The 129898-nt window shown below is 43.4% G+C and overlaps 6 protein-coding genes across 11 annotated transcripts; 1 reads left to right on the top strand and 5 right to left on the bottom strand.

The window, feature by feature from the left end:
- Positions 1 to 17759: 17759 nt before the first annotated feature.
- Positions 17760 to 66629, bottom strand: LOC128764742 (arginyl-tRNA--protein transferase 1). 3 transcript variants are annotated; one of them, XM_053874808.1, is made up of 12 exons: positions 66474 to 66629; positions 63095 to 63158; positions 62953 to 63015; positions 61993 to 62096; positions 61694 to 61927; positions 57559 to 57764; positions 53428 to 53556; positions 46480 to 46512; positions 40926 to 41107; positions 35827 to 35926; positions 22951 to 23071; positions 17760 to 18299 (listed from the first exon to the last, which is right to left on the bottom strand). In XM_053874808.1, exons 1-12 carry the CDS (start codon positions 66571 to 66573, stop codon positions 18121 to 18123), a joined length of 1515 nt encoding a protein of 504 aa, XP_053730783.1. In that variant the 5' UTR covers positions 66574 to 66629; the 3' UTR covers positions 17760 to 18120. The 3 variants fall into 3 exon arrangements, with proteins under 3 accessions (XP_053730783.1, XP_053730785.1, XP_053730784.1); XM_053874810.1 differs by lacking the exon at positions 53428 to 53556 and adding an exon at positions 55856 to 55984 and having other exon boundaries at positions 66474 to 66576; XM_053874809.1 differs by lacking the exon at positions 53428 to 53556.
- Positions 66630 to 66917: 288 nt separating this feature from the next.
- Positions 66918 to 73176, bottom strand: LOC128764821 (delta-1-pyrroline-5-carboxylate synthase-like). The gene is made up of 17 exons (XM_053875011.1): positions 73047 to 73176; positions 72129 to 72246; positions 71897 to 72048; positions 71237 to 71386; positions 71071 to 71175; positions 70820 to 70978; positions 70664 to 70754; positions 70463 to 70587; positions 70253 to 70397; positions 70103 to 70176; positions 69918 to 70017; positions 69623 to 69843; positions 69420 to 69557; positions 68472 to 68667; positions 67884 to 68005; positions 67539 to 67821; positions 66918 to 67474 (listed from the first exon to the last, which is right to left on the bottom strand). The coding sequence occupies exons 2-17, from the start codon at positions 72223 to 72225 to the stop codon at positions 67293 to 67295; spliced, it is 2340 nt and encodes a 779-aa protein (XP_053730986.1). The 5' UTR covers positions 72226 to 72246; positions 73047 to 73176; the 3' UTR covers positions 66918 to 67292.
- Positions 73177 to 74485: 1309 nt separating this feature from the next.
- On the top strand, positions 74486 to 77538 carry LOC128764620 (E3 ubiquitin-protein ligase Midline-1-like). The gene is made up of 6 exons (XM_053874526.1): positions 74486 to 75046; positions 75110 to 75205; positions 75540 to 75773; positions 75855 to 75877; positions 75943 to 76076; positions 76931 to 77538. Exons 1-6 carry the CDS (start codon positions 74486 to 74488, stop codon positions 77536 to 77538), a joined length of 1656 nt encoding a protein of 551 aa, XP_053730501.1.
- Positions 77539 to 78654: 1116 nt separating this feature from the next.
- Positions 78655 to 83496, bottom strand: LOC128764651 (hyaluronan-binding protein 2-like). The gene is made up of 13 exons (XM_053874573.1): positions 83330 to 83496; positions 83150 to 83261; positions 82995 to 83081; positions 81569 to 81679; positions 81380 to 81496; positions 81208 to 81318; positions 80969 to 81140; positions 80773 to 80870; positions 80301 to 80715; positions 80092 to 80234; positions 79887 to 80021; positions 79010 to 79155; positions 78655 to 78950 (listed from the first exon to the last, which is right to left on the bottom strand). The coding sequence occupies exons 1-13, from the start codon at positions 83387 to 83389 to the stop codon at positions 78783 to 78785; spliced, it is 1875 nt and encodes a 624-aa protein (XP_053730548.1). The 5' UTR covers positions 83390 to 83496; the 3' UTR covers positions 78655 to 78782.
- Positions 83497 to 83608: 112 nt separating this feature from the next.
- On the bottom strand, positions 83609 to 88035 carry LOC128764619 (probable E3 ubiquitin-protein ligase TRIML1). The gene is made up of 5 exons (XM_053874525.1): positions 87998 to 88035; positions 86175 to 86466; positions 86069 to 86109; positions 85860 to 86002; positions 83609 to 85135 (listed from the first exon to the last, which is right to left on the bottom strand). The coding sequence occupies exons 1-5, from the start codon at positions 88033 to 88035 to the stop codon at positions 84558 to 84560; spliced, it is 1092 nt and encodes a 363-aa protein (XP_053730500.1). The 3' UTR covers positions 83609 to 84557.
- ablim1a (actin binding LIM protein 1a) lies at positions 86352 to 128754 on the bottom strand. 4 transcript variants are annotated; one of them, XM_053874572.1, is made up of 24 exons: positions 125510 to 126090; positions 110286 to 110423; positions 105826 to 106009; positions 105297 to 105406; positions 103041 to 103167; positions 102862 to 102955; positions 99320 to 99407; positions 98780 to 98844; positions 97420 to 97497; positions 97146 to 97304; positions 96961 to 97005; positions 96218 to 96253; positions 96018 to 96147; positions 94990 to 95109; positions 93704 to 93808; positions 93532 to 93579; positions 91484 to 91569; positions 91254 to 91377; positions 91090 to 91151; positions 90953 to 91013; positions 90823 to 90830; positions 90353 to 90427; positions 89279 to 89359; positions 86352 to 88265 (listed from the first exon to the last, which is right to left on the bottom strand). In XM_053874572.1, exons 1-24 carry the CDS (start codon positions 125742 to 125744, stop codon positions 88152 to 88154), a joined length of 2373 nt encoding a protein of 790 aa, XP_053730547.1. In that variant the 5' UTR covers positions 125745 to 126090; the 3' UTR covers positions 86352 to 88151. The 4 variants fall into 4 exon arrangements, with proteins under 4 accessions (XP_053730547.1, XP_053730544.1, XP_053730546.1 ...); XM_053874569.1 differs by lacking the exons at positions 86352 to 88265; positions 89279 to 89359; positions 125510 to 126090 and adding exons at positions 97938 to 97982; positions 128602 to 128754 and having other exon boundaries at positions 90116 to 90830; XM_053874571.1 differs by lacking the exons at positions 86352 to 88265; positions 89279 to 89359; positions 125510 to 126090 and adding exons at positions 97938 to 97982; positions 122752 to 122972 and having other exon boundaries at positions 90116 to 90830.
- Between the last annotated feature and the right edge of the window lie 1144 nt (positions 128755 to 129898).

Below are 129898 nucleotides of genomic sequence, written 5' to 3'. Positions count from 1 at the left end.
TTAATGACAGATTTACGGTGAGCCCCATCACGTCGCTGGGCACATCTTAATCATGCAGTTGAGCAATAGCACTTTCTAAAAAAATCCATTTTTGCCTGCAGCAAAAGAGGCGCGCAAGAGGCAGGCGCATCAGACCTGCTGGGAAACGGCTGGGAACCTGGTTGGACGACTCCAGCGCCGTGTAAAACAAAGGAGCTATTGACTGCAGCTCTTACACAAACTCTTCTTCCTGCACGTGAATACGCGCGTACATGTGCACCTCCATCATACTTGTTGAAATCTTTGTATAAATACTGTAATCACCCAGAATGTTACACTTGCACTTAAGCACTTTCAGCGTGATCCATCAACCATGATGAGATCTGCTCCGGAAAACGCCGGGCGGAGAGGAGCTGCAGGGAGAAGCCTGCCTCCAGATAAGATCGTATATGACCCTTAGTTTGATTTTTCCCACTCATTTACAGTGGCATAAAGATGGATTGTCCTGGCCGAAAATAATAATAATAATTATCAGCCGTAACAAATGGGTCTCAGACAGAGGAGGATGTCCTTGTACGGTCGCACTCGCCTGAACAGCTATATAGCACGAGAAAAAGAAGAAACTGCTCTCGATGCTGTGTTATTTCAGCTCTTCTTTTCATCATGTCAGGGGTTGCCACAGCAAGTGCCCCACTTTATGGTCCTGCCGCTCCTCTTCATCTGCAGCATTCTCAGTACGACGCTGCCGCTCCTCTCCACATGTCCAAACCATCTCTTCTCCCTAACTTCTCTCCAACAGACACGTTTCTAGTCCTGAAAACCTCAAACTTTCTTCACCTCAGTCTCTTCTAACAGTGCTTCTTCTAAAACAGTGATTCTTAGCCATGGGGACGGGGCAAGCGCCACCTAGAGGTCCACTAAAAGTTTCTTTGTTTGACACCTTTGGGCCACGAGGGACATGTGACGCTCAGTTTTAATACATGAGTCACGTATGGTGGCAGCAGTGTGTCACTAAATTGACTTGACAGCTGCAAATCTGTGATGGTTAACAACTATGGAGAAGTTCTTGAAATGAAAAAAAATGATTTTAAAAAAGTGGCGGTGCCCCCAACAGTAAAAAACTGTACATGAAAACACCTGTTGAAGCAGTTTTGTACACGTATTAGTACATTTTATGGCGATATTTTTATTTACACTGTAGACTTTACATTTTATTTTATGATATTTAGACATGGCTTTATTATTTTTATGTTATTCAGAATTTTATTCAGTTTTTCCAATTTTCTTAACAGTTTGCAGTGTATTTTTTTTTCTATTTTTCTTTAGTAAATGTGATGAACATGACTTGCACCTGGTTCTGCTGCTGGTTGGACTTTTCGATGACAAATAAATATCATTGCAGTGACCACATGGTTTCATCTCTTTTCACAATATTTTGGTTTGTTTACCTTTAAATAGATGAAATAGGGTTATTGATAATGATATCAAAAAGGTTAAGAACCCCTGTTCTGAAACATACATAATGGAAGAGACAAGTAGTGAGTCCATTCTGTCTGCACTCTCTTCTTCGCCCAACACCAGTAAGTTACCAGCTCATGGTACAACAAAGTTCTTCTCTGTACAACCTCGGTCATGTCATCATTGGTGGAACAATGTTTGAGATGGAACTCCAAACACAGAATGAAACATCTCGATTCAGCAGTCAAAACAAACTTGGAGAGTCCAGCTCATTCAAGCCATGATGTCACAAGTGTTGGTTATGGGGATCTCCGGAGCAGCACACTGGGCGAGCTCATTCGTGGGGACGACATGTCTTGTCAGCCTTTAAACCCCGAAATAAATCACCATCCTGTAAAATGAGTGTTTGCTGTGATTAAATATAGAATCAGCAACACTGTGGGAAAAACTGGGCGGGTAATTACTGCCACAGTGAAAGTCAAGAGAGACACACCTAGTAAAGCGACGCCTGAGAATGTTCACACCGGTGTGTGGCTCCTCCCCCTGCGTCACGGCCGCAGCACGAGCTGCCGCTCCGTCGCCGTAATTCACAGTGACACCTGCAACACGCCACCCACCGTCCCTCGGAGGGAGCAGCGAGCTGAAGAAACGGGGTGAAAGGGGAAAAAAGAAAGGACAAAAGAGACAGGGTCAAAGGGCGGAGGAGACTTGGACGTCCATATAAATTCACTGACATCCAGACGAAATAAACTTCAGGGAGGATAGTTTCAGTTCTGCAAAGAAGTCCTGTCAGAAGTGAGAAACAGGAGGCTCGTGACCTCTGACCTCAGGGCACAGGGAGAATAGAGCAGGAGCAGTTCAGGTTTCGTCCCAAATCCTGATCTCTGTGTTTAGTTTTTGTGCACAGGCGAGGCTTTTCTCTTCTGCTTTTGACAGTCGAGGTGTTCAGGAGAGGAAGGTGGCTCTCGGAATACAAATTCAATTGCAGCACTTAAATATCAATGTGTGTGGGGTCGCGGGAGCAGCAGCCTGATCAGTTGACTTCCTCCAGGCCTGACTATCCTCTCTGGTCCCGGGTCTGTCCGAGGACCTCCGTCCTGCATGGAGCAGCTCAGGTTCTACTACGAGTCTCTCCCAGATGGATGAGCGTGTCCATCATTCCCTCATGCTTAAACACGAACTCAAGAAAAGCGTCATTTCAATTCACTGTCAGCTGGATTTGCCTCATGAGACTCCAATACTGACGGTACAAAACACGATATTCCATCTGTCACAAGCAGCCGTTCCGACTAATTCCGCGTTATGCCTCCGGAACGTGACAGTAATTGGAGGTTTAACATTTTCATTTGGATGTTGTTTATGTTTGCGTGGCCAGTGTTTGACCGTCGCGGCTCAGCCAGACGAGAGAAGCGTCCGTCACACGCCCACACTGGAGGGGAAAAAAAAAAAGTTTGGCTTTTGAGGTTGTTTGTGGAAAAAACATGTATTTTTCCTTCATCCCTGCTGACTGTGAAGCGTGTCTACGCTTTTAAATGACCAGCAGGTCTTTGAATATTGAGATGGTGGGCTCATAAATTATGACTGATGTGAGGAACTTTTTTAAAGTGTGTCACATGCTAGCAAGATGGGGCCATATGCGGCCCTTTGCTTGTGTTTTTGGTGAGGTCAGATAAAAAATTATACAACTAATAAGTTGTCATTTTTTTTTATCATGTTTTCGTTTTAGCCAGTACAGTAAATACAACATATTCATGACTAAAGTTTTGTTTCTTTTTTTCGTTTATCATTTAATATTTTCTCAAACTTTCCTCAAATTCTAAATATATTTTGAAATAAATTGCCTTTTTATCTTAGATGTTTGTTCCATAGTTTTGTTATGATTTATATAACAAGATGTATGCAAAACATTTTTTTATAGGTTACACTCTACATTTACACTTTTTAATACCCTTCAATTGAATATTTAATGGTTTATTTCATCCATGTTACTTAAGATTTTTTCATGTTTCGCAGTCATCGCTGCCACAACAGTCACAGTTTATAATGTGGCCCTTTAGGAAATTTAACTGCCCACCTTTCTTTTACTGACATCCTTTGTTTAGGTCAAATATTTTACACAATTTTTCAATCCCCAGAAAACGTCGATCTGAGACAATCGTACGTGAAAGTTACCAATGAGAATAAAGTGAAACACAATAATGCCACAGCTCGGAAACTGGGTTCAACACATCTCTACCCAGCCTGTGCATCTTTGGAAAGTTTTTACACCTTTCCTAAATGGTTGTCACTCCCTCACCTTTACACCTGACCTGTTTGTTTTTGGACAGTGCCAGAAATCTTTATTTTACATGCACCCAAAGTTTGATATGCGCCCATGTCATCTTCAAATGTTTCAGCAAAATTTCACGATGAAATTAATAAATAAATGATAAAATTGTGTTTTGTGCTGCAATGTTGCACCGTGATGTGACGTCAGCTACATCGCACATAAATATAAATCATCATGACAGGAGAACTTCAGTAAACACAAGTGTCATCAACCAACTTCAGCAGCACGAAAATAAAGTAATGTAACTTGTTTCCTGTTTACAGAAGCGGCACAGTCAGAAGTAAGTACATAGTGTAGTATATGGGATCTTTTATTAGTTTATGGAGAAGCGCTTTGGGAATGAAGACCAGAAGAGACGGACACGCTGAATGACTTTAGCCAAATGTTTACAAGGTTTGATTGTTCCAAAGGAAATGGTCTGGAAGTCAATCTGCCATTCATTGTGACTGTGTTGTTTGTATAAAAGGAGCCGCTAACAGACGGCCAGTAGGTGAGGGCAGCCATCTGGGTGTCGTGCTGCTGGTCTACAGGACGAGCCGTCCGCCTGCGGCGCCGCAGTCTGTCGCAGCGGCGCAGAGACATGTGTCCCTTCTGAGGGGGGGCAAAAGGTTCCTAGTGGGACTTGTAGCCTGTGACCATGATGTCTGTCCCCCTGACCCAGAGCAGCACCCCTCACCCCTAAAGACAACGGCAGCATTAAACATACACGCACAATATCAGCTCCACAGCGTCGATTCACCCATTCATGGTGATGAGGAGCACCGGCCCAGAGGTGGTGGGTGCAGTGGAAACGCTGGCAGTCAACTTCACTGGGAGGCGTTGAGGTCAAAATTTGAACCACAATAATCCCATAAACCCCATTCCTTAAACACAAACTCTCCTATTAAGTTAATGCAGTTCCCAGAGTATGTGGAAACTCATAATTACTGGTTTGTGTTTCCCAATGGGACCAAAATGACCTCAATCTCTTGTGCAAGGACTGTGAGTCCTCAGATGTACTGTCCACAAGTGATGAAACAGGATGCTGCGCTCAACATTGGCGATTGTCGATCACTGAAATGGTTCAAGATGAAGAGCCGAATCATCCCCCAAAGAGTCCTCTGTAACCTTGGAGGAGAACGGTGTCGCCATTTTTCCGATAACTGAGACGATGCTCATTGAAATACGGGGTTACAATTGAGCAAACTCAGACCGCAGAACATCATGGTTCGCCTTACAGTGGCTGAAGCCAACCCGCTCTCAAGGCAATTCCTTCATGGGGTCACGAAAAACGCCCTTCTTACGTTCCGAGAAACACGGAAAAAAAAATGAATGGGGCTCCAACGGCGACTCATTCACATGCTATGAGCACACGCACGTGAGTCTTTCTACCTTAGTGAGGACGCGCACGCACGCACGGTGGATAAGCTTAATTTATTTCATTCACTAAACTGATTCAGACAAATTTAAACCAATAAAATGCACATATATATTATGAGGCTGCACTCGTGTTTCTCTGTGAATTTGTCTGGAAACAGCAGAGCGGACTCAGGAACGGGAGTGTGAATGTGATCCAAAATCAAAGTCAAATTGGTGAAATTACTGACTTGTGTGGCTGTAATGTTGTAACAGTGGTCGGAGAAGCTCAAATAAATCGCAGCAGTGCGACGTCATAGCATGTGAATGAGCCACAATTGGAGCCCCATTCAGTTTTTTCGTCTTCCTCGGAACGTAAGAAGGGCGTTTTTCGTGACCCCATGCACGATTCAATGTGTAAAATAGTCGTGACCACATGAACAAATTGACAGGGTTGTTGAAGCACATTGCTAAGCGAAAAGTCCATTCCAGCTTGGGTCTATTCAGTGTCAAGAATGTATGACCTGGATGCTCTGGTTTCCTCCCTACTCCAAACAGAGGTCCAGTGATAGATTAGGTCAGGATAGATGGCCTTAACTTGTGGTGCCGGTCCACCATGACTCCACATCTCACTCCAGGGAGCTTGGAGTCGGTCCTCTCTGGACTCCCGAATGGGGACAAGCAAAAGAAAATGAATGACTCCCTCTATCACTGAAGCAAATCTACGAAAGAGAAATAGCTGACGGGGTTTTTCCTCCTGGAAACATACTTTGATAGATACCCACCACGGCTGCTCAACCACAAGGTGCGCGGAAACACACATGCACAAGCTGAAGTATAATTGGGATTTTGGAGTCTAAGTGGGTCTGAGGGCCCATCTGCCCTCAGCATCCGGGCTCAGTGTTTGGGGGGGCCACAGGCTGGCGGCTTCAGGGACAGACTTTGAATAGGCCGGCGGCTGAGCACAGAGAGCTGCGAGCGCATGGCCTCCATGGCTAATCTGCTAATGTATTCCAGAGGTCAGGAGGGTTTCGCACCAAATCAATGGAGGGATTTACACAGCTTTCCCCTGGAATGTGCTCCATCCGCACTCCGCTTCGGGGAAAACATCCACCTCTGCTTTGCCGGGCCTTCCAATTTTCCGCGGCATTTAACCACAAAAAAAGGGAAGGGTGAATCTAAAATAAAGAGAGGCGCAGCGAAGCACTCTGTCATTCATCCTTGCTTTTGACCAGGAGCATGGTCGCGGAGGCCTCGCGTATTTGAGCGTGTTTTGAGCCCGCTGACAAAGAAAGGCGTCGCTCCCTCGGGCGTTCAGCAGTTCACTGACACCGAGATGGCTGAGGGGTGAGGTAACAGTAGCGCCGTCACATGCCGAGGGAAGGTGGAGAGACAGCATGGCAGGGTGAAATGGAGTACGTGGAGCTGCAGCAAGGGTCGGCGTGTGGAGGCGCAGTGTTTGAAGTGAATCCCAGGACAGCCAAACTGATCATCTTCTCAGTGTCTCAGGGACAAGAGGTGAAACAGGAGCTTCTATATCGGCTGAAATCCCAAGGCCAATGTCTGCTCCTATATGTCGACCTCCGCGCGTTTCTGGGAAGAGCAAGAGGTCTCAAACTGTGTTGGAGCCCCCATATTCAGGGAGCCCCCAACAGGACTAGGGGCCCAAGAACAGTGAGGGTGTTATTCAATCCATTTTTGGATTGACTTTTAGGAGATGTCCCTTCCTCAATGCCCATAAGACCCAAGCTGAGCGTGAGGTCAAGAGGAACCAAGTGCACAGAGTGGCACTAACCTTGATACAAAGTTTGGCACCTGGAACCAATTTCCTCTCTTCAGCTTTGGGTTTGCCTTTGGGCGAGAGACGACGGGCAGGTGTGGGCTCGCTGTCTACTCACTCCTGTATCTTGGGTCTGGTCTCTCTGTCTTCAAAAGAACAGTTATCTGATTCTGTGTGGGTTTTGGGGTGAAGTGTCCAGCACTCCTTTGGTTCCAGGGCGTTGCACCGGCTGGGTTCATAAATAAGCGGAGGAGGAGGAGGAGGACGTCTGAAACCAAACACTCAGAGTAAACGCGGGTTCAGGATTTAAACCCAGGCGCTCTGGCTTAAGCCGAACCCCAGACACACACTTTCCCTGCCCTTAAAAGCAGTTATTGAGGTTACAGGTCAGGCTCATATAAGAGTGTTTAGCTTCAAACACTTTGATGGGCGGACGTTTGTTTGCCCTCACAGGACTTTTCCTTCACAGAACCTGCTTGTAAATCTGCCGTAGGTGAGACACTTGGTGAATCTATGCCAAAGAGTGAATTATCGTCGGAGAGATGCTCGTGAGAAGACTCTCCTCCCTCTGTGCTTTGTTTTTAATCCCCCCGCTCCTCACCATTTCCAACCTCCTCTATCATCCTGTGAATCTGCTGCAACTGCTGCAATGCTACATGATCTGTTTACCAAACCGCTGCTGAGGAGAGGCTGAGAACAGGACTCAGGTGAGTCTCCAGTCCGACCGCAGTGCAGACAGAACTGTGGCTGGATCAGCAGAGGTGTCTCCTGCATCGCCCGAACTTCTACCACATTTAGGTCGGTGCATATGTAGACACTGTTGTTATTAATGATAATAACCACATCCATAAACCTCACTCCTTCTTTTCCCCGATGCATCCGTCTAACATTCTTCGACGTGATCCCTGTCTCTTCCTCTCTGCCTATAGTTACCTCCTGAAAGAGTGGCGAGGCAGATGAATGTTTCCAGGATCTAAATTCATATCAGTCCATCATCACCCACCCCTCATGCCTCCTCGCTCCTTCGTCCCCCACTCCTTTGTCCTGGTTCGACACTGACATGATCTCTCCATTCATCTGCCGGCGTGTTTCCTGTGCCCCGGGTGATGGGGGGTCATCAGTTTGATAAACCAATAAAAGGCCCCCACGTTGGCCCATGAAGACCCCGGATGGCCTTTGTCACCCTCTCCCACTGACCGCCTGTCCATCACTGGACGTCTGACTGACAAGTCCTGTCACCCCACGGATATGACACAGCCCCCCTCCATCGCCAACCATCAACCACGCTGTTGCTTTATTTACACAAAAAACTACAAGGTTCACTTTCATTTTCTATTGGACCAGTCCCTCTCTTCAACACTGAGTGCTTCTAAAATGGACACAAAGCTTTTTCTTAACCTTGAAAAATCGCACTCAAATTTGATGACTTGCATTCACCCGTGATCAGACATCACCGATCCTGATGTTCGACACTGATTCATTTACCAGACGTGACTCCAACATTCTGGGAGAGACTTAAAGAGATGCTGTTTCTTCTGCAGACATGCAGATTGTGATGGTAATTCCCACAACCTGGTTCCAGAGCAGCGACGAGGAACAAAGCATGTCACGGATGAGCGTGTCTCTCTCTGTGTCTTTGTGTCAGTGCATGTCACTCCATCTGTCCACGAGGAGCCCACATCTTGCAGGAACAAGAACTAGACTCAGCTCCAGAGCGCTGGCTTGAATTCCTCTCCCAGCTGCATAGCTCCACAATCCCGTGTGGTCAGACTGGCACCACCAGAGCTTTCCTCCACAGACGCTTTTCATTTGAGTTCTTATATTTCTCTGTGTGGTGTCGACCATCTTCTTCCTCTTCTGTTTACTGAGCAGTTAAACTCGGAGGCCACAGACCAATGTGGGCTGAGGCTCCCGACTCCTACCAGAAAGGAACCCACTTCATCAAGTATAAGACAAATAACGTGACCAGAGTGGAAAACACTTCCTTTCCCGCAGCGCCGGGGATCAGGTTTTTGTTATGGTATACTTCATATAACAGCAACTGGCTCATAAACACTCATCCAGAATGATCATTCTTCTGCTGCTTAAACCCCAAATTGTCAAAAACGGTGCCACCAAAGCGGCGAACTGGGCCGAGGTTAAGTGAGAGGAATCGAGGAAGCCGTCCAACACCGCAGAGACGACAAGAAGAGAGACAGATGAGGGAGGTATAGAACATGTAGAGTGAGAAGTGAAAGCGAAGAAAGAAAGGAAGGAAAGGGGTGGTTTTGTTTTACCCTGGATTCCTGGGTAATGACTGGGCTGTAATGGTGCCGAGCCTCCAGCCGCCAAATGAAACAAGAGGCCCAACGATGTGGACTTCTCCCCATTTTTCATTTTTTCCACAAGTGTCCTCAAAAGTCGTACAGGCAGAATCCTCGCTCGAGCAGCTCCGCGCTTCTTTGCATATTCAGCACAGTCCTGGTTAGTGGTCTTCTCAGATGTTTTCAGAGGGAACCAGCCAACACATTTCCTGACTTTGACCTCATTTGCTGATGTGAGCGACAGCACTCGAAGTTGTCCAGGAGGGCGGCGTTAGTGGAGAAGTTACAGGCCAAGCGGTGGCCATTCTCTACCATAAAATACACAGAGTTGTTGAACCGTGACTTCAGACCATCCACATGTGACTGCAAAAGCTACTACAAAACCACAAATCGAAGTCCAAGTCTTCACAAGAGAGAAAATGCTTCCTTCTGAGGTGGGAGACACCCAGGACAGGCCATACAGACCGACACTCTCAGACACGCACAACAGTCAGTTTACAGCCTTGAGGCTATGCTTTTAGTCTGTGGGAGGAAACCGGAGTGCCTGCAGGAAACCCACGATGCTCCACAGAAAAAGGTCTGAGGTCTGCCTATTAGATGAGCTGCCTCAAGATGAATTAGAACCTCTGACCTCATGAATATTGGGGAAAAAAAAGTCTGTTTTCTTGTGCTTTTATTTTGTCATTTCTCCATGTTGTGTTTCAGTTTTTGTGTACGTATTCCGGCTGTTCCGGCTCCAGCTTCCTGAGCGACAGCGATCTTCTAATCAAGACATTCATTAAGGATATCTACACCTTGGTACCAGCTCATGTCGCCAGATGGTTACTTCGAGTTCCTACGGTAAACTCTCTCTCGACCCTCCACTCTCTCGCTGCTCCTGTGTATATCTATATATATTTTCTGCCGTCTCCCATGTTGTTCTCCTCACTTTGCTTTCTTTTGTTGTTTACGATCACATGTGAGTGTTCTGTGTAACTCACCTTTTTGCTTTCCTCTCGATAGATTTATTCTCCTCGTGGGTGTGTGTTACTCCACCACCGAGCCCCTTGCGTTGTTTGGGCCTCGTGAATTTTGGTTCAGAGTGTGTTTTCGTTGTCCCTGTTAGTCAGGTTTGACTTTAATTCGCCTGCTTTTTTTGTTTTCAGGTATTGACCCCTCCCCTACGTGTTTGTCTTCCTTGCTCCACTTCTGGTGTCTGGTGCCACGTCCTCGGATCTTCGTTCCTCTTCGTGTATTGTTTGTTTTTTTTGTATTAAACTCATTGTTAAAACATACTCTTGTTGTCCCGAGCCATCTGTACTCTGACCACGATTCAGCAGTTCAGCACCAGTTTGATTCGGTTGTTAAAGAAATGCCTCAGGAGGCTGGAGATTTCTGCCAGCGGACATTTGGTTTTCTCTCTGAGCATCTTTTCAAAGTCAACCTGGAGACCTCACTCTTCTACTCTCCATGACATTTTTGCATGTATCCAAATAAGAAAACCACAGGACTTCTGAAGTTCTCTTGTTTTGGACTCAGAAATGACACGGCATGCCACCTACCTATTAGTAGGTGAAGCCCCAACTATTTAATGCATTGGTGACAAAGTGTGTAATCCAAAATAGTGTAGCACAGAAGCATCTGACGGCACCTTTAATGCTATTTTGTCCATAAACCTGCAGAAAGCACTTTAAGGCAGCCCAGTCACGCAACAAGTCCGGGAGCGTTTAACTCCCCGTTCAGGTCCGCGAGCCTCGGACAGACCAGGATCCATCAGATACAGTGGCGGGATGAGGCCCGGCTGCATGCCACGAAGGATTTTTGGGATCAGTGAATCTATCTCCGCGTGGCCCGGAGGCTCCAGCTCTGAGAGCGAGCAGGAATTCTGGCTACTGTCCTTATTTGGTTCGTTTTACGGGCGCCACGGAGTGACCACAAACTGGAAGAGCAGACATGTCTGCATGACGTGCAGCGCGCCGCATTAGCCAGCCCTTAACAAAACTGTGGTTTACGCTGATGCGCTGGCCGCTGCTGAATTCCAACACTTATGTTTGGAAGAGGAGACCTGCGTGTCAGTCCAGGTCTCAGTGGGTCATGAAATCCGCGCACAAGCTTGGGGACACAGCGCTTAGCGGAGACTTTGCCTTCGATCTCAGACCTCATCTGACTCTGGTCTACCTTATCTGAACCCCTTGCTCATCAGCTCAAGCAGCTGCGCCCCACAGTCATCTCTGTGGCAACATGTTGCCATGTATGAAACTTTTGTTTTCTTTGCAGGAGCAGGTCGAGCTGTTGAGCCACAAGAGAGTATCAGACCTCCCAGAATGGTGTCAACGGCGCATTAGCTGTGTGGGCATGACTAATAAATACTGCCGACACGAGCTGCAACAGGTCCAGGTCTGGATACTGGGCTTGGGGAGATCAGGTTTGGCCAGGTTGGGTAAAGGTAAGAGGCTTCAAGGTAGGATTTTCTTTCCATATGTCACTCAACATCCCCTTCACAAGCAGTTCACCAAAGATCAGAGAGGCAAAATTGCAGATTAAAATCGATTAAAAAAGATGTGGACGCCGCAGTCTCTGGGGACATCCAATCCTCCAGGGGCGCTGTCTGCTTGGTGAGGCTGGAACTCCATCAGTTTATCTTCTATTTTGCTCCAATTTATTCATAAATTCTCCCTCTATGATTCGTAACCATAAACTCTGGCTTCAGATTGGTTTCAGTTCAACGTTCAGGTGTTGCCTGAAACATGTTGCTAGAACTGCATTGAAACCCAAACGGTTGCATCCCCTCACTTCCATGTTGTGCCACAATTTCATTGCGTCTCCACAGTAACAGTTGTGTCGTGGGCCATCATGAAAAGAAAGACTGCAAATTTTACAAAAAATGACGTAAAACTATCCAAAATATTTACTGAAGTAACAAGGACAAGTTGACCTAAAAAGATTAAATGTAAGTGAGGATATTAAGAAGTGTAAATATACGATGAAAACTGTTGAAATATTTAATTTAATATGCACTTAATTTAAATATAAATCAACATAACAATGGACCAGACATTCAATATAAAAAGGCAATTTATTTCAAAAATATATTTTCAGTAGTCCTTCAATGTATTTTGAGGAACAAGAAGAACACACAAAAATGGCCGGGGAAAATTCTAGTCTTGAATTTTTTTTATATTTACTGCTGAAGTGGTAGTGGTGACTAAAAGAGAGAGAGAAAAAAAAGGCAGAAAAATTAAACATATCAGTTATAGTTTTAGTCCGATGTCAAACAGGCCACAAAAATGCAGGCATCGGGCCGCATATGACAAACAAATCCAACAGCAATTTCCATCTTCAATAGTAGCTCACAACTTCTCAGGTTTAAAGGTTCATTAAGACATGACTGGAACCATTGTGAGTTTTATTGCTTCAACGTTTTCCAGCAGAACGGTCACAAAGGAAAACAAAAGAAATGTTTCTGGCTCCTGAAGAGTTACATTAAATATTTATCCAAGTCTGCGGCGCCCCGATATATTTTTACCCGCAATTATACAACGTTTATTGCGTTTGCCGCCACAGGCCAGATCCCCCTCAGACCCAGCGGGTTACTGCGGCGCGGCCCTGAGCAACAGCAGCATTCCACAGAAGAACAAAAAAAGATTTGGAGCGCAGCAAATATCGGCGGCCGATTTTTTTCTGTGCTAAACCGTCATGAGGCTAACTTCACATTTCTAAATGAACCAGGGGTTTTGTTAAAAAAAAAAAAAAAAAAAAAAAAAAAAAAAACCCATCCGTCTGAGGAAGAGGCAACAGCAGCGAGGGAGTCAGTTAAAGAAGATTTAAAGCCTCCTGAAGCGACACATACTGAAGGGTGTGAGCGGGTGGACGCCCACCAAAGCTTCCCTCCATTCACACGGCCACATTAGTATTCTGATGTGAGCGGGACTATGGGAGAGTGGTGTGATCCAGCGAGGAGACAATGATGGAGAGTGATGATGAGGAGGAGGAGGAAGAGTAAACAGATGACATTTATAGGCAGAACACAACAACAGAGTGGATGATGGCTGAATTAGCAAGCGGAACACAGCATCCATCTCTCTGGACGTTCAAAGACGATGGGCCACAGCACATTGTTAGAAGATGGTGGACTAGTTTTCATCATGCACAGTTGGACGAATGTCTCTCTTGCTGTTGTCAGGTGTCAATTCATTAGAAATAAATGATTGAAAAAGCTTCGGGAACAACTTGGAGAAGTGAGTTCCAGGCATAATATTTATTATCTTCTGTCTTGTTTTTTTTATTTATTTCCAGTTCAGACCAAAGTGTCATATTTTTGTCTCAACTGTCCTGCGCATTTCCTATTTTTGGACTTGTTACTTACAAATAATGCACCACAAAAAAGAGGGCAATATTTTGTTTATATTGGATTTATTTATTTATAAAGGTCATTCATCTGATGGGATATAAATATGAAAAATATGTGTCCGCTGCACTGCACTACTTTCAAAAAAATATATTTATATATAATATAATTTAATATATATTTTTCCAATGGGGAAATGTTCTGCATTCCAAAAAATGTAATAAAAAATTTAAGTTCTAATACAGTAATTTGTACTACATGCAAGTTTTGCAGTTACAAAAACAAAATAAAAATCAATTGTGAAAAACATTTATTATATACTGGCATAACTGTTTACAATAACTATTTAAAAAAAGATACTTAAAAAGACTTTGAATAGGATAAAATGTGAAAATAATAGGAACCAAAAATGAATTATAAAATAAAAACTATATATATCATGTAAAATAAGGGGTAAAATCAGACAATATGGAGACAAAACCTGGGGCAAAAAGAAAATGATTTCACTAAGGTCTGAAGGAGGGGTGAAGAATAATGGAGACGAAGAAGAGGACAACCAATGAGGACACGAGGAGGAGAGGTCTGACTAGAGGAGGACCAAGATTCAGGTTCAGGTGGAGGACGTACTGCGGCGACCTGTGTTGGAAACTGACAGAAGAAGATAATGAGACATTGAAGTCCAAATGACCAGACAAAACTACAAAATGATCTGATAAAATAAGATGAAATCCTGACATTTTTCAACAGTAAATTTAAAATTGTGACCCAAGAGAAACTTTCGAGACTTGAATCGCAGATGTATAAACATCCTACAATAACAACAAACACTTGTGTTCGGTCAGTTGGTCCCCTGATATTCTGGCCTTCTGAACGCAGCAGGGGCAGCATCCAAACTTAAGTCTGTGATGGATGACCTTCGGTTGAACAGATCTCTTGTCCACGTATGAGCTCACTAAAGAGGCTTGGCCGCTTGCCTGCTGCTGTCAAGTTCCTGCAGGAACACAACAACCTGTCACTGGAGAATATTTTCACTGTCCTGCAGAGAGCAGGATCCACCGAAGCTCCGTGTCAAAATTCATTTTCCACGCTCCCTTAATAACTCCAGCTAATCACTTTGGAGTTGAGGAGGTGGGGGGCGCCTCTCTAAATATCCCGCATGGTGGTGTTTTGGGAGCGGCCTCGTGACCGCGTGTTGAATGTTGGTGACAGGGCCCCAGTGGGAGCAGCAGCCCCCTCTTCACCCGCACGTAATCCCCAAGAGAAAGGCCTCACATTTAGGGTGCGATACGCTTAATCCGGGGAGCCTCGCTCACAATGGAGCCTGGCACTTCCTATATCCCGGGAGCTTCCGCTGGTCCGGGGGGGCCCGGCACCAATAACACACACCTCCTGACAATAGAGGAGACGTACAGTGCACACAGTCGGGGGAACCAGAACCAAAATAAACCTGTAAATCTCGCTGAGCAAACAAGCAAGAGCAAACATATCCTCCGAAGAGCCGAGGGTTTAAGTCCCGTGGAGCCATGATGTTTGCTAGGAAGATCAGACTTCTCACACCTCACATTTATAAGCAGGAAGTTCGTCGCTCCACTGTCAAGGCTTCACATGACCCTGACTATGAGCCACTATATATATTTCTTTTTAATTTATTGTGATATGTTGTGTACAGAGCATGTTGCGATTCTGATTCTGATACTGCGAGCTACATTAGCTACAGATGACACGCCATTTATGAATCACACACCCGTCAGCTACTGGGTTCAGAAAGTCATTTTTGTGATGAGCAGCAAAATAGTTCCGAAATAAAAGTATCAGAAACACTAAGATTGACTTGCAGTAATATACATAGAAGACTAGAAAACCTCAGTAACACCAGCGAGCGGCTTCATTTCTGTCACATAGACGCAGATTTGTGAGCTTCTAGAAAAGAGCTCCAATCCGTTTGCCCTGATTCCCGACCGCAAAAACGAACACAATCTAAGAAAATATTCTCGTCCACATCTTTCCGCTTGCCTCACCACAAAGGGAAATGACACATTTTGGGACATTTATGTAAATGGCTGAGGGGTATTATTCCACATGCTTCGGAACGGTTCCGCACATGGATTCACGGGAAACCTCAGGACATTTCGCCCTCGCTCACCGACTTCATTGTCCGTTTTGACTTTGGCCGCTCCGTTCGGGTCCAGATGGAAACGTTTGCAGCGAGAAGTGAGGAGAAGAAAAATACAGGGAATTAAGATGCAATTATTTTTATTCTTTTTTTATATAAAAGGTAAGAAAAAGACTGCGATTTATCCATCTTCCGACACAGGAGTCAAACGTGATGTATGTTAGACTCCGCTAGACTCAAGTGCACAGGCCGAACAGCAGTGCGTCTTGAATCAACCCAAGCATTAGTGGGTCGCAAAGCCACTTTCAGTAGGTCACGGGCCTCATCCTCTGTTTAACTGTTATAGTGTGTTATATCTGAGCTTTAAACTGCAAAATACCTTTTGTCCAATACACATTCCACAATATGAAATCCAAGATTTGGGTCACACCTTGTAATTCAGGAGCCAAAGACCAGCTGAGAAGCACTGACTCGGCACGGTAAACACTGCTGGGCGGCTTGATGTGGACAAATGTTCAACTGAGAATGAATAGCTTTCATTGTGTCGTCAGTCAGTAGGAACATTCAATACATGTAACTGTAGTGTTTCCACAGAGCGTTGTTTCCTCTGACGTCACACGGTGGAAAGAAGCAACTCAACTGAAGTGATCAGACTCTTATGACCCAAAATAAACCAGCTATTCACCAGTATTTGCAGCATGTTAACCAGTACTTAATCATTATGAAGCATTGTTTAGTGTCTTGTTCAGACGGACTAGATTTTACCTGGGAATAAACCCTGAAAGTTCACGCTAAACAACACTATAATTACCAAGTACTAACCGTAAATAAGTAGGTAATGACTTTATTAATATCTAATGTTTCATCCCAATCTAAAGTGTCACTGACTTTTCTACAGTTTTCCTATAGTTTGGATTATTTCTTGTAGGTGATTTTGCTGAGGAAGGAGTGGTGCAGCCAAGCGGTGTCTCCGGGTGGGAGGGTGAACTATACGTTTTTCAGGCAGTTTGACTGATACCATGATGCAACTTATTCTGTGCAGCGCTACACAGTATGTTTCTGAACAGTGGGAGGAAACCTGAGGCATTTTTGCTCAAGCACTGGATCCCTCCTGGATTCAAACCTTCCTCTTCCACCCTACTTGCGCTAGGCTAAACGGTTGGCCGTCGTAGGGCGGCCATTAATCTGATTCGACCGCCCTCTTTCATAAAATATCTGCAGTAATAATTTCATTTGGGCCGATGAAGCAATGTGGAAAAACATTCCGTTGCAAGTGCATCAGCTTTCCTTGCCAACGGTATGTTGCTCACAAGCCTTCCCTGTTTGTTTCATTCTCGACTCAAAACATACAAATCTTCATGACTGCGGCCAGTCGGACGGAGAATGGGGTGCTCCGCTAAGGTCGCTCTTCGCATGAGTGGGGCTTCAGCAGCAGGACCTCCTAATTCAATAAGGATAATGCGCAGTGACACAATTTTGATGTCAGCGTAATCCTGAAAAAGTCCTCGCGCCGAGCGTTTAGGACTCATTAGCTGTATGGACCAGGCGAGCGAGAGCGGTCCAGGGTTGTGATAGAGAGAGGTCCGCCAAAGCCCTGGCACATGCCCTCGTGTGTGGTGTCCACCAAGACTAACTGTTCCTGACACTGCCAGGAGTGTGTGTGTGTGTGTGTGTGCGTCGAGTCCAAGAGAAGCATGTCTAATGTGGGAGAGAAGCAGCGAGTCCAGCGTGGCCACTTGCCAGCATCACTCTTCCCATCTCGGAGAATTAGCTCCTCACTCTGTCCTGTGGATACGGACTGTTCGTGAAGCAGAAGGATGCAGGATGGCAGGAATACAGTGGTGAGGAGGAGGGACTGATCCAGCTGCTGCGGGTGAGACCAAGAGAGCTTGGTCTTACGAAGACAGTCTATGTCAGGAGACGACTTGCTGCCCTTGAACTAGCAGCCTGTGAGGACCTGGCATGTTGTCCTTGTCCTTCCGGGGATTCCCCCACTCAACGAAGGAGGTTGGTTTGTGACTCAATGTCTGTAGATGGAGGTCTCTGTTATTTTTGAGTGACAGAGGATGGACGCAGTTTCAGTTCTTGAGTCAAGTCGCAAAGGTTGTTATACTCACCATGCAAAGGAAACAACATCCAAAACAAGGAAACAACTGCTTTTTATTTGATTTCCATGTCTTTTCCAATAACAAAGAAAAGTAGACAATCATATAAATAGAACAGGAAAAAAAGCAAACTTTGCTCTATGACATTTGAGTAAAACCATAAGGCTCAGCCCCCGACAACTAAAAGCATGAAAATGATTTCACATGAAAAAGGTAAATAAGAATTTCATCGCTTCAAACTTGCACCAAAATGTCCTTATGTTCAGAGAGCGGCCACACAAACTAAACAGAGCAGACAAAAGCAGAGAGCACTTTAAAGACAGACAGACAGATCATTGCTGGGAAGTGAATGCAGGTTGAGTTAAAGGTCCACTGGTGAGGTTCGGTTTATTCAGGCTCTGTAAAGCAGGATCCTCTCGGCACAGCTCTGGCCCACCAAGCTGGCGTACTGCTTCACCTCCACCTCATCGCTGGAGCCCTTGCGTTTGCGTGAGTAGGCGGCGTAGGGCATGGCGGTCCTCCTGTACAGCACCATGGCTCGGCCCACGTCCTTCACCGCGCGGGCGTCGCCTGTGCACACGGAACAACATCATGAACTCCTCATATCGCCTCCATCGCTGCAGTCCACTTGGCAATGAAAAGTTGTTATTGCGAGCGTAATTTTATTTCCTCCAAACCAAAGGTCCTGGCAAATGAGCGGGTTGTTAGTTGGCTTTGGTGGTGGGTCCATGCCAAATCTAGCATCTCCTTAGGTCCTGAGTCCTACAACGCCAAGTCCCATCTGACCAGTGAAAACACAGCTAATCTCTGCCTCTGGAGAGCAGAACAAATTAACACTTAAACTGCTGACTGCCACACTGACCAGGGTGATGGCTCTCAGGTTGGTGCTGATTTGTGGAGCTCTTTCTTCACCACGCTGCTGATGTCATCTGGTTTGCTAATATCTGACGGCTGCCTTGTTTTGATTTACGAGAGGGCACTCTTCTCAGGAGCCAGGGAGAAATCACTATTCAAGCTTGGTTTCTTACCTCCTGAAATTATTTCCTTATAGTTCGGTTTCCTCAGTATTTCTCACAGATATATGAAAAACATAAACACGTTCTGACTCCCAAAGGCGTCAAATAGCAATAATTTTCAAGTCAACCTTGGCGTCCAATGTCGACTCCAGTCTCAGCCTTCCCTGATGCATGTTGACACATAACATGCATCAGGGCTTTCCCATGTGACTGTCCACAAAGATGTCACTTGGTATATATGGCATCTTGTGTGGCTCTTTGCCTTACTGATGTTGAAGTCCCCATGAATGAAGCGACAGTCATTTTATGCTCTTTATATATTCGAAGGGACACCTGGTAATACAGTGCAGAAGGAGCGTCATTCCATGGCTAACCTCGACCTCTCTTTCGTCGTACGCGACACGCTGCTCATAACGTCCAAGACGTCCAAATGTTGTGGAAGACGAAACGTGTGGGTCAATTAAAAGCCTTAACGTGTCAATATAGGATGTGCTAGGGTTAAGATTAGCATCACTTTGCGACACAGTTGTCTATAGGAAAAGAGTAACTACTTGACGCTTGGGAGTGAGAACGTGTTGCTAAAAACAGGACATGAACGTTCAGATTTTACTGATGCTGACGATTGTCAATTTTGTACAGTGTCTCAATGATACATCACATTTTACACATTAGAAGATGCAAAGCGTATTCAATCGCATAGACTGAATACACTTTCAGGTTCTGTATCAAGTGTTTGGGAAATGAGAAACCAGGTCACGTTTTTTGCTTTAAAAACACCAATTTAAAAGGCTATATCAGCAGTTTCATTTTCAGCTCCTGTCCTTTTACCAAAAAAAAAAAATCTGTGCACTGACGTTAGAGTTTTAACTAAACATGAAGCTTCTGGTTATCTAAAGAGCAGCGTGGTCAATACCTGACGAGGCAGCCTGAGGAATACAAAAAAGTCTCCAGAGACTCTGCTTCATGTTTTATGTATAAGCCCCGAGCGCTGGGCTCTTCTCCAAAAACTGCTGTGTCAGGTTATTGAGGTTTGCTTGACGTAAACTTTAGATAAAACAGCAGAGTTCCAAGTGCCTTTTTAAGCGTTATGCAAGTTCACGTGAGCATCATTTTGCTTCAAGAAGAATTATTTAGTCCCAAAGGCATGAGATTAGTTTGAGGCTTGCAGCTTCCTGGATGAGTTCAGCAGCCTTCAGAACTGTCCGTCTAAGCACTTTTCTCCACTGTATGTTCTTCATCAGAATGACAGTCCACTTAACCAGCTGGCAAGGGTCTGTTGTAGATATTGGGTCGTGAACTTCTTGCACGCAGCTGAAAGATGCTCTATTAACCTTAGCCGCAATCCAGACCTGAACCCGGATCCGTCTGCCTCTCCGACTTGGAGCGATCCAAACATCCGCTGTGGACATAAACAACTTTCCTTCTTTTCTCCACTCAACTCATCCTCATCTTTACTTTGAGCGGCTCCAGAGCTTTGCCCTTGGCAGGCTCACCGGACGTTCAACCACCACATGCAGCTCTAGAGGTCGCAGCTCTCCAGGATCAGGGTTCAAGGGTCGGGGGAAGAGGAGTGGTGTGGGTCGATATGGGAGTGAGAAGGTCAGGACCAGGGCCACGGACCTTGGCACCTCACCACACTCCTCTCTCTTTACATCCACTTCAGAGTTTCAAAACACTTGCTTGACACCGGATGGAGCTAAAAGGCGGATTATTCTGTGGATATGACCACTTCCTATGACCTGATGTTATAAATCCAAGCCGGGGTTTGGTTTGTAAAGAGAAAGGGCAAGATGGTGTTGTAGTGAGGAGGCAGCTCTTTGAGCGAACAGCCGGGTTCAAGCCTCTCGTGTCAGCAAGCATCCGCTCAGTTGATGCTGAAGCTTTGAATCTCTGAGGCTGACCAAGATCTATTCGGACACATTAGCATATCTTGAGTGTGAAAAGAGCTTAACAGAAGCACTGAGAACTTCCCATTGAGGATAAATGGAGCATACAGAGGTACAAGAATCGCAAGAAAGCTTGAAGTTGGCTAATAGTATAGACTGAAAACGCCTTGTTGACCTAGCAAAATGTCAAATTGTATTTGTTTATCTGCACAAACTATACGTGCACAAGTGCAGTGTAGTCTACTGAATTTGTTGTTAGTATTAGAGCAACCACAAAGTCCTGACATATGTTTGGCATTGTTTTCGGCGGCTCTAAGTGAACAGACGCAACAGCTTCTTCTCTGTCTTCAGGGAGAACTTTTTTGAAATCGGCATGGAAAATGTGTGGCTCCAAGTGGATGTAGCTGAAACCTCTGTGTAGTTGCAAGCTTGTTTTGTCATCCCCAAGGTAGACACATGCAGGTGTCCTGTGGCCACACACCAAGGTGTAGGCAATACTTTGATACAGGCATCCAATTTTTAAATAGGGCCTGATTTGATGAGAAAGAAAATGAGTGCTGGGCTACTAATAAATAGAATAAACAACAGCCTCTGATCTAAGACAATGCTCCACACATGAAGGTGACAACTGAACTCCCGCATGCTAACTGCTGTTTACGCTAATGAAGAGTCAATGCCCTTGTCTCTTTACTGTCAAATAAACTCTGATTATGAGTGTGTGGGATAGCAAACATCTGCTGAGCCAAATGAGTGAGTGCGTTCTGGAACCACGGTCGACGGCGGCCCCACTCAGGCCCCGGGGCCCTGGAAGTGTCAGTGCTAGCCTTGTAATCAATGTGAGGCTGATGTGAACAGAGTTGAGTAAACTTTAGATTATCTGTCTTTTGACACCTCCCTCATTAGCTCTGAAACCGCGGTCACTCCGGAACAGATGAGGAACACCCAGGAGTTCCAGTTCACAGGGAGAAGCACGACAACGACGACGCAGCTGAACCTGTAAAGTTGCCTGCTACACACAAGCTTCAGCGCAGGACCCTTTTTCTTTTTAAACAGTGGGATTCACTTCTGTGCAAAACAAATACAATGACTGTAACTCTACAAACTACATGCAGGACAGCCAGAGCAACGGCCTTTCTGAGGACATTGAACACAGTAGTTAATTTATAAGACAAAGAGAAACAACTTCAAGTCATGACCGAAGCAGCTCTGACTGACAGGCCTTGGGTCAGGCCAAATAGCCAACTGCAAATTTGGGTTGGCCTACAGGCCTGAATATCATGCCACGATGTTAATGTGGTAATGACGAAAGCAAGCTGACCTGAACGCGGCAGGACTGACCACTGAGTGTACTCAAGGATGAAACGCAAACCTCCACGCCACTGCTGCTCTGGCAGCAATCGCACGGAGAAAGATTCCAAACCCTCACCCGGGCAACATCCCAGATAGTTCGGGATCAAGCCCGCTCGCACTGATATACACTGACATCGTGTTTGGACAGCTAGCGTCCGTGTCTGTCCAAGATCAACAGCGCACAAAGAGAGGGAAGCGCTGCAGGAGCCTGGGACTCACAAACACAGACTGACCACGGAGAAATTCACACCAACAGTGACACTTTGCCCTCTGGAAATCATGCAGACACAAAGACGTCATGTTCTTCTATCAAGAAGGTGAGTTGGACATGGGACACTGAGTTTATTAAACCAAATGTTATCCTTTCATATTGAAGCTGAAGAAGGCAGCATGAAAGCATGCCCAGTCCAAGTATGACCTCACAAGTCTGCATATTCATAAATCCCCCCCCGCCGACCTCTGACAAGTTTTATTACCTGCCGCTCTCCTGTGATGCCATAGAGCTCTGGCCTCCGCTCCTCATCACAATAAAAGGATTCATATCACGTCTGATTATTCATCTATTCCCACCCCATCCATCACAACATATGGACATTTTGCCAGAGGGCAAAATAATCTTGCTCCGCTTCACTTTATTTTTAAGTCATGATCAAGAAATCAGACATCAACTGTGTAAAATTGTGCATCCGCTCAAGATCTCATTCAGTGTCCTGCAACATGTTACACAGCTGTCCTGCACTTTCGAACTTGTTTTCTTTAATCCCTCCAACCCACAATGTGTTTATCTAATCTACTTTCAGGCCTAAAATAAATGGCCCCTTTGTAAACGTTTCAACTAAAGTCATTATGACACGGCTTATCGCGTCGGATTGTTAGAACTTGATGTACGAGGAGTAATGCATGCCAGACCGAGCGGATCCTTTCATGCCTAATTCCTGACATGAATGGTGTGCAACCGTGTTGGTGTACCTGCGTCAGGGTCCTGGTTGAAGCGAGCATAGCGAGAGTTCTCCAGCTGGGGTAGGCAGCGCTCAATTGGTACCCAGATGAAGGTTTCAGGACAAAGGAGGTCCGAAGGCCGGTACTGACCCTGGGGGAAAGGACGAAGCAGGACCTGTCAGTGTCTGAGAAGTGCCCTTCCCATCATTTTGTTCACATGAAAACACATGCCAAAATACATTGTGCTATTTGGGATAGCATTCGTGCTAAAGTTATAAAATTCTGCATAATGTTGAAAAAGTTCAAGTCTGTCAGCGCACAGATGCTAACTTTTCAGGTTCAACCCCAGATGTCTGATCCAGGAGCGACCTTATTTCCCTGTGGGCGGGGCCTTGCATCATGTTATCAAACTACTGATGCCATTTTATATGTACTGAGGTACGACTTATCTTTAAGCTCTTGCAAGTTGAATGAAAATTCCCATTTTATTAAAATTCCCTTTTACCACGCAATGATTTCTGGCTGAATACTCAGTAGCAGAATGTGGTTTGAGGTTTTACAACGCTTTCATTGGCTTGCACAGGTTTGGGTTTGTGGATTATTTGTCCTTTGACTGTCAGTGCAGTGAGCAGTGCTTACTGCATACAACATACAGGAACACTTAAATCTATGCAAGAGTGCGGCAGAAAAATAGGTTCTTACGTGTCTGCATCATGTGCTGCAAGCGACAGACTAAACATTCGCTGAAGAAATGCTTAAACATCTTCAACCTCACAACAGCACTCAACAGAAGGAGGTCAAAGGTTTGACAAGTTGTAACCCTGCGCAGTATCAGCTGGATGGATAACAGCTCGGGTGAAACCTCTTTGTCTGAAGCAGACTGTCTTTGTCTCAGGTGTTCCGTGGAACACCATGTAGAACAGGAAGTGTAAACACTGAAAACGCACTGTGATGTGAAAAGGGTGCAAGTCTGCGTTTGACCCAACATATAGGAGGGAAAAGCAAACCGAGCTGAACAAAAACAGCTGCAGGGAAGACCAGAGAGAGGGACAGACAGTGCCGCAAAATGAGAGAGGGTGGGGTGGCGGGGGGGTCCTGCGTTCCATCACAGAGCTCCAAACAAACACAAAACGCACAGATAGCTCTGTAAACAAGTCGGCGCCTGCAACTGGCCCACAGAGTGGCCTCTGTGGACAAAACATTCCTCATGGTTTAAATAGTATTTTACGGATGGGCAAACACCGCACTATTTTAAGAGTTTCTGAATCAAAATTATGGCCAAACGTTGTATGAATCAGCAAGTTGACTTCGACCCTGTCTTTGCACAGCGTGCAAGGGGAGGTCCGCATTTGCTGGCAAACTCATACAGATGAGGTGGAGGTGAAAAACGGAGGTGAGGAGGACAAGAGTTAGCGTTAAGTGCAACTGCTAAAAGATGAGTGGTGCAGGAATGTCGCTCATCTCTCGATGTAATGGACACACGCATCGATCGGATGTTCTCCGTGTCCCAACAACCGACAGCCTTCCACAACTGTCAGCACAGACGCCCTGACACTCTCACACTCTAGCTCACCTCTATACACTCCTTCAACACCGCAGCCCGACATGCCTCCATACAAAAGAACACACACGCACACACCTGCACTGCAGTACAAACACACCCCAGAGCGGACTGAAAGTGAACCTCAAATCAACCTGATAACAGACTGAGTGAGAGGCAGGAACGGGTGAGGTGTGAACAGCAAGCGGGAACAAGGAAAGAAAAATGAGCAGGAAGAATGAAAACAAAAGAGCACTCGCTCTCAGGAAATCTAAACCTCCGAAAATCGAGGCCGTCTTCTGCTGTTAATGTTTCAGTGAGCCGGCCAGAAAACATAACAGTTGTGCTGATGGAACAGCTATTTAGTTCTAAGAAATGAAAACAAATGATGAACGCGGAGAAGAATGGAATACACAAATATTTGTGGTTGGCGGATCAGCGGGTGGAAAAGAAGGGAAAGAAAACGTTTCTGTCAATCTTCTCTCCTGAAATATTTATGCGATTCAGAGAGAAAGCGATGACCTTTCTGTAGCAGGAGTTCAAAGCCTTTGCATCGCCTGACTTGGTTTATAACCACAAAGATCTTGTCCTTATTAATCGGACCAGGAGCTTTATCACTTCTTACCCTGATGTGGTGGACCCATTGTTTTGCGAGGACACATGTCATAACTTCAGCCTGATGGAATCCTGAAAGCCCTGAATAATTCTGTGCGAGTTGCAAAGCTGCTTTCACTTTTTGGAAGGTCGGAACTTTCATACAAGTCACCATGTGTCTACGGCTCTTTGGTTAGTTGCCTTGAACACAATAATAATAATAAGCAGAACTACAAAGCTCTTCTCTGTTCTTGCCCTGGGTGAGAGTTCGTATTAAGGTTCTGTTCTTTTATAGCATTTGAATGTACTGCTTAGATAATGGAGATCTTCAAGCCAAAATATGCAGAGGGTGCAGATTTAGACCACTATCATCCTATGGCATTTTGCTCCATATAATAAGCAGTCCGAACCTTCAAGAATGCTTTTAGTAAAAACTCACTTGCAATAACTTCATAACTTCCTTCCTCCAGCTTGATGTTTTACATCTTTGCAACAATGAACTAAAGAACGTGTCTTCCGCCCGTCGGTTTACAACATCTGTCTCCTTATCTAAATGTTGAATGCCGTCACTGTTTACTCAGATCCCTGGGTGATGCCAACTTAGACTCAGGAAGCCTCAAAGCTGCGGGAGCATTGAGGATTTTGATATCTGTTTACCTTTTTGTCAACAGTGGATGTTGTCGGACGTGATAGAACTGTTGGGAACATAAGACGTTACTGTTCTTCACCAAGTGATAAAAATATGGACTGAACCAATTCGTAAAAATCTTCAAAAGTCAGGACATTACTGAACAATAATGGCCAGAAACTTGTGGCTTTTGTTGAATTTAATGTGTTTAAACACGTGTTTTTAAATGTTTCCAGCCACATGATCAGATGACGGGCAGATTCAGGCCTTCCAGATGTTGCTTGGACTACCTTTCTTCAGTGGCACTTTCAAATTCTTATAGCCTCTGACAAAGACTCATCAGTCACCGCCCGCCACTTCTTCAAGCCTGCGCTCGCATGTTCAGACCAATATGGAGGAGAAGTCGATGACTGACACCCTCTAATAGTCTTGTTGGGAGGGACCGACGCAAGAGGAGCAAGTGAAGAAAGATAAAAATATGAACAGCCGACAAACTTGGCTGCGATAGAAGGTGGGAGTAGTGAGAGGGACATGAGAGGAACGCAGGGAGGGGAGATACTAAATTAGGTGCTAATGAGTCGTCGAGCAGTCTTTAGCGTCATCGAGGTCTGGACTTGGGCGAGCTGATGGAAGTGAAGGGAGCCGTTGGAGTGCCAGGTCAGAGGGGCCCAGTGTTGAAACAGGATGTTGGACGTTAGATCAGAAGAAATTGGGAAACCTTGGCAATGACAGAAAGAGTGAAGAAGAATGCACTTGGTTGCAAAATAAGACAAAAGAACTGCAAACATGAGCGGATAAAGAGGAGAGAGGGAAGAAAATCATTGTTGTAGAGCTCGGCCAAAGCGTTTATACTGCGGTCACAATTACAATAAATAGCCACCGGTTAGCTCGTCCAACAATGACGATGGTAAACCATGGTGTGCACCTTAAACAAAGCAATTTTTTTGTAATGTGCAATTATAACACTATAATAACTGTGTGCAAAAGAAGTAATTGAAGGTCAAGTCAACAGAGAGGGAAAAGTGTGGTGGTAAGCGAGTACTACAAGCTGTAGTAGTATCTACTCTCAGTCAGATGTTAAACCCTTTGCTCTAAATTGGTGGGCGAAACTAGATGAATAAAAGAACAAGCACCAGAACTTCAAGTAGCAAGTCTGAAAATATTTAAAAACAGGACTGAAATAAAGTTTCTTTGGCATGGCTGGCTGAGTGGTCATATTCCAAACCAGTGCATTTACACTCCCCTCCCCGCTCATTTTAAACACCTTGAGAGGGGAACAATGCCTGGAGCTATAACTTTGAATTTTATAAGCAAAGCAATTAATCACACACCAAACTCGGCCGCTCCGGTGCAGCCAAGGAATCCTTGTGAAACCTAAAATCCATCTCTGTAACGGTGCACCAGAACACAGACGCAAGTGTTTACCAATGCTATTAAACTATTAAATCGCTAGTTATCAAACAATTTAAACTGTAGAAAATGTTATCAACCATAGGTGAAGTGGACAGATATACAATCACATCTAACTTGCCAGAAACATCCTGAGAGAGAGACAGACAGAGAGGGAGGGAGAGGGAGAGAAAGAGAGAAAACCTAACCCTAACCCCTAACCCTGAAGGATGTCTCGTAGTGTAGGGATCTTCTCTGAACTACCACGTTAAATGAGTGGCTGAAGGAAGGGTGAGGAGTGAAAGAACAACAAAGACAATTGTATCCATCAAATAATGGCAGGAGAGTAGTTCTTTAAGACAAATGGTGAGTCAGGAATTTTGCATTCATCACTCAAACATAAATTAGAAAAGGAACCAATAGAGTGAGATTGAACTTTAACTTACACAAAAGTCTTTCTCTGTGGAGTAAAACTAAATCTTGCAGACTAAAAAGTAGGGGATGAGGGATGACTGGCTGAGAAAGTTTCTTAAGGTTAAGTGAAGTCACTCTTTCACAGCTGCATCTTGGTTTCAAAGAGATTCACTTTCAGAGCTGTTGCAGGGAGGACAGAGATGGGAGGTGGATTGGGTGTCCATATATCTATGTCGGCCATTTTTCCTGCCTTCATTCACATAACACAAGGCAGACATCTGCTGTTGATTTCCTGCTCATATCTCGTGTTGGGTCTGCACCCTCCCTGCCCCAAGCTGAGGAGACTCCAAATGCCTGAGTGCTAACGCTGTCACTTGGTCTCTTTGATAAAATACAAAATCATGGTGTCAACACAGTGTGTGAGAGAAATCTAGTGCCAGCATCAAGACAGGAAACGGGAAGAAAAGCACCACGATGAAGATACTGCCTCCTCTCAGAGCAAGAAGACCAGGTCTTCCAAAAACACTGCTAGATTTACAATGACCATAAAGATGATTGATCAGAATTCAGTCAGACCTTCAGTAATTGGACCCAGAGGTTTGTAATTTTAGTTTAGCCACAGAATTGAACACTTGCATCGTGCTGTGCATCTGCCTTCTTTGCGTGGGCCTGCAGTCTGCCAAAGCAACAAGACGTATATATCCCCAGATATTAATATTTCAGTATGAAAATTGAAATATGACAGCAACACAATTTCGCCCGCAGCATCGCTACCTCGTGAATCCCCGCCGATACCGGGCAGACAAGAGGCAGGAAGCATGCGAATTGATGGATGATGCGGACAGCTTCAGAAGCTTTGAAGACACGCCAGCTTACTTTAAGTTCATAGTCTGGATTTAATTTGAACTTTAACAGCATCCACGGCGCAGCCAAAATGTTACAAACAACAGAGAGCGGCAGTATGTGGTGACGAAGTCTAATGTTTGTCACGCTGCGAAACTTCAATATTATTACTGCACAGAACGTCGAGCAGGAAAGATTTAAAAGATGAATCAGTGTATGCATTGGACCGCTTAAATATTGTAATGTATCGAGATGTTTTTGTTTTGTTTACGGTAGCGTAGTGAGAAGAGTGAAGACATCATAAATATAGTCACCACAACAGACAATTAAAAGGGGAACAAGTTGACTGAATGACAGAATTTGGGGTCAAGAGTCATAAGAACAAGGTCACACATGCAAGCCAACGTTCTCCCCAAAGGTCAGGCAACCACCTGCTGAGGCCTGCAGTGCATGTACAAGGAGAGGAGGAAGCCCCAGGGCAGACCTGGAGAGGTTTTCGTGGAGAGCGAAGCTTGAGCCAATTTCTTTTGGCTGCTGACCCATGTCTCCACTTGAGATAGGCAGTGGTGGATGGATGGATGGATGGATGGATGGATGGATGGATGGATGGACCATGAAACCATGAATGAATCAAGTTTTGGTAAGTCACTGAATCAGACCTCGGAAACTCGACCCCTGGCCCCTTCACTGTATCCAAGTGGTCCCAACAAAATCAAGGTGAATCCTCCAGTTTTCTCATCATCATTTAAATATCGTGTAAATCCTTTCTTCAATTTTGGGATCACACCAACCCCCGTAGTTAACATGGCCCCTTTTGGCCCCGTTGGTCACACACCCCGGCTTTGAACAGTGACACAGTGTGTGTCAGCATGCCAGAGTATTTAGGAGCAGAAGACATAAATTATTGTTACATCAGAACAGCTAACCCACAGGATGACTCCAAACCATGCAGCAGTTTATCATCTATATCCGCACGTCTTAAGAGCTTCGCAGTGAGACAGAGTGGCTCCAAGAGCCTGATGTCACAAACCCTGGACGACTTCAGTTGCCTTAGGCCTGAGGCATATCCACAGATAAGAAGTAATACAAAAAGCAGCCTGTTTAGCAACATGGGAGGTAGAGGACAATAGTGAATAGGAAATAGTCTGGATTACACACTTATCAGACAATGCAAGAGATAGATGGCAGTTTGACCCTGAGAAACAAATACGGTCACTGAGTCACACACATGGTCTGTACACAGTCTCTATCATGACCAGGCCTGAACTCGCTCCATACACAAAGATGCTCAGTGTGACCCAGGGCCCAGCAGACTTAACCTAGACCCGCCCGGGCAGCACTCTGACCTGATCTGGGACAAAAACCAACAAACAGCATTCCTGATCCCGACATCTCTCTTAAACATACACAATGTGCATCCTTTATTGCTCCAGAACTGTTGAAATGCATGCATTCTAGCAGTGATGGCCAGGGGCCGCTGCCTGCTGACGGACACACATAAACGGGACGGATCACACAAACACACGTAGCTAGACAAATAACACAGAGAACAGGGTAGCGCGGACACACAGACGGCCCACACAGAAACACTTTCACTTCAGGGTGCAACAATATGTTCATGTGTGTGTCTAAGGCCAGGCGAGCGTCCTGAACAAGTCTGGGATCTGCATTTTGGGGAGATTTATGCTCACCACTGCTGTTAAAACACTCGGGGCCCACCAAGGCCTTTTCACCCTTCTCAACACATTACCACAGGATACCCTTCAAATAAAGCATCCAGGCTAGCAAGTCTCCCCCACGGGCCCCTAGACAACTCCCATAATCCTGCCACCCACCCCTCTAACCCAGCACTCCCTCGCCGGGCTATGCGTCACGGCTCTATGGATGACAGGTTAATGAGGAGAAAATATTTTTACAGGATCACGTTACGACAGAGGCCCGGGAACCAATAGCATTGCTTTTATGGGCATCAACTCACAGACTGGGCACTTTTATCTCTTTATCTCATTTGGTCTTTATGGGCAGGCAGGTCTGATACGCCTGTCTCACAGCTTATGCCCTCGCAGTCATAACCACAGCATATAATCTTGGCTTTAAAACCCCCACCTAAAGAATTCACCAAGAAACTGGGTCCTCCACCCACATTCTAAAGCATTTATGACTGGCTCATTTTGCCCAGTGTTGCTTATCAAAGATCTGAATGCACTCTCTTGCTAAAAGAAAAATACCCCAGAATTCTGCACAAAGGGGCGCAGCTGCTTCAGCTTAAACAAATAAATAGAAGTGAAGTTAATGGCAAGGCAAACACCTCAGCCTGGCAGCTAGGGGGCTCTGGATCTACTCAGCATGACAATCTCCGAACTTTCATTTTCAGCCTTGTGACCTTCACACCTCCCCCACGTTCTGATCCGGCTTCCAGCCGTACACCCCCAAATACGTCCTTCCCAACCCAGCAAGACTGAATCTCTTGACCTGACCTCTTGAACTCTGCTCGCTAGTACCCTCACCTTGTCAACACTCGTGCTAGGGGGTGCCAAGCGGCGTCCGCACCCAGCCCATCCTGCAGTCTGTAAGTGATTTGTTAAAAACACAACCGAACCAGGGCACAAGGGGCGAAACTGATGAGGTGGCATAAATGGGTAGAGAAAAGCCTCCACCCAAAAAAAAAAAAAAAAAAAGAAACTTTAAACAAATGTTTCTGCAAAAGTGGGACTGTTGGTGGTCTCCTGTAGGGATAAAATCAAACATTTTTGTCTAGAAATGTCCTGTTGAGAGACCTGCAACAGGCTTTCGGACTCACAGATGCCAGACTTTATAGGAGGCCATACATGTTTCTCACAGTGGCTGTAAAGTAAACACTTATCTTATTGAGAAGTACAAAAGATAAAACGCTGAAATATGAAATTGCTGCTGACTGACAGAAAGTAGTTTCAATCTTTCTCTGGAAATGGACAGGAAGAGTAACAGTATAGAACAGTATAGTCCTGCATATCAGGAGAACACTTTTCATTCATGGATCTAATCCATTATAAACCATTTCTGTCTATTCCAAACACTTTTACTCTTACATCAGCAGAAATTGGTATTATTGTGTTGTTCATGTTATGCCCTTACAAACACAGTGTCTTTGCAAATTAGACTGCACAGATTTTGGCAAAAAAAGGCTTGTTTGTCCACCATTCACATTCTCTGGTTTACAAATCTCTCAGAGGCTATGGCAGACACAGTGGTCTAAACTATCAAATATGAGACAAATGAAAATTTCAAAACGCCTCACTTGGCATGAAATTTGAAAAAAATAGATTGCAAACTCAGGAGCTGCGGTCATCAATTCTTAATCCCTACCAGCATGGTGGTTTTCTTGCCTCAGCAGTTTCTTGATGAGGAATGGAAACAAAAAAACGTTTAAAAAAAAAAAAAAAGGAAAGCTGGGTGGGTGCAACATGCCTGGACCAGAGTGAAGTGTGAAGCAGAAAGCAACACAGAGACCTTAAAGGCTGAAAACAAATCAATAAAATAAATGAAAGGGGAAAACAAGTGTGTCACATGACGGCTGCAATGTGGGGCCTCTTTGGTGACGCACCCACTACAGAACGCCTCAAACTCACTGTCACTCTCAATAAGCCCAGATGTAACGGTGACACAGAACGTGGAGGTCACACACGTACACATAACTTGATGCCTGAATGGGCCCCTTGAGGGGAAATATGTATTCTGGTGTTCTTGTCCTTATCCTTTCTACATGCCCAAACTTGCAGTGGCAGAAGAGAAAGGGTGAGATTCATACAACACCAGACGGTTCAACATCACGTTGGGACGAAGCCCTTTACCTCAAAATAAGAATTAAACAGTAGTGTTATATAAATGTTGACCGTACATCACTGGACCTTCTCCTGACTGCTGTTTTAACAGGACAGAGAGTAATATCAGAAGAAGAAGAAAGCTAAGGAAAAGGACGCACACATAGAGAGCAGCATCTAATCAAAAAGGAAGACGAATAACAAGAAAACAAAACAAATAAGACTAACACCAGAAAATAATGACAACATAAGAGAAAAATAAGAGAAAGTACAAGACCACCCAGGTTAACTGGAGAACAAACTGTAGGTCAGAAGAGCATTAAAAGAGTAGAATTGCAAAAGGACATGGGGGTGAAACTTTTGGTTAATTATCTAAAATTCGGAGAAAGACAGTTGCGTCTGCCAGACACTGAACTCTGAGCGGAGTCCAGCTGGCCAGATAAAAGCAACTGGCAGATTTCCATAAAGACAAACAAGGGAATTACACTACCAGCATCGGATGCTTATTCTTCTTTGGGCAGTGGTATCTTAATACATGGGCTGCATACTGATGAATTAGCACCAATCCTGACTATTCTCATCTTCAATAGATGCAGAAAAAGTAGCTAAACTAATAATAAAAAGTAATAAAAACAAGTATAAACATCATTATTTATAATATTTATAATATGTTTATTGATTAATAATAAAGAAACACGTAAATTTGTGCAATGAAAGGTTTTGCCAGAGATGTCAAAGATGAAAAACAAGAAAGAAAAATGAAGGCTTGCCTGTGAGGCGTAGAGCTGTAACTTATGTTTGTCTATAATTAATCTTTCTCGTTGTGAAGGCCAGTATTGTAAATGTACATCAGGTGGAAGTTCCACCAGAACATAGAGGAACTTGGGTCATGATGTCATGAGAAGGCAAACATCAGTCGGGCTGCAACCTACTGAATCCTAAATCAAATCCTTTCACAGGGCCTTCCACCTGGATGAATTTACTTCAGGTCTGTTACATTGCAGGTGGAACGCCCGCTGCAGTAGAGCTGACCGACTCTGATGGCGGCAGTTGTTTGTGGGCAAGCAGGGGTCGGTCTTGAAAAAGGAATTGAGGTGCAGCTGCTGCGGGCCGGCTCTTTAAAAGTCAGTGAAGTACCGCCGGGAAACCAACACTCCTTTTCATCCTTTCACCCTTCTCTCATTTGGCACACATTTTGTCACTCCTTCTTGCTCTCCATCTGTCCTCTTCTTCCTCCTTAACTTATTTTTGTCTTTCTTCCTCTTTGCGGAAAATTTAATGGTTTCCTGGGCTCAGAGCGAGACATTCTTTCTCTGTGCACAATAATAAAAAGTCAAGAGTGACTTTTATGTAACCCTCTCACTGCCTCACCATCTCTGTGAGTCAGTAATGTGTACGGTGTGTTAAGAGGTGGTTCGAGTTCCCTTCAGTGTCTGCCAGTGTTTACCTCAATGTAACATGGACACTTGTAGAGAGGGCTGTTGGAGCCAAAGAGAAATGAATGCATTCATGCACCGGTTCAAGTCAAGGCTAAAGCACCTGGTTATGGTTAAACTCAAGGTTAAAAATCTAAATTTAAGTTTAAACACAAAGAAGCATTCCAAACTGGGCTCGAATGTAAAAGAAAATAACACAATAGCATTGCCACAGATAGATTTAGACCACAATGCTTCAAACAAACAAGAGAATTGAAAGACATTTTAAACTAATAATATCCGCCAGCCAGACAATTAAGCTCTCCAAACCACAAAGTTTCCATTACTCTGGTCTAAGTCACAAAGGCAGTTAATTCAGCAGGCATTTTGGCAACACAAAAGAGATGGTGTGAAAACAGAGACGGCAGAAAGGCCAAGACCTTCGGTTTCATTTAGCGTCCAGCCGCTTCACCTTCTGCTCTCCACAGCTCGACACAAGAGGGCCAAAGGAGCAGGGCCGTGAGCCAGGGGCGGGATGTCACTTGTATCTCTGAACCTACCAGCCTAAACAGTGGGGCTCTGTGGGACACTCCATCCCAGCTTTGACTACAAAGACGAAGGTCTGACACTGGCCAGGCAGCCCCCCGATGTTGGCTGGACCCCAAGGAGCTTTAAAGCTTTGGCACTTTGCCCTCTCTGCATTACAAACTGCTCAGTATTTATGTCATAACGATAGAATGCAGGGCAGGGAATTAAAGGGCTGAATCACATGACTGAGGAATTATGTTGGAAATGTATCACTGCTACGTCAAAGGGCACTACAATGGACTATTTAATAAGTAAATACATGACAGATGGTCTCCCCAGTCTTCCCTTGGGACAACATGAGTAGAGTAAAGTCTAATTTATAAGCAACACTTTGATTTCAACGCAACTTTTTAGTATCAAGAACATAAAGGCTTAATGGCACTTTGTCTTCTTGGAGTGACATCGGTGGCCACAAAATACATCAAACAACTATAACATTATGACCACATGTCTTGTATTTTAAAGCCCTTGTTAATTAATTAAGGCTCATATCCTCCAAAAGACACAACAATGCGGCAACTCTGTGAGTCATGAGTCATAGCAAGAGAGAGTCAGGAAGCCGAGATTGAAGAGTAAGACAGGAAGATACCGAGGTTGTCATTGGGAGTGACTACATTGGACAAGATCATAAATGAGTTTATCAGATGAACCGGACATGCAGAGAAGGTTGGAGACAAAGTTAGGGAGGCCAGATGGTTTGCACACATGAGGAGATGAGTCAGGGTTGGATCAAGAATGTCACAGATAGAAGAAGAAGAAGACAACCAATGAAGTTCAAGGATGTAGGACGTCTACTAACTAACTCAAAACAAGGCACATCAAAACAAAGTGTACAAAAACTAACCCAGTCGTGACTGTGAAGACGGAACGAAAGCGTGATCTGAGTCTGAGTAGTGTCCAACAGGGTTCAAGTGCCCATGTTTTGGTCCTTAAAGAGGCGAGCAGCAGCAGTGGGATCCAAAAAACAGCAACACAATGACGGTGGTGTTCAGCGCCTTCCCATTATAGCATTATTCAATTGGAACAACTGCACAGTATGCCTGTGCATTAATTAACTACTTGTGCTCACATGCAAATGAGACTGAAGTGTGGAAGTGTTGTGGGTGTGTTTCAGTGGGAGTCTCAAGGTGGGAACTGAGCAACCTTCTCACCCTCCTTCACTGTTCCTGCTCTACGGAGAAGTTTGAGAAGGCCACAATGGCAAACATACAAGTACAGATATGGCAGACTGGGGCTGCAAATACCAACAAGGGGGGCTTGGGTGCTGTGGCAACAGAGCTCTAAGATAAACACCAGGATGGAGATGAAACATAGAGACGAAATAATTAGACAATCACATACGATTCTCCCGCAGCTCAATGCAAGACCCCCCCACCTGTCAGTACCTCCCAAAAAAGATGATTGGTTCACAGAGATAAACTAATGTTGCCACGGATAGATTTAGAACTCTCAACATGCTGCTACACAAACCACAGGACAGTGAACGCAGCTGTTTTTGAGCTGCCGGCAGACTGACCTCTTACTCAACCTTTAATATCTTCAGCAGGTTTGTTTCAAATGTTCACTAGATTGCTATACGGATCTACAAACAACACGTAATCCTCAAGTATTCCTACTTGGACGCAGCACAACATAAATGCTCAACGCAGGAGTTCAGAGAAAATTCTATTCAGTTTGGTTTGAAAAACGAATTACCTTGTAACGCATCTTGGGACAGGAGTGTATGTAGAAGCCCAGGTAGTAGTAGGACAACTTTGGTGATTGTTTCTGCAGCTCTCTGGTGAAAGAGATCTCCCTAGGAAGGAAATACAGAACGATTTAGACAGTTGTTGAATACTGATGTGGCCAAAAATAAAACATCCAAGTAGTGAAAAGGGCTACATTTGAAGAGACAGTGAATGTTGGGCTTGTTCTGGAAGAGAACAAATGAACTCAACAAAAAAAAGGCCTATTATCTAATGCAGTGCAAAAACAGCTACAGAAAGTAGTTTGAGAAACATTTTGTCAATAAAAGGAAATGAATGGATCATTTATCTTGACACAATAATTTGTAAACAATCTATATGAAGAGAAATAAATACAAATTCAGTAGATTTAAGAAAGTGTAGTTGTAGCAATATATACTTAAAAGAATAAAAATGGAAAAAAAAACACTTCATTTAATCTACTAAAATAGTTAGTTTTAGCTACTTTAGTTTAACAAGGTGTGTTGATCAAATATCAATTGACATTTACAATTACAAAATATTCTAAACAGTTACATCCTCAACAACTAAAATGCTGTAGTCATATGACGATTCCTGCAGGAACTCAGGAAAAACCTGCAACAGCTCACAACAACCGTCATCCAGTGTTTTCCTTGTTCCTCAAACACATTTGTGTACGCCACCAAATGAGACAAGTACAGACTGGAATGGAGTGTGACGACTGCTGAACCTGGGCAACAAACCCAACTGTTGATTGGTACCAGTTGAACTACTGAAATCAGGCAGATGCTAAAGAGCAGAGTGCCAAAAGTAACAGACTCATAAACGTGTTTGTTCCCTGTGGCCATCCCCAAATAGAAATTCCCTCAACCTGGACTTGGTGTATTTATTCATGCTATGACTCTGCCATATTTGTGTGGATGATGGCGTCTGTTTCGCAGAGCTACATTCCAACCAAAATGGGGGTGAAGAAATGGATGGCCGGACATGGAAACCATTTTCAAGTCCAAGTGAAATACTTCAGCAATGTGGTTCTTCAAACAAGCTACAAGAAGAGGGTACTGATAATTGGATGTACCACATTGCTAGCTGGATAAGTACAATCCTTCCTAAGTTTAGTGACCACAATGCACACTTTACTTCACTTCACTCAAGAGCACATGTAATAAACCTCTGGCTAGAGGGCCAAATCCGGCCCAACAAGTACGCAGGGTGTTTAGTGATCAATGGTCAACGTAGATAAGCAGAAGTACACCAGAAGAATGCTCCAAAACACATCAGCAAGTCCACCAAAACTGTTGAGCATCAAAGTCCTGACCGGATCCTGTTAACCGCTACATCGCGACAGGCAACATTGCTGCAATAAACGCACCAATCTGCAAACATGACACTTTTCCACACTACTGTACATGTTAGTTATGGATACAAAAATGAGGCAGCAACGTACAGCTCTGGTTTTCATTTCAGTGTAAACATTTTTAAATGAAAATCGCATATTGGTCATTTATTCTACATTAAAAGGGTTTTAGAACCAAGTCCAATCAGCAGAACATTAATGAGGGAATTAAGAAATAAAGCGAATACAGATCTGCGTCCAAGTGAGGAAGTGAACACCCACACAGCTTTTTCGCTCTCAATTCATTACACAAAAACAACTGCTTTCCCTTTTAATAGGTATTCAGGCGCAGCAGAAAAGGTGGAGAAGAAAAGGGGAGAAAGGCTGTAAAATAAAGATTTAGAGACCGAGATTATTCAAATACAGTAAATGTCTTGCCTTCTTTATTTCTCTCCAATGGTTTCTACCTTAATTGCATCCCCTCGCTGAAAGACTATTTTCTCTTTCCAGCTGCCGTTTCCTCCTTTATTCCATAACTAAATTCCTGCTTCTTTTGTTTCACTCTTCCTTCCACCCCCCTGTGTTTCATACGTTCAAATAAAGGAGGAGAATTCTCTATTTTACAATACTCGAGAACGGGGGGGAGAAGGCCTTCAGATGAAGTAGATGCACAGAAAAATAAGACGTGGGACAAAGCGGGCCAAAGAAATGAGAGGGAGGAAAGTGGGGAGAGAGGGAGAATATAAAGGAGGAAGGTCAAGGAAGAAAAAGGAGGCAGAAGAGAGGCAGCTAGAGCGAGGTGCTAGAAGGTCACCCGCTTGCTGCCAGGTTCCCGGGTTCCCATCCCCTCGCCACAAAAGGCCTAAATTGGGGGTGGTGGGGGCTGAGAGAGGCTCGGGGTCCATTCACAAAAAAAGACCCTCTGGCCCCCCTCACTTGAGCCCTTCACACCCCAACCTCCAGCACTATGGCAGCAGCTTGAGTCTGCCATTATCCGCTCTTCAGCCATCTGACACTCCAGCACAAGCCAATTATCAGCCCCTCTGCTCCAGGACTGCTTCCCTCATACTGATGCGCACTGCGCACACACACACATGCACACAAAGGAGCGCGTTCATCAGGTCCGGCATTGATCATCCAAAAGGTGTGAGCTGTCAACTGAGCCAGCACAAACTTCAAAGGGAATCTAGAACTGAACCACCATTTCTCCAGGTGTATCCGCACCAACACAAGGAAAACACAATTTAATAAAGATAGTATGTTCCGCTAATTGCTCAACAAAATGAATTGCTCCTCTCTGTAATCTGAAACATGCTTCCACACTCTTCTGTCTGAGGGAGGGAGAGCCAAGATGTGGCTCTCAACATCACCCTCTGCAGCCTGCACTCTGGAATTGCAGCACCTTGTAGAGTTTAGTTGAGCATTTCTTTCTGCAAAAAGATGAAGTCAAACTTAACCAAAACAGAGATTTACAATCAGTTAAGCGTGCCTTACAATTCTTGCAGTATGTTGACAAGAATGACCTAGAACTCAATGGTTAAATATGCAGCACAACAACTCCAATGAAGTTATTAATTACCTCCATCATGGGTGTTAAGTGCTCATTGACATGTATCTGTCGGTACATCTGTCTTTTCGCAATATGTTGCGGCCTACAACAGTATTCCAGTTATCAACGTGGGAAAACAGTGACGTCCACAAAAGGCATTCACACTTGTGCCCTCTCCAGATATGCGCAACTTCTTGGTCATTACATGCTTTGTCTGCAACTCAAACACATCAGATGAAAGAGGAGGAAAATGTATAGAATGTGTTGGGTATATTTCAATGAATCAACACTTCCACTAGTGGGGTGGTGCAGATCCTCAGATCTTCTTGGGAATTCCCAAATTGTGAGAACAAATGGAATGAACCCCAAATCCAAAATGGAAGAGCAGATTTCAGCTACACTTCATTATGATAAATGGACAATCAATTGATTCAGTTTTGGTCCTGAAGACTATATTTATGTCAGTGTTTATTTATGAATGCCTTTATTTTCTGTCCCCATTTTCTATGTCAAAGCATATAGGATAGTTCTAGTGCAGGTTAAGACTCTGGGGTTACATTTTGCCAGCTATACTTATAAGGGATGTGGTGCGTATTTGTCATTTGCTGTACATTTCTTGAGGGAAACATAACTGCTGTTACTGCATCATTCAAGTATTTTATTTCTTCTCATAATGTTCCTGACTTTTTTTTTAATGAGTTCAACACTCCAAAGAATTGTTTTATTTCCTTCTGAACATTCCACCCGTTTTCTTAGTTAAAATTGTGACTTTAATTTGCCCCCTCCTGCAAGAGCCTCAGTTTTTAATAAGGTTTAAATACAGAACTCATTAAGCATCAAAAAGATCCATTTCACTCTGGGACTGGACCAGAAGTTAAAAACAGAAAAGATAATTGAATTGTGGCATTTTTCTGAACAAAGCCACATGCTCCATGCAAAAGACATCCAAGCACAGTTTAATATACACAAAATATGCACATTGTGGTCACTTTAAACTGTGTGGCTAAAATGTGCGTGCTTGTTGTTCGCCGAGGTTTTCGCAGAGCCGACCCGTCCGAGCTGAAGAGGGAGACTGCCGACATGATCAAAGACTTGGAATCCATTCGTCTATAAACAAGCAGGCGGATTTCAATTGAGCCGGGTCCAAACTTAGAGACCTCCTTCCTAAACAAACTTTCTGTGGCACTAATTAAATTGGGCAGCGATATTAAAAAAGTGTCAGGAGCTGGATGATCAAAATGGACTTCTCAATGTGAGAAAATGTCTTTCAACTGAACACTCCGGGGTTCATGAAACGAAACACACAGACACCACACTTGTGAACACCTGCACGCTTTAAACAAAATCTACCCGTCTCCAACATCAAGGCCCAGACTTTCCGACATTATTGGGTTACATCTCGCAGGAAACGCCACATTTTGCGAACTTTCAGTGCGTGTATGGTCTCTAGTTTCATTCTGGAAAAGTAAATTGTTGTATTCGGAACCACAAGTAGAGGTCTGTCGCAGCCAATCAAGTCTGGCCAGGAAGGATATTGTTGGCTCAGGCTTTGGCATTTTCTTGAACAGATGAAGAACAGAGGAGCATTGAGTTGAGAGAAACTTTGACAGAGAAGATGGATCTACGTGAACCTGCACCAGAACTAGCCTGCGTACTTTGACATAGAAAAGGGGGACAGAAAACATAGGCTTTAATCGATAAACACAGACATAAATATAGTGTTTAGGACATTTTATAATCTCAATTAATCACACAGAAACTCGAGTTAACTCGTGATTAATGGCATTTTAATGTCACATTTTGCATCTGTTAACTTAAATTAAAAGTTCAGCAAAAAGTAGACAAACAATAATGCAATTTGAGATCATGACCCATGATGATACCATGTCCACAGGCTGAGAATTTGTAAGCAGGAGGAAGTTACTTATCTGAGCTAACCAAGCATACACAAACACCTGACCCACCAACACTTCCGTGAAGTGAAAGGGCAACACTTCTGACCACTGCTGCTGCATTTTTAATGTTAACCAAGCAGCTAGAGGCCAAATGGAACGCACCTATATGTTACATCCACTCCTAGTAACTCGTAGCTCGTACTACTTTAACATTGCATCTGTGCTCCTATTGAATTATGAATAACCATTAAAATCATTAGGTAGCAAAATGGCAGACGTTTTGGGGCATGAAGGGCATCACCACTCACCTGAGAGCAGAGTAAGAGCCCAGAGACAGAGCGGAGAATTCTGGATGGTAGTACAGGTAAACTGAAGACACACAGGTAGGCAAGATATCGATGACCCCCACTGCTATGATGCGCCCATCTAGCCAGTACTGCTGGTGGAAGGAGCCGTAGCCCATCTCAGGGGCATCAGGAGGCGACTCAGCCTGTGATGGACAGGAAAGTGAGACACAAACAACAGAAGGATATTTAATAAGCTAGGTTTTCTTCCACAGTCACAAGCACAGGTCAGCACCTGCGTGATGGTGATTATAACACTTATCCCTGCCAGGCCTCGGCATAATGTGTGGGGGTGTACAGTAGCCTCACATTCAGTCCGCTAATAGCTCCCAAATGTGGAGAGTGCATGAGCATAGAGGAGTCATAGGTGGGGAGGGGGGAGATTGGACGCAGAAACACTCCAGACTTTTAATAAAAGACCCTGCATGAGTGAAGCGAAGATGGGAGGTTGCCAAGCGTCCACCTCGATGTCTGCGCACTCCATGTGGCATGCATGAAGAATGTGTCCGTAGGTTTGCTCATGTCTAAACCCTTAATACACTGCTAAAGGTTTGACACACATTTTTCACTGTGATCCACATGCTGGGTTTTTCAATCAAGCTTTTTATCACAATGAAGACAGGGGTAGTGGGCCAGAGGTTAAAAGTCATGCTAAGCCTGGGTATTGCTTTATGTGCGTGAGCCTTAAGTGCACGGGTAACAGGATCCCTCCACTGCTCCAGTGTTCATCTGGACTATGTTAGGCATAGCAGACGGTACTGGTTATCACAACACTAGGAGAGCAGGGTGAATAATCCAGTGAGCCACTCGCTCCGTGCAAACCAAATAGAAGTGCTCGGGCACAATATTGCACCTATAGACTTCAGTGAGGGGGCAAGATAAAGGGATAATCCTTTAAAGAAACACCTAAGGGTCTTTTAAAAGCAGGGATAGTGGTGGTGAAAGGAAAAATATAATCCTACAATCTCACGCACTCCATACCCGACAAAATACACACCAGAATCTTGTGACGTGTGATGTCTGAGTGAGCGTGTTGACGTTGGAGGACGGTCTGTTATGCAGTAGCAATGACTGACAGAAAATTTGGCAAAACAACTTCAATGATATCAGGAAGAAAAAGGGACTGTTGGAGACTGGCAAGCAGCACATCTGGAGCATGCACTCCCTCTCTGTAGCTTGTGTGTGTTCAGGGAAATGTCCATTTTGTAAGCAGGCAGTCTGCTAGCTCTTGGCACAGGTTCCCCCAGGAACACTAGAGGCTTTGTCAGGGGCCCCTCTGTGTCATTTAGAAGTTGTACGTAAAAGCAAAGTGTGCCGCCGATTTGCGTGCGCACAGGGTGATTGGTGTGAGAGATGGAGATTTTCCTTACCCCCACTTAAGCGAGCTTGCTGCCATTAACTAAAAGTGAACGCTGGCACAGTATCGCAGTCATGGCCGTTTGAACATTGCTGTTTATTTATCGATTCGGACCAGGTTCAAGGCTGATCTTGTCTCTGTGACCTACGCATCACCTCAGACGACAGCTTAATGGTCGTGTCCTCGCCACTGTGACAACAACCTAAACATTCCCTGGAACACTTCAAACCACCCAGAGCTTGCCTTCAAAAATTGCTCTCATATGGCCTCAGGACAGGACCACGTGGGCTGTATTGTATAGAAGACAGAGAGGTGGCGTGCTTCAAGATATTTTTCCATCGAGCTTTTTAGGATGTCATGGATCGAATCACAGTGACTTCTTTAATTGGTATTTTCCATTAGAGTTCATCACAGCAAGTCCCAAACCTATCCTCGTGTCCTCATTTAGCACAGCCATGAAACTCATTCCACTGACCTAATGTTTGTTTAAAGCACTCTAGCTTTTTCTGTGTCATTGGGGGACAATAAGAGATGAGAATATTCTGAGGACAAAATCAGAAGGGAGTGTGGTTAAATCGCTTTTTCAATCATTGATGCATTCAACTCTATGCAGTGTCTTTTGAACATTCCTTCAGTGTGACTTTGCGTAGCCTCCAAGGGTGACAGAGAAAGTGAATACACACCTCACTTGGTTGATACCCCACTGGGCGGCAGGGATGAGTACGACTGAAGTTCAGTGTCAAATAACTGATTGCATATACATATTAAGTATCAATGTATGAGTTGGTTGAAGCATCCATGGTACCCAAATCTAGAATAACCAAAAAGGCTTTTGACGTGAGGTGACGAAGAGAGTGCAGGCACGACAGAACTGAACACACCAGCAAGACTGATGAAGACTGGCAAGGATGATCTTAACTTTGCACTGGATTGGATGAAGTAAACTTCTACATTAACTAGGTTAATTTCTCATTTTGGGTTGCTCAGCAAAAATGAGTCAAACCTAGGTGCACTACGGTTCATTTTGAGAACAGGACAATGCAATCATAAAAACATTGTCTGTCACTGTGCACAAATAATAATAGTTACTGACTCCATACTAATAAATACTAACCAAGTTAAATCTCATGGAAATAAATTGCAGCAAATATTAGAAAACATGTATCAGGCAGTACATGAAAATTAGGCAGTCTGGCTCTGCCAAGAAAAGTGGAATGATGGAATATGTCTGGTTTGCCTGGAAAAATTGTTTTCGACGAAACAATCTTTTTGGACTCTGCATGTATTGAGAGCTCTGACTAGCCTTAGAATTGTGTTATCAATTTAGTTTTAGCAGTATGAGAACATTCATTAATACTAATACGAACAATGTTGTGACTGAGTGTTAATACACAGTGACAGTTAAAGAGAAGCTCAATGAGTGCAGTTTGTTCTTAACATAGCTTCCACTCACCAGGTCTGGTCATGAAAGCAGAAAACATTTAAAGCTTGTATTTTGGCAGCAATGAAACTAGACTTTCCTACTTACTTGAATTTCTCAACACAATGACGATCATGAAAACCACCCTGCATGCACGGAACCAATGAGGATGTAAAATACAGCGCGACCAAATGCACCAAAATCTTTGCATCACAGGAGCCAAACACTTTTTGTTTTGTTAAAAGTTTCACCAACAAAACTTGACTCTGGTTGAGTACAGTTATTGGCAGGCACCTGTGCATCTGCTTTTTGTCACAGCTACAACAACCGACATGAAATCAGTCAGTAAACCCAGTTTGTGTACCTGTTTGTGGACGCACACGTATTTTTAAATCAGCAATCAGCAATGTTGGATGTTCACTCTGCGGCTTTCCAGACCAATTAGGTTGAAATTAGTCAGACGACCTGCGTGCTGATCAGCTCAAGTTGAATTTGTAAATGTTCTGTTTGCATGCAGTTATATAAATACAATATGCAGTTTGCATGCAGTTGTGTAAATAGAGAGAGCAACTGCACAACACACAGGTCCATGTGGTGAGTGTCTGTGTGTATTTAATAGCTCACTGAGTGGAGACAGATGGGAGCCAACACGCAGAGGTAGCACAGAAAAGCCACACACAATAACTCTGACATGGAGAGCATTCGGAGAGACAGGGGTGGAATGGACCAGGGAAATAAAAACAAAGTGAGAGAAGAGCGACTGGATGGACGCAGCGTTGAAAAAGGCTGCCTGAGAACTGTGGAGGCAAAAGATGGGCGTGCAGCGTGCAGGGCTGGGTAATTCAGTGCGCCTGGCCGCCAGCTTTGACGAGGTGATAAAAGCTTGTTTCCTATAAACACTAATGATGTTCATTAGTGAAGACCTGAGGGGGGCCACAGGGCAACACAATGTGACTGTGCCACTGCGTGGTCTTATTTAAAATGGCAGGTCATTGTTTGGGCGCTGCAGATGGACCAAGGTCTTAAAAGCATTTATCTCATCAGAGAGAAGACTGAGCAGACGTAAATAAAACATCCTCGCCACTTATCAATTACACACAGAATAAGAGGCTCTCATCTGTGCATTTGACTTGACTGACTGGCTGTCATGATCATGTGGTCATGTGACACCCACCAAGACATTCTAACTACCAAAGTGTCAAATATTGATTTTTCTCAAGTGGTCGTCGGTGTCTGATGTTGACGCAGAAGTCTGCCTTCCGTGTTGCATGTTGACGCATAGGTGTTTCAATGGAGTCAAATGTTTCCTCTCCAACATGACGGTCAAAAGGAGGACCTGGGGTTAAGATGCCTATGTACATTAGCTGTAACTCGGTATATGAATAGCATACATTGCACTCGCTCATGGTGCCAACAAACAAGCCGAGAGGGAAGCGCATTCTCTCATGAGGAGTTATATACTAAGCGACTTGAAATTTGACAATCCAGAGCAGAAGAAACTGGAGACACTGGACTATCTGACGGTATTGCCCTAGGGCCAAAAAATGTCCTCCTTTTAGATGAGGTGCAGCCTACGGACCTCCAACTGATCACCAAATGCTTCAACATGCAACGTAGACTGACTTCTGCATCACTATGGAACGCAAAAGTCCCCTTAAGAACAGTCGTCTTAGGAGTGAAGATGTGTTGACCACACCAACTTGTAACAAAAACAAGCTGAGGACGGAGAAACCCGATGCTTGCATTTGTCGTTTTATGAGTTTGTTTTATTTTGTAAGGTAACCAGATGATTTTACTTGGACACTACAGTCCACTTCCTGTCCCACTTAAGTTGCAGAGAGCTGACCTGATGCAGTCAGTGGAAACACACATTGGTTGGACTGGTCTTTAACACAAATCCATCCAGTAAAACCCAGGGCAAGCTCTGTCAAGTTTACCACTCATCATCCACACTTGGATGAATATCAGTTTGTTTAGGTCATTGTGTGTCTTTAAATGTGTCTTTCAAAGACAAACATCCTTATGAAATTGATCATAAAGTGTATACATTTTTCTCATAATGGCAGTGAGCACCTCACCCAGGTAACTTATTATTATTAATAATATATTACATTGTATCGGCAAGAGGCTTTTTAAACACTGATGTAAAATATTTTCAATTTGGTTTCACTTTCTACAATAGGAGAAATAACATGATACTGCAATATTTACCAAGAGTAGCAGACGTATTTTACACACAAGACTCCAGCAGCCTTTATTTACTTAAAAAATCATCAGCAAGGTTTCCATTATCCAAATTTCAGTGGTGCCTGAACAAGTTAAGTCTTTGCCAAGCAGACTGCGAACCATCTGTTGAGAGCCAAATGAACGTCTTTGGAGTTCCCTAATCAGCCAGAAATCTTTATCACGCCGCACAAATTGAGGAACACTTGCATGTCTGTCAGGAGCGGAGTTAACTGAGGCGCCTTGTGCTCCAGCAGTTATACTGCAATCTGGACGCCACATTTTACAGTTTCCCTCCATCAACACCACTTTCACTTAGACAGGGGTAATTAAAACCTTTTGCCATATGAAATACAACCTTGAACCAAGCTGGGGGAGGAGGGAGATCGGTGAAGGAATGTGAATCAACATTAAGTACACATTTTCATGAGCAGTTTTACAACAAATTCAGATCTGTCAGAGCTGACGTGGATCACAGGAGACGCACACAAAACTGAGCGTCCACAGGGAGTACATACCTCGAGTGGTGAATCACACAAAAATCTCCGGAACTGTAAAAGGACAAGGAGGGAAACAGAGAAAAACAGTTAGTACTTTTGGGTCACCGACTCTAATGAAAACCACCTTCATTGCTGTCTCAAAAAAATTTGCCCTCCCTGCTTTTTCTTTGCTCAGGTGTCACATGTAAAGCCCTCTCACTCACTTTCAAAAGAGAGCAGTATATGATACTGTATTTACACAAATGAAAACATTTATCTCATCAACCAAACCTTGCAAGTAAAGGTCAGCTGTATTGACAGCTTAAGAGTGTCAGGATACAATATCTCTTAACAGTCGCTGCAATACATCAGCAAACAATTACTGGGGGAATAGGGAAATAGCTCTTTCGTTCTCCACAGCACTTCCTGTTTTAGTGCCAAGACTGAAAGCAATGTGTGCACGGGAAACTTAGAGCAGCAAACAAAGTGGACATCAAGAATATAAATAAAGGATTTCTAAAATGAGGAATTCCTGGTGCTACTAGTTCGGTAGGATTTTCAGTTCTAATTGAAAAGGTCTGCAAAAGGGTGAAAATTCCAGTATCGAAGGGTCTTGATCATGAGCCTATTTAGTGAGTTGGATAGGTCATATCCAACAGGGAGAGCTGGAGAGTCCATCTAGTGAGTGAGTGAGTGAACACAGTCCGGTGGAGCTCTGACAGGGTGATATCAGTCAGCCACAGTCATCCACCAGTGACAAAGGATGGACACCCAGTGCGATTAAATGTATTATTTTTTAGGGCTTTTGCCTTGCTTTCTGAGTGAGCATGGGCTGCATTTACTGTCAACTACTTCTTCTAGTCTATTAAATTGGTTGTGTTGAAGCCTTTCAAACCATTTCCCCACGAAGTATTGTCTTTTGCCTGTGTTGCAGTAGGCAAACAGATGGATAAAAGTTCTACACAGCTGACGTGTTTGCAGTGCTTTGCTCCGTGGCTTGGCTTCTTTTAGAGGACGTTTGTATGGGAAAATACAGTAAGACCCAATAGAACCAGAAAAGTAAAATAATGGGGTCGCAGACATCAGCTCATAAATGTAACTCTGAATATAATAGCGTAACTGAAACAATGTGTTACGAATCTTTCACTCTCCCATCAGAGCAGATCTTGGCTCGGGGACGATCGTTTGGCCCTTGTGTGATGACTTATGTCAAAATACTTAAATAAAAAATCTATTACAATTCAACTCATATTTTTTATACTTGCATCTCAAGCACCCCATTAGTGTTGTCATGTGGAATTTCAAAGTCTCTTTTTGGTCGCTCATTTAGAGTTCTGCTGCTGCCAAAGCGCACAGAGCAGCCCTTGTGCCTTCAGGACAATGACGGATTTCTGCAGACATCTTGGTGAAAATAAAATCCAAAACACGCTTTTTAAACAGGAAGCGTCACTGACGACGAAGGCAGTGCTCACTGGGTGGAACTACCGGCGTAGGTGCAACTCAGAGCCCTGCCAGGAGGCTGAACTCATCTGTGTCTCCATCTGTGATGTTGTGCGTCATGGCGAGACAGATGGAGTGTTGCCCATATTTGAGCAGGTTTGCCAGAGACGAGCTAAACTAAAACATGATCCACCATCTCCCAGTGGCTCTGCATTGGCTTCCCTTGAAGAAGGTTCCCCTGCCTGTCCGACTTGTACACTAGCAACAGACTTTGGAAAATAACAAATGTTTCTTTCGCTAACAAAATTGAATTCATGAGAAGTAGCAGGTATTTGCTATATATATAATAGTGAATTTGGCATATTTTTGGAAGTGTTTTTGCAGCTGTCATGGTAATATTATTTTAAAACAATAAAAGTTTCTAAACATTTAAATTGTCAAACCTCCATGAAGTGAGACCATTGAAGTTGTCCAGCGGGAAGTCGGGTAAGCTCATTTGCTAGAAGTTTAACTGACAAAAAAGTATTTTGGTTTGACGTCGTCCAAGCATTACTAAACACTGGCGATCGAGCCACACAATTAAAATTGGGGACTCCAATATTTTACATTGCCAGGTCCTGGCTAGCGTCCTCAGCATTCCACTGTGACAGCAGACTTATTTCAGAGCTCCACCATCATGACCATCACACAGAGAACCGGGGAATCACAAGGAGAGTTTCTCAACTTTATCTGGCACTGTCAGGGATGAGGTGCCTCTGTGAGTGACACACACTCTCATCTACGTTACAGCACTCCCTTGGTAATAGCCGACACATCAAATGTGAAGCCACAGAAGAACGCCTCCTATCATGTTAAAATAATGCCTTTGGAATCATGGCAGCGTATGATAGGTAGGTGGAAAAAGACATGGGATGACATCAGTCCCTGCTCCACTTGCACACCCTGGCCGGTCAAAAGGGTACTTTTCTGTTCCATGGTCCGCACACATTTTCAAGAGAAAACCCCTCAATTTGGAATATTGCTGTAGAACACACAAGAAAGAAACAGCTGCTGTTGTTAGATGAGGTCATTAAAATAAACTAAGCAACACAACAACCAGCTGCTTTACACCAAGAGTCACCAATTGCAATAAAAATGTCACATGATCAATGTATGTAAATCCACTTGTGGATGAGAATGCACTAGGGACTCTCTAGCCTGACTTGACAAACACTATTTCTGGGTAAGCGAATGCACAACAGCATGGCATTTTTCCGTTAGTGTGTCAACCCTGCTTAGCTGGGTGAGGGTGCTCTCTCAGGGCTTGGCAGAGTTGACCCATCTGTGGCCACTGGAAAACAACAAACCACATGTTTCTGCCAAGCAGAAAAATCCACGCAAACAAACAGACAAAATCATTCACAGACCCTCAAAGACACTTGGATGTGAAAGCCGAGTCACTCATCCATGTAGAAAACACAGGAAAAGAGAAAGAAGATGCAGATTCTCTCCCGATGTCTCAGAGGGAGACAAACACAAAGCATCTTCTTGACCATCGTCAACACATGGAGGCCATCGCTTCTTCATCTTCTCTCCTCCCTATTATGAACTCTCATCTGTGCACAGTTAGTGAGGCAAGCTGCCACAGAAAACGCACACATGGGCACACACACGGAAAGCTTTCTAAACACACTCATCTGTTTAAACCTAATTGCCACTAAGCAATCTCGTGATTTTGCTCTTTACTCAAATGGCTTTTGTTGAGTAACATGATCACTGCGGACAATAAAACAACACTTCTTTAAAAGGTACAACTGGAACAGTAACAGGTTACGTACCATATCAGACACCACTAAGTTCACTCTGTCGCTGGCAAGCAAAGGAAGGTGTACTGTACAATATTACAACATAAAGTAAAAACAAACAAAAAATGACTCTAAATTGCACAAGATTGGGCGTGAGTAAAAGTGGGGAAAGAACAGTTACCAGAATGAAACTTTGTCATTATCAAGGTTATGATAGCTAGCGAAAATTAAGGGAGAAAACAAAATCATCATTTTTGCTAAAATACATTTTTTTTAAAAAGTTTCCCAAAACACAGCGACTTATTGAAACTGCATTGTCCGTTTAGAAAACTAATGAAAACAAACTAAAATGAAAGCAAAACTGTCCTTCATTTTCGTCTTTGTATTTTGAGATGATTTCAAATCTATTTATTGTGGCTTGGCTGCTGCTCCGACAGCTGCCGCACAGGTGTTCCAAACTAAATATATTTTTAATTATTTTTTTTGTGACCCGTTTCAATTTTCAATTGTGCTCCAACACCCCATATTGAAAGAGGAAGGAGAAAAAAAGTCAGATCAAGCCAAATCAATTACCTATTTGAAAGTTCATACTCCATACACTATAAAGTTTTTTTTCCCAAAATAAAATCATATAATTATGTTTAATAAACCATTTGAATAAAGGATCTCACCTAAAAGCCCCTTTTCGTCCAGAGGACTATTAACATTAAATAAGTCTGGGTCCATTTGTAATCTTTAAAGTTGAAGGAAGCCAGTGACAAGATCATGTAAGAGTTTAGTTCGCAGACAGGGTTAGGGACGTCAGACGGTTTGGATACGTGGAGAGGAGAAACAGTGTTGGATCAATTAAGACAAGACCAGTGATGTCCATGGATGGATGGGTGGATGGGTGGATGGACATGGGAGGATAGGTGTGACTAAAGGATGGTCAAGATAAGTTACCGTGAGGACTAACCATAGCAATCCCTGCCAAGAAATGCAAGACCAGGTTAAAAGTGTGGAATACGGTATCCAAAACTTATTGGCCAAAATCTTAAAGACTTTTCTCCAGTGTTATTTATACCCTTTTTCTTCCCATCACACACAGAGGTTCCTATCAACGCAACAAGTTACCGTCAAGTAGAATAAATACAGATTTAACAAGGTTTGTTTCCCTGAAAATGAATGCCACATGTGCAGGAACTAAGAGTCACGGCTCAACTCACCAGTTAAGACCAATAAGTGTAAGTGAACGTGTGTGTCTTTGTGTGTAAATAATTGCATTGAACCCGTTTGCCTCATCTGTCAAGAGGAAGGGGGGGGGGGCTTACAGTGGACGGGGAAGGGAATAATGCCTGGCTCCTTTCCAGTCATGGCACGACAGGATATACATCCATCCTTAAGCAAACAAAGTCAGTGGCCTCTAGGACAACGCTGTCTAATGACGGAAGCGTTTTGACATGTTAATTCTAGCGGCGCTGGCTCTGAAGGTTTTGGCCCCGATCCAGGCCGACACTTTTCCGGATTCTGTTTCCAGTTAACACTTTAATGGATCAATAAATACCATCACAAACACCAAATGACCTGACTTACAAGGTAGTAGTAGCAAGCCCAGAGTGGAATAGCAAAAACAATGTGTCATCCCTGCATCGACAATGTGTTTCTCATTTGTTTACACCGGCGAGCGCTGCACTTCAGGGAAGAGAGTTGAACCAGGAGCATGGCGAGAGTGATGATTAAACTGCGATAAAACCTGCGAGCACTGCTGTAGCTTGCATTAACAAGTGATATCAGCGATCATCAACTGCTCTCATAACACTAATCCAGACTCCATCCACTTCCCAAAACTATTCCCTCAGACGCATTTAAAGTGTCACCAAGCATTACTATAAATGTGCTTCCCTCCAGTGACTAGCCCAACCTTAAAAGTCGACGCCACGATGCATTACATTCAGCAGGAAAATATCCAAACGGCAGAGTGCTGTTTAAGAAGTCTGGCATCCAAGCAGACAGCAGATTTGTTTGCACACACCTTTTCCTATTTTTTCACGGTTATTCCTGGCGTTCTGGGACGTACCCGTTAAGAACCTCGTCTGAATCATTGCGCGTGCACATTAATTTTATTGGTGCTTGCGTTATGGCACTAGGAAAGAATCTTGCCGCAGTCTGCCCAATCTGACAGATTTTATTATTTATTAATTACCTTACTTTTACAAGCGGGCGAGTTTTGGTAATTTGCAGAGGTCTGCTGGCAGGAGAGTGTTTTTCCAGCCCGGAGGGACAAAGGGCCCTCTCAGGATAGGTGGGACATAGAAACTCGGCACCCCAACTCAACGTAATTGAGGTATAAATCTGGCAAGAAATTTGGAGGTGCGTACGCGTAACTCACACACTGCTCTAACAAGTGAAATGATGAATGCTTGGATCGGTTACCTACATCAGCAATAGACAACACTTCTTATGCTGCTTTTGGACACAACTGGCTAGCCAAGGGATTCCACTTATTATTATTACTATTTTAATTATAAAGTATTGACTATAAATGTATTGTTGTAATTACGAAGGAATCTTTGTCATTTAGGAGCACAATTATTTGTTTTCTCAGTTTGCAAACCAAGGAGTCTGGACTGACAGCACAGAAGCATCTCCAGTCAATAACATCTTGGCTTCAAGGCAGCCGTCCTTTTTCATTTAAAAAATACATTCAAGTATTGACAGACAGCAACAAGAAGAAGCAAACTATAGACAAACTGCCTCCTAACCTGTCTCTCAGTCTCCCACTGCAAAATACAAACCCTCAAATAAGCTTACTACACTTAGAGTGAATTATATATGAACAAAACCATCCTATCTATAACAGTATCTCCAACTAAAAGTTAAGTAAAGGTGAGAGCAGGTGTCAGTCAAGTAAACTGACTGACGAAAAACAATATGCAACTTCAATTTTATTTCATATATAGGGAAGTGAAATAACACCCTCACATTATATGCTTAGAATGTTTTTACTACTTATTATTATTATTATTTGATTTAATATATTTTTTTTACATTTCAATACAAATATTGGTAACACGCCATTATAATGTAAAGAAACATAATTACAAATGTGGATTATTTTTCAATGTATTTTATGCATTTATTTTGAGGAGAGAAGAAATATTGCTATAATGAGTACTACTCAATATAAGAATTAGAATTAGAAATTTTAATTAAAAAATTAGAAAAAGAATAAAAAAGAACGAAAAAGGAAACGTAAAAAAAAATGTTAGTAATGAAAAGAAGTACAATTTCTTTTGTAGTTTTGATCTCATGAGGGTGGCATAAAAACTGGAGAAAGATCTCTGATCACAGAAGCGAAAGAGTTTTTGATGTGCTAGCAAAATCAAGGCAAATGTATGAAACGTTCATAACTAGAGAGACACATCTGGCCACCATTTTAACATTGACGCTGTTCGGCACAGCAGTTAAACACAGAATTAAGGACTAAAATAAAACTAAATTTAGACTCGAAGAATTGCAAGAGAAAAATAAAAAAAATAAATTTTGGACAGCCTGCAACACAGATTGTGTTTCAAATTCTGGCACCTCTCGTGATTCACTAGATAAAATTCAATACAATTGAAAAAAAAAGGTTTCAAAATGTGTTTTTTCCCCACTCATTATCACAGTGATCCCACTGAAAATCATGCAATATTCAAGTAATGCAATTAATAATTTAAGTGTTCCACAACAGTGAGTCAGACCAGAGGTTGCCGACAGGTGCAGAGTAGTAATCGTGCAGTACCTCACTGACACTACACTCGCTGGGGTCGTCACCATGAATGGCCGTCTGGTAGCAAGCATACAGCTCTGCCGACTCCTGATAGGACGCAGAGAATTGAGGGTCCTCAAAGTCGACTGGCACTAACCTCACCTTCGGGCACAGGGCATGGAGGGAAAGAGTTCAGGTAAGGGGCAAATGAACATCTGACTAACATTGATAAAAGAACAACCAAACTTTATCACATGGAGTTGAGGCTCTGTGTCAAGACAACATCTTCAGAGGTGGATGACAGATCAAGTTGAAGGCGAATTCATAGATAGGCTGTGAATTGTCTATACCATCGAGTTGTATGATATTAATGTATGCATGTATATTAATAACAGAAACAAATGTGTCTCAGAGTTTCCCTAGATGCACAAATACAGCCAAAAGGAATCACAACATTATTCTTGCATAGCTACAAATGATGTTTATTCACTGTTCTTGTAGAAAACAAGATAGAGTGACTAGTGAATAAAAAACAAGAACCCTGCTGCAGTGGGGTCAATTTAGCGCCACCTAGAGATGAAAGGTCCGTACGTTTAACTTGTGTAATGGTCCAGAGGGAAGACCATACCTATTGGCAATTTAATTACCAATAACTCCAGCTCTTTTCCTTATGTTTCCCATTTACAGTTGTTTTGTTTCTTTCTTTAAATGTTGAAATATTAAAGACATATTTCCTCAATGTGTCAACAGGACTTCAATCTTTTAAAACGACAATGTAATTTTAAATTTAAACACATAATGCAACTTCAGTGTTTGTACTCCAGATATTTAGCTTCTTCCCGCAATAATAAGTGTTAGTAAAAATCACGATAAAGCCATATACGCAGAGAGGATTTTTTTTCAGTTTTAAGAATGTAGCTTGTGTTGGATTAAAATAAGACAAAAAAAATAGTCCCTCAGACAAAACCTGTTTGGGTTACTAAATAATAAAATGAATGAAATGTAAAATGCTTAACATTACACACAGAGTAGGGAGTGTTAATTGAATAATGAATTCATCTGACAGATCCACCCCTGAGTTGTGCTTGAGACTTGAGCCACAAGAAGAACAAACCTGAAGATGAGGCTAGTGCACAGTTCGGCGAAGGCCACGGACCGCTCACAAAGAACCGAGCACTGCATAGTTCAGAGCATTTTAAGTAATTGAAGTATCCTAGCCTCAGTCAAATTACTTGGCCTTGAGTTGCCAGCGATGCGAGGAGAACTACAAGGTCAGACTGAAGGCAGGAACAAAGAAAATTAAATTCTCATTAGCATCACTTAATGCAGAGTTTAAATGAGATTCCAGAGGGTTATACAATTACGGTAGAGTTTAGGGGGGTGCATTGAGGGGCACAGACGAGCAGAATGTGTGAAGTCTGGGAAGGTTTGGCTCATATTCAGACTCCTCCCCAAACTACCCTGCCAGCTGACTCCGAGCCAAGTCGGACACCTGGAGAAACACTGCTCTCCACGGCGACGTATGGAAACATTTTCACCTCAATTTCCTCCCTCGGCTTGCTCATTCGCACATACATACACTGCAGCACTGAAAGCTCATTATCCTTCAAACTTTTTCATATTTTTTTCCTAATAGCTTCCCCAAAATGTAAACAGGTCAACTCTGTCAGACTCTTTGGATTGCGTGGATGAGGTTGACGTGATTTTTTTGCTAATGAAATCAACTTTGTGCCACAGAAGATGAATAATAACGTCACTTTCCAGTAGATGACTCAGACCAGCATGAGCAAAACAGCGCTCAATAACAGAAAAGACCTGACGATATCCAACGTTACGAAAATAACCGCAAATTGGTCATTGGACATCTGAGAAATAGTCACATCAATGTGGCTTGAGGGACAGAGAACACATGAAGGCTGTCAAAACACAGTCCAAGGTTAATGTAGGTGCCAAGCAGTTCAACTTTAACTGAATTTAAATGACCTGCGTGTATGCTAAATGGTTAGGTTTCAGCTGCCACATTATGTGTGCAAATTAAATATTAGCTAATAAAATAGCAAAATAACGAAAAAACACTTGCTACACAGATTGACTCAAGGCAGAAACGGATGATTTATCATTGATGTACCTAACATTTCAGTTTCTTTCAGTGATGTCCACTTTGCTGTTGCCAATGGCCGGGAACAACCAGCGACCCAGTCATGCAGAGGCAGCCACAATTAGCAAGAAATGAAGCCTCACATTTGTTTTAGATTGCTGATCAAATACTTTTGCTGTGCGCTTTGTTGACGTGCTTAAGGCACAAACAATGACCAACAATGAAAGCCTAAGAAGCTGATCATCTGCTGAACAGAGGAGTAATACTTTGGATTCCTTCGCTGACACCCAAACATCTCCCCGTCAGCCCTTTCAACCCGGGGTACCCTGGCAGGAGCTTGACCTATGCCTACCGCCCTCTGACCTGGCTCTCGGAGGGTTTGTCAGGAGGGTCCTTGTGAATGGCCATCTGGTAGAGTTTGTACACCTGGTAGGAGGCGTCGAAAGAAGCTTTGAACTGCGTACAAGGGGGATTGGAGCGCACTAGCCTCACCTTCAAAAAGAATACGGCAAAAGAGTTAACAAGAGAATAACCACAGAACAAACAGGAAGACTTCAAACACAACAAAAGTAGATGCAAACTTTTCTTCAAATAAGCATCAGCCATTCACCAAGTTTGATGGCCAGCCCTCGTGGCGCGTGTTGCCATGGTGAGCCAGAGTTTCACTTTGAACTTGTGAAGCAAATGGGGTTTGGGATCGACAAAACAAAACTTTGGTAGAAATAATTCATCACACATGATAATAAAAGTGACAGCCAACTGCTTTGCTTTTTTATCTCGCAGCTCCTCGGTGAATATGAAGCTGATGGAAGACATGCATTTTGTTCACCGCGGAGTTACACTGACCCCTGCTGGCAATTGACGGAATCAACTTTTTTTCGACTGATTTAGCAAATCTAACAAACGAGTTGAATTTCAATTTCATGAATTGGGAACAATGATGTATAATCTTTCCAATTTTTTCCTAAACCGAATCCATTACATAGCAATGGAATTATAGGAGTGTCATTATTAGGAGATATATATATATATATATATATATATATATATATACACATTTAAAAAGCGAAACAAAGGTGGGGACACATAATGTGGGATTAAATAAGGAAAATTTAAAAGAAATTAATATAGAAATACACATGGTGATAAACTTAAGAATACTGTATATAAATGTAACCTTCTTGTGTGTGGTCGCATAATGACAAGGTCTCTTTATTTTTAACTCAGTTGGACTTGGAAGATCCATGTTTTATCCAGATTTTTGTTGAGGGTCAACAGAAGAAAGAATTTCCATCTGCTCCTTCTCCACTTTTGTTTACCATAATGTACACAGGCACTCAGGGAAGACTGTTTCAGAGAGACAGGATGCAGGTCAGCACCACTGCTAAATCACTTTGCATGAACAGTTATTTGGGGCCAAAAATCTTTTTTGGCTGGAGCTTGTTTGAGTGAAATAAAAAAAGACAATAAAGCAACATGCTCATGCATTAGTAATTATTCTGTCACAAATGAAAAGCAAGTTGCTCCCATATAGAACAGCCGGAGGTAGTAAAGAGTCACGGACGTGATGCTAGCCCTTGTTTGAGACGAGAAAACCAAAAGTGCATGCAAACAAATATAACCATTAAGATGGATGAGACACAGACAGTGTGTGGTTCATCGCTGCATCTGGCTCTAATGTTGGTCAAAACCAAGAATGACGTTATTCTCTAAACTCCTTTTCGACAGTTCGTTCTACACTGTTCTGTCGACAGCCAGAAGTTCATCACCATGTCCTCTCTGCAGCCTGCGATGGGAGTTGTGGTTTTAATGTCATCATCGGAGTAACATGACTCCGTTTGTGTGGCGTGCCTGTCGTAGGGTCGGAATCTAAACGGGAAGAGATGGTTTTTCCACTCAGATTTGGTGAGCTTGGCTCCCCACACGCATAAACACATGGTGAAGTCACTGGGCAAAGCAACTGGTTCCAAGCACCACGCAGTCAAGAGGGCTCATCCAAAGCTCTGGTGATAACAGGAGGCTGATGCTTATTTTATAGATGAGAAGAGGGAAAAAAAGTTCCTCACCTCGAGGGAATGTGAGGAGTTCTCAGGTAAGCTTTCTTTGATGAACTCTTCCAATGTTTTGGGCAGATTAGATGGAGCTGGAGCAGCGCTGACACCTGACGTCACCCCTTCAGCCTGCTGCCTCTTCTGCTCTTTCTGCTGCCGGCGCTCTTTCCTCAGGTCTTTGGCTTTTCTACACAGGGGTCGGTTCAGATCGACTCCCACACCTGCAGTCCAGAGAAAGACGCTGTTTCTGAATACAATTACATAGAGGTCTGGATTCATTTTTGACTATAAATATACGGAATGCGGTGTGTTTTAATAACCGATTTAATGGAAAACTAAAGACAAAAAAACTTACAATTTCAAAAATCTTTTACTCCCAGACTTCCCTTGAGTGTCTTCCCTTGATAAGACATATTTTTTTCTTTTTTGTAGCTGTTGAGTTAAGACTTCAATAAAGGGTTAAATGACAGAGATGTAACTACTGCAATTTGGGCTTATTGGTTATGTTATTAGAGCCCATTGGTTTACACAGACAAACTCACTCAGCCAAAGTAATTGACTCCTGGAAGATGTGACTAGCTGCTGGAAAAAGGTAAACAACAATCAAAATGTCAAATGACTTGAGAGCAATTATCGCCATCCGCGAGGCAACAGTGTCGCACTGTTTTCCTTCTCTCTGACCCCCCAACTCTTCTCTTCCAGCCTGTGCTGCTGGGCTGGTGCCAAGCCCTGCAGCTCTCCGGGCATCCCATGTCAACAGTTTACACACCCACATCCTGTTTGGAGCAATAAGGAAACGAGAGCTATTTCCTGCTTGTCCCAATGCCAGCCGCGGCCGTCGGCCCGCTCGCTGACTCTCTCCCTCCTCCTCCCCTCGGTGGAACAGAAGGACGCCCCGGTCGTGACAAGTGGAGCCGGAACCTCCGCACTTGCTGAGCTTTTACTGGAAGCTGTTCGCCTCAGCTGACTCCAGAACAAATGTTTGACTTTTATTGATTGTGAGGAAGTGGCTTGGTGAGCAAGAGAAGGCCACTGAAAGACGTGTGCTGCTTGATCAAATACATAACAAATACAGTTGCAAGCGTAATAATTCTTAAGTTGAAAAAAAAACAATGATGTTGATCCTCCAGATGTGCGACGATGAAGTGTTTATCGTGTTTAATGCTATGGACTTTCCTAGCACCTGGAGCTCTGTTTTTTTTTTTTAAACAGATGATTGGTCAACACCAGTGAACTAGAGAGACTTAAGAACAGTTGAGTTGACAAAGTGACATCTAAATCAAGAATTCAGTTTGGACTGAGGAGAACATTACCCAGAAGTCAGTTGCCTTTATGTAAAAAAAAAAAAAAAAAAACATTGCTGCATATTAACTGCACTGAACTGTGAACAAAGGTGAAAAGCCTCTCAAGATTGCAAAATGCTTTCTTCAATATGATTTCTGCAATTTATCCAATATATACAATTTAAATTGTATAAGAAAGACACCATTCAAAGCAAGCAGCAATCCTCAAAAAATTGTACCAACTCATACAATTTCAATCATTTAAATTCAGCCTCAAACAGCATGCAAAACAGTCAAAGACTCAGATCAAGACATGTGATTACTCCTTTTACAGTGGAAAGCAGCAACAGAATTTAAGTCAAACTTCAGTTCTGCTTCCTCTGTGTGAGAAAACGGTACATCAGAGACAAATATTTCTTCCAGTTTTGTAGACACACTCGTCCTCTCACATCGAGAGTGCTGCATAAGAAAACCTGTTACACAGTCAGAATTTACATGAGCCTCACAAAGATGCAGCCAGTCCGAATTCAAGAGCTGGTTTTCTGAAAAATTTGAAATGTTTCTCATTTTCAACTCGCCGCCAGTCAAACCATTTACTATAGAAATATGTATATATACACGGGAATGGAATTAAGCCCCAGAATCCTCACGGTATGCTCACTTTTGCCCTAACTGCTACAATTTTTTGAGATATCCTCAACAATTTTGACGTTACAAGCCAGTTAGTCTGGTTAAAGTGCAGGTGTGCCGCTCATGGGTAACACACACAAAAATACAGACACACACAGTCGCCTCACACAGCATTCCCACCTGCAATTTCTCCAGTCCAGTTAAAATACGAATGTTTACATTTTACAAATCAATATCACCCCGTTCTGGATCCTATTGAAAGAACAGGTGATTCTATATGCTAACAAAGTAGCACTGCACGCCGGAGCAATTCAGTGCATACACAAAGACTCAATCTAAAGCTGCAACCGCTTTTTATTAAACCTAGCCATATATACAAGTAAATACTTGCTTAGATGGTTTAATGGTCATTCTAACAACCTGGATGTGTTTCAGTCAGCCATACTCACGGACGCCAACACCCATTTTGATTATATGGATTTTCGACTAAGCAAGAATTCTACATGTGTGTTGTTTTGGTTTGGTGTATTTAGTGAGCATTCTTCTACAATGAACAATGATTCAAAACTATAAATCAGTGTTTCACATTTGTCAGTGATTGTTATAATATATTACGCAAAGCAACAATTGTTAGATCAGTAAAATAAAATAAAATACTGACTATTTTCTTTCCATTAGATGAGATAGGTTTGCAAATGTGAGAAAGCCACCTGCTTCAATTCCCTGCTTCAATTTGTTTATGTCACAGCTTTTATGAAGTGCTTAACGTCAGGAGCATCTGTCTCCAACCGGAACCGATCTGTCCAAGTTTATCTTCACTGCAGCTGCGTTCCCTGTCCTCTGAGTCTGTGTGAAAAGTGTGTGCGTGAGGAAAACTGAGCAGTGGAGAGAAATACTGGTGATAAGGATTGTTATGTTTCAACAATAAGGTCAAGTGTGAGTAACACAACTTGGGCTCTGGTTCCTATCGAAACTCTGTCTTCAGTCTGACTTTGGAAAACGACCGAAACCTCCGATAACTCCTATTCTTGCGTGCACGTGATCACGTCAGCTCAGAATCTCACTGCTCTATTTGTTCCGAAGCTTTTAGCCTTATGGCTCCAGGGACAGCTTTGTAAGTGACACAACTTAGCTGACGTTGCGGCACTTCCCTGAGGGTCCTTCAGGTGTGGCAGGTGATGTTTTCAGATCATCGTACCTTAACCCCTCATTGATGATCCTGTCTTAATGAGTAAACGACCATAATTCCAAATTAGAAAAATAAAAAAATTATAGTAGCCAACAACACAGTCGGACCAGCCCCAGACATGCATCAAGAGTTACACTGGCATCTCAGGACATGATTTCTATCATGTTACAGTGACCATGTTACAGTCAAAAACTCAGATATCAAAAGATTATTATACAAAAGCCTGAAGAAAAAAAGAAAAAAAAACGGTTTGGCTATTGAACTTTCAACAAGATTTAAAAAGAAGCTGAGGAAGTATTTACTCAGGAGATGAACATGCTCCAAGCTATTAAACCTTCCCATCATAAAACTTGAGGACAGAAACATGCAGGTGTTTCTGCGGCGCTCAACTAACACAACATTGTAAATCCTGGTTTCGCCTAAAAGGAGAACGCGTTATGGCCCATCTGAGGAAGGAGGTGTATCGTACTGACGTAAGCGTAAGAGTAGAAGGATGTTGGCTCCTGTGAATACTGTCACTGTGTACATGTGCGACTCTGCTTCAGCAGGTGCCAGCAGTGGGCTCACAAGGATGGTGTATCTCATTAGGAGCCTGAGAGAAAACAAAGTGATAGAGCCCCCAAATATGAACATCTGTTTGCAGTGCTGCTTCCTGCGTCTAATGGAGGTTTGTAATGGCTGTGCTCTGAGCGTGATTAACCCATTATCGAGACAGATTAGCCAGAACCACCCGGGGAATCCTCCACCAGCCACCTGACACACGACTACAGCTACAGAGGAAACAGTGACCTCTGCTGGAAGGTTAAAGCCGGTTCATCTGACACTGGCCAGACAGCTAAAGCTTCATGACTCCTGAGATTCCTGTAGCACCATCTACTGACACCAATTGTGAATCCCAGATTCCAGTGACCTCTCTCACGTCAGCAGAAAAACGTCACATTCTTTTATTTTCAGGTGCTACTTTTCTAGCTCCATATTCCCTTGTCAATTCTTTCTAAAATCTTGCGTCCGATATTGTAAATCAGAACCCCATGATAGAGAACCATACCTGGCTTAGGAGCTGGAGCTGTCCGTCTACTGGGGTGCGACTCTGACTCGTTCCTTTGTGAGTCCGTGCCAGCAGGAGAAGATTCAACGTCATTTGTCGCCTCATCTGCTTTCACTGGAAACTCAGCAGTCTCATTCTGGATATCTGGTATTGCAGCGCAGGACTTCACAGACTGACCATCCATTCGGGGCTCGACGTGACAAGCGTTCCCGCACACAGACTCCATTGGTTCACCTGCAGAAAAAAACACTTCAGTAAATGGGGAGAGCATGGCAGGTTGAAAAAAAAAGAAAACTCACCATCTATTTCATCTTTTGGTAGCTCCCCTTTCGAAATGAACTTGCTCATCTTCTTAAGGACTTTTTTGTGAGACTTGGAAGGCTGGAACTTCAGTGCATGACATCTTCAAAGAGAGAGGAGAGTTTTCCTGTGTTTCTCATTTAAAAGCTTTTGAATAGGTCACACTTCAAACCCTAAAGGCAAACTGTTGTTTTCATCGATAAAAACTACGACAAAATATAACAGTCAATAACTCATCATGTGAGGAAAAACTAGATGCAAATGTGACAATGACAATAATTTAATATAACAGGAATCTAACAAATACATCCAAGACTAAATGTTGTATCCAAAATTTAAAAAAAGACACCTAGTTCAGTTGTGTGTCTCAAAATTTGGCACATTACAATGTGCTACTTACAAAACGCAAACCATGCTTTGATTCTGATAGTGCTTCCTCAAACTTTCCGGGTTGTTGCTGTGGACACACCAAAATGGGTCAAGTGCAGCTGCTATGCAGGGTGTTCGGCTTATCTTTCTTACTTTTAAGAGCCGCCCTTGAAATTTCTCTGACTTTCGAAATGAGAAAAATAGCAAAAAAATATTTTTCCAAAGCAGTCGTAGGAGCGAGTGCAGCAGTTAATAACACAGCATGAACTATAGATTCAAAAACGCAGAGAGTTGACTTGAAAGCCCAGAATGCATTGTGGTGTTTCCACTCTGTGACATCACCCTTTCGATGCCCAATATAACATTCACTGACCAGCCAAAAAAAAAAAAAAAAAAAAACAAATCGACAACAACTAAGAAAGAAAGGCTTAAGAATACGGACAAACACAGACCACCTAACACTACAATACATTAGACGGGTTCATCTCAAATAAAAAAGTTGTTTTTTTTATGTTTCTGGCATATATCACAATTCAGTATGAAACATAAATTATGAAACTATCCTTCAAATAAAATTATGTCATAATTACCTGATGGTGTACTGTGGACAGCATGTCTTGTGCATTATGGGCTTATAGACATATTTTCCACTTCTGAAAGGAAAAACACAATTCGTTTGAAGAATGCCTAAAAACACATAGAGTAAATATTCATAAGAACGCGAGTTCTCACCTTCTCCATCCTCTGTCGATGAGATCCTGGTAGTCTTGTACAGTCATGGTGTGGGACCACATTCCTGGAGATGTAAAAAAAAAAAACAATTGTTGTCATTTGTGAAAAAAAGTAGCACCAACAGTGAAAGAGAAACTTTAAAGAACAGGAGTGGTCACGACTATGACGTATGCGTTTAGGAACCAGGAAGCAGAGTAGTAACAGACAAGAAAGGACAATGAAATGAGTACATACAGTAGTGTGGGAGAAACCGTGGCCTACAGAGACAATGTTGTTGGGCAAAGAATGCGGGTGATGAAGACATTAGGAAAAGAAGAGGAAGACCAATGAAGGGTGAGGTAAATGGATGTGGTAATTGAAGACATGAAGAGGTTGTGATGAGGGAGGACAATCATGAGTACAAGTATTGGCCTTTAAATATAAACAGTAAAGTCACTTAAAGACTACAGACACCAGGAGAACAGTGACTATCTTTCTTATTCCTGTTTTTCTTGCTTGAAGCTGCGCTAACCAAACAGGAAGTGCATGTTTGGTTCGAGCATCAATCTCTCCACAGTGGTGTAGGAGCTGACATACATTATTTGTAGAAAGGGCGTTCCCAGAACTGAGATCTGATCCCCAGCACAACTTTTGACCTTCTCGTCTGTAACTATATACAACCCATCATCCGATAATGTAACATCTATAGGGGATATGACTGGTTCACACAACACACACAAGATTGTTTCACTCCCATGAGAGTGGTGTTTGAGCAGTTCGCACGGATCATCAAGAACATATTTTAACATTAAACCATTGTTCTAATTCTGTTCTGAATTTTTTTCCTAACAAAAGACAATTTTATTTTCATATTATAAGCTGCACAGGAAAGATTGCACACTGAGAAAACCATCTAATCTCTTGCTGTATTTTACAGTATGACACAGTTATTTCTCCATCAAGGTCAGAACAGACTTGCAGAAACCAGGCAGCTAATACAGATTGAGTCCTGCATCAATGTAAGGATGCGGCGAACATAAGAGCTTTTTATTCATAAAATAAACCAATTAAATATTGAAGTTTATTCATTTAAACGTTGAACCAAAACAAAGGCATCATTTTTCCGATCCCTCGGGTGAAGTGGATGATGAAAGAGTTCGTGTTGTAAGTATGTTGATGTGGGATTGAAATAAATAAATATTCATTCACTCATTCATTCCTCTGTCTTTGAGCATTTTTATATGTTATCATATATTTCCACACAGGAAGAAACAATGGACCAGGTTCATTCCATCTTTCAAAACAGTTTTACTGTACTCTACATAGCTCCAAATAACAACATGAAATCTCGCCACCAAACACATAGAGGAAAAAAACAGTGCAGCTTGTTGAAAGGCAGATGAAAGATACATCTTTTTTCTGGAAAAAAAAAACACTCATTCCACATTAGTAAAGGGTGGGTTTTATGGACACACGGTTAACGTCCTCAACAGGTTGAAAAATGTGTCCAAAAATTATTGAATGTTAAGATGCATTACTGTCAAAATTAATCTAATCACAATTCCATTTTTTCCCCAATCCATTCAGCTCCATCTGCAAGTCTCCATTTAACGGCCATCCGGTTCACATGATGTAACATAACCAGATTACGACTCTTCCGTTAGATTAAACGGCTCGTCTGTGGGCTCTGTGCCCAAACAGCCATTGATGGTATTAAGAACCACCTGAACTCTGAGTACACCTTCACACAATTCTGTCCCACACGCGCACAAAATCCCTTCCCATCTCCTTACAGAGCTTTTTAATCGCTCCACATCCCTGACAGATACACAAGTTACAAACAAGTTACACATAATGGCCAGATGAAGACCAGAGCACTCACTGTCTAGAGTCTTCCCGTAATCCTATTCATGGAACGTTTTTGTACACAAGTGAAACCTAAACGCTAACATTCAGGAGATTCCAAGCTGTCCACGCTGCTGTAAAAGTAGACAGTGCACGTGTGAACCCTGTAACCCTGACCATAAATAGCTGTAGTTTACTCAGTTTCACTTAAAAATGTAATAGTTTCATTGAGTACATTCTTTTTACTGATGCGTGTAATTATTATATTTCATTCACATGAAATGTACATGCCTGTAACATACCACTGACACAAGTTGAATAGCCTGACATGACCACTTTGAAGGGAAAATTGAATATGAAACACTATTTCCAATGTGAGAATGTGTTTTTTTGTTTACTTTTTTTTTAACATATTGTTAATATTGTGATATTGTGAGATAGCGTTTTTTCAATTCCTAATTTCCATTTATGTTAACAAGGAAAATAAGTAGTTTAATGACTGAACTTGGTTTTTATAGTGACAGCATTTTTCCCCAAAAAATCTTTTGTTACTATCATCACCATCATCAGTATTATTATATTATTATTATTATTATCATTATTATAACACGTAAACACACAGGTTACATCCTGAACCTTTGGATAGACTGTGGTACTCAGCACGTTCTCTCTTTTATTGGGGTTAGGTTAAGTTGGGTCTTTTTGTGGACATTCTCCACACCATTCTGAAATAGGTGCAAATGTAGTGGAATCCCAAGCTAGTTCAAGCGGCACCCTTAAATCCAACAGGCCTCATAGATTGCTGTTTTAAACAACAAGGTATAAACGAATAAATGGAGAAAATACGGTGCAAATGTTTGATGCTAAACAAAAAGCTGTCCGTCTTATGAGGCCTACGACAGACTGCTGACCCTGCCTCTTGCCCGAGGAGGTGGGAAAGTGAGCAACCTGTCAGCCTCGTGGCACACACCTGAATGAATGATGATGTCAACCAGAGTACTGTTGATGACTGTAACGCAGGTTTAAACGGTCACCTGAATTACACTGCTGCTGTTAAGCAGTTTGAACCCTGAGACAACCAAATGAATCTCTAAGCCAAACTGCAATCGAAACATGTATCCAGACCAGGGAACACTCACCTTATGCTTTGAAAGACTTTAACATCACTTGACAAACGTGTACACGTTTAATAATATCCTCTGCATATACATCTACTTCTGTTCTGCCTATAAAGTGAATATGTATATTTTACGATCGTGACAATGACTTCAAACAAAACGAAACTATTTTTAAACAATTAGCCTCGTATTGCAACACTGACAGTCAAAGGCAGACTGCTACGACTAACTGAAATAGTTTATATTATCATGTCTTCATATCCTACAGTTTCAGTGAGTTTATTTTGACGTGTTTGCTATTTTTTACGGAGTCGCTCTCCAGCTAGTGAGTCTGTCTGTGACAGCCGGAGCTAGCCCAGTAGCAGCTAGCCGCAGCTATGTCGTTAGCATTTTGCAGTTTCCCGACTGTCCTTGCCGCAGCTTTGTCAGACACTTACCGTGGGAAAAGTTGCCGATAGGGTTCTTGCAGTAGCCACAACGATAGCCATCATCCCCACCGAAGTACTCCACGATGGTATAGGAACTGCTCCCAGCCATCTTTAAAATCTCAACCGATGACAACACTTAAGTGCTGCCGACCAGCACTGCTGAACGCCAAGCCACGCCCAGGTACCTGACGTCATCGATGGTGCATTCAAACCAAACGGAAATTTTTAGACATCTTTAGCATGTCTGGATTTTCTGTGAAAATAATGGAAGGTTCTGATGTTTTTTTAGTTTCTATTTCTACATGTTCTACAAGCAGATTTACGGCAGGCACAGATGATCATCTTTAGCAAGTCAGTCGACACAGGTGACTTGATTTGACATGCAAATTGAATACTTGAAATTCTTAAGCTGAACTGTTAAAGAAAACAGACAGTGTAGCTAAAGAACTGTACATAATATTTATTGAAACCAGAAAGCTAAAGCAGAAGAAAAGCATTCGTCAGGTCCCTGCATCCATGTCGCTTGAAGTAAAGTACAAAAAGAGAAGGAGGGATGTGTAGAAAAATAAGTTAGAAAATCACAACTGGGTCAATGATTCGATTTGGAGGAAGGACCTTAGTCTTCATGACACTAAAACACTAATGCTTTTGTCGTTGGGAGGTATTCCGTTTGGTAAAATGTGATTCTGTCACAGGTCTTCTAAAACAGCAGCTTCTGCTCAGCATGATGGCACCCTGCCGTCATCAACGTACTGAAATAGTGTCTGAAGCTGACTCAGACATTCAGTCCTTACACTCAGTTTGTAATCTCGACTGTTGTTTGTAGGTCTAGCTGAAGTTCCCCTGTGGCACGGGGAGGTTTTCATGGAGGTATTTCATGCTGCCTTGCTCGGAGAAGTCGGCCACCGTTTGTCCTTCCCCTCTAAGGACCCACTTGGTGGTGAGTAGGCCTTCCAAGCCCACTGGCCCCCTGGCATGGATACGTGCCGTGCTGATACCGACCTCCGCTCCTGTAAGAGGTGCACACAGCAGTTAATCCTTGCATGACATTTCACGATCTCAGCGTTTCTTTACCAAGTCCGAAGCGGTAGCCGTCTGCGAAGCGAGAGCTGGAGTTCCAGAACACACAGGCGCTGTCCACCTGCTGCAGGAACTGTTCTGCCGTCTCTTCGTTCTCCGTCACGATGACGTCGGTGTGAGAGCTGCCATATTTGTGGATATGGTCCACCGCGTCGTGCATGCTGTCCACCACTTCGATGCAGCACTCCAAGTCACCATACTCCGTCCTCAAAGATTTCACCTCCGAGGGACTGAAGGTAAGATAGGAAGCAAACCGTGGACCAGCGTGGATTTTTACCTGGAAGAAAAGTAGTGCGGTGTTTAGATGAGTGAGCCACACCACAAGCCGTTAGAACGTACATTTTCAGCTCTCAGCATGTCGATGATCTGGTCAAATATAGGAGTCCGCAGCAAATCTCTGTGAATTAAGAGGGTTTCCATGGCGTTGCAAGCGGCTGGGTAGTCACATTTGGAGTCTCGCACTAGCGGAGGTATGAGGGGAAAAAAGAAAAGGTCAGTGAAGGTTGCAATTTTTGTTTGTTTCGATCACAAAGGCTTGAAATGTGCAAACAGACATAAAACAAAGCTAATCCAAATAGTATTTTTTTGGAGCTTAAATCTATTTTTCCAACAGAAGCTGTCTTTGATGCAAAGTTTCATTTCAACATAGGATTCACACTGAGTTTCTAGCAGTGTAGGGGAAAAAGAATCCAACAAGATCAAGACCTATGTCTGTGCAAAGTTTAATCGTACTTCATGCAGAGAAAAGAGCACATCCTCATCTTGGAAATTCACCCACCGTCTCTTCTCCCCTGACATCAAAGTTCCATCAAGTTGAAAAGCAAACTTGGCAAATCTGAATACATTTGAGGTTTTCTAAGTTTTCTAGCTCTCAAAACAATCTTTACATGAAATACTCAAAGAGGTAAACACAGAGGAAGTACGCACCAATGTCAATAGCCTTGTCTATGCTGGCCTCATTGTCAATGTAGACGTGGCACACCCCCTCACTGTGGCCCAGCACAGGGATGCCCTTGGCGGCTCTCTGGATGTCGCGGACCAGCTGAGATGAACCTCTGGGGATGATGAGATCAATAACCTTGTCCAGGTGGCACAAATCCTCGACCTCTTCTCTTGTGCTCACCTATGAGAACAAGCAAAAATGTTGGTCATCTGACAAAACTTTAAATCGTAAACCAAGGCAGGGAAGGGGGGTTGTTTTGTGAAATGTTGGCTTTTGCTGGAAAGAATTGTATCAAGCAGCTCGAGCTTTAGCTGGTCGATAAATTGTTGCTGACAAAATGATATTATAGTATACATTATAGACCAAAATTAATAGAGACCAAATTAATAAATGTATTCATAATGGATAATGTTATTGCATACTTTCTTGCATACTATTTCTTACCAGTATTTTACCAGTGTACTTCAAATGTCTTTTAAAGAACGTTTACTTAATTTTCACAAACATATCATGAGTTGCTCCTCACAATTCTTGCTAACTTGGCGTAGATGGCGCATGAGCAGTGCGCACCGAACAAGCTCTGGTGTTGGCGATTGATTATTACACTTATGATTATATTGAGGGCTAATTTCAGTCCATAATTTACTTCCATTAAATGTCTTGACAGGATTGTGTGCTGGCTGGTGACTATCCTGGCGTCTTCTGGCGAGAGTCAGAGGACACCCAGGACTAAACAATAATCTATGGCACTGACCAGTGTATGTTTTTGAACTGTGGGAGAAAACCAGAGTGGTGGACGTATGGGCAAAACATACAAACAGAAAGGTCAGAGGTCAACTCCATGGTATGCTACATGCTGGATTTGGTGAGTCAAAATGTCCACTTGCTAACCAGACAGAGCTACTGAAAACCCGAAAAGCTTGCACTCTTACCAGTTGAACGGCATCACTAACTCCATGAATGGAAAGAGCTTCCTGGGTGAGCTGATGCAAAATTCGGTTGGTGTTTGCTGCTTCCTTGCCTCCCTTTAGTAGCAAAGCGTTTCCACTGGCAATGGCCAAAGCTGACACCTGACATGTGGAATGAGAACAGTCAGAACAGTAATACTCCAGAGAGTCACGCTGACATGTCTGACCTGTGGGAGGCAGTCAGGGCGCGACTCGAAGATGACCAGCAGGACACCGATGGGGACAGTTATCTGCTCCAGCTCCAGGTTGTTGGAAATCCTGGTTCTCCTCAAAACCCGACCCACACTATTCCTGGAGGAGACGGACAGCTGACGCAGGCCGATCGCCAGGCTGTTCAGTTTAGCAGTGGACAGGCTCAGACGGTCGATCAAAGCCTGAGAGTAACGGCCTGCAGAGCCAACAACAGGAGGGGAATCAAACATGGTTTCATGTGGCGAAATAAAGGGGGCATAACTTGTCTACCTGATGTTGTCGCCAGCTCCATGTCTCGTCTGTTGGCACTGAGGATCTCATCTTTCTTCTCTGTGAGCAGTTCGGCAAGGGAGCAGATGATCTCTGCTCTCTGGAAAGAACATAAAAAAAACGGTTAATCAAACCACATTAGAAAGTGATGGTGCCATGCAGCCAAAAGAATTATGTCGACCGACCTGATCTGGATCCAGTGAAGCCAGTGCTCTGCCTGCATGCCGAGCCATTTCTGTCTGCTGCTCCACAGTTGGACCTGGTCAGAGCCATGTTAGTGGTCATGATTAGAATTAGAAAATGTAGCTTTTCCTCACAAGAGTTTGGATGTGTACCTGCTGGTTTCACTTCAGAGAAGAAGGTGCCGACCTTCTTCCCCTCCACAATGTCTGTGATCACGTGGCCTGTCACCTTGGGGTCAGTGCCATTAGCAATGACAACAGACGTCCCCCCCTGCAGAGCCCACAGTGCTGCTTTCACCTACAACAAAGATTATGTCCTTATTTAACAGACTGGGCTCTGTAAGTGACTTGTGTTGCACAGACCTTCGCTTCCATGCCCCCAATTCCAACTCTAGACTTGGTTCCATATGTGATCGACTGCTGGTCTCCAGGGTAAAATATATCAATGAGCTTGGCGTCATCAGTTCCTGGAGGACTGTCATAAAGACCTGCGAGACGTAGATACAAATTTATATGAGATTTTCAGACACTGTGGAACTGTGAAATCAAACACAAACTGCTGACCTTGCACATCAGAAAGCGCGATAAGAAGATCTGCTTTCATCTCCACAGCCAGTCGTGCAGCTAAGCTGTCATTGTCTTTGATGCTTATTACCTGAAAGTTCAATACGGACCTCAGTAACTGGTGAAAGCTTCTGACACAGGTACAAATCATCTTACATTTACTCCTTGCATGTCACTGTTTGGCACAGGTGGCGGCACGACGGCATCATTGGTGTTAATGATGGGAACTATGTTCATCCGTAGCAGTTCGTGGAGAGTACTGTTGAGGTTTCGACGCTTCTGCTCATCATGGAAATCCAGATTTGTCACCAGAATCTGGGATTATTAGCAAGAAAAAATGGAAAGCTATTCATAGGGCATCATCAATAAAACGCTACACTCGGAGATCAGTCAGGTTCTGGTCAGACCTGGGCCGTGCAGATGCTGTACTGGGTGAACATCGCCTCATACAGCGCCATCAGACCGCTCTGACCAGCAGCTGCACACGCTCTCGCCTCCAGAACTGGAATTGCCTGCAGAGAAATAACAATTCAGTGATATACAATTTACTAAGTTGCAAAAAAAATATCTCACCATTTCTTTCAGCTGGTTCTGGCCAGAATGCAAGGCTTGCCGAACGCTTTGAGAAAGAAGGATCTCATGTCGCAATCTCTGTTTTCCAAATGCTACGGCACCACTGGTGACGATCATCATCTCCCTGCCTTGGTTCTGCAACATGGCCACCTGATGGAGGAAGTCAAAAACATTGACTTACTGAAGGATTATTTCAATGCTGGCATTTCATACAAGCTGTAACATATTGGCTCTTATTACTAGTTGGTTTTCTTTCCTTATTAAAGAACTGGATTAGTATAAACATGGCCCTCAATATATAAATATATATATATATATATATATATATATATATATATAGATAGATAGATAGATAGATATATAGATATATATATACACCTTAGACACCATATTTCCTCTAACTACTGACATCACAACACCACAAGCTGAATTCATCAGACATAACCTCACTCTCATGCTGCAAGTATATATTTGTTTATAGCAAAAGAAATGCAGTTAATAACACTATCAGGATGTTCACTTAAGTTGATGGAGCTCACCATGCATGTTTGCCTTGGTAAATAATATATATTCTTGGGCAGTGAACGGAAGAACACTTAAATGTCCACTCGATTCACATTGAAAAAAAACAACAGTTATTTGAATGTGTCGCTACATTACCTGCTCTACTATTGAAGCCAGCCTTCCCAGCGCTAACCCACATTCATCGCCGCGGGTCACCACAGCACTACCCAGCTTCACGACGACTCGTTTCGCTTGCTTCAGCTCACTGCGGTGGGCAAACGACTTGCCATGGGGTCGGGGGGCCACAACTGTGAAAGACATGGATTTAAATTTTGTAGTAAGCACAGTTGTTAAGCAGATATTAAAGTTTGGTCTGATGGCTACTCACATTTGGTCTGAGAAAATGACCGGATTGACACGGAGGAGACATTCAATTGCCGGACCCTGGCTGGCAAGTGAGAGCAGGCAGCCAATCTGGCAAACATGTTGGTGTAACTTTTGAACAACTGTAAAGTTAAAAAAGAGTCAGCAAAGATATGTTGATGGTGATGTTTTTATTTTCTGATGTGTGTTCCAAACAGTGTGTGTTTTCATTTAAGCAGCAGTCACCAAAAATACATTCAGACTAGAAAGGCACATTATTTAATACTTTAAAAACATGTTTAAAATGCAGTTAAACATATTGACAACATAGACCTTCTCTTCCAGCTGTGAAATTTAGAACCAGACAAAAACTGACAGAGTATTAATGTAAGCAGATATTTCTCTCGCAAATAAAACAAAATCAACAGTGTCATTACATGTAGCGTGGATACTAATTTGTGCATGAATACATTTTTGATGTTTCAGCTTAACTGTCTCTCCATTTTAAGGTTGTTTTGACTAAACATTATTTGTACTGTTGCATGACTAGTTTGTTTTCTTTCAGCATCGTTTCATTTCAAAAGACCTACACCCCATCTATTCAGGAGTGCAATTTTCAACTGAAATACAAACAAACTCAAGAAAATATCAGCTTAAATGGCAGTTAACGCTCCTGCTTGAACTTGACACACTGACCCAGTACTGTCGATAGCGAAAGTTAGACATTGTTCCGCAGGAGGAACCTAATAACAACACTGAAAAAGACCTATTTATTGCAAAAGTATTGTGGTCACTGACAACATAAAACATTTAAACTTCAATTGTAAACACTGCAACTAGCTACTGCTAGCTATCGTTAGCCACCGGGAGCTAACTACAGTACACTAAACAATATGCAAAATGCGCGACGTGAGCAGATATCATGAGACAAAGCAGCTCTTACTTAATGTTCGAATCCAGGCAGCCGCTTCTACACTTGAGCGTGCACTTGAAGAGAAGAGACACGTAGTCAGCGGTGCCACATCCACAGCCCACGTTGGTTGAAGCGCCAGTGGACAGACACTGACCTATTCAGGAACACTGTTTACGCAACATCGAGCTGCGTTGACGTGAAATGAGAGGCACGGGCGCCATTGTCGTACGTAAAAATAGTGCAGCGAAGGGCGGAAAGGAGGATGATGCAAACTTCACTTACGTACAGTAGGTTACGTGGGAAAATAAACTTAAAACAAGTCTTTTGGAATTGGTTTTGTCTCATTGAGTCGGTCTTCGTTTTCATCATCTTATAAATCCATGTATTTATATTGGCAATTTCAAGAGAATAGGCCCTTATAATAATAATAATAATAATAATAATAATAATTATAATTATAATATAATAATCATCATTATCATCATTATTATTATTGTTGTTGTTGTTGTTGTTGTTGTTGTTGTTTCTGTTTTTAATAAGAAGAAGAAATTGATTTGTGATAATGTATTTTTCATTTAGTATTTCTGTACACATAAAAAACTGACATGAGAAGTACAAGGGATGGAAGGATGTGAAGTTTAGGATTACTTACAGTGATGGATAGACTCGGTCACTGTGGCCCGGGGGTCCAAATGCGGCCCTTTGACTGTATTTCTGTGGCCCTCCTGGATTCAGAGCATAACTATAAAACTGACATTGTTGCTGTCTCTGACATTTTTGTCTTGTGAATCTGTCTTAGTTCATTATGACGCAACTGAAACATGACTTTTTTGTTAGATTATTTTTACATAATTTCCCTTGGGATTAATAAAGTTTTCTGATTGTGATTCCGATTTTCTTAATCTTTTCCGTTGGAGTATTTCTTGTAACTTATAATGCATCACAATTGAAAGTACATTTTGAAATGTATGAGACACATTGAGAATCTTTAAACGGAATGTGGTTTTAAATAAATAAAACACAACAAACCAACATTTTCTGTACATTTTTAAAGTGTACTTTCATGATCACACATGATGTCATCACTTGATTTTTATTTTCAATTTTCTCTTAGCCTCCTTTCTTTGGGATTGACGGCCCCTCTCAACGGTCACAATATATTACCTGGCCCCTTAGGAAGTATAACTGCCCACCTCTGGACTAGGTGAAGGGGATGTCTCCATGGACAATGATGTTTGATATATCGATCCGAAAATAGAAACTTCATATTCCAGGAGAAAAGGCTGTGATGCTGCCATACAATGGAGGTATGTTTGTCGTGTACCGAGAGTGGAAACAGCAGCATAGATGGTATCAAGTCATCTTCAGTAACCTGACTCAGGTCCACGAGTGGCCTGTGAAACATTTATGAGCCTTTAGTCCAACAACGCAGCTCTCACACTCGCTCCGTCACAGCTGCACACAGAGCGATGGGAACTGAGGAGGAATGCTTGAAATGCCCAGTCTGCCAGGATTTATTCACGGATCCCGTGACTCTGCCATGTGGACACGACTTCTGCCGCACCTGCATCCACACAGTTTGGGACACCGATTCTTCAGAGAAGGTTCCTCTCTTCTGTCCGGAGTGCCAGATCTTTCTTCCACCTGATCTGACTCTGGAGATAAACATCAGCCTTCAAACAAAAGCCGAGCTCTTTAGAAAGCAAGTGGAAACCATGGCAACCAATCACATAATCTACTGTGACCACTGCATTGAGATGGCTTCAGTGGCTGTTCGAACCTGCCTGACCTGCGATGCCTCACTGTGTCAGGCTCACGCTCTGCTGCATCAGCAGAAATCCACGTTCAGGGAGCACACAGTGGTGGAGGTGACCAGTGATCCGTTGTCTCTGAAGTGCAGGGAACACCGGGATGAGCTGAAGCTCTTCTGCTTGAAAGACAGGGTCTCTGTTTGCTGTTTGTGCGTCCTGGTTGGGTCGCACAAGAACCACGAGGCTGCTCAACTGCATGACGCCTGCAAGGACTTCAAGGTAACTCAAATCTGAGTTTAGTTGGTCTTTGTTTCTGTCCCATCACCATGTCTGATTTTTCAGAACATGCTGGAGACGACAATGAACCAGCTGCTGGAACGGAGATGTGAAGCTGAACATGCCATCAAAGACTTGGAATCACTTTATACGGAGACAGTGGTACAGAGAAAAGACTCCATTGTTTATTTCATCTGAAGAAATAAACAGGCAGTTCTTAATTTCATGTATAAATTCATATTTTCCCTGCTTATTCCCCTAACATGGTCAAAGAAGATGAAGGTGAGAGGTTAGCGTCACCACCTGTAATCCAATGTGTCCCTATGACTTCCAACTTTCCAGCAATGTAGCCGAGATAGTCTCCAACACCCAACAACCCAGTTAGGGATTGAGCAGCAGAAAAATGAGATTTGACATGATAAATGATACCACCATGTCTGTAGATGCTGATGCTCATAGACTGTAAATGAATACAAGTAATTTCTTTTGTTGTCAGAAGTCTGCATCGGATTACAGAGAGAGGATCTCCGACAAGTACAGCCGGATCCGTGCTGTGCTGGATGGCGATGAGCGGCTGATGATGCAAGTGATCGACGCCGAAGAGTCGTGCATGACAGAATGGCTGGACGTCCAGCGAGGGATGATGGAGGCAAAAATATTGGAGATAGACCAGCTGAGAGATTCGGCCAAAACGCTCCTCCAGGAGTCCAACGAACTGCGCTTCCTTCAAGTAGGTGACTGCCTTGCATTGTTCAACATAAAGGAGGTCACAATAAGTGAAGTAGCTGTTTGGTGTGTTTATGTTTGACAGCAAATCACAGCCAAGAATCTCTGGTGAGTTGATTTTGTTCCATGTTCTTTTGACTCGACGTGTTGTAACTGAGTGTTTTTGCTTGTAGTGACCCCCTTAAATTAGCGCCCATTCAGGACATTGACCGAAGCCTGTGCGACCCGGACAAGCTGAGGACGGTGGAGAAGTTGGTCGATGACCTCTCAGTGGCGCTGTCTGAACACTTTCCTCGAATGTGGTCATGTGAGTTCGGACCAACACAACCTTTGCCTAACAAAACCGGTGCTGGAAAAACTGGGATTCAGCTCAAGTGATCAGAACTGGAGCATATTTGAGGGATAATGGTGCTTTAACTAGGTGATGTCTTTTCACACTCACTGATGTACAGTGACCCAAGATGACGGCATAGTTTTGAAGTTAACATGTCTACATAGTTGTGTTTGGAGTCCTCCTTGGAGATATAATAAGCCCAGTCACAAGCTTGAGACTCGAAGCAGAGCCACATCTTATAAGATGTCTCCCCACTGTCCACAACCACAAAAGATTGAAGTATTTTAATCCAACGCAGTTCAAGCTCATATCAAGAGCCATCTTATTCAGAAGCTCAAAACTAAACTGCGACTGTGCAAGGCTGGTTTTGACCAAGGTTTCTGTGTTTTGGAGACTCAGTAGCTCTCCGTCTACTCACCCTTCACTTTACTGAAGTCTCCTGGTGTTCATATGTTGTTGTGCCACGTCTGAGGATGGAGACGTTTTTAATAAAAATGCTGATCGCTGCAGGGGGTCACAAGTAAATATAATAAAAAAAATAGTACTTCGCATAAAATCCATCAAAAAAACTTTCAAAATAAAAATGCGTTATCAGATGGGACTGAACTTGAGGCTGCTGGAAATATTGCAGTGTGATCGACTTTAGTTTCCCTGTGAAGGCCCCGGCAAATCCAACCAACAGGTCACATATGGCCCCTGGGCCACACTTCGCACGCCTGAGCAAGAATATTGGCAGGGCTCAAACCAGCAACCTTGTTTAAACCATACGATGACCCGAGGACCAACACAGACTCTGTTTGCAGATCTAAGTACATTGTTATTTGCAGATCTCTGCTGTCCTGAGTTGGACCCTGAAACCGCCCACCCAAACTTGGAGGTATCCCACGACCGGAGACAGGTGAACTGGAGACGACAACATTCCGCTGAGGCGTCAGACGCTCAGCCGTACGACTCCCAGTACAGCGTCTTGGCTCTTGCTAGCCTAAAATCCGGACAGCACTACTGGGAGAATGTGGTCCAGGAGAAACCCTACTGGCTGATTGGTGTAACTACAGGAAATGATAATAGGAAGCCAGACCAGAAACCCTGTGGGTTGGGGGTGAATGAAACATCCTGGGGCATCTACCATGGAGATGGACAGTATCTGGCCTGTCATAACACCCAAGAGAAGCAGCTGTCAGTTGAGAAGAGAGTGAGGAAGCTGGGTGTCCAGGCAAACATCCAGAAGGGGGAGCTGTCGTTCTATGATGCAGACACAATGGCCCTGCTGCACTCCTTCTGTTTGGACTGTGACCAGCCTCTGTACCCAATGTTCAACCCCTGCATTGATGTGAGGGGCGTCAACAGGCAGCCCCTTACCTTGTTTTGGATAAAGGACCCCTGGAATTGGAACGACGGTGGTGTTAGTGAAGATCCAGTTGTCACGGACCAGTAGGTTCAATTTAAAATGAGTTTGACTCATGCATATTTAAGAGATTGTTTTGTGCTAGTCATCACAAGTCTCACTTGACTTGTTTAGTTCCTCCTCTGAAATGCAATAAAGTTGCTCTTGTACCGCTTTATTGTGTTCTCATGTGCTTTGAAGTATCCACAGACATTTCAGTGTTTGAGCGGATTATGCTGTATGTTTATAAATTCTCTCCTGTGTCACAGCTGGCTGCTCTGCTGGCTGCAAATGTCACTCTTCCTCACTTAATAATTCATGCCGTAACATAGTCGGGACCCTTTGTCGAATGGCTACCGTCAAGCTCTGCTGGACGTAGAGGTGGGTTAATGGCCCGAGTGTGAACCCGTGGCCGTTCACTAGAACAAAGAGTATGTGGACTCAGATGGTCCCCAACGCCCGACCCGGGGACCGGTACCGGTCCATGGATCAATTGGTACCGGGAAACACAAAAAATAATTTATTATTATTTCCGTTTTGTGTATGATCTGAGTCTGAGGGATCTTTTTTTTAAAAAACATTTTATTTTGAAAAATGACCGGATTCTCTCGGTTAAGCCTCGTTCACAATGTAACCCACATGCTCGCAAAATGAGTAGGAAACAACCGTTTATTTGCGAAGGGGAAAAGGTTCAGTGAAGAGATGGAACAGCCCACGACTTCCACGTAGTAGTAGATTTTTTTCACAAACAATACCAGGAGTCGTCCTTGAAATATGGATTTATCGCGGTCGTCTACCATCACTCCCAGATGTCACCGTCTCGTTGCAGAGAAACAAGCTCAGGGCTCCCATTTATTTTACAATATGGTGAGGTAAAATTTTCATGCACTTTATACTCCCTTTTGTGTTGTATCTGTATGCTATTTTGAAGGCATGTTTAAACGTTACCATAGCAACCAGAGTCAGAGAGAGTTTGCGCAGGGCACACAAAAATACAGAGGCCTTATATGACGGGTCAAAGTGGCAACTTCATACGCCCCGGCCCACGTTCCAATTGTCAAATGTTGACTGGTCCACAGTGGTAAAAAGGTTGGGGACCACTGCCCTGGTCACACCCTGGTTACAACCTGTGAATTAAACAGTTTAACACCAGAAGAAAACCGGACAGCATGTGTTACACCTCTTTATTTGAAACCAAAGTTCCCAATACTACAAGACACGACTGGTAACTTCCAGAAAATGTGAGAGTTCAGTTCAGACTCTAGAGTGCAGTGAGTCTGCCTACTGCCTACAGCCTACTGTTTTGATGCTTCAGTCTTTGACTTGATCCAGTCCAGGAAGTGGGTGACCCTTGTGTAGACCCCTGGCTTGTTCTTTTTCCCGCACTGGTCGCCCCAGCTCACCAAACCATAGACAATATGAGAGTTGTTGTCGTTGCACGTCAGCGGTCCACCGGAGTCGCCCTGAAACAAGAGGGCGTCAGTAAATAATTTGGGCCTATTCAGAAAGGCATTCTCCTCACCTGGCAGGAGTCCACCCCTCCCTGAAGGTAGCCAGCACAGAACATGCTGTTGTCCAGGATGGAGCCATAGACTTTTTTGTCAGAGCATTTCTCTTGATTTATGAGGAGCACCTCAGCCTCCAGCAGATGATTGGAACCATACTGAGCTGGAAAGAGTCAGAAGATCAGTCACACCATTGATCAAAGGTGCTGGAAAGATGAAAATGACTCCCTGGAGAAGGTTGCAAACCTCACGGCGGCTCAGGCAGTGAATGCATCAACAACAGTTTGTGAAAAATGACAGAACTCAGATGCAGGTAGAGCTGAGCCAAAAGGCAAAGCTCTTCATTTACCAACCTATATATCTACTATAGAGAAGCCATGTCAGAGAACTTGATAGAAAGCATGAGTTTGGTAGAACAACATCGAGAACTCAGGAGTAGATGTGACAGTATAAGTCTTAGTATTTTGTCACCACATACTAAATGATTCCTTCGTCCCTCGTGCCATCAAAACTGTATAACCCGGCAGGTGGGGAGAGGATTGGTGAGGATGCAAGAGATGACCCGGTGTTTCCTGTCAACACTGTGGACTCTAGTATAATCGCACTTCATTGTTATTTTTTCATATTATCCAATTTATTTGTTATTTAGATACTAAATGTATAACTCCATTGGCCGATATACTCTCTTGTCTCAATGACCTTTGGGTTGTGCCCAAAATCAGAGACATTTTTTTACACTGTTCTTGCAAGGTTTCGCAAAACATCAGTGTTCTGTAAGAAACAAAAGTCATGTCGTAGCTGAAGGTGAATCATTGAAATAAAGCCGGCTAAATGTCACACAACAGTCTAAACAATTCATCGTTTGTAACAGGGTTAAATGAAAGAATGACGTACAATCCTCAGTTGCACCCCATCCAGAAATGGTGCACTCCATCCCGTCGGGCAGATCTCCAGTAGGGAGACATGCTGCCTTCACGTACTGCGTCTCATTAGCACAGACGCCGTCCGAGCCCTCCAGTCGTAACAAGGCTGCGGAGAGACAAAGGGGACTTTGTTTGAGTCATCCATTCCCTCTGTTTCATCCCAAACCTTAGCTTACCGATATCATTGTGAACAGCTGTCGGAGTCTCCCGATAGTTCTCGTGCCTGATGGCCTCCACAACCTTAAGCGTTTGTTCGTTAGGTTCATCAGCGTTCAGCGCCAGGCCTCCCATCTCCACCTGCATTTCTTTATTTTGCTCACTGACCGGCATAGAGACACCGACATTAGTGCGTGATAGTAATACATGTTTGTGGCTGCAAACTCACATGCAGTGTCCGGCCGTCAGCACCCAGCAGCTTTCAATGAGAACACCTCCGCATGTGTGCAGGTACGGTAACTGCGAGCCACGAGGTCTGGCTTGCAAGGAGACCTGCCATGGAATAGAACCAGGGGGAACCTTCAACCCTCCAAAGATTCTCGTGAAGACCTTCTTTCGCTGAGGTTGTCCGCAGGTGGAGAACGGGAGGGTGCTGTTTGGTTTCAGTGTTGCTGCAATAGTTGGTTGAGGTGGGATTGGGGCAGACGGTTCTGGCTGCTGAGGTCGAGCATCAGTGGGGAGGGCTTCGTCGGGCTTTTCTGGAGTGGGCTCCAAGACCTCAGCAGTGGGCGTTGGTGGAATGGGCTTATTGACCTCATCAGTAGGCTCAGGCGCCGGAGGTACCCCCTCAGTGGGTGACTCGTCTGAAAGTGGCAGTGTAGTTGAAGTCCTGAGGACTTGTGCGAGATGTCACAGGTTACCTGTTGGTTCTGGACACTCGGTCACATCACAGTGGTCCCAGAGCAACCTCTTGCCACGTCGGTAGAAACACCAGGGACTCGAGTCTCCATCGGGGTTTCTGTTTGATATGAAAGGTTTCCTCAGAGTGAATACTACCAACTCAAGGTTTTCCTCTTCACCTTTCTACATCATCTCAAATTTCAAAAGGTTCGTGACCTGCAGAAGTTGTGGGGGCCAAGTCCATCTTTGTCCTCAAAGTTGTTGAAGGGATCAGTTCCGGACTCCAGGATGAAGTGAGAGTTCCAGTACAGACACGTGTGTCCGTCTTCTGTCTCACTCACTTTGCCACGGTACGACTCTCCATCGTCCTCGTAGCAGTCGTCAGGGCCTAGGAATCGACGTGACTTAGTTCAGGTCAGGTGTGACGACAACAAAGGTGTTATCGGTTATCTTACCGACTTGGCAGAACCTTCCTCGGAATCCTGCAGGACACTCGCAATCAAAGTCATTACCATCCCTGATGCACTGGCCGCCATTCTGGCATGGGTTGGGCTGACACACGGTGTCTTTGGGGAAACTGACTTTTAGATGATGCACCTTGAATGACGGACGATCACAAGCACTTACAGGTTTTGCAGTCTGGAGGCAGGAAGGGCGCTTTGCACCTGCACTCGTAGAAGGGAGCAGTCGAGGTCAGCACACACTCACCGCGCCCACATCGGCCTTTTCGACACACCTTTGGACCTGAGATTTCAAATCAATGGATCAAGTTTCATCTTTGATGTTTCACTGGCTTTTTCAACTTCAGAAACATACCTCTTTCACACATCCTGCCCTTGAAGGGCTTCGGACAGTCACACTTGAATTTCCTGCCGCCCTTCTCCCGACACGCTCCATTGTGCTTGCACGGATTCGGGTTGCAGAGACCTGAGGTGGAAAGGTTGTTATAAACAAAGGAAACTAGATAACTGTAAAATGGCAGAGAGATTCATTTTGATATGCTGTACCTCAGTGATATGCTGTACCTCAGTGATATGCTGTACCTCAAGTATGGTATCAGAAAATACCAAAATAAGTTTAGTGAAATTAATGTGGATGCAGAAGGAAATAGTTGAAGAAATAAATATGGACAAAGTTAAAATAAAAATAAAAAGATGGGCACAGGAAAAATTATACATGCAAATAGATTCTGCGGATCTAGAAATAAAGAGACATATATTAACAAACGTTAATCCAGTAGTATGAAAATAAGACGGTAAATAAACATTGTTTTATAACAGTAAATATGTTTAAGCGCTAACATAGTCATGCTGCTTTAGTGCTTGAGACATTAATATTCAGGTTGCAGCACCATTTCATTTAAATCATTTAGGATGTTTTCTGAATGGAGATATTTTATTTACATTTTCAAAAGTACTGTGGATTCTGATCTCGGGTTCAGCTAAGTTCACATGTGGAGCTTTTAGACTTTGGAGGGCTTGTCCTACGTCAGTACAAACACAGTAAACCTGATGAAATATCAGCTCTAATTCTGTTCACAGGTCATTTTCAGTTGTCCATAAAAAAAACCTGCGGCGTGTTTGCTGGGGTTACACATGCACTGCTGTCTGTTGGAGGTGCACAAAACCACAACTAAATAATAAATTCAAAAAGATATTAAGAATGATGAGGAAAAATTCAGTGAAATTCAGGTTCCAAATATATTCAGCTGGGGAAAAAAGCTTTCAGTGTATTGACATAATTGTGTGTTTGACCCACATGATGCGTCAAAATTATAGCATTAGGATTGATAAGAATGATAGTGAACATCGTCATAAAAGTGGGTAAAGACAAACAAAATATGAAAGGAAAAATACTCAAAATATTCATGAAATATTTTGAGTCACTGACCATTTTGTCCTGATAACAACTATAACATGCAAAACAAGAGACTTTGTTGAAACATTCAAACAGAATAATTTCCGAAAGGTACTTGATAACACTATGAAAATGTAAACATCAAAGCTACAAAAAGTGGATGGTTTGCTCTAATACCTTTAGGAACATAATCTACAATAGAGTCTTGATAACTTTAATGAAGACAACTTCACTTTGGTGTCACTTCAGATTCTCCATTTAAGTCAGTGAGTGGCTCAAAACAGAGGTGTTCCCAACGGTTCAGAGAGAAAATGCCAACTCTAGTTCACTTTCAAGCCAGAAATGTCTCGTGCTGGAATGAAACGGGTGATATGTAGTGACTTACCTTCGGGCTCCTGGATGTCAAACAGCCATTCACGGGGGTCATCATCATCCTCATCGTCAGCCGTAGCGTCGATGTTGAAGAAATAGTCTGAATTCAAATTGAAATTATTTTTTTTTAATGGGGCAGACATCTCACGCGTGAATCTCTTTCAGTACCAGTAATGATGTCGATGAACTTTTCATGCTTTTTGGGCTTTTTGTGATGGTGCCTCAGTTGGTCCCCATGGTGGTGTCGATGGTGATGTTTATGTTTTTTCTTCTTCTTCAGCTGGAGATCCAAAATACGCTTGTCAGTTGGCAAAGTGGTGAAAAGGAAGCAGGTGCGTTGAGACCTACCTCAGCAGGTAAGATGAGTGCCACCAGGAAGAGGCACAGGAGAAGGAGCTTGAGGTTCATGATGGCTGCACGCTCACCAGCATCCAGCCGAGTGAAACAGACAGAAGTTTGCAGGAGAACCCACAGCGCTTCCAGAAATCAGGTCAGCACACAAACCTTTGATTGGCCAAAGTCGCCTGGCTTCCGTCCATCTCTTTAACTCATCTAAATCCTTCTATTTAAATAAACCAGACTCAGAATAAGTTCAGTTTTATTATATCAAGCATGGATCCGTCATGTTTTCTTTATAGGTACGTTTTGAAAGATGAATCTATTTCAGATAAATGAGGCTAAATAAACAGAGGAAAGTTCACAACGGGTGTTTACAGAGGTGTAGACTTTGGATCGCGTATACCAACATCTGGCCCATGCTTCAATAGCAAACTCAAAGTGAAACACGAGAGAAAAAACGTGCCGTCAAATGTAACTTTCTGCACGTACTCACCTTAAAAAATAGCAAGTAAAAGGTGTGATTTATGTGGTGCATAATCATTGGGCATCAGTCAGAATATTTGAAGCTGGTGTGTAAATAAATCTTGATTGTTTGTATAAGGTAAACATACAAAAACAAACATGTAAATAAAAAAAAATGTTTCTTGATCCATCACACACAAATCCAGCTTGAGGCAACAATGAGTTTGGAGTGTACCTTGGCTCTTTTTTTGTGGAGTTTGTATGTCCTACTGCGCTTCTGTGGGTTTCCCCTGGGCACTCTGGTTTACTCCCACAGTCCAAAAGCTTCATGAGTATAATGACTATATTATGACCAGGTGAGAGTGGTTGTCTGCCAGCATGTGTCCTGCGTGAGTCACGTCAAGGGTTTCCCTAGTCTAGTCTGGCAGTTTAATTTGAAAAAACAAAGTGTTTTGTTTGTAATACTCTTCATTACATCATGTAAATAATATTTGTAAATATACTAAACTCTGAATTTGTATATATTGGGGAAAAAACACAAGTGAAAGGCATTTCATATAAAAGGATGAAAGGGATGTGCACCTGAAATCTGATATTTAAAATAATACTGACAAATTTAAGCATTGAAATGGGTATGTATGAAGAAATTATATAAGTAATACTATGTTATGGTGTATTCCTTGAAGCTCACTGTGACTGTTTGTAAGACATGGGTCGTTTATCTGGATCATTTTATGGCTATCTTTGGTGTGTAAGAACCAAGAAACCAAGTGTCTCATGACAGACTAGCACTATGACTTGGAGAGTTATTCATGATCACCATTGGATTGGCATTGATACCATTTTGGTCGTGACCAGGACACAGAGCCAAGTGGAGACAGTCTGAGAAAGTTCCTGCGCAGAAGCAGAAGAGTGGAATCATAGTGTCCGCATCAAGAAACGTCACCGTCCCTGCAGGGAAACTGCACAGAATCCCGATCCGACAGAAGCGTTCAGAGGCAGGCAGCTGATGTGGCACCCCAGCGTGCCAGGCTGTGTAGTCCCCATTGAAGAACTCCACACACCAGGACTCCTCGCCCCGGCCAAGCCAGCAGGCCTCACTGGTACCCTTGCGGGGAATACTAGGGTAGGTCACACCAAGCTCCCAGTACGTCTTTCCAGTTACATCTATCTCCCAATAGTGGCGGTCCAGACGAAAAGCTTGCAAGCTCAGGACATTGAGGGTGCTGTCAAAGCGCTCGGGGAGATCCGGGAGCTCTGACCACATGTCTGTGTAGGTCACACGATCACCCATGGGGGAGATGGCCAGCTTGGGGTGGGCAGTGTCTGGATCCAGAGTGACCTCACTGGCGTCTAGAGACGATGAGATGAAGTCAGTCACTGTGAAGGCGGCAACAGCTACACTACTGAAATGCCTGTGCCTTGCCCATCGATCATTCAATACACCAGACAACAGCACAGCCTAATGCGTCACTTGCTGTCAAATCCATTTTTAAGATCCCATACCCTCCTCCTAACTACCCTCATGCCACTCCCCGACTTATTCTGCTCACCTACTGGTAAGTCCTGATACTGTATACCCTCCTCTGACCATGATGTGACATTTGTCTAACCTCCTGCATCCAAAACCTACCAAGACGTCTCATGGACTTGCCTTGAAATGACCGGTAATTCAAGTATACTGTCCCTTGTGCCTGTTCCCAAAGCCTTCCTATAACGTTCAGTCGTGAGTTTTGTGAAAACCTTAAAAAAAACAAATATGGTATGATTCTTCGAGGATGATAAACCCATCTGCTTTATAATGGAACCCTTATAATGCTCCGGGACATGACGTTACCCCTCGCTGCATTCATTGCACGAAATCATAATGGTTGTAAAATGAGCGAGTAGAGCAACCGACAGTGAATTTGTTCAAGCGTCTTCCATAACTACAGTGTGCAGTTGTGCTCCAGGGTTCGGGTGTTGGTACCGGAAGCCAAGATTGTGTATTAAAGGTTGGACTAAAGCTTGCCCTTTATGGAGAAAAAAGGGGACAAAAACTGAAGAACATGTGGAATATGTGACCTCGTACACTTACAGAGGTCCACGAATTTCTTCATCAGTGGCGTTTTCGAGCAGAGGAGCGAAAGCATGTCGGAGGTGAGCTCAAGAATCAGATCAGATTTGGCCTCGTCCAAGGTCACCGTGTTTGGGTCCGAGTTGTTCAACACATTCATCACCCTGTAGATAGATAAAAACCTGAACTCCTGAGCAGGATGTTTGTTGTTTTCCTGGCCCTACTCATACCTGTCCTTGAGTTGTATGTCCTCCGGCTTTGGTAAAAAGCGCTGCAGAGAAGTATTAAAAATCAGGTTGAAAGCAACAATATAATGGAATGCAATGGTCTACGCACAGCCGCGTCCATCTTTTGGCTCTTCTGGCCAAGCGCCACAGTGACTCTGGCCAGGTCCTGTTCTATATCCTGGATGAGAGAAGTGTTCCTCTCCATCAGCACATCCAGAGCTGTAACGGCTGCCCGCTCCTCCATATCCAGGTGCGACAGCGTGATCCTCAGATCCTCATCCAGGACAGCCTGGATCTCCTGATATTGGACCACAACCCTCTCTTTTATCGCAAGAGACTTTCTCTGAGACAATGATACATAGAAAAGCAACGTCAAATGACATTGTATTGCGAGTATAGAGCTGCTTAGATGAGGTCCAACAGGTTCTCAGGAGAAACCAATGGAATTCTTAGTTGACACTTCCCAACAACTTTTCTAACTCATTTCAGTGGGGAATATACTCATCCCCAACCAGGAGAGCATGCTCTCTACTGACTGGGAAATTTGTTGTTTTGTGCACCAGGAAATGCATCAGAACTGTTTCATGTCTGGCTCGAAAACTCACTGCGATCTCCGACTGGTGAACTGCCAGAGTCTTCAGTCTGTTTTTCACTGATTCCCGTTGACACTTGAGAAACTCTTGATGTTGTTCTAACACTGCCTGCAGACAGATTATAAAACCTCACAGTGCAAGATATGATGTTGATGTTACTTTTCTCATGTCATTTATAAGTGCTATATAGGAGACATAGACCCACAGTAACATCACTGAGGAGAGCTTTTCTTTCACACATCAGAAGCCTAATATTGGGCCGTACTATCCAATGCATTTTTTGTGTTACTGCTTTCTTATAGTGGTGGGTCATTTTCTTCCTTGCTTAAAATGCAGTTGATCCATGTTGCCTATGTTGGCAGTTACAATGACCTCGGGATATGAATTAAGAGCTGGATATCTGGTTCAGGAGAAAGTCCCAAATGATTCGTACTAAACAGACCACTGCCCAGGAGACCAACATCACTAAAAACTTTGAGTTTGGTGCTTTAATAAGACCAAACAGGAGGATTTTACAAAGCTTTTACGAGCCCACATGACCACTGAAGATGAGTAACACCTGAACAGCTGTTGAGAGAGCACTGATGGTGGAGACATATGAGATTTTTTGATTCATTTGAGAATCAAAACACCGTGGAAAATCCTTCGGACTAAACGCCTACTTCCTCAATAGCCCCTTTATTATCCCTTCACATGGAGTAAAATAGGTATTTGTCACTGAAACGAAAAACAGAAGACAAATGAGAAGGTTTACCTTCGGTGTACCTGGAGGGGTCTCGGTGATTTAAAGCTTTATTGGCTTAAATTTCATACAACAAATGGCAGTGTGGGTATCCATTTATAAAATACAGCGTCCTCTTACAATAGGTGTTTACGTCTGGGATCCTGTCATTTGGATTGAACGGTATGAGATTTCCATTAAAGGGGTGGTGGTGGGCCTGAGACCTTTTGGAGATGGGTGAGGACATGTACAGCAGCCGTGTAGCGGGACAGTTGAAGGGTCGGCTGACTGTGGCCCCCTCTGTTTTTCTTTAATTCAAAGACTCATTGAGCCGATTGTTGCGACTTTCGGACCAAAAGTGTTTCAGTCCAAGCAACGGGGGGCTGGTTCATGTTGAAGCTACGAGCATCTGTCATGAGGGTTGTTCTTACAAAGTTCCACAGGAATCAACAGCAAAACAGAGCAGGAAGAAACAAGCAAGAAAGAGGAGGAAGCAGTCCCACACGGAGCAAAGCAAGAAATAAAACAAGCGCAGTCAAACCCCCAAAGATGCAACCCTTGTTTTGTTCATCATTCATTCTTTGTCATTTTTGAACATGGACGATAAATCTTGTTCACTTGTGCAAGTCTATCCGTCGTCTCCGGAAGCCTTCCATTTCGGCTTCCGAGATCTTGTAAAGAGATTAGAAAAAGAATGAAAGGAAATAAAGCTAAACTAGGATACAGTTGTCGTGTGCTATCTGGGAGAATGTACAGGACGTTCATGCGGCTGTTAGAAGAGTTTGGCCCTCTTTTTCATGTCGTTGCGTTTCCACAGAGGAAGTCTGTCAAACTCCTGGATCTCCATTCCAAAGATGTCAAAGAACGTGTCAGGTGCTAAGTGGCGCTGGAATTCAGAAAACAAAAGGAGGGAGGGGAGGGTTGTTCCGTGGTCAATGGAGCTGCTTAAAAGACATGAAGCATTGGTTCTATCAAGCACATTACAGTCATTGATGTTTCATGTTGAGATAAAGTTGAATGTCAGGCTGGCAAGTGGATAATTCCCAAGTGTCTTTACAGAGTTTTAGACCGAGTCACAGCCCTTCAGCTGAAGTTTAAGAGTTATTTTAGTGTGTTTCATTAAGTTCATATAACACAGCAAATATTCCAGAAGAAGTTTGATTCCCCCATGAACAGTATATTTAACCGATATGTTAAAATAATTGAAATGTAAGATTTTCATTCTTTTCATTTTCCCTTATCTTAAAAAATATTTTTTTTTTATCCTTTCCACAGTTGTGCAGATTAATCTTTTCACCATTGAAATCACATTGGGAAATCAATAAAAAAAAGGAAGACATTTTTAAAATGTCTTTTTTGTCCCACATTTTATTTTAGCCTTGCTGCAATCCTTTTAAGTTGTTATATCAAGTCAAGTCTTGTGTGTAATTGTAATTTCAACTATTTAAAATGCCTTTCTTTGTGACTAAAAAGGTCAGTGTGGATGAACTTTTTACCTCATTCCATTTTACTCTTACTTTTTTTTTTTGCTCCCTTTCCACATTTTTGCAACTTTCCTATATTTATTCAACAATTTAATAAACTTATATTGAATCATTTCTTCATTTCAGGGAAAAAAAAGTACATTCAGACAATAGTATTTCCCAATTTTTGTTCACTAAATTTACAAAAATCACAGACTGCTGATTTATTTGTTCATCATATAAAGGTTAAGCTGCTTTGAAACATAAAAAATGTAGTATTTTTAACCTGAAATTATCCACTTTGAATCAATGACTCGAGTGCTTGTATGTCACCAAACAGTCAAAAGCATATATATATTTGTGTAACATCACATTTACACACACACAAAAAAAAGTCCAGTATCAATTGCACAACATTGAAGTGGAACACTGATACCTCCAGCCTGGTTCTGTCCACATCTCTGGGCAGTTTAGCTCTCCCTCTACTGGTTATCATGAGCATTTCATAGGGATACACCTTCAGAAGAAGAGACTCATCAGTGTTCAAGTCCCCCTTAGCTTTAGACTTGACAAGATCATAGACACAAATGTGGATCAAGCTGTCAGAGTGGCTGAGGGGAGGCAGGACAGGTATGTGCAAGAGTGGGTTTAAAGGGTTTGGATCAAGTGCTGTAGTGCGACTGTGAGGTGTAGAATCGTGCAGAAGTTAGCTCAGAACATGGAGCCTGCTATGAAAGCGCTGTTGGCTATCAAAGTAAAAACTGGCTTTATGAATAGTGATGCCTGTGTTATCCTCTCAAAATAGTGATCTCAGCTGTTTAAAATGTGTGCAATTGGAAAGTGAAATGCTCAATAATAAGCAACTGGAAGTCATTGAAAGCCCCTGGAGCAACTCATATGCTGAAGGTCTGCTTATATACTCGTCGGTATATAGTGATATGAGTTGCCTGCGGGATGTCTGGCACTGAATGCTGCATCCAGCCACAGTAAGTGGAAGCTTAGTGCAGATGAACATGGAGAAGCCGGCATGCTGAGCGCTGAGAGTGACTGCAGCTCCTAAAGCGACATGCTGACACCCAGAATTGGTCACTGCGAAAACAAAAATCAGTTCCGACCTCTCTAACTGCCAACTAAACATACTTGCTTGGGAATACTATGTTAGTTATGATTTCATAACATACCATTTAGGACTTTAAAGAATTGTGGTTTAGCACTTTTGCTAGATCAACTACATCTATATTAGAGCTGTAACTATAACACAACCGTAGAACCAAAAAAATTAAACCTTTATCCTTAAAATAAAAATAGCACATTATAAGACAAGTCTGAACTGGTTTGTAAAAGCACTTTCAATTTGTTAGTAAAATGGCAGTATGAGTCTCACTGGTCTATATAGGGGGCAGCACTGAGTCTCAAACAGAACTTTTCATTTGTTTCCTAGATGCGCTTCGAAGAGTCATCAATATATGTGCACAATGTTCGATCAGTACAAAAAGAAGAAGATACTTGCTTTTGGTTCCAACATATTAGGCATAGATACTCCCCTGTCCATCCTTGCAAGTGCTGCACGGCCATCCTTAATGTGCTAAAGAATAGAACATACACACATGTAACAGAGTGGGAGGGGCTGCAGGGTCGATGGCTGTGGGCACTGATGGTAGTCAGCACAGTTTTATTCGATGGAGTCGGAGCCTGGCTTTTGTATGTCCGTGCGCATGTTTGACTCTCTACGTCTTCTTTAAATGACTACGACGTTACGTTTAGCTTGACAAACAGGACACTCTGTGCTTCACCGGCAGGGGCGCTTCATGTGCTGGAGACCGAATCACAGCGCACCCTGTCGGTGACATTTAAAACAGTGATGCAAGCGTGTGGCACGGGGGGCCGGTGTGCATTCAGGGCTAAGTCCAACCCACGAGCAAGCAAGTTTACAAGTGAGGAAGCATGCCATGAGGGAAGAGAAGCAGATGAGACACATACCTGAAACTCTGCAGGACAAAATGGGACAGAGAATGAGACTCACAGTTAATGGTGTCGCTCAAATCAACCTACAAATCGCCTGGTTTGACTCGTTTGGTCGAGGCGCAGTCGGGGTTAAGTTGCAGCTCACCTCTGCCTCCTCCACACATGTCGCCGTAACTGTTGTACTGGGTGAAGTCCGTGGACTGGGGCTGCGGGAGAGCAGCACAGCAACATTAAAACGGGGATTTAAACTAGAGGATTGAGTCTGTTAGCAAAAGCTCTCACTCGATGAAGGCCGTTTCTTCCGTATCCGGGCAGAGAGTTGGTTTTGGTTGGTGAAGGCGGATCTGAAAATAGAGGATTTGAATGATGAGGCGTGGTGCGACGCAGTGGAAACCTTGTGGCTCAGCACGCTGCGGGCGACTTAAGAGGATGAATGCTGCCTCTACCTGCGTCACAGTTGCTCTGTTTGGGGTCGTAGCGCTGGGCGGAGTGGCTGCGCGCATGGCGATCCCTGATCTGCTCTTTCTCCATCTCTTCCTTCAGAATCAGCTTCCCCAAACCAGACTGGATCTAGAAAAATTCAAATAATATTTACATGCTCTGCAACCCCTCCACTATAGTAGGGTTTGTGTTCACAGAACACAGCATTTCAGGACGCCATTTGAAGACCTTCTACCTTGTTGAGATGCTCCTCCTGCAGCTGTTTTCTTTTTAAGGCCTCCTCTTCCTCCTCTTCTCTCGATCTTCTCCTCCCTTCTGTCCCTGGGGATGTCAAACACGTAACATCAGATACATACGTGTCCCACTCTTCCTGTCTAGTGTCATGCTGCGCCGGTGCAGGAGTAGATGTTGAGGAGGCACACAAATAAAGACAGGACACAAATGTGAGACAGAGTTGACCAGACAGACGCGGTGGGCTTCCAGGAATATTTGGCTGCACCTGCATGACATCATGGCTATGTCATGAGTTCATCGGCCGGTGGATACAGATGAAAGACAGACAGACAGTTTGAAGTCAGTCTCAGTTACCTCTGTCCGAGCCATTTGTGAGCGGCAGGTAGTGTAGCAGTAGAGCAGCAAAGGATCGGCGTGTGCAAGCAAATCATATTCTGGTAGACCAGCATAGATGCAGAGAAGCTTGGAGCGATGGAGCGCTACTGTAGCAGCAGTGACAACATGCCCGCCAGGAGCCTACTGTACCTAACGCAGCGACAGAGCGGGGACAATATCCACCCTGCGAGCTGTCGTCACCCGGACAGGGAGCATGGGCAGCCGGGAAGGTGGCGGATCTGATGATCTCATCGGCAGACTTGCTCTGACGGGCTACGACAGCTGTATCTAGGTTGGTTACCATGGGAACTGATCTATCAGCGTCACAGTTTCATCCACATGTAACATCCCTCAGTGTGTTTTCTAATATCCTGCTGGGTTCAGGTGAAAGATCCAGACAAGTCACTGCGATATGTGTAGAAAGCTGACCTCTTTTCCGGATAAATTGTGGGTTTGATTTTCAGATTCAAATCTTTATATGATTGTTATTATTACATTTTGATGCCATAAAAAGATACAATAGCAAGTCACCCAACATTATGAAGTACTAAATTATTCTTTGAACATCATATACACAGCTACTTTTCAAATATAAAAGTGGGATTTTCATAAAATGTATAATGATTTAATATAGTATAAATTGTTTTTTCAGGAAAACGTACAATATATGCATGTGTAAATAATCCATTTTCTGTGTCCTATTATTACTTTTTTCACCTTAAAATATTAACAACATTATTGTGATTGTTAGAGCATCGCTGTGTTTACCTTGTATGTCAAAGTAGTAAAAATGTGCTATAAATTTGACATCTACAAACCCCGTTTTCCTTTTTCATCTATTATCTATTTTTAAAATTTTATCTTTATTCTATTTTGTCAGCATTTAACCTTCTCACATTCCCCAAAAATGTTGTTTGGATTGTTCTCTTACTTTTCAAGCTTCTACCAAAATATAATGTATTTTATCAAAATCACACTGATACATGAAATTGGTTGCATTCCTTTTCTTAAATATTTCAATATATTACATTTTATTTTAGTCATAGTCGACTGAAAAAAACATTACTTTTACTGTCAAAGTAAACATTATTTTCAATTATTAATATTGAAGAAGAACATGATTCATGAATAATTTTTGTTGTTGACTCAATCGAATAGAATAAATGAATCATAAATAATAAATAAAATGAATAAATAAATAATTAATAGCCAAAAAATAAAAATCTGAAACATTCTTAGCTGGGGGAAAAGAGTAGTAAACATAGAGCTATGCACTGCTGTCTTTGAGCCACAGTACATTCTAAATCCAAGTTGAAATAATTTGATGTTTTCTTCTTTTTTTTAAGACAAAAAATGTATCATGGACATTTAAATTGTCACGAAATGTGTTTACAATGTGTCAGAAGAGATTGAAATAAACAACCATTACTAACATTGTAAGTGTTCAGTACCATACACTGTTGTCAGTCTGGCCGTTCCACCGTACATTCCATCCCATATTCTAAAAACCTCCCTGTCAAATTTAACGTTCAGTAGAAGAGACTAGGGCTGTGACTTGTTAGGATAGATCCAGGGATCAGAGACAGACTTCAAACATTGACACTGACAGTGACTACAACGTGGACACAGTTGGGGTTAAGCAACACTTGGCTCCACTTGGTGCTCAAAAGTTACCGTGTTGTTTGTAGATGGGTGGCTTCCTGTAGATGTTGCTGCCCTGATCTGAAACACACACACAGTCATCGACACCCACGTTCAGAAGAGCTTCAATGGTTTCAGTCGAAAGCTTTAAATAGAAGAGCGTAAGCTCGGGAAAAGCAGTGACAGGGTGCGCTCCAGCTCCTACCTGGGAGGTGGAAATGTTTAGGGGTCTGAGAGAGAGGCGGGGTGACCGGCCGGCTGTCGGGCCTGAGCGGGAGAGGGGAGCTCCGGCCGCTCGGCGGGTCGGTGCCTCCAGTGAGAAGAACCGAGAACAGAACGTGAGACGGGATACTTCAGAGGAACCACAGTCTGAATGGCGTCACACGTACACACAGACCGGTGAGAGAAGCTGGAGTCATTTCTGGGTCAGGTCAAGCAGATGACAGTTTGGGAGTTAACTTTGATGAGGATCAATAAATACTGACGTCTTCTGGCCACTTTTGCTAACCGAAGTCTGCTCATAGAGGTTGTCTTGAAACACTCCTGCTTTTGTTCATTCCTTTCGGACAGGGGTCTCAAAAAGGTTAACCAGTCAGGTGTCATCTGAAACAAGCAGCACTTGACACCTGAAATCTGCACACATTGTGGCCCTTTTGTGGATCAGTTTGAGACCCCTGCTTTTGGTAGGCACCTAACATTTTTTACCTGATGATCATGGTTCCATTAAATACTGTAGGTCAGGCCACTTTGAACCATGAATCCATATTTCAAGTACGACTCCTGCTATTGTCTGTTAAAAACGTTCTTCTCCATGGAAGTCGTGGCCTCTTCTCCCGTCTCTTCACAGACCCTTTTCTTCTTTGCAAAGAAACTTCCCAAAGACAACTGTTTCTGACTCATTTTGTGAGCTTGTGGGTTACATTTTGGCTCTCAAGTGTCTGAGGCTTAACCAAGAGAATCTGGTCATTTTTCAAAATAAAAGGTTTTTCCAAAATAAAAGATCATTCAAACTCAGATAATACATAAAACGGAAATAATAATTTCAACTGATCCATGGACCGGTACCGGTCCCTGGCCCGGGGGTTGGAGACCACTGCTTTAGGTAACGTATCTTGTTTCTATAAACAATAACATATTACGCACTAGAGGCCATCTCCATGTGGAAAATTCACCTCAGTCATACAAAGACATGTAATAACAAGTGACATAAGGGGCTGTGTTTCCGCTCTTAAAAGGAAGTTGATCTGCTCCATGCCTTTATGGTCTGTTGCAGAGCCCTTCAGTAACGGTTCCATAATGGTTAACCATTACACCACCGCTAAACTACGTCTTAAAAGTTAGATTTATATGATGGAACATGATGGCGGAATCAGAATTAATGATGGTGATGATGGGTCCACAGCTTCAGGTGAGACAAGCAGAAGTCGATGAAGATGACCAGTCGATTCAAGGGTGAGCAGAGGAGGGAGGTGGATCGGGGCGGGGGCTTACCTTGACTATGGGGTAGGAAGTGGTGTCTGAAAGGGGAGGTGGGACGGGAGTCACTAATTCTGGAGCCCACACTGTTACTGCACAGGGAGGAACAGAGCTTCTGCATGCCGGTTAGAGCCTCTGCGGGGGGGAGAGGTGGGCGTGTGGTGTGAGGGTCGAGACCCCGGCAGAGGTGGTGACCCGGGGGGGCAAGAAGGAGTAAAGCAGGAAGGTGAGGTTCAAATGAAAGGGGCACAAACTAAAAGTCACAAAAGGGTCAGTGTAGCACAAAGACGAACACAACGCTTTAAAACTGGTTTTCACACAGTGACTTGAGGGTTGTTTTACAGAGGGAAGTTTTGAACTGACTTTTAGATGCTTCCACTGGTAACAAACAAGAGCAAAGTCCAGCTCTGGCCCCAAAGTGGTATGTCACAGTAACCAGCGTCCCTGAGGTCAAATTGTGTGAAACATCTGCTCTGGATATAATATACTGTTGCCTTTTCTATTCTTCTCGCATCATTGGTTTTGCTTTTGTTAGTGAACACAACATTTTTCTGTCATTCGAGATAACTACTTTTTAATCACTTCTTCATCCATAAGTTCTGTTTTGTTTGTTTATTTTATTTATCTTTAGCAAATCTCTCGTGTTATTTCTTTCACGTGCAATTGCATTGAGACAATTGCAGTCTTGTTTTCAGGGAATGTTTTCAGGATTCATCAAGTTGGATCCAGGAAAAAAATAAATAAATAAAAATAAATAAATGTAGCTACACTTGTTCTTCCATCTAAAATTTCTAACAAATTATCTCCAACAACCACCTTTTTCTTCTGAAGTTGACCTACCTTTATGGCAGCTTGGAAATATCTAAATGTCAATTCAAATCAAAAATAAAAACAACCCCAAAGTCAATTCTAACAAACACAGTTGCAAAGGCGGGAGGTTAGAATGTAACACAGCAGACAACATAGTTTTCATAGAGCATTGTTTCAGGTGTGTTAGCGTGCCTCAGTGGTAGATGAACATAAGGTGATGGAAACATTATTACCTGGCCTGTGAAAATGCTGCGGAGACCGTGATAAGGTGGGGATGTAACCATGGCGATTATAAACAGGAGAGCCGATGGAGCCTTGACTGGTCGACCGATGGAGGATGCGTTCTCTCCTGTCATAGGAGCCCTGGGTGGCCCCAAACACAACATGTCACTTACATGACAATCGACAAAAAGTCGATAAAATATTGACCTACCTCAGCGGGTGGAGTCGTCGACATGTTTCTTAACAACTAGGAAATAAAATGAAAAGGTTAACTTGAGCTTGTTTGTTGCATGGGAGTGTAGATACCACTAGAGGGAGCGTGTGTCGCTTTATTTAATTTGCCTTGTGAGAAGATTCTATGTCAGGGGTGGGCAAACATCAGAATTGTATGGAAAATAAAACATTAACAAGGTTTATTAATTTATTTTTTTCAAGTTTGGAAGGCCGGATTAAAACGTTTAAAGGGCCGCATGTGGCCCCCGGGCCGTAGTTTGCCCAGCCTGTTCTATATTGTTTCTTTGGAGATGCATTTTCTGTAGTTAGCAGTGAGCTAGGTCTTCGACTGGGAGACGTGGAAACGTGAAATGTCTGTACAAGGACCTCACTGCGTCTGCTGTATATTTGGATTGACCTCCACTTTGTCATGGTGCGCTATACACAGTTGAAAGCGGACTTCAGCTACTGAATAATATTTCAATTCCAAGGATGCAAACTCAACTCTAGCTGCTGTATTTAACTAGCTCATGCTAGGATTACCAACAAAAAATGCTAAGTTTGCTGAGTCATAACAGGCAAAATGGCTGCCAGGGAGCCCACTAGCAAAGCCATGGATGACTTTCTAATGTCAATACAAATACCTATTTACAAAAAATCTGACATTACACAAGCTTGACTTGAAACCTATTAGCATCACATTGATCTGTCTTAACTAAACTTCTTCAAAGCTGATCTCACCTTTTCATCAGGCAAAGGTGAACGCTCCCTCCTTGTAGTTTGCAACTGTGTAGAAGAAGTTACAAAAACCAATACATTGTCAGAGCATATTCCAAGTTCAAGTGAATATATTGAGGAGGAAAACAGATGACATGCAGTGTTTAGGTAAAGCTCTTCATGCGGGACCATGCCGAAGGCCGTGTTACCTCTCCCACACTTTCTCGTCTCTCTTCTCTCTCGTCCAGGGAGGTGGAGTACATAGGCTCATAGGTAATAAGATCGGGACGCTCAATGTCATAAATGGCTTTGACTTTGGGGATGGCAGCTAGGTCTCTGTAATCAAGGATTTCATTGTCTACTTTTGCCTAAGGAGACAAGCAAAGACACACAGCGCCCACACAGAAGGACGAGAGGCGATTACCACAGGGAAATCGTGCCACTAAACTCTTCATGCTGCAGATGTGGGAATTTCGGCCTTACATAGATGGTGTGACCCGGTGAGCCCGGTATGCTTGAACAAGGTCTGGAATTAATACTTTCAGATGACGACCGCGTCGGCTGTGAAAAGAGAGAGAGACAGTCAGGACACATTTTGGCCTCAACTTCCAAGAACCTTGACATCGATGAGAGATGACGTCTGGTTCTATGAGGCTTGTTGACATGTTGTGATTGGCGCATTCATTTGCATGTTTGCAAAGTGAATGTGTGGCTGTGATCGCTGAATCTCTCATGCCTGTTCATGAATAGCAAGAAAGCCACATTTGAGCTCAATGGATAAATGGCTTCGTAGAGGAGATAAACCAGAAGTCGGTGACCGTGTTTACACTTCATAAAATGTCTCAATTTCATGCTCCGTTTCTATGAGTTACAAGGCTGGATGGCACACAGGGAGCACTGCAAGCTGTCTCCAGCAGGGGCAGCATACATGTGCCTTGTCTTTCAAGTATGTGGTGAAACACAGGATGATGGCATCTCATAGCCAATAGCGAATACAGTACCTGCCTTTCTGTTTTTTGGAGGAATAAAAGGGATGGAGGCAATAGCTGTGGAGGAAGGGAGAGGGGGGGGTTCACAGGACATCACACAGGGCTTTGCCTCTCCACTCACACTAACGTACTCACTGAGTTGTGAAATTATTGCTCGAAAGTGCCTGTTGAGCTGTGATAAAAGGTGTATTTACATAAAGCATCCATCCAAACAAGACGCGACTGTCCACGAATGTAAAGTCACAAAGACAAGGTGACAGACGTGACAAAGTTTTTGTTGGATATTTTAAATAGTAAATGAAAATTCTTATATTTTTAATGAAACACACGTTGTAAAAATGTTTATAAAGTAATAAATATAATAATATATTGCCACTTGATACACATAATTTGGCTTGAGGATAAATTGATTTTGAGTTGCTCAACATTTAACACAGTTAGGAAAATAACAAAGCAACTTGGTGTTCTTGGCTGCTGCTACAACATTAGGTGCCTTCTTTACGTTCGATCTTGGAAACGCCTTAAACTGAAAGTGTGATGCGACATGTCTAAAGCGCTGCGCTTTGCTAATGTACAGATGTTGCCATTTTTTAATGAAAGTTTTGCAGGAGCGCTCAACTTAAACACTGATCGTGTGTAGCACGACAATGAGACTTTCAAATAGTACTGTAGATACTGTAGATTTAGCAAGTCCAACCTACGATTTAACAGCCTGATATACCACCACCAGCGCCTTAATAAATCATTAAACCCAACAATGGTTTCAGTGCTAGTCAACATGCCGCAAATGTTTCCTCAAATTGCTCCTCTAAGTGAGTGGAGGACAATGGAGTCAGTGACTCTCAAATTCCTACCCGCTCCCTGTGTCTCTCCTCTGTCCTTGTGGTGTTCTTGCACCCAGGATGCCAGACTGTTGATCCTGAGACGAGAGACAGAGAAAGTGCAACAGAAAATGTACTTAAGACAGCTTTAGACAGCACACTGTAAGTAGTTTGTTTGTTTCTTCTTTGAAGTCCACATGCTCACGTTCACCTCACACATCCGGTTTGCCAGTCAAACCATTTATTCCGATGCTGTGCCGATGTTTCTGAGAGTTAAAGGATGTGATCGCTCAGTGCAGAACAACATGCTGGATGCAAACACAATGTAAGCAATTCATTTTGATCTGACTTGAGAAAAAAAAGACCGACTTGAAAGACTTGAAAAAACAAAGAATCAGTTTCGGACACTCCGACATTTTGCTGTTGCGCCTCTATAAATAATATCTTTCCAGTCACCATGACAAAGTGTTGAGGATCCCTGAGGCTTCACACCCAGAGGAGGCAGTTCTGCTGTGTTCACTGTCACACCGCAGTAATAAAGTTTTAATGAGAGAACAGCAAAACGGCACACACCTTGCAGATACATCTCCTCTCCTTCTGTGAACATCTGATTGCACCTGCTGCAACGCGCACAGCTCGGGTGGTAGTGCTTATCTCCGGCCTGGAGATAAGACAGAGGAGAATCAGTCAAGTCTGTGAGGAGGGGAAATCCACCTTCTCTGGCATATCCTAAAGAAATCATACCACACTTTATAGATCTGCTTCACACTGTCTTGGAGACCCAAAGAGCAGAATCAGAATCAAATGTATTGCCATGGTCCGTGGGGATCCCACCAACTAGGAAAGTGTTTTGGAATAAAGTGCTGACAGAAAATAAAAAATAAAAAATAAATAAATAAAAATACCAAAATAAAATAAAATAAAATAAAGAAACAAACAAAGGCAGTTCACGAATTCAACAGTCTGACGGCAACACGTACCTCCACCACCTTCAAAACTTAAAAACTCTGCTTTGTCTGTAAAGCAGTTCAGACAGAGAGTTCTGAAAGGTAGTGTATGAATGAGCTTTTCTATTATATAAACTAGAGTCAGGACTCCATTAAAAATTGACCTCATTATTTAGAGGTTTCTAATTACTCTATCATGGTTAATCACGTTTTTATATCTGACACAAAAACTGTGAAATTCAAGTTGGATCTGTACTTGGCAGAAACATCAGGATGGAAGTCTTCCAGTGATGAGCAAACTGTGTGTTATGTGCTTCTAACCTGAAGTTTTTTTTTAACTGGAATTTTCCATTCATAAGTGCAATTGTATTTAGTCACCTTCCTCATCGCTTGGATGTGACATCACATTGCATAATGTGGTGCAAAAACTTTGCCAGTGAAAGAAACTTCATACATAATTCATGAGTTATTTGCATCAGCGATTCATTTTTTTTATATATTTGTCAAAATTAACTAGTGTTTATATCCATCAACACATGGCATAGTGACCTGGCTTCGCCTTCTCTTCCTAAATCCTACTCCTGACACCATATCTAGCATTCATTGAGTCAATCACCAAACCCTTTTCACACTTTCTTGCTGTGCGTCTGGTTAACAATTAGCATTCAAAATGGGGCGAACATCTAGACCTCAAACTTCATACGGTGATGGAGGCAAGTCTTAGTACTGCATGCAATCGACTGGTACCTCTTCTATTAGTTAGTCGAGTTTGTAACTTGCTGCACTAGAGAGTCTTTTTATGACGTTCTAACTCAGTTGTCAGCAACTGCCGCTACCTCAAGCTTTTCAATCCAGCACACTGAATAGCCGAATTCATACTGAAGCACACTTCCAACACAAGGAGCTACAGTCTCCAGTTACATTAAACTAAATCATGCCTGAACACATGCAGCGCACAAGCCTCCTCAGAAACTCTGAAGAAGTGAAATATTCCCATTTGCAGAAGAGCCATTAGCGACGATCAAAAAGCCACTCAGAGATGCACATTTGCATTAAAAGGTTACTTGATCAGTCTATTGAAGGAGCCGAGCTTCAATGATGACCGACGCTGAACGGTATAATAGCGGTGCTTGACATGAGTGCACTGCTGTCCTCAGCGTTCCGTCACCATAGTCTCGCAGCATTTATGACACCTGGCTGACAGACACTGTGAGCACCACCCGCCGGACTGGACGTGGCCCTGGTCTCCAGCTAAGATTAGACTGTCAGACTGGTGATGGCTTTGGCAGCAGCTGGGAGGGGGAGCCGCCGCCAAGGTCCTTTACTATTGTCATAAAGACATGAGCTAACGCTGGATTACTGTAAGCCTTGACATTTTCAAACCATTAAATGAGACATAACTCCATTTTCGACTGGATCTTCGTCTTTTTTTTTACAGGAAACTATTGAATAAAGGCTCGAGAAGCTTTATAAATAGACTTAAACACTTTTCGTTTCGTAACGGACGGCATGAAAAAATAATGGAGACTTGTGTAATCACATTGGCTGATTTAATATTAATATAATAGGCTCGCCTATATGCTGCTGGAGCGCACGCATAGTTCAGTTATAAAGGGCTGCAAATCTGTCTGGGATGAATATTTCACTTGATTCATGTGGAGCTACTGTTTGGCTGCCCCAGATTACACAGGAGATTAGCAAACTACATTTGACAATTCAGCTCCCTCCAGCAACCACTTTCTGTATGGAGAGCACCGTTTGGACGCCTTTTCCACGAACGTTATGTAACGCCGCAAAACATTTATAACCTGCCTGGGAAGAAGAGTTTCTCCAGCGCTAAAGCGGCTCCTTCCACTAGCTTGGTTTTACATGCGCTGTAAGTGATACTACACGCTACAAACAAAAACTGTATATCACAAACCTCAGCTCTTTGATTTATCCAAATATGTGCCGTGGACTTCACACAAATACAGCTGCCAGTTTAACTATCAAAGCTGCAATGTTGTTTATTACCTTTTGGAAGTCATTGTAGTGCCTGGTATATAGTCATGATAAGACAGATTTATGTGTGCTATACGCACACTCCAAGCCAAGATGGCGCTTCCCTGCTTATTCGTGCACCGAGAGAGTGTCAGGTAGAGTCTGCACAATCACAGCGAACATATTTAAATTGTGTGTTGCCACCCAGTGCCAGTGAAACTAGTGATGATTTGAGGAGATATGAAGATGGAGTCAGCCTTCACTTCTGTACAGTGTGGGTGATTGACCGGTCACAAATCTGATCACATAAAAGTAAACAGAACTTTTATCCTTCATGAATGAAAATATCTGAAGGTCGAGGAGGAAGCAAGAGTTCTCCGATTGTAGTCAATAACGCTGCATTGAGTTGCAGGCAAGGCCACCAAACCCAAGAGAGAGTCGAGGCCAAGACCAGTACAGAACCACAAGTCCATTAGTGATGTAGTCACCTTTAGTTCCTATGGTAAAATAAACAGGCTGTTTTTTCAAAATAGTTCAAGAACTGAAATACTTTCTTTGGGATAAACTGTTGGTATGTTCTGTATTCAGTTTGGTCAAGGACTCACCCATTATTGGTGGTGGTTTCGACTTCAAACACAACCCTAAATAGGGTCATGCGGTAAAGTAAAAATGAGCAGCTTTTCGCAGTGTTCTGATGCGCCATGTCTTTACCGCACAACATCAGTAAAGACTTTTCACTTCTGTGAAAGGGAACATTCCAGGTGCCATATTCCATTGCTGACTTGTGAACCATGACATTGTGTTTTTTTATTTTATTTTATTTTATTTTCAACCACTTCCTATGACAGTGAGGAAGTAGCATAGCTCAGATATGACGGCGAGAATGATTGACTCCTCCCATATTTGGTGCTCTGACTTTTCTTATCCTGTAAGAATTGACCATTCATAGTACTGTCGCAGTAGAACGAATACAATCTGAATAGAGCCAATATCTGCGTCCTACCATCAGCTGAGGCTAGGTATCATTTTGGACAGAAGAGTTCCTAGTATCTTGATGTCTGACTGTCAGCACCATGCGGTATGAAGGTCCAGTTTAGACAGCATGACCTCAGTCTTTATTTACCAAGCTGGAGTTTTGACATCAAACCCAACTCCACTAACCAATAAAAATCCTCAACAATCCCTTACCTCTAGAACCTTTCCTGTGATAAACTGATGACACGCCTCGCACTGAACTCCAAAGTGGGTCTGGTAGTCCTTCTCACAGTAGGGGGCTCCATCCCTGAGAAGAGAGAGATGTTTGTTGAACAGACATGTCCTGGATTTGACCCCGAGGCCTGTCGTGCCAGGAGGAAGACGTCGCTTACTTGCTGATGTACTCCCCGGTAAGCACTTTGCTGCAGGCCTTACATTTAAAGCAGCCTAGATGCCACTGTCGGTCTAGCGCGAGGAGAGCCTGGCCATTTTTTATATCCCGACCACACCCCGCACAATCTGAGAAACAAGCAAAAGTGAATGAGTTCTGAACGCTGGATGGTGATAAGGAGAGTCTGAAATCGTCTCCCTCTTTTTATCAACCACATCTGCTTCACAGTGACCCTAAAAGCCTCACCCGCTTCCCAGAAGGATCCAGAGACTACACAAGTGTTTGAGGTTTGTTTCTGAAGCGCAGATCCTGCTGTCATGTCGTTTTAGCGAATGAAGGTTGAAAGCAACACGGAGCTCACTGCGATCACCGGGGACGCGGAGGCAGCGATGGTGACGTGAGGAGAATCAACATGACTTATTCATAGGTGACCTTGACTGAAAGCACTTCAACCCGCCGACTAAGAAACTAGTGGGAAACCGAGAAGGTGGAGTGGAGCTTGCGGGTTGCAAACTCTCTTTTTCCCGTGGAAAGAAATGACATTGCCTTGCATAATTTAGTACGGTCTGTCTTGGCGTTAATCATGAGGCAGTCGCAGGGGGAGAGACGTGGCGAAAATATTCCACATTGAGACACATTTTCATTTTAGTCCTGATCAGCATGAAACATGTGTATCGTGATGGCTGACACCAACAGTTTCCAGAGGAGCAGATGTTCATTAGCATATTGTTTCCCTGAACGTACACATGTTGGGAGCCTTCCAAAAATCTCATTCAGTTCTTAAACTGAACACAAGTGTTGTACAGCTTGAATGATATGTTTCCGAAGTGTCAATATTTTCGGAGAAATCTGGTTCAATAGAGCGCAATTGTAATTACACTGTTTGAGTGGTAATGTCCGCTGTGTGAGTGTTAGTCTTCACACACTGGCGAGCGATCAAGGAGATTCAAATCTGAGCATCCACGTCCAACACTGCAAGCCAACTCAAGTCAGCCAAACGTCAGCTGCAGGACTCCTGTTCCACCAGGTGGCATCACAGTCTGTATGGTAGCTGTCAGAGGCCTGTTTGCAAATATAAATATTAACCCTCCTGTCTGGTTTAAAAAAAAAATCCTGGCTAAACTATGATATTCAACAGCCTGTGTTTTGCACGAGCATATTTCAGTGATGAAAATAATCCAGAGTTTTCTGTATTTCCTACGAAGATGAGGTGTATTTTTAGATAAACAAGGTTTAGTTTAGACATAAATACTTAAAAAAAAATGCTTTTACGGATTGGAAACATGTTAAAAAAAGAGTTTAGATAAAACTTTTTAAAAACTTCTGTTTATTGCCCTTATACCTCATCCATATACAAACACAGGACTGCAGTTATAAGGTTATAAGGAGTCATCACATGATAAAATTAAGATAAAAATAAAACGTTTTTGTTATCTTTTTAGACTTGAAAAGCAGTCAAACAAATGTCGTAATTTTGACCTCGGTAGACAGGTAAATGGGAAGACATTGTGGAAGTTGTTTTACTGAGCTCAGTCGATGGAAAGACTCTTGGATCTAGTCTTCAAACACAAGACTTGTGTGAATGAACCAATTCATTTAGGGCACACTGTGAATGTTTAAGCAAATGGTCCATTATTGGAAGAGAAAAGAGTTTGCAGCAGTCAAATATGCATCTCTTTCACAGATTCATAGTTTTTGAGATTTTTGTCCCTAGAATAGTCGACCCCAAGTTTCAAGGTCCACTTGCAGGTTTTCCAACAAGCCAATGGTGTCAGAAGTGGGATGACACTTGAGGCTAGAGGAGTCACAGCCAGTGTGTTTGTGAGAGATTTCTCCCAGAGAGAAGCTGAGTGATGTGATGTGGGGTAAGTGAAGGTGCACCTTCTGAGGGGATGAGGACAGTTCGGCCTGTTCCTGTGCAACCAAAGCATTTGAAGAATGAATATTGTAACAATTTAAAACTGATGTACAAATACAGTAGTGAGTAATGTAGGCTGTTACATTACAAATAAATATTATTTATTTATTATTATTATTTATTTATTTATTAATAATATTTTGTTCTGAGTCTTTAGTTAAATGAACAAAAAGCAGTGAAAGGACAAGATGAGTGACGCAAACAGGATCCAGATTCTATTTAAAAGTGAAGTGAAACAACATTTAATATCACATTAGAAGAGAGATCTGACTCATTTCTGACAGCAGCTGACCTACAGTGCTAAAACAGCATCCTGAATGGATCAACCTGACAACTTACTGCTGGAGCCCAGGATGTCCTTGGGTCCTGGAGACATCGGTTCCACACAATACTGGCACAAACAATCCTTCCCGTTGAAGGTCACCCTATCCCCGGCAGGGAACGGTCGTCTGGAAAAAGAGGGGATCAATTGAGGCACAACAGCATTCAAGTGGCAAGTCTACGGCGGAGAATTGACGGGACATGATGCAGGGGCCGAGCTTATGAGCTTTATTTTTGAGTGTGCAGGGAAGAATAATCGATCATTATTTAGTCATGGGAAATACAGTTTCTGGTCATTTTGTTGATGCTGAGTTAATACGATAAGGTGGGTTATGACAAGAGGCAGAGATAAGAAGCTTCCTGGTCTGTTTTCTTGTGAGTCTTGGGATTACAATTGAACATTCCCACTTTGCTCTTTTGTTCCTGCTCCCTCCATCAGCAACCTCAGTTTGCAGGCTTTGACATTCTCAGAACATTTTTCTTCGGTTTGCTGAACGGTAGCCAACGGAGGTGGAATCCAGTGAGCGAGCGTGGTTGAAATTCTTACTTGCAGATGGTGCAGACGAAGCAGGCAGGGTGATACGTCTTGCCCAGGGCAGTAACCACTTCCCCTTCCACAAAGTCCCCACACCCATTGCAGCGCGTGCCGTGCATTCGTTGGTAGTCCAGCGTGCACAGATACTCTCCATTCTTCATGAAGAAGCCCCCCTGAGCCAGGTCACAGCCGCACACTGTACAAAACACAAAGAGAAAAATGTAACGCTGCACTTCGTAAAATCGATAAGGTCTTTCTGAGTATCGAAGCTATATTGTCGAGGCGATATTGTTCAGCTCCCAACATTACTCCTGTTCCTTCATTTAAACAGAAACTTATAAATTCCAACTTTACATGTAAATTGCTCACTTTTGTCACTAAAATTGTGTTTGTTTTGAACATACAGTAAGAGCATCGGTCCACATTAGTGAGCAGAGTCATTCAGCGTAATGGTTAAAGATCAAGGAAGGCGAAGAAGAGGGTGTAGACCAGGTGGATTGCGTAGTAGAAACTTCAAAGATAAGCAAATTGTCTTTGGGAGTGACTCGAAAGGACAGCAAATGACTGCATCAGCTCATGTGGACTAGCCGGGGTGATTTTTTTGCACAGTGTTGGACCATGAATGTTGGCGATGAAGAGTAGAATTCAATAGATCGAATCAGCAGAACGTGCAATACAAGAGCCCACCTCACTACAACAAGGATGCTCTGTCTTTGGCCCTCAAGTGTTGCGACTTGTTTCCCTCATGCCAGCGTAACCAACATGTGAGCGTAGCTGTATTGTCGTCAGGAATGTGCTTCAGTGGACAAACAAAAGGGGCAGCTGAATGCAGATCTGTGTGCAGAGATTCCATGTTGTCATTCTGCAGACCCCTGTCATTCTTCTCATACACCGTTCCATGTCACACCATGAGCCACTGTGTCTAGTATTTGGCACACAAGGTTTTTCATTGGTGTGATATCTTCATACTGTACATGCTTTAGTTCAGCCCACCGTCGAATCAGGTCAAGAGTGTGGGGACGTACATTGATGTTTTGATACCTCATCGTTCTTATGCAATGAGCTAAATCCTGGGGATGAATGGCAGCCAGTGCAGCAGAGAATGAGATTTAATGGCATTAGGGCTCAGGGATGATGGGATTAGCTTGTAAACTAAAAGACGTGGGAGAAGACCCTCGCAGTAGTGTTGAGCCGACGCGCAGTCAAACCGATCATGGCGTCCAAATCAATAATTCATGGGAATTATTTGGGGTTTTCTGTAAACAAGTCACTGCTATTTGGTGAAACTAGTGATCAATACAATGAAATTCATGACTCTCCCTTTCAAAGAAACTTTGTTTGTATAGTGCTTCTCATACCACTTAAATTCCCAACAGAGAAAGGCTCAGGGAAGGATGCATTTATACAAACAGATTCATATTGAGTGTTTGGATAGTCGTGTGATCTGGATTCTTGGGATAAAGTGTGCCAGTAGGGGGCACTGTTAACTACAAATAGGGAGGGTTTGAAAGGTATAGGCATGTATGACTCTGTGTCCTGTGATGGACTTCTGACCTGTCTACGTTGACCCCCCACCTCTCAGTCCAAGTAGCTCTCCCACTACCTACAACCACATAAAGGGATTAGGGAATAAGCAGCAAAAATATCTTTGTGACTGAAGAATCTCATTGGTACCGAGGTGTAGGGACGATAGCACCGGTGCTCAGGTGCTGCCTTTAATATACTGTAAGGCATCCTTTTATTGCCGACTTCCTCATGTCCATTGAACATTCTTTGTCTTTTTTTCCTGATTATTGAAGACTGCATACGCTCTCTATGCTTGCATGGGCTCAACCCATGCGCTCAGATTTCCTCCCCCAATCCTAAAACCTACAGAGGTGAATTGATAACTAAACTGTGTCTACATCCATGTGTGGCCTGCTACAGGCTCTGACTTCTGGTCATGTTGTACCCGACCTCTCTCCTGGGACGGGCCCTAGAGTCCTGCGACACCAATAGGTTTTACCATTTTTAAAGTAAGGCTTTCTAACCTAACTGTTTGCTCCTTTTCTTGTTTCTGGTTGTGTGTTTGCTTTTCACTCTCTTTGTAGCAACTTGTGAATTTTTCACCTCTAGTGTTGTTATCAAAACTGCGTTCAGACCAGAGAATAGAGACCGAAACTAATGAGGGAAACTGAGTATTTTTTCCAAAAGAATTCAAGATCTGAAATAATTCCTTTGGAACAAACTGTATTTAGTTTGGTCTCTGTCTCTGTATGCTCTCGTCTTAACACTTTTCCTCCATAAATCTGTCTCTAAATCCTGCTTTTTCTCACTTGTTTTCTCCTAGTCACATTCAGAAGCAGTAAATATTAATAATAATAAAAAAATGCGAAATTCTGAGTGAGTTTTTCCTCAACCTGTCCTGTGCCATCGATCAGGTCACCATGACTTTGCTCCTTAAGCTGTCCACTCTGGGGTAAACCTAATGTCTTTTGGCTGTGAAGGCAAGAGCCTCAGGAGCATGTGACTGTCCAAATACGTGTCTATTACCACTCTGTCTGTGAAGGCATGAACATCCACTTGGACGAGACAGAATTAGCCGGTAATCTCTGCCTTTGCATGCCGTATTACGGGCCGGCACTGAACCTAGCTCACCCTGTGACAGAGCTACAGTCAGAGATTATCGACAAAAGCCCTCATCATGAGAGGTTTAGCCAGCAGGAGTGAAACCGTTTGGTCATTCGTGGGCGTCTCAGATGTGATCATCGTGGACCGACAGGAATCTATCGGTCATGAGGATGAAGGCAGACGGATTGGCCCTCTGACTTGTCACAAACACAGCTATAATTGAGGTATGAGAGTGACTCATGGATTGTTAGTCAGAGATGACAGTTGCTCCAGGAACACAAGACAACACTCTTTTACCACAACGTTTTAGAACAGCAACCAGTTTTACTATGAGATGCATGCATTTCTCCGTGGAAAAATAGCTGATGTCGACAAATGAAAGTGAGGTAGCGAGGATAAATTTAGCTGTACTCACTGATAAAAGTAAGCTTTGCGATGTCGGAGTGGTCTGACATTTTCAGAGGATGAGATAATGAAATGAAACACGATTCAGCTGAAGGAGGTTCTGCTGACATGGCACTGCTTTCCCTCAGAAGATCCAGGACTCCAGAGTCTGTCGACCTCTAGTCAGTGCAAATATCACGGTTTCTTTCTTGCGCCCTTCTTTCTCTTTCTTCCATCTCAAGGGGAGTGCTATATTTAAACCCAAGGATATGTTTAATAAACACATTTGTCTTCCTTGTTTGAAGCCACCATTTGAATGTGGAATGTGGGTCGTCGTATTAGCCGGAAATGGAGATGGACACTTTTCTAAAGAATATCTAGGTTGAGCTTTTGCTTTTCTACACTTTCATTTTCAATAAAATTGTGCGTCATAGAAACGATTTGAAATCAATGTAAAATTAAAGTCACATCTTCCTTTCTTATTTCAACTTATTTTCACATGATATTTATTTTAGCGAATAGCCTCTTCACTGACATCATCGAAACTCCAATCCAAGATTTGTTCAGCATCATGTCACAGGCTTCCTGCCACTGAGTGAGTCAAAGACCAATAATGTAACATTTGTGTTCACAGGCTACAGGCTCTTTGACTAACTCCCTCTCCAATAACCTTCATTTAAAAGGCCTCTTTAAGCCAAGGTTACAAAATACTTCACCTAAAAATGAATCTCATCCGTAGTGAGGGAAAAGGGGAGCGTGAGATTGATAGACGGGTTGGTGCAGCGGCAGCAGTGATGCGGTCGCTGTATCGGACCGTCGTGGTGAAGAGGGAGCTGAGTCACAAGATGAAGCTCTGGATTTACAGAGCGATCTACGTTCCCACCCTCACCTATGGTCACCAGCTTTGGGTCATGACCGAAAGGATGAGATCGCGGATACAAGCGGCTGAAATGAGTTTCCTCCGCAGGGTGGCTGGACGCACCCTTAGAGATAGGGTGAGGAGTTCGGTCATCCGAGCCGCTGCTCCTCCACATCCAGAGGAACCAGCTGAGGTGGCTCGGGCATCTGATCCGGATGCCTCCTGGACGCCTCCCTGGGGAGGTGTTCCGGGCATGTCCTACCGGGAGGAGACCCCGGGGAAGACCCAGGACTCGCTGGAGAGATGATGTCTCCGGTCTGGCCTGGGAACACCTCGGGATCCCCCGGGAGGAGCTGGAGGAGGTTTGTGCGGATCGGGAAGTTTGGGCTTCCCTGCTCCGAATGCTGCCTCCACAACCCGACCCCGGATAAGCGGCAGAAGAAGAAGCTGGATGGATGAAGATCCATAGTATACACTCTGATTTTAACTTATTGAGCTGTCTTGAACAAACATTGCCTAAAATCTAAAACCATTATTCGTGACTGACACTTGATTTCATGGTCATATTCCAGTCTCAAAAGATTCTCTGCTCCGAGAGTGACATGTCGTGAAACTTTACCTTTACAGGTGAAGCACTTGAGATGGAAGTGCTTGCTCTGCACCCGCAGCACCTCGCCCTTACATGGCTGCCCACACTTGTAGCACTGAATCAGGGGCTTCTCGGTGGCATGGTGGTGCGTGTCCTTTGCATGGGCCACTGCAAGAGAAGAGCATTGTTTTTACTGGACAGGGATTCATCTGGCTTCTGTCACAGTTCTGTCCCTTCTTTTTGTTGTTATCAGCCGAGATAAAGACTGAGAGCCTGTCAGAGAGAAACATGAAGCAGAACCGCACAACAAGACTAAATTCTAAATATAGTCCGTCTTAATCAGCAGGAGGGAGCAGGGGCTCTAAGTGGCTTTCTGAAAGGGTATTGATAAAAATGCACTTCCGCTTCAGATGTACTGACGTTCAGATGTGATGTCCAGAATGATTCCTGCTTGGCTACACATGCTTTTTTAAGATGAGGGAAGGCACGGCTGTGTCGTCGAGGTGGTGAGGAGTCCAGCTCCGTCGCTCAAACGTTTGACAGGAGACAGATCATCCAGCAGTGGAACACATTAAGGCTGTGGCTCTCTGCAGCAAGTGATGGCAGCAACCAGGATTACCAAGATTTACACATCACTTTCTTAATGTGTATTCATCTGACAGGCGTTATGTAAGCAGCTGTTATCATGGCTGCACTAACATCTTCAGATCCGTGATAAAAAAGAAAAAAGAATACCCCGTCACAGACATGTTAATCCAGCAAACACTCAGCAGGATCTTAATTTTATTCTCAAACCAGCAGATTATTTCGCATCCAGGAGCAACACACAGATGATGGGGCTTTTTCACAGGAGCACGTACAGGATCCACACACACACACACACACACACAAGAGAATCAGCGCTCTTTCTGCTCTGCAGTAAATGGTAAGTCGGCGAAGCTAAAATAAGACACTACTAAAGGCCCAGAAATAGCAGCAGGAGCTCTCACTAGAGACATGTTGCTCTTCTTTATTGATCAGCTGGTTCTGCTGCAGTGGATTTTACAGGATTTGACAAGTGCTTTTCACACTGCAGTTTAGACTGCAACATCTTTATGTTTTATTAAGTCTCATCTGTACATCAGTCGGAGGATTTCAAAGGTAACCGCAAGAGGTGGGATGTTCCACTCCCAGACACTAAGGGGCAATAAAGTCACAGTGAAAGACCTCACCAGCTCACCATCGAATGGCACAGGTCGCCCAGATGCAAGACGGCAATATACCAAGCAAATATTGCGACCAGACTGATAATAAAGTCGATGAATTTTTGCGTCATATATCATGAATTTCTTCTTGACGTCATGGTTCCCAAGGTAGTGAAGATGATGCTCATACTAAAATCAAAGTATAAAAGGAGTAACTTTTTGTGTCATTTCCTCATAATAAAGTTTGTTTGTATTCATACTGTGAACCAAGAACTGGTCCAATAAATCCTATTTCCTTTCATTTAAACGGCAGTATTGCCTTTACTCAGAAGAGTCGATGAGAACCGATGACGTGCCGAGGTTAAATATTGTGTCGAAATAACAGTCGAAGCCCATGTTATTTTTAGATGTGCAGTGTTTTTCTTTTTAAATCAGCATGGTTCCTTTTTGCGAATGATTGCCATAAAAACAATGCAATTAAAATGCAACATGTTCTTGAAACTATTCTTTCCAAAAAAACAACAGCATGGAAAGAATGTGGGCACGAGGACGTGGTAGATGTCTCTGTGGTAGCTCCGCTGACACTCAGCAGGACGGTGACTCATCTCTGGGTGAACCGGACTACAGTGGCGGTGAGTTCCATCAGATCAGTGTGTGACATCACACGTCCAGAACCCAAAAAAAACAAAGGCCATCTGGAAACCTTGCAAAAACGCTTGTGTTTTCTTCTTGTGCTGCAGTCATGAAGTTTCAAGGTTAGCCGGTTTGTGTGTGTGTGTGTGTGTGGAGTTCAGCTCTCAGCACACGTTTCTGCACATCCATCTGAAACCTTAAAACTTCATTTCCTGTTGAAGAGCGCCGGAAATACTACCCCCATCACGTTGTCAGCATTTGCACTTGAGCCGCACGGAGACACGACTTCAGATGACCTCTGTGTATTTTAATAATAATAAGACTGCAGGTTGCTTCTGGAGATTTATGCTGAGTAATACTTTGAATACACAAGCCTTGGTCTGCAAACATAAAACACCCTGTCAGCTACTTTACCATGACAGTTAGATGTTCGAGAAACAGGGAGGAAAAGTACAACTATTCCTCTCTTAGAGAGGAGGAGCAGGGGAGAACAGGAAGCTCCATAAGAGAGAAGACAACCTGCCATGATGCATGGGTTACAGACAGTTGCTCTCATCCAAAGACAAGAAGCAAAAAGTTGAAGGTGCTCAGCTGTATGTGAAGGACAGATCATGTAGGGAAGTTTGGCAGCAATGTTCGGGAGGACAGCTTGGACTCATACAGAGGAGAAGCATCAATGTTGGACAAAGAATTGTGGAAGTACTGGGCCAAAGAAGGAGAGGACAAACCACCAAGGAGGATCATGGCTGAATGAGGGCATGAAGAGGCTTCACTCATGTACACAACTGAATAAATATGACTAATTATATCCCATAAACAGAATGGAATCTTCATTTAAATGATCACTGGATGTGTCGTGTCAAGGACGTGAGGATTTTACAATGTCAAATTGGGACATCTGACCGACATCTGTCATGTTTTGCTGGGCCACAGAAGGGAAACGCACTTTGATAAATTGCTTTTGCATCATTTCATTTGACTCGTATAAGTGTGAGGAGACAGATGAGGTTCACGCACTGTTGAAGGACGGATTCTAATGTTATTTAGAACAAAGAGAAATTGCTTTATAGGTAACTTAAACAGCTTATAAACAAGAAACCACCCCATTCATGAAGCAATACAAAAAGCAAAACTGATGTTGACATGCAAATTGCACACCACAAATGAAATATATCACTTAGTTAAAATGAAAATATATGTCAAAAGAAAATAAAAATGTTCTCAAACGTGGATCAGAGCCACACAAGTAATAATGTATGAATGTACAGTTGTTCAACAATGTTATCACGCGCTGCATGGATTCCTGACATTGTCCAGAGGTAAGTGGGCGTATTGTGTTTGAATATAAAGTAACAGCACTTGTAGTATTTACAATCCATCACCCCTTCATGGACTGGTTTGCCGTTATTGTCGAGCCAAGGTCAACAAAGCTAACAATCACTGGAAGCCTGCAAATAAACCCATCTATACTTCCAGCCTTCGTTGAGGGAACAAAAATCTTTCTCTGGGGATTTCTACATTTTCCCTTTGAATTTTAAATGGACTTAAAGCAGGTTAACAAAGCAACTACTTTACAGTGAGTCTGCTCTCATCATGCAGTCGCCCCAATTCCAAAGCCAGATTTACTATTTTTAACATTTCAACCGAGTGTTTTTCTAACATCTGACACAGCCAGTAATGGAAATGTCAACACTGCTGACGTCATGAGTTGACAGCCACCCAAGACAGATGTTTCACTGCCATGCAGGGAGCGACAGAACCCTGAGCTTTCGCTGGGAATTTAAGGACGGGTTTTTTCCAGTCCAACTCTGTCGGCAACTCTCAAGGCATTGCGGGAAAAGAAAGTGTGGAAAAGGCAGACAAAGTTTGTGTGTGACGGGAAGTGACTATTAATGCCGTGAACTTGTGGTATTAATGAATGGAAATAAAATGGTCAAATAAATCGCTGCTGTGTGCAGTAGCCTGCGATTACCAGTTCCTTTGCACACATTTGTTGAGGAGCCAGGCATTAAGTCATGGTTCCTGAAGGGTGGAGCAGTGGTTACCAAAATCATAGTTTCACTGAAGGAATCTCGAATGGACTCCACACGCCATCGCTGTGTCCTCTGAAAACAGAGTGAGCCACTTTAGTCTATAAAAGTCATGAATGAAGAAAAAGTGATGTTTAATTCACCTCTTGGAGTGTCACGAAAGACGGTCTGGAGCTGCATAAACAGCAGAAACAATAGAATGCTAGCGACTAGCTTGATCAAGTTGAGCTTGCATTCAACACTTACATTGAAATGTTGTGTATTCTGGACACAAAACTCGAGCACTGCAAGTCAGCTCAGCGTTAACTAAACCAAACAACACTCTTTGATGGTATCTCCCATCTGAGAAGTGATGGACATACTTATGATATAAGGTAAGTTGGCGAAAATAAAAAATTAAAGAAAAGTCTAACAAAATACAGTTAACTTATTTAAGCAGGTTCACACAGCATTTTTAAAAAAAAACATTTTTTTTAAAATGAATCTTGATGTTGTATATTAATGTTAGTAGTAGCGATGGAAAACAAACAAACAAAAAAAACAGAAAAAAGTTCAGGTGTAAAATAGAGATTTTGGAAGTAAATAAATGTGAATTATTGAGCAGTCAAAATCAATTCGCTGTGACAAGAGGGACACTAATATACAGCCTAAAGGGTCACATATTCACCCTGGACAAACTATCTTCATCAACTCTGGGACCTTCTTCCAAAACCTGTCAGTACTCACGTAGATTTAAGAAAGAAGTTCTCTTGATGGTCCCCGAGGGACCTGCAATGGCTGCCTTGCTACCACTGACAACTACTCGACGCTCCAGTGACTGAGCAGGTGTGCTTATGCACAGCGAGGAGCCTGCCAACAATTGAAATAAGATGGACGATGTCACTTTGTCTTGGTTATATATTGAACACCAGCCAGAGATGGGACCATCTGAGACCAATCCCAGGCGGGTTTTGGTATTTCAGGGGTTCCAGGCACAAAGCGAGTGAGTGCTAGTTTGATCGAAACAAACAAGCACAACAGTACAAAAGAACGGAAGTTGTTGCTGTAGCACAGCCAGACACAACGCTACATAAATAACATTTGAATGGCCAAAGAAGAATTATTTGATCCTTGAATGTCACCATTTGATTCTTTTCAAATATTGTTGATAGCAATGAGCACACTGGACAGCAGGTGGCAGTGGTGTTCCAGCCGGCATATCACACACAGTCCGTGTAAAGCATCGGTCCGCAACCTTTTTAGCTCAAAAAGACCGGTTTAATGTCAGACAATATTAGGAATTGCAGTATCAGTTTGTCAGCAAGACTTGTCAAATTTGCCAAGATGTATTAGCCTCGGTCCCACAGCCCGGATCAGTATCAGGACTCTCTCCACCACACAGAGCAACAAATATTCCCAAAGATGTCTGAATCCAGGTGGTAATGCTTCCGTTGAAAAATACTTTTCAGTTAATCTGCGTGTGGAATATAACTACAAGTAACATCCGACTTACGACCGGATCGGTTCCGACCAACCGGAGTCAGATTGGTCGTAAGTCAAATGTCATTCAAAACAGCCGACGCAAGGGTTATAGTTACTACTGTAGTGGTAGATGGCTGTGTGAGAGTGAGATGCCGGGATACTGTGCTGCCGTAACTGTCGTACGCGATGCCAGGCTGCTACGTGCTGCGGTGCCAGACGTTGAATAAAAAAAATAAGCATCTGCTGGCCGTGGTCGTAAGTACGGGTGTTACTTGTCTATGGGAGGTATTGGAAGGTGATGAGGTGTGCGACGTATACACAGAGGAACAATAGCCATATATGAATGAGTTATGAGTGTGATGTGAAAGAAAACTGTTTGCTATTCCATGATTTGAAGCGAATCTTTATGAACTCCAGGTCTAGAGGGGATCCGGTGATAGCCGCTATGATGTGCACACTGTAACCGTATCAGTGAGTCAGGCACAGAGCAAACGTACAGTAGGGGAGTTTCTCACACACTCATCATTCCTGACTGGTGGTGCTGACACTGGGATCTGTCCCGCCTCATCACCACCGGATAAAGTGAGTGATATGGGCCTGCACACAGACAACACACACTCCTGTCACCACACAAATGGCGTGGAGAGAACAATAACCAGCAGAGCGATCCAAATCCTTGTTTAAATGAAAGGGGGCTGCTCCACACCCCTGCCTGCCCGACCCAACCCCCCACTCTTTTAATCTGTCGCCAGCAATAAAGGTTGCAGATGACACCCAGGAGGGAATTGAGGAAAGTCGTTGCGGACGTGTCCCGCGGGACGCGTTTGGGCAGCCTACACTCCATGGCGATGGTTTCTCTCCCGACAAGAAAGCATCGCAGGGGTGAAGAGAAATCGAATTTACAAGAATGAGAGACGAAGAGGAGTTATGAAATATTAAGATGCTTTTGTTATGGTAAAATATTCAGACGCCGAGGTAGACAGCTCCCCCATAGGAAATGTCTGTACAGTGGTGTGTGTGTATGTGGATGCACTCTTGCTAGGAAAGCCAACACGCCTTCAACTTACAGCTCCGTCCTCGCGGGACTCAACCCTCACTGACTCAACAGGAACACGGGTTCCACCATGACCCACCAGCCACGTATGTTCCAGGTCTGTAAGACTCGCCATGTGGACGCCCAAACAGCTTCAGCACGTTGGCCTGCAGCACGATGCCACCACGACTACATTAAAATCAAGAGTGGTGCTTAAGAATGCGCGGCGAGATGAGAGGTAGCAAAGTTAGTGGTGGAGGAATACGTTTAAATTATTAACACACATTTTGGCTTTCATTAGGCTGATTTACATTTGATGAATTATGTACACTCAGCATTTGTTCCGCTCTCGTGCCATTGGCTACCAAAGCTACAGGGTTGCAGTGTACTGAAACCTCTGAAAAACGTGGTGTTTCTCCACGCGACCAGCTCTCCACAGTTACAGTTAGAAGCATTAGTTTTGCATATATCGTTCATACACTGAGTCACAGATACAAATCATGTGTTCCTTGGCCCATTTCACACATTTCCTGAAAACTCTCCATCACTTTTCAAGTTATTTCCAACACAGACAGACAAACCAACGCCGTTGAAAACAGAGCCTCCTTCACAGAGGATAACTGGTGCGCACCGGCAGGAAAAAGCCGTGCAACCGAGGAAGTGATGGTGATGCAATACCACGCAACATAAGTTGGAGGGATTCACCCCAAACAAGAAAATCTATAAAAAATAACTGTGGGAGCAGATGGCCGGCCATAGCTTCAACTGAAAAAAAAAAGGTCCTCAGGGCAAACTGTATTTCATTTCTATTCCATTTACAAGAAATTCTATCTGTATTGAGCATCTTTGAGACTTCTTCCATCTTGCATTGACACAAAACATGAATGCATCTAGTTCTGGCAGCAACACAAATGCTTGTCAGTAGCATGGATTTTTTTGTTCAGTAACCTCTCTAAAAAATATTGACATAACATTAAATGTTTTCATGACACCTATAAATGAAGAGTGACCCAATAGCCAACGTAGGCTGGGCTGCTCAGTGTTTTCTCTCTGTATATATTGTCATCTATACACAATGATATCTTGTTCTATGGGCCCATTTATTGAATGAAGACCAGCAAATGTTTCACATGATTCACTTGACAGATGATATTGTGTAGTTCAGGTAAACCAAGAAAAAAAAAATCAAAATAAAGCAGATAGACATTTAAGGAAAGACATCTCGCAGGAAGCCCCTACAAACTACGCATGCATTCACTCAGAATGACACATTTTCCACAAAAACGAATGGTTGTATCGTAACACAGACCCCCCTGGTGTCATGTGTGTTTTTGGGGGGGGTGGGCCAGCGGTGCCCCATCACTCAGACATAACGAGAATCTCTTAACCCTCCCCCCCATGAATATGTATGGTGACCCCGCCTCTGCTCCGCCACCAGCAGCGCAGACAAAGCACTTCAAACGCAGGCACGGGCTGTTGGGGGGACCCTATCGTTCCCTGACAGGCCCCCCAACATTAAATAAGTAATCCTCCGGATCGTGGTGAGCAGCTGAATGGCACAGTTCGGGGCAACAATTACTCACTGATAAACAGAGGGAAGAGACTTCCAGCCCACAACAACAGTCTTCCCATGAACTGTGGAGCTTTTGTGCCGAGAGAAGGGCTTGTTATGGACTGACCCTGTCACGAATATATATCTCTGGTGTTGTTCCTGCACCTACAGTTGACTCCATTGTCTCATCTGTATATCGCTGTCCAGCTGCACAAACACTGGAGAAGTGTGTTGGATAGAAGTCTGTGAGAGGCTTTATCTCCTCGTCCAGGGAGCAGACGCCGGCAGGCTTCAAAGATGAGGCTCCACTGCAGCAGAATCAAGGGAGGCAGCCACAGGAGCACGCCACGTTCTTGGTGTGTTGCGTGAGGCAAATTCTGGAACAGGCGGCTTTCATGTCACCGGTGAAGGTCGTGCGGTCGATTGGCATGTTTCACGTATTAAACTGAGGATGCTGAGGAGCGGTGAAAAGAAATGCATCTATAGGGCAGCAATTCTAAAAGCTGAAAATATCAAACCAGCAGTCCACAACTATATCCTGCCAGTCACTTTGAAGCCTTTTTCTTTTATTATAAAATACTCTGAAGTTAAATTATTTTATTTCATTAACCCAGGAGGATTACTTTCCTCTTCTCCTCAGGTTCAGGTGAATTAAATCCAGCTTCCAGTGTGTGTCACAGCGGACAGCCCTCACTTTGCTACTGTTTTGTGAATCGGTGGAATTAAAGCCAACCTAGATTTTGTGAGCAAAGACTCGTAGGTCACGTGCGCACTCTCCAGGGTGCTCCACGTCTTTGAATGAGGAGTGAGCTTTCTGATAATTTGAAGTCAATCTCCAGGGCAGTCAGATCATTTCTTGCATCACTTTTCGTGTTTGCATATTTCTTCAACATCAGAAATGTTTTGAAATCCATGCTGCATTCAAGGCAGCGCTACCCTCACTTAAAACCTAGTGTGACTTCCTATTTATTTATTTATTATAACATAGAATGCAACATTTTTCACTGTTTTTTCTGGGTCTTCTGGGGGATATTGGAACCCACTGTGGCCCACAGAATAATATTTTAAATGCCGGCCCTAAAAAACAGCATGGCAAGGATGGAGAACAGAAGGATGCTCACGTCTGGATGAGGAAGTGAATCTGAGACAAGACAGTGCAACATGGTACCTGTAACCTGAGTTTCCACACCAGCTTGTTCATTCAAAAATATAAACATCATTCTCTCGCTTTTAATGGACTGAGTGTCACAGTATAAATGTTGTCTAGGCAGAATGAAAAAGAGCCTGTAATAGCTGAGGTGGAGATGAAAAGGACTGAATACCATGTTACCGTATGTCTGTACAGCTTTATTGCTTATTGTTTGACGCACTCCTAGAACATTAGGATGAGCGTCCAGTTGACACGTGTGATGTCTGCACAGCCAGTGGTGTATAGACTAGTGCTGTTTCACAGAGACAGAAATTGTTCATCACAGTTCTGTGTCAAATGCAATGTTTGTTCATAAAGCGTCGGCGCTGCTTGAATTCGACAACTTCTGCAAACGGGGGTCCAAAGTGGGAACCTTTGGTGGGAATGGTAGCTTTTTCACCACGTAAATACTCCACAAGACTCACCACACGCTGGTGGATGTTACCTCAAATACTTGAGCCTTGTCCAAAAATGACTTGAAAACTAAACCTGCCATTTAAGACCGCTCCCCTTTTATCTCCGCCCGCGTCACTACTGCTCTGTTTCCTGATGAAAGACGTGCTAATCTCACGTCACAAATATTAGATTCACGATAGTTAACAAGCTTTTGACACACATTTGACACCGCTAGGTTTAGCGCATGCCCAAACTCTGACGCAGAAACCCTGACTTACTAGGCATCCATCGTACGTCATTTTGACTTTACCAATTCGACTTTAAGAAATGCTTAAATTGGTTATGTTTCGGTTATGTTGTCGTAAATACAATCTACTCTATACAATCTAGTTTCTTAATATGGCAGAGGAATACATCGAGGATTTTCATCAAAACTTGAAGACCGATTTCTGACTGACAAGTGTGTGATACATCTAGGATTAACACTACGTTTTCTGACTACTTTTCCCAAAATCTGCCTAACAACATCATGTGGAACGGAACCTACTATCATTATGTTCAAAACGTTCAAGTTGAAATATAAGATTTCCCTCTACTTCTTCACACAATATCAACCTGTGATATAAAAGCAGATCTATTTTGGCAAGGTTGTTTCCATCTGGCGGCTGGTATATTATAAAAAGGCAGCTATGGCTAACACTTAATCCAGATATGTGCGGACAAATAAGGGGGATTATTTATCAAGGGCGGTAAACGATCATAAAACTGTGAGCTCTTTTAGAGCTTTTGTGGTTCAAGGTTTAGGAAGGAGTAAATAAAGAAGGATGAGGGTGACGTGGGTGTACATGGGCGCCATAAATAAACTAGTTCAAGGCCTTGAAAATGGAGCAAGCGCTGCATGTGGAGAATGCGCTTACATCGGCATCTTTCTTTTGTAATTCATCATTCTGAGGGTGATTAAATCTGGTCAGCTGCGTGACGCTGTGCAGCCCACCTGGTCTCAGACAGGTAGCATGATGAGCTCCCTGGAGCCCAGCAACGGAGCGTTCTTTTCTGTTGGACGTAGCAAAAATATTCCTGCGGCCTTCTGCTCTCAACCACAGACTGCTGCCGCTGCCAAAGTCCTAATTTTGAGTCGCTGTGGGATGAGAACATGTGGCTTCCAGAGGTTACGGGTGTTCTGCCAACACTGGGAGTCGATGGCGAGGGACTTTACTTGTGGCCTGTGGAGTCCCGACATCAAGAGAGCTCGGTGGACGGCTGCCTCGCCCACCAGTGTGATGTCACGGTCGTACACATGTCCTCCCCTGACTGTCGGGAAATTCTATAAACATGTTGTTTGCTTTAGGTGACGGACGGACTCCCACGCAAACTGTCCTCACAAGATAGGAGCATGACATGTTCCCTGAAGAAAATGAGACTGGAAATATCAGTCAAAGTTGCTCGGAATAAGCGGAGAATTCATCTCGAGCTGTTCATTTTTAGCTCTCACCTCAGTGCCCAGAGCAAAAAAAAAACAAAAAATGCTTTTGGTTCGCTACTTTTACCTGCAGATCCATCCATTTACTTCTACGTATACTGTACGTCCAGACTTCCCTGTCACTGAAATCTCCTCCAGCTCCTCTGAGTTAACATCTGTTCCCAGATCACAGCAGAATCTGCCCCAGGGCTTCCTCCCAGTTGTCCAGAGCACATCAGTTGGGACTTTCTGACACGACTGAGCCACCTTCTCTTGATGCAGAGGAGCAGCAGTTCTATATGGAGTCTCTCCCGCTGAGCTTCTCACCCTATTGCAAAAGAGTCCAGCCAACCTGAGCAGAAAACGCTTGGCCTATTGCTTCTGTTACTGTTTCAGTCACCACTTAAAAGCGCCGTAAAGCCACAGCTGAGAGCAAAAATCAATATGAAGAGCTTCGTCCTTTGGCTCAGCTCTTTCTTCTCATCTCTGCTGCTTTACGTGCAGCTGCTAACCACCCTACCTTTTTAGGCAAAAATTCTACAAAATAATGGGAATAAATATAATGTAAATTTGAAGATTAAACATTTGAACCAGACTGAGGATCGTCTTGAGCTCAATTTTCAGCTCGATTTGACAGTATTTCTTTAGGTTATTTTATTCAGGGTGTGGTGCCCTGTTCACTGTGTTACTATTTACTTTGATCTTCCCATTTATTTGTGTAAAGTTAATGGAGCAGACATTAATGAAAAGCGTTTTTTAACAAAGTTTAAGATTAAATTAGATGAATAAACACTGAATAGCAAAGTAAAATGTGATGGACAGCATGTTAGCGAAGCAGCACATGACACCTTCTCGATCATCTAATTCCTTTGGACCAACATCACAGCTTGTAATATAATCACGTCTGTAACTGAGATACAATTTGTGCTGACTAGGCGATCTAATTAAAGCACTTTCTATTTTCCTCTTACACCTCCCAGATTATTCAACAGTCTCCAAACAGTTGTGTCTTCCTCAGTCACCCTGTCTCTGTTGCTATGAGTCATGCGACACACAACCACACAGCCCCCGAAAACTGCTGCAAATGTCACTGCAACACTCCAGTCTCCCACACCGGCGGCTGACCAGCGCTTTATAGGTGGAAACGGCCATCTATAGCCCCATGAATGAGGCCACAGCTGACAACAATGGAGTGTACCTTTTAGATGGTCGCCACGGCAACGGCTGCAGACAGCGCAAGCGATGGATAGAGTCAAGAGAGAGAGAGAGAGAGGTCCATATCTGTGCGCAGTGTATCTATAAAGTGCTCCACTTTCCCACCCATTCACCAGGTTTAAAACTCAAGCTTATGTCTGGAACATTCCATGTCACAGCCGAGTGGACCATTCAAGTTCTCCACAGATGACGTCTCTGACATGATGAGAAGATGACGGCGTCATGACTCAAGTCGAGGCAGAAGAAGTGAGCTCTGCATATGATCCACACACACTGCAGACACCGAGACGCACCACTGATCCAGACTGACATGCACACACCGCACAACCCGGCGACTGCAATACCTTTTTCTTTGACCATGACCATTGGAATCCAGGTAAATCCACAGCCGAAGAGCCTCTGAGTATCTCCCACCACGGCAGCGACTAGTTCCTTTTCAAAGTCTGAGGAGGGACCCCAGATGGAGAGAGAGCAAGAGAGAGAGAGAGAGGGAGAGGGGGAGGTGTAGCGCTCCCCCTGAAAACACTGCTACAGCGTGGGGTTTGCCTCCCGACTGCCTATTTTCCTCCCATCCCTCTCCTCCTCCTCCTCCTCTGTTCACTCCTCCTCCCTCGCTCAGTCACTCTGTTGTGTCAGCCGCCTCCTCACTGCAGCAACCAGGTGGCTGCTGCTGCTGCTGCTGCTGCTGCTGCTGCGACCAAAACCTCTAATCCCAAATCTCACTCTGCCAAACTCACGTTTGAAGTCGTTCCTATATCCTCGCAGAGTTGTTGTTTTTTTTTGTATTCATGACTGTGGTCACTAACAGGGTAATACATCTTTGAACAGCGTGCTGGTTCGATTCCTCACACTGACACAGCTCTTTTGCTTCTGCAACAACCCATGACACTATACCAACAGTGCAGCCTTTCTTTCTGTTTTTCAATAAGAAAAATACAATGGATTGAAAGTGAAATTAAAATGTAAATAAAATTATTTTTTTAAAAAGTGGAAGAAATTTGAGGGGGAAATAATATTTGGATTTTGCCAAAATGAAGATCAAATCTTAAAACAAGATAATACCAAATATGACGGTAAATTCTGTCTCTGTACGCTACCATTGTTTTAATTTTTCAGTCACACTGAAGAACAGCTCTAATTTACATTATTCATTCACTTATTTCTAGAACGCCTTGCATATAAATTATTACTGTTACGCAGTAATAACCTCAATCACAGTGATATATTAAAATGATATGGTTTCTGCCTCTAACGTATATCAGTTACAATAACGTGGTAATTGATTTTATTTCACTTAAACTGTGTTTTATTTATCATACAATATTATGAGTCTTAATACAGTTCAGCATTACTAAATATTCCCACCTATTCTGTGCCTGTACGGCACAAGAGAGAGAGTCAAACTTCTTCTTATGTGGCCGGCCAAAGCTTGAAATGAATCAAATATTTCCTTCACCTCAGGCGTTTTAGAAGTTTTGCACACAAGCATTACAGTATGTCATCACCATCTTCCCTGACTCTCACCTGACACCATCACACACAGCATAACGGAGATGCATTTCAGAACCTGATGATGAAGCTTTACAGTAAGTCCAGTCCACTGTGTGGTCTGCATCACCTCAGGCTAACAAATGACCCACTAAGGTTCTGTCCAGTGACGCGGTCCACATCAGGTCAGAGGTCACACGTCTCTCGCATGAGACTTGTATGAATATATTTAGTGCGTCCTCTACAATCCTATTACAGACAGCACGGTCCTCACCATGTATCATGACCACCTCCACATTCCTGATGTCACTCTCATCATTCAGAACATTCACTAACCTAAACTCACATCCATTTATTTAATCAGCAGCCAGTCAAGAGGATTAGCTTCATTTTGCCCCCTTCGTTGATCCAGGCTTCAGATTATCAACCGTGGCAACAACGCCCCCTAACGGTCACTTTCAGAACTACAAGCCACCTCTCCACCATTTGACTGATTTTTACCCTTTAAAATGCCATCTTTCCTCACGTTGCCACGACAAGTTTACATAAATAAATCTTACAAAATGTCCGTGATTAATTTAAAATGGAGTTTAATCGTTGAAATCGGAGTAAAAATGCATGTTACCACACAATGACTGTGCAAAAACAAGCTCTGATCAGAGCAAATACAGTGACTCCCTGCTGACTTGAACCTCTGATCTAATATTTCCTCACTCTGTTGCTCTGTTGTGGTCACTACCTCATGCAGTTTGGGATTAATTCATGGTCTAAAATCCAATTACAGGCTATCTTAAAGCGACATGTTACAAGAAACACCTGCCAATAGACCCATTTACAGGCGACATCACCAAAAATCTGCGCATGCACCTTGTCAACGAACGTGGCCCTCAGCTCCAGCTACGTAAACGTTATGCTATTTTCTTGAGTTTTGTTGATAACTCTCTCAAAAACAACTGCACTCCTGCATTCTTCCCTTGCCAGAAAGCTCACACTCACACATTATCTCTGTTTACAAACTCTGAATGGCTCGATACATCTGCATCATTCGATAGAAAGCATTTTTTATGCACATTTAGTGAGAAGAGAACCGACTTTTTTGGGCAACAGTTGAGATTTTAATTCACTATTCACTTCACTGACGCAAGCGTTGACCCAAGAGAGGCCATTCACAATTCAACAAATATGACTTTTAAATTTCACGTCAGAAACAGCAGAGGCCTCTGATGTCCATGGGGCCGGTGGTGGCTTTGGTTGGGTGTTTGGCAAACAGTCAGAGAATACTGATTTGTGTCCGCGCCCATGTAGTAATCCTGATGTAAGCCAGCATGTCGCTTGGTCATGTGCTGGTCATTGGCACGTCGCCCCGCGGGCTCGCCCTGGCATTAGAGGGTCATCTTATATAACGGCAGCACCAACTGCGCTTTAATTTAATTTCTTTTTCAAAGGCGACGCTCGCGCTGGAGTCCTTGAGCAGGTCACATTCAAAAACCAAAACCACACGTAACACCAAAAGAGCAAGTTATTGACATGAAGCAAAGCAAAATAGTCACCCACTGACTGACTAACCGATGCAGCACAAAGGGGAGAAAAGGGTGGCTCTGCTCCCAGTCCTACCTGTGGGAATATCGTGAAGCCGCTCACTGAGGTAATAGTCATTCGGGTTGAGGTAGGGCAACTGCTCCATGTACTGTTTGGGAATGAGATACAGCACCTCGGCGACCTGTCCATCCTCAATGATAGACATTCGCTTGACCGAGCTCTTGCGCTTGAGCCGGACCCGGTCCACATTTTGGCTGTGGCTGGAGCTGCACAGCTTTCCCAAGCTGTTTAGACTGGGAAGAGTGGGCATAGCCTCCGGCTCCCCTTCAACCGTCCCGCAGAGGAGGGTGAAGCACTGCAGGTACACGTCAGCCAGGGTCCAGGGATCCGAATCAAATCCAGTACACAATCCAGGAGTCGCTCATCAAGAGTCGGCGAAGGCACCTGGCGACCGCAAGGTGGACGGATCTGGCCAGAGGCAGCAGGTCATTGCAGAAGCACGGCAGCGGAGGCGACGACAGGACAGGATCAGGGTTGTCCTCCGACTGTCGCATCGGATGTGCCGAGGAAAGAAGCCGTGCTGTCCATGCTGAGACGCCAAACAGCAGAAAGCAGGTGTAGAAATAGTGAGACTTTGGGAAAGGAGCTTACACTATGAGTGTCTTCAGTCCACCCAGCCTGGTGCCTTAAGCAGCTTACAGCTGACGTTCAGCCTATGATTATCTTCGGGGTGGGGTTAGGTAGTTACACATCAGGTTGGCCCCGTTGTCGCGCTCGCGAGTTGATACCGATCAAACACTCCGCCATCACTACTACAAACCGTCATGAACAATACTCCGGTTGGTGCGTCCAGACGTGCTCAGGCTAATTCATTGTCGACTACTATGCGCTGGCGTGGATCTGTGCGCGGGACAGATCAGGTCTGGGCGCCGTGCCAGGCCTCTGCAAGGACAGACGCCAGCAAAGTCATCCCAGCAGCACCGACCCCACCGTTCATCATCATCATCGGCCGTCACGCTAAAACATACAGTCAATGCATCAGCGCTCGAGTGGAAAACCACAGGCAGCTCCGCATCTGTGGCTTGAGGTTATGGAAACACATAAAGGGTTGGTCACTCATTAATGCCCTCTCATTCATTTGTTTAAAACCCGTTCAAAACTTCTCCATAACTGACTGTGGTGGATGAAATTAAAAAAAAAAATGATAAGGAACTGAATCCTCAAAAACAAAAACTGTCTAAACTAGAATGAAACTCCTATGTATAACAACTGCTTATAACTAGTGGAGTTAATGGCGATTAAAAAATATTAATTTAATTTAATTTAATTGAACAGTTTGCTCTGCAGACAACAGGGAACCTTTGTAAGTGCAGGAGCTCCTGGTCCACTGATCACACTGATGCACAAGACACGTGGCAGCTAGGATGATAACAACAACAACAAACATGGAGGAATCCCTGAACCAAAGCAAACAGTAGCATCTGTTTGCTTTGGTTCAGGGATGTTTTTCACTACACAATGACCAGGGTTTCCACTACTCTGAATGGACTTGAAATTCTTATACAAATATTTTCAGGACATTAAAAGAGCTGTAGTTCAAATAAGGTGATATAAAAACTTGAATATAGCCACCATTGTCAAACTGTTGCAAAATATTTGCATTTGATTCAGTAATATACCAAACCCATTCAAATTGAAAAATGTGGCTTCTTGTGGCAAATATTCTTATACAATTAAACTGCGATTAATTGAGATTCATTAACTAACTAACTAGATTCATTTTTTTTATAGAATCCCACCCCTACTTAAAACGCTTTTTTTTTAACAAGGGGAAGCAGTATAAGGCGGAACTCAGATCTACACAAAGCCTGGCTAATGGCTACAGGGTAAACAAAGAACTCTCACTATTATTCACTTTCCTCAGCTTCACAACAGGGTTAGAGCCAAATGAAGCCAGTAAGACATGTATCTACGACACACACACCAGTTCAGCTAAAACCCATGTATTTTCATGAGTAGGGAAATTCTGGTCAATACCATTTTCTGATCTCAGGAAATCATCTTCCCTAGTCACAGCTATCCTCTACAGGTTACCAGATCCACGAACCTCAGCGGTTGTTCCTCTAATCGCTGACATTCTTGGTCCCACCTCTGTCTGTCCTCACCACGAGTCAAAACCATCTGGCCCCACTAACTTGGCCTCCAGAGCTTTTTGAATGTTTGTTTGAGGAGACCCTGCCACACAACATCTACTTCAAACCCCTCCACCACTGTGATCAAGGAGGGTTCTGTTCCCTCGCAGTAGTCCAAGATGGGACCAACAACATAAGGGCCAAAGTGACTTCTGTGTCAATGCTAATGCTACAGCTTCTTCAGTAAGTTACGGGGGGCGGTGCCTAAGATACAACTATCAACCAATCATATGCCAGAACTTCATGCGGGAGCTACAACTTAAGTAGAAAACAACAATGATCTAAAGACAATGTAGAGCCATGAACTATTATTTTACACATAGAAGTAAAAGTGGAAAAGAGACGAGAACAGCAGCAGGTTTGCCAGAGCACATTCCTGTTGGTGGGAGTCAGAATGACTGATGGAGTGCTAAGGCTTCGTGATAAACAAGATAACACTTCTAAGCTCTGGTATGTTTAACACATACACTCTCACCCAGACTGGTTGGGGACAACAGAGCAGATATAATGGGATTTGTTGAGCCAAATAAATAGATCAGAGCTCGATATCCATGGAACTGATGCGGTCCAGGAGAGGCATCAGGGAATGAAGTAGAGTGACAAACAGAGCAGACTTCTCAAGGGAGGCTACTTTCCAAAATCCGTTCACTTAAACCCAACAAGAAAAACGAATTCAAAGAGATTTGTTAAGAGCGGAGGAACGGAGTCCAGAGGGCGATAGTGAAATTAGCAAGAGGAGTACCCCGAAGTCAGACACATGGTCCGGGGTGTAGTTGAGGACATGCTACTGTGCTGCAGTGAGGCTCCCGTCGTCATCATACTTTGTGGTGACACAACTGCTCACACACACATCGGCTGGCGCAGAAACCCAGTCAGCCGTCCCCCTCATGCATCCAAATAATTTAATAGCTTCTGCGCCACCTCCCAACCACACAAAGAGAGACAAGTACGCATCACATTTTCTCTTGCTCTTACCATCCAGACCAAAGCAGGAGGTGATTTTCTGGGCGTAGTTGCAGAGCCCATCGTAGCCGGGCTCCCGCTCCACTCGGCTGCTCTCCCCCATCTCTACACACTCCTACACACACACTGTCCCGTCCGGCACTGCTTTCTTCCCCTGCCCATCAATTATTCAGCCTCTGGCCCGGGCACATGCGCGCGCACTGGAGCCCGACTGTACAACACACACACACCCACACAAAGAGGGGAAAACGCTGATGCAGAGGGTCATGCTGTTGGTGGAGCAGCCCTCTCCCTGAGAGGAAAAAAAAGAAGCCGCATCAGACTTGGTAACTGCAGCGTCCTCTCTCAGACTACTATTGATCGTGCCGCTCCGACCGTAACAGGTACAGAGAGCAGGATGAGGCTGGGGAACGGGCGGGGCCGCAAGACACCAGACTGATGAAGTAGAGAATAATGTAGCGTCCATTTTATCACTTAAAGGCAGAGACTTCAGGTGTCTGAAGGCATTGTTAGACAGTCTTCCAACAGGATATAGAGCAGCTCTGATGACCCTGACAGGACCGCATTCCTGGACAAGGAGGTGGGCTCACTAATGGAAGTGAAAGGCTGCCAAGGCAAAAGCTCTCAGCCATGAGCAGCCAACATGGACTACAGTGACAGACCAGAGCACAATAGTGGCTCAACTGATAACTGTCTCCAGCCATGTTTTCTCTGTTTCCCGCTGCATTGGTATGTAGAGGAAAAGGAGCCGGTGGAAGATCGTAATGTGACGGCTATTTGACGTTATCAGGGGTCTGCATTTGCTTTTTTAGTTCTGCTGATGGTGAGCGTTTCAGACACCATCCTGGTCGTCTCTCATCTAAACACATCACTTCAGCTCTGCGGTCCCCTTGTTCTACCCTTGTGGATCAGGCCACCAGCCTCAAAGTAGAAGTACTTAGAGGGTCTCCTAGAGTCTAGGATTCTTAACCATAGTGGGCCCATGGCTGAGCCGTGACCACTGAAAGTTCTTTTGTTTTACACCTTTGAGCCGTGAGTTTTAATACATGAGCCATATATGGTGGCAGTAGTGTGTCACTGAATTGACTTGACAGCAGCAAATCTGTGAAAGCTACCAACTATGGAGAAGTTCTGGAAAAGAAAAAAAGGGTAGCTAAAGTGATGCCGCCCCCCAACAGTAAAAACTGTTCATGAAAGCACCTATTCCGCAGTTTTGAATTTGAATTTTATGGGAATATTTTCATTTACAGTTTAATCATATCCTCTTTGGGGTTTAAATAAAATACATTATTTTTATTTTACAATATTT

This window comes from Synchiropus splendidus, chromosome 9 (assembly GCF_027744825.2).
Source record: "Synchiropus splendidus isolate RoL2022-P1 chromosome 9, RoL_Sspl_1.0, whole genome shotgun sequence".
Lineage (NCBI taxonomy): Eukaryota > Metazoa > Chordata > Actinopteri > Syngnathiformes > Callionymidae > Synchiropus > Synchiropus splendidus.
Note: the sequence above shows the minus strand (reverse complement) of the source record. Positions and strands in the feature narration are given on the sequence as shown.

What these genes read in the sequence shown, in the direction of transcription:
- LOC128764619 (XM_053874525.1), bottom strand. Translation starts at nt 88,035, where the DNA reads ATGGAAGGCTTCCGGAGACGACGGATAGACTTGCACAA. An exon ending in CGACGGATAGACTTGCACAA is followed by an intron (nt 86,467 to 87,997) that starts GTGAACAAGATT and finishes TCATCTAAGCAG; the next exon opens with CTCTATACTCGCAATACAAT. An exon ending in GAAGAAATTCGTGGACCTCT is followed by an intron (nt 85,136 to 85,859) that starts GTAAGTGTACGA and finishes CATCGTCTCTAG; the next exon opens with ACGCCAGTGAGGTCACTCTG.
- LOC128764651 (XM_053874573.1), bottom strand. Translation starts at nt 83,389, where the DNA reads ATGAACCTCAAGCTCCTTCTCCTGTGCCTCTTCCTGGTGGCACTCATC. An exon ending in GCCTCCAGACTGCAAAACCT is followed by an intron (nt 81,319 to 81,379) that starts GTAAGTGCTTGT and finishes GTTTCCCCAAAG; the next exon opens with ACACCGTGTGTCAGCCCAAC. An exon ending in ATGGGGTGCAACTGAGGATT is followed by an intron (nt 79,156 to 79,886) that starts GTACGTCATTCT and finishes GACTCTTTCCAG; the next exon opens with CTCAGTATGGTTCCAATCAT.
- LOC128764821 (XM_053875011.1), bottom strand. Translation starts at nt 72,225, where the DNA reads ATGTTTGCCAGATTGGCTGCCTGCTCTCACTTGCCAGCCAGGGTCCGG. An exon ending in GTGACATGCAAGGAGTAAAT is followed by an intron (nt 70,755 to 70,819) that starts GTAAGATGATTT and finishes TTGAACTTTCAG; the next exon opens with GTAATAAGCATCAAAGACAA. An exon ending in ACATGCTGAGAGCTGAAAAT is followed by an intron (nt 67,822 to 67,883) that starts GTACGTTCTAAC and finishes CTTTTCTTCCAG; the next exon opens with GTAAAAATCCACGCTGGTCC.
- ablim1a (XM_053874572.1), bottom strand. Translation starts at nt 125,744, where the DNA reads ATGCCCACTCTTCCCAGTCTAAACAGCTTGGGAAAGCTGTGCAGCTCC. An exon ending in AGGAGAGACACAGGGAGCGG is followed by an intron (nt 97,498 to 98,779) that starts GTAGGAATTTGA and finishes CTCTTTTCACAG; the next exon opens with CCGACGCGGTCGTCATCTGA. An exon ending in TAAACATTTCCACCTCCCAG is followed by an intron (nt 93,580 to 93,703) that starts GTAGGAGCTGGA and finishes TGTGTGTTTCAG; the next exon opens with ATCAGGGCAGCAACATCTAC.
- LOC128764742 (XM_053874808.1), bottom strand. Translation starts at nt 66,573, where the DNA reads ATGGCTGGGAGCAGTTCCTATACCATCGTGGAGTACTTCGGTGGGGAT. An exon ending in TGTCCACAGTACACCATCAG is followed by an intron (nt 62,097 to 62,952) that starts GTAATTATGACA and finishes CTCTCTTTGAAG; the next exon opens with ATGTCATGCACTGAAGTTCC. An exon ending in ACCAAAAGATGAAATAGATG is followed by an intron (nt 61,928 to 61,992) that starts GTGAGTTTTCTT and finishes TTTTTTCTGCAG; the next exon opens with GTGAACCAATGGAGTCTGTG.
- LOC128764620 (XM_053874526.1), top strand. Translation starts at nt 74,486, where the DNA reads ATGGGAACTGAGGAGGAATGCTTGAAATGCCCAGTCTGCCAGGATTTA. An exon ending in ACGAACTGCGCTTCCTTCAA is followed by an intron (nt 75,774 to 75,854) that starts GTAGGTGACTGC and finishes TATGTTTGACAG; the next exon opens with CAAATCACAGCCAAGAATCT. An exon ending in CTTTCCTCGAATGTGGTCAT is followed by an intron (nt 76,077 to 76,930) that starts GTGAGTTCGGAC and finishes TGTTATTTGCAG; the next exon opens with ATCTCTGCTGTCCTGAGTTG.